Source organism: Marmota flaviventris, chromosome 5, assembly GCF_047511675.1.
Source record: "Marmota flaviventris isolate mMarFla1 chromosome 5, mMarFla1.hap1, whole genome shotgun sequence".
NCBI classification, from domain to species: domain Eukaryota; kingdom Metazoa; phylum Chordata; class Mammalia; order Rodentia; family Sciuridae; genus Marmota; species Marmota flaviventris.
In genome coordinates, this window is record NC_092502.1 from 33283805 (window position 1) to 33411053 (window position 127249).

General features: G+C 44.3%; 2 protein-coding genes across 4 annotated transcripts; both read right to left on the bottom strand.

The window, feature by feature from the left end:
• Positions 1-21524: 21524 nt before the first annotated feature.
• Positions 21525-71778, bottom strand: LOC114103834 (solute carrier family 22 member 4). Of its 2 annotated transcripts, none has more exons than XM_071611823.1 (10): positions 71206-71778; positions 53961-54003; positions 52245-52399; positions 41105-41276; positions 34304-34430; positions 30797-30897; positions 28989-29203; positions 27968-28150; positions 24809-24944; positions 21525-21846 (listed from the first exon to the last, which is right to left on the bottom strand). In XM_071611823.1, the coding sequence occupies exons 1-10, from the start codon at positions 71558-71560 to the stop codon at positions 21771-21773; spliced, it is 1563 nt and encodes a 520-aa protein (XP_071467924.1). In that variant the 5' UTR covers positions 71561-71778; the 3' UTR covers positions 21525-21770. The 2 variants fall into 2 exon arrangements, with proteins under 2 accessions (XP_071467924.1, XP_027805480.2); XM_027949679.2 differs by having other exon boundaries at positions 53961-54064.
• A 16470-nt stretch (positions 71779-88248) lies between these two features.
• On the bottom strand, positions 88249-102564 carry Pdlim4 (PDZ and LIM domain 4). Of its 2 annotated transcripts, XM_027949654.3 has the most exons (7): positions 102442-102564; positions 97743-97894; positions 94006-94087; positions 89480-89661; positions 89111-89274; positions 88673-88790; positions 88249-88557 (listed from the first exon to the last, which is right to left on the bottom strand). In XM_027949654.3, exons 1-7 carry the CDS (start codon positions 102532-102534, stop codon positions 88353-88355), a joined length of 996 nt encoding a protein of 331 aa, XP_027805455.1. In that variant the 5' UTR covers positions 102535-102564; the 3' UTR covers positions 88249-88352. The 2 variants fall into 2 exon arrangements, with proteins under 2 accessions (XP_027805455.1, XP_027805456.1); XM_027949655.2 differs by lacking the exon at positions 88673-88790 and having other exon boundaries at positions 88392-88557.
• Between the last annotated feature and the right edge of the window lie 24685 nt (positions 102565-127249).

Genomic DNA, 127249 nt, shown 5'->3' on the forward strand with positions numbered 1-127249 from the left:
TGATCTGATAGAATGCAGGGTAGTATCTCTACTCTTTTGTATTTGCTAAGAGTTGCTTTGTGGCATAATATATGGTCTATTTTAGAGAAGGATCCATGTGCTGCTGAGAAGAAAGTATATTTGCTCTTTGAAGGATGAAATTTTCTATATATGTCAGTTAAGTCTAAGTTATAGATTGTTGTATTGATTTCTGTAGTTTTTTTGTTCAGTTTTTGTTTGGAAGATCTATCCAGTGGTGAAAGAGGAGTGTTAAAGTCACCCAGAATTATTGTGTTGTGGTCTATTTAACTCTTGAACTTGACAAGAGTTTATTTGATGAACATAGATGCTCCATTGTTTGGGGCATATATATTTGTAATTGTTATGTCTTGTTGATGTATAGGTCTCTTGAGCAGTATGTAGTGCCCTTATTTATCCCTTTTGATTAACTTTGACTTGAAGTCTACTTTATTTGATATGAGAATAGAAACCCCTGCTTGTTTCCGCAGTCCTTTTTCCCAACCTTTCACTCTCAGTCTGTGGATGTCTTTTCCCATGAGATGAGTTTCTTGGAGGCAGCATATTGTTGGATCTTTTTAAAAAATCCAATCTGCTGGTCTATGTCTTTTGATTCGTGAGTTTAGGCCATTAACATTCAGGGTTATTATTGAGACATGATTTGTATTTACAGCCATTCTTGTTTATTTTTTATATTAAACTGACTTGGTTTCTCCTTTGATTGGTTTTTCCTTTAGTGTAATACCTCCCTATGCTGATTTTCATTTTTTTTTCATATCCTCCTCATGGAATATTTTGCTGAGGGTGTTCTGTAGTGCCAGCATTCAAGCTATAAAATCTTTTAACTTTTGTTTTTTTTTTCACCATCAAATCTAAAACTTAATTTTGCTGGATATAAGATTCTTTGTTGACATCCATTTCTTTCAGAGCTTCATATATGTTGTTCCATGATCTTCTAGTTTTCAGGGTCTGGGTTGAAAATCTGCAGACATCCTAATTGGTTTCCCCCAAATGTAATCTGATTCCTTCCTCTCGGGGTTTCTAAGATTCTCTCCTTATTTTGTATGCTAGGCATTTTCATTATAATGTGCCTTGGTGTGGTTCTGTTGTGATTTTGTATATTTGGTGTCCTGTAAGCCTCTTGTATTTGGTTTTCCAATTTTCTTCATGTTTAGAAAATTTTCTGATATCATTTCATTAAATAGATTGCTTATTCTTTTGGTTTGGAACTCTGTGCCTTCCTCTACCCCTACAACTCTTAAATTTGGTCTTTTTTTTTTTTTTATTGTTGGCTGTTTAAATTTGGTCTTTTTATGCTATCCCATATTTCTTGAATGTTCCACTCATGGTTTCTTACTATCTTTGCTGTGTGATCTACATTCTTTTCGAGATTTTATATATATATATATATATATATATATATATATATATATATATTTCATTTTTAATTTTTTTTAAAGAGAGAGAGTGAGAGAGAGTGAGAATTTTTCTTTTTTTAATATTTATTTATTTTTTTTTAGTTTTTGGCAGACACAACATCTTTGTTTGTATGTGGTGCTGAGGATCGAACCCGGGCTGCATGCATGCCAGGTGAGTGTGCTACTGCTGAGCCACATCCCCAGCCCTATATTTCATTTATTAAAATTTTTAATTTGTTATATATGACAGCAATATACATTACGATTCATATTGCACATATAGAGCACATTTTTTCTATTTTTATTTTATTTTTTTTTTTTTTTATTTTTTTTTTTTTTAATTTTTTATTGTTGGCTGTTCAAAACATTACATAGTTCTTGATATATCATATTTCACAATTTGATTCAAGTGGGTTATGAGCTCCCATTTTTACCCCATATACAGATTGCAGAATCACGTCAGTTACACATCCATTGATTTACATATTGCCATACTAGTGTCTGTTGTATTCTGCTGTCTTTCCTATCCTCTACTATCCCCCCTCCCCTCCCCTCCCCTCCCCTCCCCTCTTCTCTCTCTGCCCCCTTTACTGACATTCGTTTGTCCCCCTTGTATTATTTTTCCCCTTCCCCTCACTTCCTCTTGTATGTACTTTTGTATACCTCTGAGGGTCTCCTTCCATTTCCATGCATTTTCCCTTCTCTCTCCCTTTCCCTCCCACCTCTCATCCCTGTTTAATGTTAATCTTCTTCTCATGCTCTTCGACCCTACTCTGTTCTTAGCTACTCTCCTTATATCAAAGAAGACATTTGACATTTGTTTTTTAGGGATTGGCTAGCTTCACTTAGCATAATCTGCTCTAATGCCATCCATTTCCCTGTAAATTCTATGATTTTGTCATTTTTTAATGCAGAGTAATACTCCATTGTGTATAAATGCCACATTTTTTTTATCCATTCATCCATTGAAGGGCATCTAGGTTGGTTCCACAGTCTAGCTATTGTGAATTGTGCTGCTATGAACATCGATGTAGCAGTGTCCCTGTAGCATGCTCTTTTTAGGTCTTTAGGGAATAGACCGAGAAGGGGAATAGCTGGGTCAAATGGTGGCTCCATTCCCAGCTTTCCAAGAAATCTCCATACTGCTTTCCAAATTGGCTGCACCAATTTGCAGTCCCACCAGCAATGTACAAGTGTACCCTTTTCCCCACATCCTCGCCAGCACTTGTTGTTGTTTGACTTCATAATGGCTGCCAATCTAACTGGAGTGAGATGGTATCTTAGGGTGGTTTTGATTTGCATTTCTCTGACTGCTAGAGATGGTGAGCATTTTTTCATGTACTTGTTGATTGACTGTATGTCCTCCTCTGAGAAGTGTCTGTTCAGGTCCTTGGCCCATTTGTTGATTGGGTTGTTTGTTCTCTTATTGTCTAATTTTTTGAGCTCTTTGTATACTCTGGATATTAGGGCTCTATCTGAAGTGTGAGGAGTAAAGATTTGTTCCCAGGATGTAGGCTCTCTATTTACCTCTCTTATTGTATCTTTTGCTGAGAAAAAACTTTTTAGTTTGAGTAAGTCCCATTTGTTGATTCTAGTTATTAACTTTTGTGCTATGGGTGTCCTATTGAGGAATTTGGAGCCCGACCCCACCGACTGTAGATCGTAGCCAACTTTTTCTTCTATCAGACGGCGCGTCTCTGATTTGATATCAAGCTCCTTGATCCATTTTGAATTAACTTTTGTGCATGGCGAGAGAAAGGGATTCAGTTTCATTTTGTTGCATATGGATTTCCAGTTTTCCCAGCACCATTTGTTGAAGATGCTATCCTTCCTCCAATGCATGCTTTTAGACCCTTTATCAAATATAAGATAGTTGTAGTTTTGTGGATTGGTTTCTGTGTCCTCTATTCTGTACCATTGGTCCACCCGCCTGTTTTGGTACCAGTACCATGCTGTTTTTGTTACTATTGCTCTGTAATATAGTTTGAAGTCTGGTATCGCTATACCGCCTGATTCACACTTCCTGCTTAGCATTGTTTTTGCTATTCTGGGTCTTTTATTTTTCCATATGAATTTCATGATTGCTTTCTCTATTTCTACAAGAAATGCCGTTGGGATTTTGATTGGCATTGCATTAAACCTATAGAGAACTTTTGGTAATATCGCCATTTTGATGATGTTAGTTCTGCCTATCCATGAACAGGGTATATTTTTCCATCTTCTAAGATCTTCTTCTATTTCTCTCTTTAGGGTTCTGTAGTTTTCATTGTATAAGTCTTTCACCTCTTTTGTTAGGTTGATTCCCAAGTATTTTATTTTTTTTGAAGATATTGTGAATGGAGTGGTTGTCCTCATTTCCATTTCAGAGGATTTGTCGCTGATATACAGGAATGCCTTTGATTTATGCTTGTTGATTTTATATCCTGCCACTTTGCTGAATTCATTTATTAGCTCTAATAGTTTCTTTGTAGACCCTTTTGGGTCTGCTAGGTATAGAATCATGTCATCTGCAAATAGTGATAATTTAAGTTCTTCTTTTCCTATTTTGATGCCTTTAATTTCTTTCGTCTGTCTAATTGCTCTGGCCAGTGTTTCGAGAACTATGTTGAACAGAAGTGGTGAGAGAGGGCATCCCTGTCTTGTTCCAGATTTTAGAGGGAATGCCTTCAATTTTTCTCCATTCAGAATGATGCTAGCCTGAGGCTTAGCATAGATTGCTTTTACAATATTGAGGTATGTTCCTGTTATCCCTAGTTTTTCTAGAGTTTTGAACATAAAGGGATGCTGTACTTTGTCGAATGCTTTTTCCGCATCTATCGAGATGATCATATGGTTCTTATTTTTAAGTCTATTGATGTGGTGAATAACATTTATTGATTTCCTTATATTGAACCAGCCTTGCATCCCAGGGATGAATCCTACTTGATCATGGTGCACAATTTTTTTGATGTGCCTTTGTATCCGAGTGGCCAGAATTTTATTGAGGATTTTTGCATCTAGGTTCATTAGAGATATTGGTCTGTAGTTTTCTTTCTTTGAAGTGTCTTTGTCTGGTTTAGGTATCAGGGTGATGTTGGCCTCGTAGAATGAATTTGGAAGTTCTCCCTCTTTTTCTATTTCCCGAAGTAGCTTGAAAAGTATTGGTATTAGTTCCTCTTTAAAGGTTTTGTAAAACTCTGCTGTATACCCATCCGGTCCTGGGCTTTTCTTAGTTGGTAGTCTTTTGATGGTTTCTTCTATTTCCTCAATTGATATTGGTCTGTTTAGGTTGTCTATATCCTCCTGACTCAATCTGGGCAGATCATATGACTTAAGAAATTTATCTATGCCTTCACTATCTTCTAATTTATTGGAGTATAAGGATTCAAAATAATTTTTGATTATCTTCTGTATTTCTGAAGTGTCTGTTGTGATATTGCCTCTTTCATCCCGTATGTTAGTGATTTGAGTTCTCTCTCTTCTTCTCTTCGCTAGCATGGCTAAGGGTCTGTCGATTTTGTTTATTTTTTCAAAGAACCAACTTTTAGTTTTGTCAATTTTTTCAATTGTTTCTTTTGTTTCGATTTCATTGATTTCAGCTCTGATTTTAATTATTTCTTGCCTTCTACTTCTTTTGCTGTTGTTTTGCTCTTCTTTTTCTAGGATTTTGAGATGAAGTATGAGATCATTTATTTGTTGGTTTTTTCTTTTTTTAAGGAATGAACTCCAAGCAATGAATTTTCCTCTTAGAACTGCTTTCAATGTGTCCCATAGATTCCGATATGTTGTGTCTGTGTTTTCATTAATCTCTAAGAATTTTTTAATTTCCTCCTTGATGTCTTCTATAACCCATTGATCATTCAGTAACCTATTGTTCATTCTCCAAGTGATATATTCTTTTTCCTTCCTTCTTTTATCGTTGATTTTCAGTTCCATTCCATTATGATCAGATAGGATGCATGGTATTATCTCTACTCCTTTGTATTGTCTAAGAGTTTCCCTGTGACATAATATATGATCTATTTTTGAGAAGGATCCATGTGCTGCTGAGAAAAAAGTGTAACTGTTTGATGTTGGGTGGTATATTCTATATATGTCAATTAAATCTAGGTTATTAATTGTGTTATTGAGTTCTATAGTTTCCTTATTCAACTTTTGTTTGGAAGATCTGTCCAGTGGTGAGAGAGGTGTGTTGAAGTCTCCCATGATTATTGTATGGTGGTCTATTAGACTCTTGAACTTGAGAAGAGTTTGTTTGATGAACATAGCTGCACCATTGTTTGGGGCATATATATTTATGATTGTTATGTCTTGTTGGTGTATGGTTCCCTTGAGCAGTATGTAGTGTCCCTCTTTATCCCTTTTGATTAACTTTGGCTTAAAATCTATTTTATTTGATATGAGTATGGATACTCCTGCTTGTTTCCGAAGTCCATATGAGTGATATGATTTTTCCCAACCTTTCACCTTCAGCCTATGTATGTCTTTTCCTATCAAATGCGTCTCCTGTAGGCAGCATATTGTTGGGTCTTGTTTTGTGATCCATTCTACTAGCCTGTGTCTCTTAATTGGTGAGTTTAAGCCATTAACATTTAGGGTTATTATTGAGATATGGGTTGTTCTTCCAGCCATATTTGTTTATTTATGTTACTAAACATGGTTTGTTTTCCACTTTGATTATTTTCCCCCCTTTAGTGTCCTACCTCCCACTGTTGGTTTTCATTGTTATTTTCCATTTCCTCTTCCTGTAATGTTTTGCCAAGGATGTTTTGAAGAGATGGTTTTCTAGCTGCAAATTCTTTTAACTTTTGTTTATCGTGGAAGGTTTTAATTTCATCTTCCATCCTGAAGCTTAATTTCGCTGGAAACACAATTCTTGGTTGGAACCCATTTTCTTTCAGTGTTTGAAATATGTTATTCCAGGATCTTCTAGCTTTCAGAGTCTGTGTTGAAAGATCAGCTGTTATCCTGATTGGCTTACCCCTAAATGTGATCTGCTTCCTTTCTCTTGTAGCTTTTAAAATTCTCTCCTTGTTCTGTATGTTGGGCATCTTCATTATAATGTGTCTAGGTGTGGGTCTCTTATGATTTTGCACATTCGGCGTCCTGTAGGCTTCTAGGATTTGGGGTTCTGTCTCATTCTTCAAATCTGGGAAGTTTTCTCGAATTATTTCATTGAATAGATTGCTCATTCCTTTGGTTTGAAACTCTGTTCCTTCCTGTATCCCAATGACTCTTAAATTTGGTCTCTTGATGTTATCCCATATTTCTTGGATGTTCTGCTCATGGTTTCTTAACAGTCTTGCTGAGCTGTCTATGTTCTTTTCAAGTTGATATACTTTATCTTCATTGTCTGATGTTCTGTCTTCTAAGTGTTCTACTCTGCTGGTAGTATTCTCAATTGAGTTTTTAAGTTGGCTTATTGCTTCCTGCATTTCTAGGATTTCTGTTTGTTTGTTTTTTATAACCTCTATTTCCCTGTATAGTTGATCTTTTGCTTCTTGGATTTGTTTATGTAATTCATTGTTGAAGTGATCTTTCATTGTCTGATTTTGCTGTCTGATGTCTTCCTTGAGACTCCAGATCATCTGAAGCATGTATATCCTGAATTCTTTATCTGACATTCCATCAGCTGCAGCTATTACCTCTTCTAAAGTTGAGTTGACCTGCAATGCTTGTGGTCCTTTCTTTCCTTGTCTCTTCATACTGTTCGCGTTCCTTTCTTCTTGGTGAAACTGTTGTGCTATTGAATTTTCCCCCTATATATTTATATTGGTCTTGTATAGTTGCAAAGTCTCCCTCGCAGGCACGGGCGGCGGCTCTGCCCCTCCGCCAATTGGGTCAATGTGCCTACCACGCCGGCAGGCCGCTGGGCCTGCTCTGCCAGTCGGTAGCAGGTCCGCCGACCTTGCAGGCGCGGGCGGCGGCTCTGTCCCTCTGCAGGCCGCTAGGCTTGTTCTGTCGGTGGTCGCAGTTCTGCCTACTTTGCAGGCGCAGGCAGCGGCACTGCCCCTCTGCAGGCCTCTGGGGCTGTACTGCCAGTGGGTCGCAGGTCCGCCTACTTTGCAGGCGTGTGGGGGGGGGGCGGCTCTACCCTTCCTCAGGCCACTGGGCCTGTTCTGTCTCTCGGTTGCAGGTCTGACCTGTTCTGATGGTGGTCTCAGTTCCGACTACCTTGCAGGCGCGGGGGGGAGGGGGCGGCTCTGCCTCCCAGCAGGCCGCTGCTCCTCTTCTGCCGGTGGGTCGCAGGCCCGCCTACCTTGCAGGAGTGATTGGAAGCTCTGTCCCGCCGCGGGCCACTGGGCCTTTTCTGTCGGTGGTCACCCTTCCCCTACCTGGCAGGCGAGGGGGGTGGGGGGCGGCTCTGCCCCTCAGCAGGCCGCTGGGCCTGCTCTGTGTTTGGTCCCAGTTCCCTCTACTATGCCGGCGCAGGGGGAGGGGGCGGCTCAGCCTCTCAGCAGGCGGCTGCTCCTCTTCTGCCAGTGGGTCGCAGGCCCGCCTACCTTGCAGGAGTAATTGGAAGCTCTGTCCCGCCCTGGGCCACTGGGCCTTTTCTGTCGGTGGTCACCCTTCCCCTACCTGGCAGGCGAGGGGGGTGGGGGGCGGCTCTGCCCCTCAGCAGGCCGCTGGGCCTGCTCTGTCTTTGGTCCCAGTTCCCTCTACTATGCCGGCGCAGGGGGAGGGGGCGGCTCAACCTCTCAGCAGGCGACTGCTCCTCTTCTGCCGGTGGGTCGCAGGCCCGCCTACCTTGCAGGAGTGATTGGAAGCTCTGTCCCGCCCTGGGCCACTGGGCCTTTTCTGTCGGTGGTCACCCTTCCCCTACCTGGCAGGCGAGGGGGGTGGGGGGCGGCTCTGCCCCTCAGCAGGCCGCTGGGCCTGCTCTGTCTTCGGTCCCAGTTCCCTCTACTATGCTGGCGCAGGGGGAGGGGGCGGCTCAGCCTCTCAGCAGGCGACTGCTCCTCTTCTGCCGGTGGGTCGCAGGCCCGCCTACCTTGCAGGAGTGATTGGAAGCTCTGTCCCGCCCTGGGCCACTGGGCCTTTTCTGTCGGTGGTCACCCTTCCCCTACCTGGCAGGCGAGGGGGGTGGGGGGCGGCTCTGCCCCTCAGCAGGCCGCTGGGCCTGCTCTGTCTTTGTTCCCAGTTCCCTCTACTATGCTGGCGCAGGGGGAGGGGGCGGCTCAGCCTCTCAGCAGGCGGCTGCTCCTCTTCTGCCGGTGGGTCGCAGGCCCGCCTACCTTGCAGGAGTGATTGGAAGCTCTGTCCCGCCCTGGGCCACTGGGCCTTTTCTGTCGGTGGTCACCCTTCCCCTACCTGGCAGGCGAGGGGGGTGGGGGGCGGCTCTGCCCCTCAGCAGGCCGCTGGGCCTGCTCTGTCTTTGTTCCCAGTTCCCTCTACTATGCCGGCGCAGGGGGAGGGGGCGGCTCAGCCTCTCAGCAGGCGACTGCTCCTCTTCTGCCGGTGGGTCGCAGGCCCGCCTACCTTGCAGGAGTGATTGGAAGCTCTGTCCCGCCCTGGGCCACTGGGCCTTTTCTGTCGGTGGTCACCCTTCCCCTACCTGGCAGGCGAGGGGGGTGGGGGGCGGCTCTGCCCCTCAGCAGGCCGCTGGGCCTGCTCTGTCTTTGTTCCCAGTTCCCTCTACTATGCCGGCGCAGGGGGAGGGGGCGGCTCAGCCTCTCAGCAGGCGACTGCTCCTCTTCTGCCGGTGGGTCGCAGGCCCGCCTACCTTGCAGGAGTGATTGGAAGCTCTGTCCCGCGCTGGGCCACTGGGCCTTTTCTGTCGGTGGTCACCCTTCCCCTACCTGGCAGGCGAGGGGGGTGGGGGGCGGCTCTGCCCCTCAGCAGGCTGCTGGGCCTGCTCTGTCTTCGGTCCCAGTTCCCTCTACTATCGCACATTTTTTTTATATCTCTGGTTGTACACAAAGTAGAGTCACAGCATTTATGTCTTCGTACATGTACTTAGGGTTGAGATTATATATTTTTTTCTTCATTGTCAGAGGTCCTGTATTCCAAGTGATCTAGTCTGTTGGGGATGCTTTCTAGTGAGCTTTTAATTTGGTTTATTGTTTCTTTCATTTCAAGGATCTCTGTTTTTTTTTGTTTTTTCAGAACCTCTATCTCCTCATCAAAGTAATCTTTTGCTTCCTCTATTTTCTTCTGTAGCTCTTTATTGAAATGATCTTTTGCTGCCTGTATTTGTTCTCTTATATCATCCTTTAATTCGCAGAATGTTTTAATTATGTACATCCTGAACTCCTTCTCTGTCATTTTATTTGTTGTGCTAGCCATGGATTCTAATAATGTAGTATCTGGATTTGTTTGGGCACCTTTTTTTCTTGCTGTTTGTGTGTCTTTCCTTCTATTACTGAGGATCCGCAGCATTACTGTTTTTTTATGCTTTAGGCTTATAGTGCCCCTGCAGGGTTCCTTTACCTCTCCTGCCCAGCTAGTGTTCTAAGCTGGGAATTGCCGCAACTAAAGATGGTGATGACAATGTCTCAAGATGGAGGCAGCTGCTTTCAGCATTGGAGTGTCAGGTTGGGTGGCGGGCACAGGTGGTGGTGTTGGGCAATGTGTTCAAAGATGTTTTCAAAGACCCAGTGTGGGTTACGTGGGTATTGGTGGGCTGACCTGGGTCTGCCTGTGCTCCTGGGATCAACTTTTTAGCTCATAGTTTTCTGACACTTCCTGGTGGAAGAAACTGCTGAGATATAATCATTGTCATATTATTGGTATATTTAGAGATTGTTAGACCAGGACGCAAGAAAAGACCACTGACTCCATTTAAAATCAAATTAAAGCAAGCTTATTATTTCGACTGGCAGGGCTGCCTCTCCCACCCCAAACTGCAGGAACAAGACAGCAGCAGCAGCTTTCCTGCAGCCCAGCTTTATAGCCCAGAAAGTTACACAAAGGGGGTTACAGATAACAAAACTCTGACAAGCATAACACTAATGGTAGTTTACATTTTTGCTGGCCCCAACATCAGAATTTATGAAGGTCATTAGAGAGCCTCAGAGATGGTTGTTATCTGGCGAGGGAAGGCCAAGATTTGTGAGGCGTCACTAAAGTTTCAGAGAGGGCTGCTATCTCTGACCATGCCTGGTCAGAGAGCCAGGCATGGGTGAGTTCAAGGCACGGGCAGGCATTCCAAGCAGGTTCAGAATTTGCAGTAATTTATAGTAAAGCCAAAATTATCTTTTCATGGCTTTGTGGTGAGATGGCTCCCAATTTTAAGAAAAGATCAGGTTGCTGCCTCTATTGTATCAATCTTTTCCCAATACTTATGTCTTCTTGTTTTGTCCATAGGGCATCCACCTTTCAGATGACTTTACAATATTTCTACTAAACCAGAGAATTACTTTGGCCCCCTGGATAGACCTTACTCATGATCTGAAGCATTTCACTGACAGATAGCAAGGACTGGAGATCCCTGTAGGCCTATGCCCTTAATCAGCAGGAAGTAGGTATTGATTTGACTTCATCACCCCTTAATTCCTGTATGATTCAGGGTCTCCAGTCCTTGAGGGGGAAATGTATTCTTTAAATTACTTTAGGGTCTTCTTTAAATTACTTTCAAAGTAGATGAGCAAATAAAGAGTGGTAGTTAATTTGTAGAAAATAAAGAGAAACAAAGGGACTAATGAGAAAATATGTTAAAAGAAAAGGATTAAATGGGACTAACTCTTGACATCATCCATTGATGTTATGTGAAGCTAGGAAGTATGGCTCTAGGTGTCACCATTTGTCTGGGAAGGAAGATTCCTTTAGCAGCACAGGTGCACTGAAGTAACTTCTGACCAGTTACTGACGCTGGTGCTCAATTAACATGGAATTGACTTGTAGTTGAAGCCCCCTCTAAATAGGATGGCCACCATCACAGTTCTGGAGAGGACCAAAGGAGGTCAAAACATCACCATCTGAGGTGAAGGAGGAGTTGAACACCTGATTGGCAAAGAGTACAGAGGTGGCCCCCAGTTCTCCTGGTAAACACCAAACAGTAATAAATTTAGAGATAGCATGTCTCCTTTGTCATTCTCTGCTCAGAGACAGCCCACTCTTTTGAGAGTGCTCTCTGCTTAAGACTCCCTTTACTTTTACTTTATTTTCACTTATAATGAAGTTCTCTCGCATGACCTTTGGTGTCTGACTTGAAATTTTCTTTTATTGGAATACAAGAATCAAGGTTTGGAGTTTCAGCTCCCTGCTTTCCTGTGACACTCTGACCCCTCAAGCCCTCAGAATTGGACTCAACAATTGGACTCAACTCCCTTTCCTTTACGATCTGAATAGTATGGTCCTTTGTTTCAACTATAGCACTAGTTTCTGGGTTCTCCAGCTTGAATCAGATCAGGGGACTTCCTAACCTCTATCATTATGTGAATCTCATAAGAAGTCTCCTTCTTATTTATCTATGTCTGTATCTGTATATCCTATTGGTTCTGGAAAACCCTGACTAATATGGTCTGCCTTCATGCCTGTACTCTTATTTACTAATTATTCCAAAAAATGAAATGTAGGCCATGGGCCCTAACCAATTGGCTGCATTCAGCCTCTGTAGGTTTCATGCCCTTATGGTTGTATCCATGTGGTGAAGAATGATCCAAGACAGATGTGCTGTTTCTGCTACTTTAGTTAGGTTGAGCTGCAGCCTCTCTGGACAGTGTGGATCTCAGCATATACCCCAAACAAAGTAAATGAAGGCAGATGGACATAGTGTACCAGGCCCAACAGAGTGATCATGCTTTTTACTCCCTTTCCTTTACGATCTGAATAGTGTGGTCCTTTGTTTCAGTCTTGTCATCCTGGTCACCTGTACTGCAAAGCCCCCTATCCAAGCATTTGTGTGCATTCTACCTATCCTGGGGCCCAGGAGGGAATCACACAACTCTGTGAATTGGTGTCTGTACAAATTTACATTTCCAATCCCGTTTGGATCCTCAATCAACTTGTCACTGTCCCAGTCCACTATTTTCTCAGATCTATCAATGATGCCCCCTCTCCTGTATCTTAACTCAGCAGCCCAGATTGAGAGTGAAGTGTAAAATGGGTTGGTTTATCTGGGGCTTAGATTTGCAAGACAAATAAACAAGAATCAGTTTAGTAGCAAGTGTGTGAACTAATTGGAGGCATCAGGAGGTATAACTGGAATGGAAAAGAAATGATGTCAGCACAGAGCTGAAGTGTCAGGAGGAAACCAAAAGTCCCAGAAGGAGGTGGAGCTGTTGTGTCTGGTACTGGGTTCAGGGTGTGTCTCTGGTGGTGAAGGACTACAGTACAAAGGTTAAGTACTGTGAGTCTGAGATGTAGGATATCTCATCCTGCAGAGCTCAAGTCACTAAAACCGGGGGCTGGTTTTCAGAGAGTTCATTGAATGTGGTTAAGTAGCCAGGCAGATTGTAGATAAGCAGAGGGCACTGCACAAACTGGAAGAAGGCAATCTATGGATGTGAAGGTGAAGGCGTTTTGTTTTGGAGATGGCTGTGGGTTACAAGGAAAACACTGAGAACTGACTGGCTGTCAAGTTCATGGGAAGGGGGAAATGAGTAGCCTGTTTTTGAGAGACAGACCCTCAAAGAAAGGGAATGCTCAGGAGGAAGCCAGGTCTCTGGAAAGGAGAGGAGATGGAGAAAGCAACTAGGGATGTGCTTGAAAGAGGAAGAGTTGTTTGTTGGCAATTCAGGGAGCATTTCAGAGGAAGCAGGAGCCAGGAAGGTAAGGGCAGGAGGGTGGGCTGGTGGCTGTGTAGGGTGGTCAGCCCCAAAGCAGTTAGAATCAGAGCCTGTTATAGGAAGGGTGACATTTGAGGAATGTGCAGGAGGAAACTTGTCTCAAGGTTCTCAAAATTAGAGTTTAGACTTTTTCTTTGTGGGTACAGAGGCTCTGGGTAATAGTTTAAATCCTCATAATTTTTTACAATCTGTTTAACTGTCTGTTAAATATAACCTCGGTCATAAAGTAATTCACCTCAGCAGAACCAGTCTGCCTTGGGCTAAACTAGGGTAGAGGTGACTGCTGCTCAAATGAATGAGTAGAGACGTGTAAAAATGTCCAGCTCTGGGTGGGAGAAAATTACTTTGACCTGGGTCTCAGCCTCTGCAAAACTCAGCCCTAGCTGGGGGCTCTGGACTAGCTGCTAGGGCCCCAGGCAGGACTTTATCATCTCTCTAGACTGAGTCCACTGTGGGCAACTATTTTGCATTTTTCATGTTCACCTTTACTTTCCAAGGTCTGGAGGAGCCAAGGGCGTAGGTCCAGGAAGGAGTACATGCTTAGCTTGTGTCAGGCCCCTGGTTCAATCCCTGGCATTGCAAACAAAAACAACAAAAAGGAATTATTTGATCTCAAGGTGTAGCTCAGTGGTACAGCTCTTGCCTAGCACCTGTGAGGCCCTGAGTTGATTTCCAGTCCCCCACCCCCTCTGTCTTTCAATATTTCTCTCTCTTATACACACACATACACACACAAATATCAAGACCTGGCATTTAGTAGACACTCAATAAAAGTTATCTTTATGCTTTAAAAAAGTAACATTATGTTCATTCTAAAATATTTGTGAAACATTTGTAAAGTAAGGAGAACAACAAAAAAGAAAGAAAACTAATATGGAAGTAATCTACAATCTCATTATTCAAACATGCCTTGAAATACTTTTTTTAGTCTTTTTGTTTGTTTTTTTATGCATTGCTGGGGATTTCAGGCATGTCTTTTAAACACAAATCATTCATTCATTATTTAGTTAATATTCATTCTGATTTTAATATGTGGATTATATCACAAACATCTTATCATGTTATTAGAAATGTTTTTTTTATTCAGAGCTAGGGATTGAACCCAGGTCCTCATGCATGCTAGGCAAATGCTGTAATACTGAGCTGCAACTCCAGCCCTAAAAATAATTCTTAAACACCATTTTTAAAGACGGTGTAATATTATTTTATTAAGATGTAGTATCATTTATTTACTATTTCCATATTGGGTTTTTCTACCCCTTTTTATTTTGAGACAGGGTTTCCCTAAATTGATCAGGCTGGCCTCAAACTTGCAATTTTCCTGTATCAGCCTCCTGAGTTGCTAGGATTACAAGTGTGTGCTGCCATGACTGGCCTATACTAAGTTTTCCTAAATTGTAAATAATGCCATAATAAACATGTATATACATGAATACTTACTATATCTCTCATTATTTTCTAGTTGTGGATTTAGTATTTCAAAAATGAACAAACAAAACCACAAACCAAGCATTTTAAGACTCTGAATACACTTTGCCAGTTTTGGGGAAAAACATGAACCAATTTATATATTATACCAGAAGAGTCTGAGAGTGCATGTCATTAAATCTCATCAATACTGAATAACATGGTTTTTTAATGTTGCTAATGTGCTAGTTGGAAAATGACATCACATTGTTGCTTCAATTAGTATTTATTTGGTTCCTTAGGAAGCAGAACACTTTTTTGTATGTTTATTAGGCAATATTTCCTTTTTTTGAAAATTGGTAATTATCTTTTCCCATTCAACTATAAAAATGATGATAATATATTATTCATTTACTCAGCAAGTATTTGTTGAGCATTTGTTGAGAAAAACCCAATATAGTGTGTTGCAGGCACCCCCAGCCTGCCAAGTTGCATTAAAAATACTGAGGATTTCCAGGTGCAGTGGCGCACGCCTGTAATCCCAGTGGCCCTCGAGGCTGAAGCAGGAGGATTGTGAGTTCAAAGCCAGACTGGGAGGAATATTCCCAGGAAGAGGAGACTTGGGAAGCATGTCTACTGTGTTCAAAGGACAGCAAGGCAGGATAACCTGAATGAAGAAAGCAATGGAGAGGATAATAGGAGATGGAGTCAGACAGCGAAACCAGGAAGGTCCAGATACAGTAGGGCCCTGTTAGCTGGGGAACCATAAGTAATTCATCCTCCTCAATGGGAAACTTTTAAAATGAAAGATGGTAGTGATGGCTATTAATAATTAATAATTAGGTCAGAGCTGGGTGCGGTGACATATGCCTGTAATCCCAGCAGCTTGAGAGGTTGAGGCAGGAGGATTATAAATTCAAAGCCGGCCTCCGCAACTTAGTAAGGCCCTAAGGAACTTAGTGAGACACTGACTCAAAATAAAGAATAAAAATGGGCTAGGGATGTGGCTCAGTAGTTAAGTGCTCCTGGGTTCAAACGCTGGTATCAAAAAATATATAATGATAATTATACTAGGCCAAGAGATAAAAACTGTGACTATCCTAGACAGACTAGAATATATCATCCTACCTGTTGACCATTGTAAGGACTTTTAAAAGATTTGATGGACATAGGAAGCTGTTGGAAGGTTTCAAGCAGAAAAAAAAATGAGAAGCTCTGATTAGGATGGCTTTGACTGCTATGCTGAGAAAAGATTAAAGGGAAGAGTGGCAGAATTAGGGAGAAGGGGCATGTTAGGAAGCCAACAGAATACAGGAAAGAACTTGGATTCTAGATATGTTGAAATTATGACCAAAAAAATCTTTATTGACTGACTGGATATATGAGAGAGCAAATAGAAAAGTGGAGTTGCCATTATTGGGATGGAGAAGAGTTTAGGTAGAGCAGATTTGGGGGGATTAGGAGCACAAGTTAGATTGAGACATTTTCAATTTGAGATACCTATTATATGTCCAAGTGAGGATATGGAATGGGCAGTTAGTATGTAGATCCTGGGGTTCTATTATCTTCCCATATTTGGTGATTGTTGATGTAGACATGATATTTAAAACCATAAGCCTGGACCTTTAAAACAGGGAGAAAACTAAACACTATGTGCTGGGCACTGTGATGGTAGCAAAGGTGAGATGAGGAAGATGCAGCAAAGGAGATGGCGAAGGGACAGTTAATGAGGTGCACGGAAACCCAAGCCATTGTGGTGTCCTAGAGAGTGGTTCAAGGAGAAAAGGGGGCATAGTTTGTCAATGTGCCTGGAGAAGTCAGGTAGAAGAAGGCTGAATTGGCCATCGAATGTAGAAGCCTGCAAATCATTGGGAGGAACTTGATAAAATTTTTGCTGAATAGTGGGAGCTACAGCTTATTTGTACTGGATTCCAGAGAAAATTCCAGAAAAAAAGAGTCTTCTCTTGCTCTTACAAATTATAGAGAAGTTTAGAAGTAGCAAGAAAGCAGCAATCTTTTGAGGAGTTTTGCTGTAAAGGGAAAGGGAGAAATTGGGCAGGGGCTAAAGGCTAAGTGGGGTCAAGATGGAGCTTTATAACATTGTAGTCACAACCTGACTGTGTGTTGGATGGGAAGATCCACTGGAAAGGGAAAGACATGGGATTGGGAGAGGACCAGAACAGTTGCTAGAGCAAAATCCTTGGGAATGAGGAAGGAAGTTGGGAGGCTGGGACAAAAAGTACATAAGGGGCTGGGGGCGGGTGGTGGGGAAGGCCTGTGCTAGGAGCAGAGACTGCTGGTCTCAAGTAGCAGAGAAAAGAGGGAGCAAGTGGGACAGATGTCCTTAGGCTGGTGGATGATGGTGGTATGAGTTGCTTCTATTTTCTAATGATATAAAAAGCAAAGGCAGAACTGCCCTCAGTGAGTGTGGGTGAGGAGATGTTGGGGTTCTGAAGAGAAGGAAGATGGTCCAGAATGCAAAACAGACCAGGACAATAGGGCCTCTTGAAGTTACTGATGATTAAAACCAAACAGTCACCAGGTTTGCATAATTTTCTCTGCAGCTGCCTTTAGCTGCACAGGTGCACAGGAGAGGGATAAGATTTAAGCAGCATTATAGCTTGCTCCAAAGATGAGGTGGATCAAGAAAGGATCAAGGACATTGATTGTAATGATTAAGCATGGAATTTAAGCTTGCCAAGAAAGGAAGTGAAGACCTGAGTGAGATGAGAGGGGCGGGGGAAATGTTGAAATTTACACCAAGTATGATCTTAAATACATGCATTATCTCCTATAATCATCTTAAAGATGAAGAACTTGAAGTTTAGGAAGAAAATAACTTGCTCAAGCTCACACAGCTGGTGAGGGACAGATCCAGGGTCAGGTCCAGGAAAAATTCTCTTCACAGTGTGTGTACTGAGCCCTCTTACTATTTGTTTAACTGGAACATTTGTGAGCACTTAAAAAAATTGAAGATAATTTTGCTGATTATCTTTTTGTTCATATTTTCCAATTTGTTACTTTGGAAAGATTTTTTGATGTACAGAATTCTTTAAAGGTTTATAGTAAAATCTACTGATTTTATTTTATTTTTCCACAAAGGACAAAATGAACTATAAAAAGTAGTTTTAAAAATCAACAGGTTAAACTGGGCATGTAATCCCAGTGATTCAGGAGGCTGAGGCAGGAGGATCACAAGCTTAAGGCCAGCCTCAGCAACTTAGTAAGACCTGTCTCAAAAAAAAGGGAGAGGAGCTGAGGATGTGGCTCAGTGGCTAAGCATCCCTGGGTTCAATCCCCAGTACCAAAAAAAAAAAAAAAAAAAAAAAAAATCAGAAGTTTATGTGAATTTAATTAAATACCCATTTGGCTCATTCATTGATGTAGTAGTTCTTTTAATTAGCAGAGATACAATCATTTATGTATGCATTACATTTTAGAATCAGATTTTAAAGAGTTCTCTTGCTATTACAAATTATAGAGTACTCACACAAATAGCAGTGAAAGTTAAATATACATCCTTACTTATTTTATTTAGAAAAAATACTTTAAGAACCTTCAATATTTAGGGATATAAACATCCAATTGTCTATGTAATCAAACATAATATTTTCACTGAGCTGGAGTTACAAGATATGTTCATTAAAATAAATATTTATCCAATGCCTACTATATGCAAGAAAGCACTATGCTAAATAGTACTGGAAAGGCTGAAAAGATAGGCAAGATAGGTGCCAGGTTTCTAGAGCTGTGGCCATCTAGAGGGCCAATTGAGTGAGAGTGACAAGCGCAGAAAGAGCGCAGAGGAGTGGACAGTCGCTGTCCCTGGATGGAAGTTCAAGGACAGCTTCTTGGGAGGCCGAATGATCTGCTCCCGGCAGGACAGGCAGCATTGTGGCCTGTGGGTGATCTAGACAGGTGATCTAAACAGGCTGCAGTGGGGGAGACACAAAGGCCAAATAGCTGAAGCTGTGCACCTACATTCCCAATGACCAAGCCTAAGCTATTCTAAGATATTCTATGGGGTTTAAAATGCACAACTGTTATCTCAGTGGTTCAGGTGTTGGGGCAGGAGAATTGCAAATTTGATGCCAGCCTCAGCAATTTAGGGAAAACCTATCTCAAAATAAAAAGGCTGGGGATTGTAGCTCAGTGGTAGAGCACCCCTGGGTTCAATCCCCAGCACTACAAAATCAAACAAACAAAAAACCCCCGAAAGAACAGAACAATAGCAAAAGCAATTAAAAAGTAGATCAGTGTGTCAGGGCTTCAGATATAACTGTGTGTTATAAACAGGGCAAAAGACAACTTTTGTAACTGATCAGAGGAGTTCAAGATAAGCATATTGAAATTATGACAGTTTATTGAAATGTTATATGAAAGGGTCCTTTGAAAAATATTTAGATAATGAAAATTTGCATTTGAGTATTGCCCTTTCAGAGGCGGTGCCAATAAATATATATCTAAAACTGGAGGTTCCCCTGTCTATGATCAAACTATAGTTCTCATTATGCTCAAAGGTTGCCCCTAGTCACAGGGCTGATCTCCAGAAGCTACTTTCAAGGAAAGAATGTGGCCCCAAGTCTGCAGGAGTAACTTCATGCTGTTATGTCCGAATGCCTGGTGCGTGGCAGGAACTGGAGCTGATGTGTGTTTTCTGAGTAATATCTCACCCTATTAGTGAGTTCTGTCTTTAGGGCTGCTCATTCATGGTGCTGAGGTTCCACTACTGCTGACCATATGCACACCTGGTTCGAGAGGGATTCATTTGGATACGGTGCTTAGCAGGGGATGTATTCATGAAAAGAACAGTTATATTTTGACAATCTTTTTTCTCCTTTGGTGCTCCCCTCTCCTGGCTCTGGGGCATGCTAGCCATCTCTGCCCATCTAACTGGTTTGTGCAGTTTGTTTTTTGTTCTTGTTTCCCATTTTTGAGTACCTAAAACTGGATGGGGAACAGACAGATCTGAGGAGTGGGAACATAAGGTTAAGGGAATAATTCTATGAACTAGGCCCACTGTGCCTGACCCTCACATTCTTTCTTTTTCTTTTTCTTTCTTTCTTTTTTTTTTTTTAAGTAATTTGCCTGTAGCCATGACTGGGCTGAAGTCAACAGGGTATGTCATATTCCTCAGCAAACAACCTATTTATTATCTGCAAGAGAAATGCAGGCCTGAAATGCTGATTAAAAAGAACACAAGTTGCCATGACATCGGGTGGGTGGGTGGGGGGAGACTTTTGTAAGCCTTGCACAGATCAGACCTCAGAACTCAAGAGAGATAAGAATAATTTTCCCTAATCGTAAAATCTGTTAAGAACAGGTTCCCATTAGAACAGGTCAGCATGAGCCAAAGTGACCAATCATGCACAATGGAATCTTGAAAGTCTAATGTCATCCTGCTGTCACTCAAAAGTCAAGAGGTGAACCTGAGTAGGATTCTCTGGAAACTTCCCTGGGACTCCCGATAAAGGTGGAAGGCAGGAGGGACAAGTCATCCTTCTCCTCTCTGAGGGAACCCACTTTCTTCCTTGAGATTGTCCCCATTTTTATTTTCCTATTCCTTCTAATAAAACTCATACCTGCTACTCTGAGTGCCATGTCTAAAATCTTTTGGCATGATTGAAAGAATCAGGGTGGAGAACAGGTCTCCATGGCTGGCTGCCTCAGTTTCAGGGTAGGCCTCTGCCCAGTAACCAAACCACTGGAATTTCCTGAGTGATGGATCTTTTGTTATTCATAATAACAAATAAGCACCTTTGGTAACTTCCAGGTTTATAATAATGAGGTTACTGATGTGGGGTTCCTAGATAAGGTAACTGAGGTTGGAGCCAGTCACCAGAAAGACCAGGTGACAGAGGATTTGAGGTTTGGAATTTTCAGCCTACTCGGTGACGTCTGATGTGGGCGCACTGGAGATCAAGAGCTGCGAAAACTCTTGAATAACAAGATTTGATAAGTGTCTATGTGCTAGGAGGGCCCTTGAATCTCTTCATCTGTATACTGTTTGATAAACTGGCAACGTTAATAAGCATTTCCCTGAATTCTGAGAGCTGGCGAAGCAGATTCATTGAATCCTGGAGGAGGTCCTGGGCACCCTTGTTTGTATCCAGTTGGTCACAAGTAGAGTGGCCTGGACTTGCAATCCACAGCCGCAGAGGGGCAGTTGTTTGGGACTGAACCTTCATCCTGAGGGATCTGACACTGTTATCAGGTAGACATATATGAATTGAATTGAGCTATAGGACATCCATTCATCTTCTGAATGTGTGGGGTAATAGCTATTCCCTAGCCACAAACATCTGGTTACACAAATGCTCTGTGTCGAGTGTGACAATCGAGGGAGAAAATGTTTCTTTTCTTTTCTTTTTTTTAAAACCTGTCATCAATTCCTTTTAAAGGAGCATATAATAACATAATATTATATATGATAATCCTGCAGTATCCATGGAGGAAGGGTTCCAGGACCCTGTTGGTTACTAAAATCTGAGGATGCTCAAGTCCTTCATACCAAATAGCATGGTATTGCATATATCCTCTGGTATAGCTTAAATCATCTCGAGATTACTTTTAATCTAATGAAATGTAAATGTTATGTAAAGAGTTGTTAAACTATATTGTTTAGCAAATATTTATAAGAAAAAAAAGTCTGTACACATTTGGTACATATGCAACCATCATAGGCTTAACTATATAGCACATGTCATCTTCAAGAATTCACAGCTGGCAGACTATAATCATTTGGTTATAGCACTCTATGAGTTCACTTCAAAAACAGCTGTATCTTTGAATATGCTGATTCACATTCAAGCTCTATAAAAAAACTCGTGAAAATAAAAGTAAATTTTTATATGTACACATACATACACACTGTTGTCCTCTAATAGTTGTGTTAATACAATGATTTTTTTTTTTAATTTGGATAATACTTGTATATTTGGAAATGAAGGTTACCCTTTCTGTGGATTTTACCAGTCTTTGCCACATTAAAAAAAAAATCTTACAAATTTATTTTATTGAATTAGTCAGGAAGACCCTCTAGAAATGTTTGTTGTTAAAAACAAAGAGACTCTCTGGAAGAGTGGTTCAGAGTTTTCTAGGACACGCATTCTCCATAGCACGGTCCATTTTAGTGTTGATCGTTGCTGTCAGTCCACTTCATCAGAGAAGGCTTTGGTTTCTTCACAGAGTCTGATGTGTGCATCTGTTTTTCAGAGTATCAGATACAATAGAAGTTTCCTCAGAATGCAGTTATTAGAACCTTGGGATTTTCTTCTCTCTGTATTGAGTTTCTTGATCTCCTCCAACATCTGAACCTGAAAATAAAACAGATGCTAAAGGAAACTAAAAATTCAAGATCCTTCTCAAAAAAGCTGAGCTGACAAGGAAAAACCATTCTTTGATTAATGACGGAGTATTTTAACTCAAATTGAAGAGTCTCATCAGCATAGATCTAGTACTTGATTTTGAACATCTTGGTTATTTTCTTAATTAAACATAGAACTTAAATTCTTTCAAGATTTTCCTGAGGAAAGGATAAAGGGTTAACTTGAAGTTCTTTTACAATTAAAGTTGATATTGAAGTAGTTTTATCATTTTAAAAAACTTACTAAAATGGCTCTTTCACTGTACTTGTTCTTTCAGGGATCAGAATCCTTTTCACTTATGGACTTATCTTTATCATAGTTAGGCACTCAAAACACTTTATCTTCTTTTTAAATTTTTTTTAGTTGTAGTTGGACACAATACCTGTATTTTATTTATTTATTTTTACATGGTGCTGAGGATTGAACCCAGTGCCTCGCACATGCTAGGAGAGTGCTCTACTGCTGAGCCACAACCCCAGCCCCTAAAAACACTTTATCTTATATAACCTCAAAACTACCATGTGAAACATTCTCATACAATGGACAGGAGTACTGAGTTAAGGAAACGTCAATGATCTGCTCAGATTTATGCAGCAGATGTAGCATTTGAGGCAGATTCACCTTAAAATCTTAGCTCCTGCAAACCATTAATCTTAAACATTTGCCAAGCTGTGGTATCATAGAAAGTTGTTTGGTCTTTATCTCTGGTTCCTGACACAGAGCTCCTAAATGCTAAATATCCTGTAATTTCCTGAGGGATGGAGTGATAATTATGACTTTTGTTCCACAGAGGCAACTCTTGGCAAGGCCCTTAGCTAGCTTCAGGATGGGGGCTGGTCACCAGGAAGATCACACCTTGATTCAGGAGTCTGGAACTTTTAGCTTCCACTCTTTCAACCTCTGAGGAGAGGAGAGAACTGGAGATAGGGTTAATAATAATCTATCAAGCTAATGTGATGAAACTTTTGTGGAAACTACTAAACGATAAGGTTGGTTCAGAGAACTTCTGAATTGTTGAACTCCTCCATGTGCCAGGAGAGTAGCACAAAAGCTCCTGCATTCAGGACCCTTCCAGACCTGTCCCTATCACTAGATCTGACTACTTCATTGCAACCTTTATCATAAACTTCTCATAGTAAGTAAGGTGTTTTTCCAAGACCTGAGAGTTATTCTAGCAAACCCAAGGAGGGAAATGATAGGAGCTCCAAACTTTGTAACCAAGTGGGTAATTTGTGATGGCATCTGAAATGAGAGAAATATTGTGAGACCAAATGAGCCTTTAAACCTGTTAAGTTTGACACTGACTTTATGTACTGTCAGAATTGAACTGAAATTGTAGGACATCTACATAGGTGTCAGAATTAGTTGATAGATGAAAGAAAAACCTCATACAATCTTATCAAAATTTATAATGCCAAACTGTTTTATTTTGTAATTCTTAGTGTGGATAAATAAATTTTTATGTGTATATTGGATGCTTCAATTTCATCACTTTTTTTTTTTTTTTTTGTTTTGTTTTTGAGACAGAGTCTTCCTACATTGCTCAGGCTGGGCTCAAATTCATTATCCTCCTGCTTCAGCCTCCTGAGTGGCTGGGACTATAGGGGTGTCACCATTTTCTGTCAATAGCCTGTTTGTGTCCTTTACCAGTTTTCCTACTGAGTTGTTTGTATTTTTCCAGTGATTAGTAACAATTTTTTGTATATTAACCCTATGTCTATATTTTATGTTATAAATTTTTTTTTCTGTTCTGGGGATTGAACCTGAGGCAGTCTACCATTCAGTTACATCCCTGTGCTCTCATTGTTTAAAAAAAAAAACATATATATTATTTTTTTTAAGAGAGAGAGAGAGAATTTTTTAATATTTATTTTTTAGTTTTCGGTGGACACAACATCTTTATTTTTATGTGGTGCTGAGGATTGAACCCAGCACCCCGCTCATGCCAGGCGAGCGTGCTACCGCTTGAGCCATATCCCCAGCCCAATAAATAAATATATATATTTTTTATTTTGAGACAGGGTTTCACCTAGTTCTCAGGGATGGCCTCAAAATTGTGATCCTCCTGCCTCAGCTTCCTGACTAGCTTGGATTACAGGTGTGTGCCACTGTACCTGGTCCTTTAAGGTGCTTTGATTTTTCATATTATGTTAGAAGACAGATCTTTTGTAAGGGTTATAAAAATATTCATGTTTTTTAGAATGGGGTTGTGAGTCAGTGAGAGAGTGCTTCCCTAGCATGTGTGATTCTTTGAGTTAAATCCCCAGCACCACACATGCACAAATTTTTTTAAAAAAATTAAATTATTTATTTATTCTACAAAAATTTTTTTTGAAAATATGTTTTCTTACATTTATGATTTCACATTTTTAGGCCCATTTAAAAAATCTTTTTGGAATTTATCTTGATGTATTTGTTTGTTAGAATTCAACCTTTTTATTTTTTTTAATATGTTTTTTTTTTAAAGAAAGAGAAAGTTTTAATATTTATATTTTAGTTTTCAGCGGACACAACATCTTTGTTTGTATGTGGTGCTGAGGATCAAACCCGTGCCGCACACATGCCAGGCGAGTGCGCTACCGCTTGAGCCACATCCCCAGCCCTCAACCTTTTTATTTTTATTCAGAATATCTAGGTGAATGTTGTAACAACTTTCATTGAGTAGTCTAACTTTTCCCCATTGATTGTGAATTGTTGCTTTGTGTCACACACTAAATTCTCAGATTTTCTTGTGTTTTATTCTGAATTCTATCTACTCCCTTGGTTTCTATTACTGTACCATTACCACAGCTTAACAATATGCTTTATCGTCTGATAGAGCTGGACTTTACTTATTACTCTTCGTTTTTGGAATCTTCCTAGCTATTCTCTGGTGTTCACTCTTCCTGTCATTTGGTTAGTTTCTACTTACCCTTTCACTTTCTGCATCTGCTCTAAGGTCTCTGGTAGAGTTGCTCCAAAACTTTCAGGGAAAAAAAGGGTGACAATTCCAATCAGGACAGTCAGACTTCCCATAACAATGTAGGGCAGAACTTTGTTGTAGGCACCTGTAAAGAACCGAACATAAAAATGTCAGACACAGATTCCCGGGATGCTCTTAAGAATCATTTTGTAAAAGTGGCAAACAGTAGATATGAGAGCAGTTTTAAATACAAACGTCTTCAGAAGAAAAATAGTCAGCAGATGCCATTGACTGAAGGTCTGTAATCATTTACCTACTAGATTTTGCATTATCGTGAGGTTTCTAATTCTTTCCTATCAGCCGGTATCTTCCAAGCCACTGGTTAATCATGCATAGCAGATTTTCTGTTGATAGAAGTCTTTGCTTACTAAGTTCTCCTCTTAAGGTATAAGTAAGTGGAGGGTGGGAGATGGAGGGTGGGAGAACATCAAGAGGAAAGAGGTTGACCACTAGGTTTTAGGGAGAGATTCTGGCCATCATAAGTCTGGAATGACCTTGCTTTTGCTCAAACCAGCAGGCTGCATTGGAAGGTGAGGTCCACAGAGTCATGTTTTTTTTTTTTTTTTTTTTTTTTTTTTTTGTGGTATTGTAGATTGATCCCAGGGCCTTACTCATGCTGGATGAGTTCTCTACTGCTGAGCCACATCCCCATCCATTTTTATTTTATTTCTAGACAAGGTCTCACTAAGTTAAACTTGTGGCTCTCCTGCCTCAGCCTCCAGTGTAGCTGGGATTATAGGTGTGTGCTACCATGCCTGGCTCCATGAGATGCTTTAACAAATAATCTAAGTAATATATTTAATTCAGTTTAAAACAATAAATGAGGGGCTGGGGATATGGCTCAAGTGCTCGCCTAGCATGTATGAGACACTGGGTTAGATTCTCAGCACCACGTAAAAATAACACAAAGATGTTGTGTCCACCTAAAACTAAAAAATAAATTTTAAAAAATAAAACAATAAATGATAAATGTTGGGCACATTCTGTGAAAGCACTGTGCCTGGATTTAGTTTTTTTTTTTTTTACAGCATTTACATGTCTGAGTTTTATATGTAATAGGATCAAACATTCCACCTCTTCTTTAGTGATGTTGCTAGGACAGAAGAGTAATGAATCTTGATTTCACTTCTCTTCTGCATACAGTGTTTATAGAGGAACACCACCCCTATGTATTTATAATATTTTATTTGACTTAAAACAAGAAAAACATTAATCCCAAGGCTTCTCTGAGGCCTCTGTATTGCTACTAGGAGTAACTACTGTGGAGTTGAAAGCTCCTTTTTGAACTTTGTTTCTCATGAACCAATGGCCCACCACTGGACCATCTGAGGAATAGAATGAAATTATAGAGAAGAACAGAGGAGAAATGACACCACTCTGTGTGATAGGTGATCTCAGGTGTGGTTCAGAGCAGCTGTGCAGAGTATATTTAAGTTAGGAAAATGTTTCTCTTTCTCTGATAATTTAGAGTGTGTTTATTATCTGAGAAATTGTGTCTTTGGGGTGTAGGTACGCATGTTTGTATATTTGAACCAGTAGGTAACTAAACGATGACTAGGAAGAATTAGGAGGAATATCCACATTTCTCACCAACAGAGTCCTTAATGAAGGAAGACAAGGCTCGAAATGCCAAATCCTATATCCCAAAGAAGATACTACGAAAGTTCCTCTGTGGTGTTATTCCAAATTGATTTATTCAGTTATATAAAAACTAAAATTTTCTGCGTTGCAAAAAAAAAATCATAAAGTCAAAATGCAAATGATAAACTAGGGGAAATGCTTTCAACATATATACAGAAGGCTAATTTCCTTCCATTGCAAAGAGCTCGCACAAATGGAAGGACAGCAGAATAAAATAGACATTATTATTGCTGTGGGTATATACGTGACTGCATGACCAATGTAATTCTGCAACCTGTATACTCAGAAAGATGAGAAATTATATCCCATATGATTCAAATGTATGATATGTTAAGATAATTGCACTTTCATGTGTAACTAATTAAAACAAATAAAAAAAAGTAAATTAAAAAAAAAGCACTCTCAGAAGAATGGGCAAGAGACATGAGCAGTTAGTTCATTGAAAAATAAATGGAAGGGCCAATAAATATATGAGTAAATGCTCAACAACATTTAAAATTAAATAAATAAAAATGAAAGCAAGTGATGTCAATATTTCATATATCAGATGACCAATGATTTAAAAATTGTATAGTCCCCATTGGTGGTGAAGGTATGGGGAAACAACTACTCTCATCTACTAATAATTAGGTTATTTATTGGCACAATATTTAGAGTTAAATTTGGTAATATGTGTGATATGTTAAAATGGCATTGTTCCAGCAAGATTACTTCTAAGAATCCAAATATATGTAAAAAAGTTCATAAAGGGTGTAGAAGCATAGGGGAATATTCCTTGCAATGTTATTTTGTATAGGGTGAACATCCCTGATCCAACATGCTTGGGACCAGAAATATTTCAGAGATTTTTGGATTTTGGAATAAACTTCACCAGTTGAGCATTCTTATTTGGAAAGTCTGAAATCTGAAATGTTCCCAAATCCAAGCATTGGTGCTCAAAAAGTTTTAGAGTTTGGAACATTTTAGAATTTGGACTATTCACATTAGAAATGCTCAAATGTAATAGCAAAAACCTGGAAATGGTCTTAATGTCCATCCATCGACTAAATGTATGATATGTATATCATACATGTATACATAGTTTATATAAGTTAAGATATATACATAGTATTTACTAAAAAGAAGGTAAAAGAGTACTTATTATATCCATTTGAAAGGATATTTTGAGACAATATCAAATTTAAAAGTTATAACTTATTTTTGTGCTTAAAATATACACATATGTATATGTGAGCACATGTGTGCACTTGCCTGTGTCCTATGCAAAATTAAACATCTGAATGGTTGTTCACAAAGTCACCTGAAATGGTATTGGTTACTTCTAGGGCCATTTGGGGAGCTGGGAGAGGAGAGGTGAACTTGTACTTTTTCCAATATTTTCTATACTGCTTGAATTTTTCAAAATGAAAATCAACTACTTTTATTTTTAAAACTAAAGAAAGAACAAACAGACAAGATGCATCTCACCAAGGTAAACAAAGTAGGGAGCAATGATGCTGCCCACCCTGGAGGCCATGGAGGTGATGCCCACCGCCATGTTCCTGACCAGGGTGGGGTAGAGCTCTGCAGTGAAGACATACAGCATGGAGAAAGCAGAGGTGACCCCAAATTTTCCCAGCATCACCAGACCGATGGACACGAAGTAATAATCTGGAAAAGAGGCCCATTGTAAACAGAGGTGCTTTAGACGCAATGTTAACTAAGTTGCTTTTTGTGTCCTTTGTGCTCTAAAGGGAATATTTTCATTAAGATAAAGTGTTACCAAATAACACTATCTCTTCAAATGTCTGACCAATGGGGCATGGACCAAGATGGAGAGTGACGGGTGGCTTTGTACTTTGCTCTACTGTTATTCTAGATCATAAGGTATCCGGTGACCTTTGTCCACTTGTCTTCTGTTTGTGACAACAGTTTCATGGCGAGTTGTTAGCAAGTAGAATAGTTAAGTTTAATCTTTAGAGAAAAAGGCCAATCATTTCCATCCTGTTTCTTATTATTAAGAAATACATGTCTATGTATGTTACTATGTATCTTATTGACTTAACATTTTTATAATATGAGACAGCTGGACATAGAGGAAAAGATAAACATGTGCCCCTTTGTGTCCTATTTAATTATCTAAAGATTCAGACCATAAAATTGCTAAATTTATAGTGGAACCACCATGTGTTATCAATTATAACACTTAAAAATACACTTCTAGAGAAAAGGTTTGAAGGAACCAAGAAATTAGGAATCAAGAGTGTGACACAAAGTAGGAGATTTGAGAGTTTGGTCTTTCTTTGAGGAGAATTACCCTCCCCCTTTAATTGGTGGTTTCTAACTCTTCTGTTTGAAGGTAGTTGTTTTGAATGCAGAAAACTCCATAGTCCTTGGCTATCACCTGGCTAATTTGATCCATCTCTGATGTTATCAAAGAGCAGTAACTCATAAATGGCCTAGTCAACGGGATGTTCTGGGAAGCTGTTCATCTTGGTTAACTTCTTACCTGCAGGTACCACTTGAATCAACAGGAGGACACCTCCTCCCCAGAACAGTACCCCAGCTATGATATAACGCCTGGGTAGTGTTCTCAGCAGCAGCCAGGCTGTAATGTAAGCCGGAACTTCAATCAGGGCAGAGAGGAAACAGTTCAGATAGGGATCTCCATGTAAATTAGGAACATTGAGGGACAAACCAAAGTAACCCACTGAGGTTAGCATCCTGAAAGAGGAAAGATAATCAATCAAAATGGCAAGTGGATAAACAATCTGAATCACTTTAAAATTTTGTCATGATCAAAAGGTTGTCTAGAGCTGGGCTGAGCATGTAGCTCAATGGTGGAATGCTTGCCTACCATGTGCTAGGTCCTAGATTTGATCCCCAGCACAAAAAAATAAAAAGAGACAGAAGTTGTCCAGATCTTAAAGTGTTATATAAAGCCACTAGCCACATACGGCCATTTACGTTTAAGTAAATTAAAACTGAATTACAAATTCAGTTCCATCAGCCACTCTTTAAGCATTCAATAGCCATGTACGGCTTGTGGCTACCATATTGGGCAACACAAATATAAAACATTTCCATCACTGCAGAAAGTTCTATGGGACAGCACTAGTCTACAGAGATCAGTATTTAACAGGGTAGACTCCCCTGTGTACAAATGTGCAAATTTGTACAAATCATTAACAGTTCTGAAAAGCAGAGGTTATATGAAGAATGTTTTCAGGAACACTGTTGGATCTCTTTGTACATACTAGGTCAAGCTGAGAAGCACAAGGACAAATCCAAAACAAAACAAAAAATTAAACTTGCTTGCCCTAAGCATCTTAGTACTTTCTGTTAGGAATAAGAGCAGCTCAGGTGGAATAGTGACTTGTTGGTTATCGGCACCATTGCACCACTGCTAGAGATACACTGCATCAGGGATGCAGGAGATGTAAGAACACAGCTAGGGAGGCCACGTGCCTGGGACACATCTGCTTAATCCAGAAGCAAAAACTCTGAATTAATGAATCACAAAACAAGATGACTCTAAAAATAGACTTGGTTCAGCCTGAACCTACCAGTTCTGATCATTTTTTTTTCTTTTTTAATGATGCAACTGTGGGTAGGCAGGTTCTTCTTTTTTACTTCCTCATTTTTAGAAGATACTTTGTTAAATCTACTCTACAAAGCCAATTCATTATTCCTGTGCCTTAAAGCCACTCATTAGTTTGCTACAGGTGAGTGTGAAAAGCATGTCAAGACTCCAGTTCAGACAGGGGGGCTCCAGGTCATTCTTACCTCACTGCTCAATTCCTGTTCAGCATCAGGAAGCAGGAACTCAATTAGCCTCTCTGCTTCAGGTACCAGGGATATCATTAGTCTTTTTTTTTTTTTTCTATAATTGTAGATGGACATCATGTCTTTATTTTATTTATTTATTTTTTATGCAGTGCTAAGGATTGAACCCAGTGCCTCACACATGCTAGGCAAGCCGTCTTCTACTGAGTTACAGCCCAGCCCCATCACTAGTCTTAATCCCTTAATGTTAGGAGGGATTAAGAGAATCCTTTCCTTGTGTATCCAAGTACTGCAGACTCAATATTGGTCCCTATAACTGTTTTTGTTTTGTATTTAGTCCCATGAATTAAACTGAGGAATTCACAAATAACTTAGAATATCTATAATTTTTATTTTTCTTCAGGGAAACCCAGGCCTCGCCATGTTTCTCTGGATAAGGGAAGGGCAAGGCCTGGGTTTCCCTGAATTAAGGAAAATCAGGTGAATATTTAGATGCTGTGTAACTGCATTTCCAGGTCACTTATTACTTACCACAAAAGCAAAGACATAATGGATATTATGGCAATGTTCCAGGTCCTGAACAGGTCCAGAATGTAAACTTTTTGCTGCTCCGAGGAGTTTAGCTCCTGTAGCTAAAACAATGCGAATAACTATGAGATTGGGAAGTAGTAAGGAAGTATCTTGGGTATGGGAAAAACTTATGCATGTGACTCTTACCTTTAATATGCTTACAAATTGCAGGGGAATAAGTGATTTTGCATCTATGATGCTTATTCCAACACTTTAAAATGTTTGCAGCCCTTTGTAGACAGAGGCCTTCAAAATATACAATAGCAGCCCACCATCTCCTTATCATAGTCTGACTTGCAGCTATTGGGTGAGGAGGGCCATGTGACCCCAACCACTTGGAGGTCATGTCTGCTTTTTGATAACTTTCTTGTTGTTTCTTAACATCAGAACAGACTCTGATTAACTGAGAGTGTCCTTAGGCAAGTTACAGTTTATGTTCTCTGAGATTCAGATTACTTTTCTACAAAATGGGTATATTAACTGGGAGTTGAGAAGATTAAATAATAACTTATATGAAACTTAGCATAATATTTGAACTATAGTAAAAGCCCAATACATTTTAACTATATTATATTATTACTATTGTTATTATTGCTGCACCATTGAGGAAAAAATGCTAGCCATCAGTGGCTAGTGGTTAGTGGCAATTTCTTACTGCTGTCAATAGTTTTCATTTTAATTTGCTGATGTTAACTTGTCATGAGTTGTGAATTTTCTATAATTAAGCTGGTTAGAATTGAAGCTAAAATACAAGTTATAAGGTTCTGATGTGGGGGATCTCTTGGAGATAAAGTAGGAGATTTTGTGGTCCTATGGTGTGTGTTCAGTAACAGACTGAGGGAGGAGTTTCTATCAGGAAAGTGAGAGCATCAGGCCTGCAATTGTAGCAGGTGCTCCCCAAATGTCAGTGTCCTTTTTTCCAGGTGCTCAGACACGGACAGCTCACAGCCACAATGTCTTTTCCTTCCTGTGCTATTTGGAGAACATGCCCCTAGCAGCATGACCCAGTTATTACAACAAAACAAAGCTGCTGCATGAACTAGTGGGAATTGGAAGTCCTCCTAGAGGTTTTGGGGGTGCCACACATAGTCAGGACCTGTGGGTAGGCCTGTGTTAACACTTGGTACTTCCACAGGCCCTTGCTAAAATGCAGATTCCCAGGGCCAGGGATGCAGCTCAGTGGTGCAGTGCTTCCCTAGCATGTATGAGTCCCTGGGTTTGAGCCCCAGCACTGCAATAAACAAACAAACAAATTAATAGGCAAATAAGCAGATTGCCAGGTCCCACTCTGGGCCTGCTCACTATGATTCTTCCATAGAAATCAGAAGCCTGGGAATCTGTATATTTAAAACCACTTGAGTGACTGTGATAAATAGCCAATCTGGAAACCTCAGGACAAAAATATTTTGTATCCAGTGGTTGTCCCTGGTCTGGATCCTGCCACCCAGAGTCTCTGGATCAGGCATGTGAGCAGGTTGAAGGTGCTTCTTCTGAAACCAGGGAAGCTCAAGATTGTTTCCCAAGATAATACTACTCTCTCTCTCTCTCTTTTCTGTCCAATATAATGCTACTGCCCTTAACATGAAATAAAAAATCACATCTTTTTATAGCATGCACTTTGACACCAAAGAGATGTAGGTTGTAAATCCTAAGAGCTGTTGATTCCAGGTAAATCACTTAATTTCTCTGTGCCACAGTTTCCTCTCCTGAAAAATGGAGCTAACAGCAGTACCTACTAACAATATGGGGAGTATGAGTATCTAACATGAGGTGAATATAGTGCTTGGCATCTAATAGGGTCTTCCTCATTCTGAATGGGCCTCTGCAGGTCCTTCTAAAGAGGATCCTATAGGATGATGAACAGGGGAGATGACTGGGCCTCGGGAAGGCACAAGTTGCCTTTCCCTCAGTGGGCTTGTCTAGTTCAGGCTAGATGTGTGTCATGTCAGGAAGAAATGAGACTCAATCCCGAGCATGTTTGGACACAGGATTTTATTCTTATTTGTTCATAAGTATATATCTATTTGATGATGCTTTCATCTTTCTCTTAACAATTAGTCTGTAAACTTCTTGAAGATAGGAACTAGGCATAAATATCAACAAATACACGGGGAAGCAGGAGTGTTAGACACTTCCCATGTTATTTTTGTATCCAGTTAAGTTGATTAAGACTGGGAAGGACTTAATTTGAAGGGTGAAAGAACTTAGTCTGAGAGCTTGGGTTCAAGGCTACTGTAATTAAGCCTATAGCCATGACCAGGATATCTGCTTTTGGAAAAGGTCCTGTTAGCCAGGGACAGGAGAAGCCCTCTGGTAGAGCACCGGCAAGGCCACTGTCCTCCACAGAGTTCTGCTTCCTGAGGTAGCCAGTAGGGCTGATTTTAGTGCATGACATGCGTAACTCTGCTGAAGCCACCATAGTCTTCTTCAGGAGTCCCGAGAGTCTCTGGCCCTTCTCTTAGCCAGGAATGCCCTGCCCCATCCTTTCTATTCAGCTAAGTGAATCCTGCTGTCCTCCTGCTCTGGACCTGCTTCTTCAGTCCTTGGGCCACCCTGCCTTCTTTCTCTGTACTGTTAGCACAGGGTCCATTCCTTGGCATTTCCTCTCTTATAATTTTCCTTTCATGGAATCCTCTTGCTTTCTTAATGAAATTCTATTATTTTAAAATTCTGTTCTTATTTTTCTTGTTTTCTCTCAGAGCCAGCACAGCATGGTGACAGCATGTTCTTACTATCAAGACGCATGACTGCCTCCATGGAATACCATCTTTCCCTTGTAGCCAACCTGCCTTTCAGGGCAGAGGGTGGTGTGAACCCTGAACCTGTGCTCTCAGATCTAATGGCCTTAGACATGATACATAGCCATACAAAAATGTGCATAGCTTTCTCACAGGCTTTGGTAAGATTCAAGGCACAGTGCGGAACCCAGGGTGGCCTAGCCCTCAAACACATTTTCTCCACTTAATCTGGACATTTAAAAATCATCAGTACATAGCTATGTCAACAAAAAATTGAAGACCAACTTGCAAATCAAGGGGAAATATTTGCTAAGCAATTTACCTGTATTGCTTGCACTTAATACTTTTCGGTTGATGCAGACTGAAGCCAGACCTTTGCTAGGCAAGCACTCTACCACTGAGTTACAGCCCCAGCTACTGCAGTGAATTCTTAAATGGCTCTTTAAGATGGATTTTTAAAAAATTTTATTTAAGCGACAAGTTCTTGCTACATTGACCAGACTAACCCCAAATGCCTAGGCTTGAGATCCTCCTGCTTCAGCCTCCACAGTGGCTGAGACTACAGGTGCACACCACCATATCCAGCTGGATTTCATCTCAGAACATAATCATGATTGTGTTCCTTCTGGCTAGTACAGAATCTGGTTCATAGTTGACACTTAACAAATGAAATTCCATAAGATCAAGAATGCAGAGCTGATCTTAAGAGGAAACATCTGCAAATACTTACCTCTGCAGGATCAAATATCACAGCTGGTGCAACTATATTGTTCATCTTTGCAGCTCTTTGGATGATAGCTTCAGCCTCTTTAAATCTTCTCTGGGATATTAGCCATCGGGGAGATTCAGGAATAAACCTAGAAGTCATTTTTAATAGTTTATAATCTTTCACAACAGCAGGATTTGAGACTATTAACAGTAAGCTTCCCTTGGATCATTTAATTTTATAAAATTCCAGTTTGTATTCTTTAAAAATTTTTATTTTAATTGATTAATTTATTTTGGTACTGGGGAATTGATCCCAGGGCACTCTACTATTGAGCCACATCCCTAGTCCTTTTTGTTTTTTATTTTGAGACAAGGTTGTTGAGGCTGGCCTTGAACTTGTGATCCTCCTATTTTAGCCTTCTGAGTTGCTGGGATTATGGGCATGCATCACTGTGTACTGGCTATATTTTTGTTTCTAACTGATACATAGTACATACATACTATACATATTTCTGGGGTACAGTGTGACATTTCAATTAGTGTAGACAATATGTAATAATCAGGTGGTCTTTTTAAAGACCACTGGGTGCAAGCCTTCATGAGATGTCCACTGGATCTTAGAAATAAATAAAAATACCCTCAAGTTTTAAACTTCTGATTGAATTGCAGGATTGATCACCAGTTGTGCTTGAGACCAGGACCAGATCATAAGGATAACCTTAATTGTGGGTATGTTTAAGCTATGGCAGTTGCAGAAGGCCAAAATTCAATGACAGGTGTAGCTCTAAGGGGCACTGTAAGTGCCTCAAGAGAGGAGAATATCTTTTTTGGTGAATTTATTCCTCGCAGAATCATAGGGACCCAGGTAGTGATGTTGCAAGTTTCTTGGGTAAAGGATGGCTGGGGCATTTGTATTCCTTAAGTTTTTATTTTCTGCATTCAGAGGGAAAGTTGAGGGCACTGGCACCACCTATGGGCTGTCCTTATTGCTTATAGCAGGTTTCTAGGTTAGCCAGAGTACACAAACCAGTTTTTGGGAGATGAGCTCCCATGGTTTCTTTCCTGTTTTATTTTGTTTTTTTTTTTTTTTTCCCCCAATATCTAAAAACATAATTTTAAAAAATTAAATAGTCCATACACATTGATAACAGATGTTCAAACACAGCTACAAATATAAGACTGTTCTTTCCTGTCTTTCATTTCTCAGACTCTTTAGGCATTCCCCTGCCAAATCTTGTTTTCCTAACCTAAGTGTCAGTACTCAGTTATCCTAGAAAATAAATTACAAGTAGCAGGTACAAAGGTCTCCTCTAAGTAATAGGCCCCAAAGCTGCACTGGGAATTATCTCACAGCAAAACTAATACATCTGATGTATTAGATGGCCAATGACCAGTTCCCTTCGCCAGCCTACTTAGCACATGGGTTGGAAAATGTGCCCAGTTTGCATTTTTCAGAATATGTTCTTAGTTTGTCCCTGTAGAAACTTGTGTTGATGTTGTCAGTGACCCCCAGTCATCAGAGCTGTGCAGTCTAGTAAAACTTCCAGAATGTCTTATATCTGTGTTGTCCCCAAAGCCACTAACTACATATTGAGCTAATATAACTAGTGTGACTGAAAGGATGAAAGTGTAACTCTATTTGCTTTTAATATTAATTTTAATATAAATAGCTGCACAGGTTGGTGGCTATATAGAATTAGAGGTCTTACTACAAGGCCATATTTCATGGACATCTCTACTGAGCAGTATCTTTCCCCAACTAGGTTATGCTTAGAAATGTCCTGCCTTCCACCAACAGAGTAGAGGAAGGGCACTGAGATGCAGGAAGGAGGGCAGGACATGGGGAAAGATGGGGGAATGAAATCTACCAAATTATGCTATATTCATATATGAATATACCACAATGAATCCTGCATGTTTATAATTATAATGCACAAATTAAAACAATCATAACAATAATGTAAGGGAGATCATAGAACAGAGCAAGTAGATGAGGGAGGGAGGTAAGTAGAGAAATGAAAGGTTCTGGGGAATGAGATTGATCAAATTATGTTATGTGCATGTTTGAATATGACGTAATAAATTCCACTATTGTGTGTAACTATAACACACCAATGAAAAACAAAGAAATATCTTTCTTTCTTTCTTCTAATTTCTAATATTTAGTCAGCCAGAAATTGCTAAGACTTCTCTACTGTTCATCTATGGCTTCTTTCCCCACCCTGTCCCCACCTACTATACTCCACACACACTTGTGGCCACTTCCTGCCAAACTTTTTTAAGAGAATTTGGGACATTAAAAAAAAAAAGTCCTAAGCAGCCAGGCATGGTGGCACATGCCTGTCATCCCAGTGATGCAGGAAGCTGAGCAGGAGGATTGCAAATTTGAGGCCAGCCTCAACAATTTAGCAAAATCCTGTCTCAAAATAAAATGTAAAAAGGACTGAGGATATGGGGGAAAAGGCACACTCATACATTGTTGGTGGAACTCCAAATTGGTCCAATCAATCTGGAAAGCAGTATGGAGATTCCTTAGAAAACTCGGAATGGAACCACCATTTGACCCAGCTATTCTACTCCTCGGTCTACACCCCAAGGACTTAAAATTAGCATACTATAGTAATGCAGCCACATCAGTGTTCATAGCAGCTCAATTTACAATAGCTAAACTGTGGAAGCAACCTAGATGCCCTTCAATAGATAAATGGATAAAGAAACTGTGGTATATATACACAATGGACTATTACTCAGCATTAAAAGAGAATAAAATTATGGCATTTGCAGGTGAATGGATAGAGTCAGAGAATATCATGCTAAGCAAAGTAAGCCAATCCTAAAAAATCAAAGGCCGAATATTCTCTCTGATAAGTGGATACTGATCCACAATGTGGAGTGGGTAGGCATGGGGAAAATGGAGGAACTTTGATTGGGCAAAGGGGAAGGAGGGTAGGGAGGGGGCATGGGGGCAGGAAAGATGGTGGAATGAGATGGACATCATTATCCTAGGTACATATGTGACTGCATATATGGTGTGACTCTACATCGTGTACAACCATAGAAATGTAAAATTGTGCTGCAATTGTGTACAATGAATCAAAATGCATTCTGCTATCATATATACCTAATTAAATTAAATAAATAAATTTTCAAAAAAAAAATGACTGGAGATATATAGCAGTAAATCACTCCTGCACTCCTGGGTTCAATCCTCAGTACCCAGAAGGAAAAAAAAAGTTCCAAACCACCTTCAGTGGTTCTATGTAGGTTTGACTCCCATTTTCCAGCCCAGTGAACTTGTAACAGGGACTTAGTAGCTGCTTTGGCTGAAAATGTTGACTCTTCACTTGAGCCTGCAAATGTCCAATGGGTAACTAGAATCAGAGTAATGATGTTCATCTCATTCCACCGTCTTTCCTGCCCCCATGCACCCTCCCTTGGCACCTCTGCCTCCATTTTGCATCTGTCTCCTTTGCTCTGTATTATTTTCAGAGCCTGGGATTCTAGAAACAACAAGTCTGATTGAGAAACATCTTGTGATGAGTTGAAACTACCTTCAACCCCAGGAAACAGCAACTTTCTTATTGCAACCAGCTGATAAGTCACCTCCAGATCAAATCTGAGGCAATGATCAACCAGATTGCAGTTTAATCAACACTGCTTGACTTACAGACTTCTGGCCCCCTTTCTTATATAGTCTGGGAGCTCACATCAGTAACCCTGAAGATGGGGTGATGACACTGGTCCTCTTGTCTTCGTGATATAGATACACTGATTAAAGTTCCTTTCTAGCCTTCACAACTGCTTTTCTCTTTAATTGGCATCTTGGAATGTGGCAGAATCTAGTCTTTCGGGACCTCCCAGAGCTGGGGCTCTCACCCTAAAACTACAGTAACATGGGGCCCCTGGAATATCTACTTTTAAGTTGCTTTTTTAGTGCACAAAATCTCTTGTCTAGAGATCATTTCCGAAGCTAATAGAGTGCCAAATGAGGTTGCACACTATAATCTTTCTATAGATTTACTTCAGATTAAGCAGGGGTGGGATGCTGCTGGAGAGTCTGTCACATTCTGATTAGGCAGCAGGGTACCCAGGACCCTGAAGCAGTCCCTCCTCATCCCAGCCCACTAGCTAATGAACATCATTTAAGGAAGTCTAGCCCTCAAGGACTAGATGTTCAGAAGAAAGTTGTTTTGGTTTTAGAGGAAAATGAAAAGACTTTAAGATAATGAAAACTTTCCGGGTGAGCACTCAGCTCATGAGAGCTGGCCCCCTGCTGCCCTCTGTCTGAGGAAGTCTTGTCCCTGGTGCAATGTGCCCATAGCCAGGAGCACTCGTGGACCAGCCCATGGGCAATGAAATAAAGAACTCTCCTCAGGGCAGAGTGAGGCAGCTTTGTGTGGAATGAGTCTTCTCTGCTGAAAACTCAGAGGTCTCAATAAGAGCTGCTACTGCTATGATATGAGGTCCTGAGGAAAGATCTACTCAAGTGTGTATGGGCCATCAGAGCTCTGCTGTTGTTCTCCTCTCTGATAGCATCTTACAACAATGAAATGTATTACAACCGGTTTTAAAAGTACTGATCGCTTAGGCCAAAATGACAACATGAGCCAAAGAACATAGATTATTGAAATAATTTATCTGAAGAGGCAGAAAATAACCTTGTCATGTGTCTTGAGAGCCCTGGTCACCAACAGTTTTCAATAGATTTAGTTAGCACAGGGATTGTGGAAAGAAGGACCAAGGGTATGATGATGATAATGATGACGATGACTCTCATTCCAGAAAATTGCTCAGCTCTTGCCAATCTGGGTGCTTTCCTTAGAGGCAGAGTTGTATAGATAATAGCCTCTCCTCATTTACTGACCCTCAGACTGGGTTTCAAAAGAAACTTACACATAAATAAGAGAAACATTTGGCCTTTTAAAAAAAAAACTCTTCTCAAATTCCAGGGAATTAAGGGGAAAAAATTCTCCCTCCATACACTAATCCCCACCCCACATATACTTCATGCCAAAAATTTGTGCTGTTAAACTGCAGTCTTGGAGGTCATAAGAAGACAGTACTATGGAGAGTCCAACCGGAGCCACCTGGCCAGGCAAGGAAGACCAAGGTGGGCTGTCAACCCCTGTGGTTGCCTAAAAGCTGCAGCAAGATAGACCATCTGGATAAATTCCCAGCAGGATATGACAGGAAAATCATGAGGTCTCATCTAAACTTTGAATTCCAAATAATTATCAAAGAAACTTTTATTACATAATTTTATAAGCAATTGTATAAGCAGATAGAAACCAACCAGCTACTACTGGTTCTTTGGTTAATGAAACAAACCAAGAAGAATAAATGTGTGTGTGTGTGTGTGTGTGTGTGTGTGTGTGTGTGAGAGAGAGAGAGAGAGAGAGAAATGAAAGAAATCCCCTTTCTTCTTATTTAAATATGAAAATCAAAGAAATGAGACATTCCAAAAGACATTCCAAAAAAAGGGAGTATGGCTTGGATCTTATTCCATTATTGTTAATTTGTTCTTTCCCCTCAGATATTCCAGGGAGAGTCATATTAGGTAAGACTGAAGCTAGAATCTCCAAATTTGGGAGATTAACCCATTAACTGTTGGGAAGGTCCTGGGGTGGGGGGGAGTAGCTCAGTAGTATAGTACTTGCCTAAAATGCACAATGTCTTGGGTTCAATCTTCAGTGGTGGGGAAAAAGAGTTAGGGACTGTGGGAGAAGAGAACACTTCTTTAACTTCTCTTTAAACAAAAGTAATCCCTCCAAGTATCCAAGTAGATAAGCAGGAGCACCTTAGATGCCAATCATCATAAGTAATTAAGTATTTCTTGATATCTATGTGGCCTTGGTTCCAGAACCCCTGCAGGTATAAAAATCCTAAGACTTTCATGTCCTTTATATAAAATAGTACACTATTTGCATATAATCTGCACACCTTGTCCTGTATACCTTAAATCCCCTCTAGGTTACTTATAATACCTAATATAATATCTAATATAATTAAATGTATATATATATATATATATATATATATATATATATATATATATATATATAAAATAATGTAAATATATAAATAAATAAAATTTATTTATTTATTTGGGTGCCGGGCATTGAACCCAGGGTCTTGTGCATGCTAAGTATGTGCCCTACCACTGAGCTATCTCCAGCCCATTAAAACCTGATACAATTAAATACAGTGTAAATAGCTGTTGTTATATTGTATAGTTCAGGGAATAAGGACAAGAATAAGGTCTGTACTTATTCAGTATAGATGCCTTTTACCAAAAAAAAAAAAAAAAAAAATCCTCTGTTGATTGAATCTGTCTGTGGGTGCAGAACACACAGATACAGAAGACTCACTGTACTGTAGCTGAATAGAGAAAGAGATTTTCTTTTTTAAAATTTTTAGTTGTCAATGGATACAATACCTTTCTTTTATTTATTTATTTTATGTGGTGCTGAAGTTCAAACCCAGTGCCTCACATGTGCTAGGCAAGCGCTCTCCCACTGAGCTACAACTCCAGCCCAAGAAAGAGACCTTCTAGAGGACAAAGTATCAAAGGCAGAGGGCAGAGTTAAAAACAAAATCCGACAATACCATCTCCACCAACAACCTCAACCAACAACAGACGAGAGCCAGGAGACTCTGGGAGGGGATCAGAATCCCCCCAGAAGACGGCTTTGAAGGGTAGGATAATCAAAACCCAGCAGTCTGGGCCCACCCACGAAGAGACAGAAACTCTCCAGGCTTGGGCTTGAAGGCAGCCACCTCAGGTTGCAGTGGGCCTGGCTGGGAACAAGTGAATCACACTCACCACCACAGTGGGACACACAGCACCCCGGGCACTGTCAGTGCCAGCAGCAGCATCCGCCAGTCTCTGATGAAGTAAGCAAACAGTGGCAGCACCATGTAGCCCACGGCAAAAAACGTGCACACGCCTAACGTGGAGAATATAATACGAACTGACTTGCCAAGAATTTCAGTTCCTGTTCAAAACAAGGGAGGAGTGTTAGCATTTTAACCTCACTTTAAGATTGGCCTTATATGTCATTATCTGGATGTTGGAGTTCACACTACGACCGCTTAGAAAAGGGGAAAGGTATTTGTTCATGGCCCAGAGCAGGAGTGGTCAGGGTGGGGGAAGATGGGAGGAGATCCAGGATGTATCTACTTATGGAAGGAATTCCCCGAAATGTTTAAAGGAGCCATAGATTTGCATTTGCAGAGTGTGTGAGAGGGTCGTACCAGGAATGGAACCCAGGGCCTGGCCCTTGCTAGGCAAGTGCTCCACTGAATTACATCCATAGTCCTTTTTTTCCTTTTATATTTTGGAATAGGATCTCACTAAATTGTCCAAGCTGGATTCAAACTTGAGATCCTTCTGCCCAAGCCTCTTGAGTAGCTGGGATTACAGGTGTGCACTACCATGCTCAGCTAGATTTGTGTTTTTAAAAGCCATTTCATGTCCTAGAACTATCTTACCCACCCCCCGGGAGGTGGTCCCTTCTGAGACTGATGCATATTTACAATAAGAGACTCAGAGAGAAGCAGAGAGAACTTCTTGTCCAAGAGACTCAGGTGGCTCTTCTGAGGGGCTGCCTGTCCCATGTGTCTCATTTGTAAGTAAACAGACATTGGCCCATGGGGAAACAGTGGAGGGCTCTCAGTTTCCAGCCCCAAGAAAGATAAACAGGAGCTGGCTCTGGAGATGCACAGAGCAGGCCCCCAGCACCAGGGCTGACTTCCCCCACAGAGATAGCCCCAGGCAGATACAGTCCTCTCAGACTGAGAACAAAAGAGAAGGAGCTGTTCTGCTACCCCTGCAGGTGGCATCCCTGGAGCTGGGCACACTTCCAGTGAAGTAGACAGCTTTCCCAGAACAGTATAAAGGCCCAAGATCTCGTGGTGTTGGGCACTGTCTGCCACAGGAATTGCTGGAAACCCTGAGCTGCTGCTCTGCACAGCACCACAGGGGACCCTTGGTGCCAGTTACTCCAGAGTTGTTGCCCGGTCTTTGGAATTCTTGGATGGAAATGAGGAGGCCAAGCACAAGCTCCTTGTCATAGAGCTCCAGAGGCCACTCTTGTTCCTTTGTCTCATGGGCAGAGATCTAGCCAATAGCAACAGTTCTGCCTTTTGTTTGGGATTTGCCCACACTACAGAGAAGAAGTAGCCCAGGAAATAAAGCACAGATAATTCAAAGAACATTTAGTTTGGCTCTCAAGAGAGATTTTCTTAACCACATTTATGGGGCCCTAGCACAGGCTAAAGAATGAATTCCAGAGAAGCAGCATTTGCTGCTGATGTCCTAGCAACCACTGCCTACCTGTGCCAACCCATCCCATTCGCTCTCCCTCACTCATCAGAACGGAGCCACCTGCCTTAGTGATTCTCTCTTGAGCAACTTTACTACTTAAAAAGCCAGATGGACATTCTGAATGGAGAAAAACTGAAGGCATTCCCTCTAAAATCTGGAACAAGACAGGGATGCCCTCTCTCTCCACTTCTGTTCAACATAGTTCTCGAAACACTGGCCAGAGCAATTAGACAGACGAAAGAAATTAAAGGCATAAAAATAGGAAAAGAAGAACTTAAATTATCACTATTTGCAGGTGACATGATTATATACCTAGCAGACCCAAAAGGGTCTACAAAGAAACTATTAGAGCTAATAAATGAATTCAGCAAAGTGGCAGGCTATAAAATCAACACGCATAAATCAAAGGCATTCCTGTATATCAGCGACAAATCCTCTGAAATGGAAATGAGGACAACCACTCCATTCACAATATCCTCAAAAAAAAAAAATAAAATACTTGGGAATCAACCTAACAAAAGAGGTGAAAGACTTATACAATGAAAACTACAGAACCCTAAAGAGAGAAATAGAAGAAGATCTTAGAAGATGGAAAAATATACCCTGTTCATGGATAGGCAGAACTAACATCATCAAAATGGCGATATTACCAAAAGTTCTCTATAGGTTTAATGCAATGCCAATCAAAATCCCAATGGCATTTCTTGTAGAAATAGAGAAAGCAATCATGAAATTCATATGGAAAAATAAAAGACCCAGAATAGCAAAAACAATGCTAAGCAGGAAGTGTGAATCAGGCGGTATAGCGATACCAGACTTCAAACTATACTACAGAGCAATAGTAACAAAAACAGCATGGTACTGGTACCAAAACAGGCGGGTGGACCAATGGTACAGAATAGAGGACACAGAAACCAATCCACAAAACTACAACTATCTTATATTTGATAAAGGGGCTAAAAGCATGCAATGGAGGAAGGATAGCATCTTCAACAAATGGTGCTGGGAAAACTGGAAATCCATATGCAACAAAATGAAACTGAATCCCTTTCTCTCGCCATGCACAAAAGTTAATTCAAAATGGATCAAGGAGCTTGATATCAAATCAGAGACACGCCGTCTGATAGAAGAAAAAGTTGGCTATGATCTACATACTGTGGGGTCGGGCTCCAAATTCCTCAATAGGACACCCATAGCACAAAAGTTAATAACTAGAATCAACAAATGGGACTTACTCAAACTAAAAAGTTTTTTCTCAGCAAAAGAAACAATAAGAGAGGTAAATAGGGAGCCTACATCCTGGGAACAAATCTTTACTCCTCACACTTCAGATAGAGCCCTAATATCCAGAGTATACAAAGAACTCAAAAAATTAGACAATAAAAGAACAAATAACCCAATCAACAAATGGGCCAAGGACCTGAACAGACACTTCTCAGAGAAGGACATACAATCAATCAACAAGTACATGAAAAAATGCTCACCATCTCTAGCAGTCAGAGAAATGCAAATCAAAACCACCCTAAGATACCATCTCACTCCAGTAAGATTGGCAGCCATTATGAAGTCAAACAACAACAAGTGCTGGCGAGGATGTGGGGAAAAGGGTACACTTGTACATTGCTGGTGGGACTGCAAATTGGTGCAGCCAATTTGGAAAGCAGTATGGAGATTTCTTGGAAAGCTGGGAATGGAGCCACCATTTGACCCAGCTATTCCCCTTCTCGGTCTATTCCCTAAAGACCTAAAAAGAGCATGCTACAGGGACACTGCTACATCGATGTTCATAGCAGCACAATTCACAATAGCTAGACTGTGGAACCAACCTAGATGCCCTTCAATAGATGAATGGATAAAAAAAATGTGGCATTTATACACAATGGAGTATTACTCTGCATTAAAAAATGACAAAATCATAGAATTTGCAGGGAAATGGATGGCATTAGAGCACATTATGCTAAGTGAAGCTAGCCAATCCCTAAAAAACAAATGCCAAATGTCTTCTTTGATATAAGGAGAGTAACTGGGAACAGAGTAGGGGCGAAGAGCATGAGAAGAAGATTAACATTAAACAGGGATGAGAGGTGGGAGGGAAAGGGAGAGAGAAGGGAAATTGCATGGAAATGGAAGGAGACCCAGGGTTATACAAAATTACATACAAGAGGAAGTGAGGGGAAAGGGAAAAATAATACAAGGGGGAGAAATGAATGACAGTAGAGTGGGTAGAGAGAGAAGAGGGGAGGGGAGGGGAGGGGAGGGGAGGGGGGATAGTAGAGGATAGGAAAGGCAGCAGAATACAACAGACACTAGTATGGCAACATGTAAATCAATGGATGTGTAACCGATGTGTTTCTGTAATCTGTATACGGGGTAAAAATGGGAGCTCATAACCCACTTGAATCAAAGTGTGAAATATGATATGTCAAGAACTATGTAATGTTTTGAACAACCAACAATAAAAAATAAAAAAAAAAAGCCAGATGGATAGAGACTGACGCTGCCGTGTGCCCCTGCTTCCCACAGGGCAGACCATGGGTTTAACCACCCAGGCATTTCTCAGCCCATAAGTTCATGTCCAAGGATGGGGCCCATTATCAATAGTGTGATTTCCAGATCTTTTCTTACTTTGTGAACAACCTTCCTCTACTGTGCTAGCTCCAACTCTTTGGCTGTGATTATGATATGAAAATGAACAGAGGGTGCTCTATTCCTAAGCAGAAATTCAGAAATAAAGCAGCAGAGGATTTGATTGTGGGGTGGTCTGGGGAGAGCATAAAACCAAGTAAGAATCTTACTGAATTGTGAGGCTAGTGGAGCTCCCTTCTACCTTCAAAACTTTGATAAGAAAAGAGATTTTTATACTACTGGGTCCTGGATAATCTCTCTCTCTAAGCTCAAGCTAGAACAGAGTTGTTATAGCTTTGCAGAGTACCCATTGGGGACAGAAGCTTTGTAAAACTATCTCTCTGTTTTCCTATGGAACCATGTGGATACAGACCCAAGTAAGTCCTTATTGGCACTGCCTTGGGTGAACCTTTGGGTAGCCATCCTTCCTTAAATATGATCAACATCATCATCAACTTCACAGTTAGATTTTTTTAAAATAGGTATTTTAAGCCAGGTTCCAGGCTAAGTATTTACATATATTATCTCTTTGACTGTTTACAACAATTAGGTAAGAATTAAGGCTACTCCCATTGTACATGAGATGAGCTAACAATTTAAAAAGAATTAAAGCCAATGCCTCAGTTTATACACCCATAATAAGTAGTACAGCTAGGATTTAAACCGTGTCTATTTGACTTATGGATACTGGTCTAGCTGCCAAGAAAAAAATCACCTGGAGCCAGGTGTGGTGGTGGATGCCTGTAATCTCAGCAGCTCAGGAGGCTGAGGCATGAGGATCATGAGTTCAAAGTCAGCCTCAGCAATTTAGTGAGGCCCTAAGCAACTCAGTGAGACCCTGTCTCTAAATAAAATACAAAAAATGTCTGGAAATGTGGCTCAGTGGTTAAGTGCTCCTGTGTTCAATCCTCAGTATCAAAAAAAGAAAATAAAAAACCACCTGGGGCAAAGCTTTGGTCCTATACAACAATCTTTCAACTGAAATTCTAGTGGAGACACGCAGGGAGATGGGTGAGGCTGTGCCCACCTTTCAAAGGTGAGAATTTCCAATTTCCCTCCCTGAAAATAGTCTCTGAATCAACTGGAGGCCAACCAGCTCCATCTCAATAGCACTGAGAGAGGATCCCTGATTCCTGCAGATCTCTCATGGACTGTAGCTGCCCCAAACTTTCCACCTGGCAGTAAGACATGACAGTGATGTCCTGGCTCTGCTGACTTGAGATCCCTGTCCTTTCTTCTGTCTTATAGGTTTTTGTTCCTAGTGCAAAGCCTGGCTGGTCTTGGTCTGGTTGGGCCTCTGAGTGTCTCCTGGGAATGAAACTCTGAAATCTGAGCCAAAGGACTTGTTCTGGTCAGGATAAGGGCCCAAATAGCCTATGGAGAGTTTGCTCACTAGTTGTCTACTCCACCTGACTGAGCACTTTCCAAGAAGGAATGACTCAGACAGGACCAGGTCCCCCTCCATGTAGATCAGGGTCCTTCTTTGGTAATTGGCCCAGGCACCACTAGGCACATTCCACATAGAAGCAGGAGGACATGAGCCTCCATGAATGACCCAGAGGCCTGCAGCAAATCCCAGCTTGAGAAATGAGTCTGTAGTGCAGCTGTCGGGGTGGAGGAGGGTACTCCATCAGGCATGTGGAGAGAGCAGGGGCCCTTGATGTTAAATCCTTGCTAGAGTGACTTTGATAGGTGCTGCTTCATGGAGTTATGGTTATATGGACTGATGTCATGTATGTAAAGTGCCCACATATGTCTGACATGTGGGATGATAGAAAGTACAATGCCTTCCAAGAGAGGCCTAATGGAGGAACTTCTCTGCTTCCCAGAAAGTGCTCAGAAATCCCATCAAATTAATAGAAGTTCTCCAGCCGGGGGCTTTCCCTTCCTTCTTCTGAAACCTTCACAGATTACTTTAATCAAAAGTAAGATTTCCTGCCAGGCCTGATGGCGCATGCCAGGCTGAGGCAGGAGTATCACAAGTTCAAGGCCAGAAATTTAGAGAGGCTCTAAGAATTTATCAAGACCCTGTCTCAAAATAAAAAATAAAAAGGGCTGGGGATGTGGCTCAGTGGTTAAGCACCCCTGGGTTCAATCATCCCTGGTACAAAAAAAAAAGAAAAGAAAAAAGTAACCTTTCCTACTTCTGCATATACCCAGCAATGTTATCTACACTCACCCCTCTGTGACCCATGTCATCTTCCCAGACAGTAAGCTCCTTGTGAATAGACAGAAGTGAGTTCTTGCTTCTCCTTATGTTACCTCAGTTCTTCCCTTACACAGTGCAATGCAAAGGGTTCCAGCAATTTATGCATTGTTAATATATTTATACCTGAACTCATCCTTTGAAGATTTTGAGGCATCTTGTAATTTAAATACAATAAAACAATGGTAACATTAAAATACAATATAGCCAAGCCCTGTGCTACACCTGTAATCTCAGCAGCTCAGGAGACTGAGACAGGAGGACTGCAAATTCAAGGCCAGCCTTCGCAACTTAATGAAGCCCTGAGCAACTCAGTGAAACCCTGTCTCAAACTAAAAAACAAAAAAGAACTGGGGATATAGCTCAGTGGTTAAATTCCTCTGGGTTCAATACCCAGTACCAAAAATGAAAACAACAATAACAACAAAAATAAAGAAAAATAAAACAACAATAAACGATGCCTTGAATAAAAAACAAACAAGAATACGCAACTGATCACTTTGAAAAAAGTCTGTCAGTTCCTCCAAAGGTTAAACATAAAGCTATCATATGACCCAGCAATTCCAATGCTTGTATATATGCAAGACAACTGGAAACATATGTATACAACCTTGAAAGCAGAGTGACTAACTAGGTGCAGTTTTGAGATGAGAAGAAGGTTCATAGTAGCATTGTTTATAATAACCTCAAAGTAGAAGCAACCTTGATGTTGACTGATTGGTGTATAGATGAACCAAATGTGCTGTATTCATACAATGAACACTGATTCGTGCTTTAACATGGGTTACTCTTGAAAATATTAAGTGAAGGAAGCCAGGCAAAAGGTCACACACCACGTGATTCCATTTATATGAAATGTCCAGAATCGGCAAATCCAGAGACAGAAAATAGACTGGTGGTTGCCAAAAGTTGGGGGAAGAGGGCAATGACTGCTAAAGATTAGAAGGTTGCTTTCTAGGGTGCTAAACATTGTACAATTTTGTGAATATACTGAATTTACACCTCAACCCATCCTTTGTAACATTAAAAATCACTGAATTGTACACTTTCAAAGAATGAATATCATGGCATGCAAATTTGGTAGGGACTGATTGTTTGTATCATCCTGTCATATACTGAAACTCTAACTCCCAGTACGGTTATATATGGACTAAGGAAGAAATTAAGGTGAAATGAAGTCATGGGAGTGGAGCCCTGATCTGATAATACTGCTGTTGTTATAAGAAGGGATACCAGAGAGCTTGTGTTCCTGAGCCTGACTGTTCTCTGAGCTGCACAGAGGACAGGCCACAGGAACACACAGGGGAGGCAGCCATGTGCAACCAAGCAGGTTGAGCCCACACCAGACCCCAGTTCTGCTTGCACCTTGATCTTTGACTCCTATTCTCCAGAACCATGGAAAACTAATTTTTTTTTTCCTTTAAGCCACTTATTCTGTGGCATTTTGTTATGGCATTCTGCCCAAGTAGACTAAGACAAAATTTTATTTCAATTTTAAAACATTTCAGGGGCTGGGCCTAGTTCACTAGTAGAGTCCTTGCCATGCACAAGACCCTGGGTTTGATTTCTAGCACCACAAATAAACAAATAAATATATGGTAGATAAAAGCTGCATAACTGATGTAGTTAAATTTCAAATTTGTACTTCTGGAAGCCAAAGTTAAAAGGCAGATGCCATCAGTTACACACTAACGAGAACAGAAACATCTGGATGTTAAAGGAATCAAAGCTTTCAACAATTCATCATGCCCAAAGAAATGTTGTATGGGGGAACAGATGTTTAGAGTACTGGAAAATACTGAGTTAATGAATCAGTCAAGACAAGAGGCAGCCAGATGCAGTGGCACATGCCTGTAATCTCAGTGAATTGGGAGGCTGAGGCAGGAAGATCCCAAGTTCAAAGCCAGCCTCAGCAACTTAGCCAGACCCTAAGTGACTTAGCAAGACTCTGTCTCAAAATAAAAAAATAAAAAGGGCTGGGGATATGGCTCAGTGTTTCAGCACCCCTGGGTTCAATCCCCAGTAATGCCTCCCCCCCCAAAAAAAGAGAACAGGAAGCAGACAGTTAAATTTGCAAAAAACATGTAAGTAGTTAAGTAGTAAGTAGTAAGGGGAAGAAAGAGGATTCCATTGAAATTTTACCCACAGAAACCTGTGAACAGGCTGAAGATGAGAAATGGGAAAATTATGAGGGAGCTGTGATGGGGTAGGTCAGAGTCCTTGGTCCTGAGTGGTCATTTCCTCCTCCTAAGTTAGCCACATTCTGGAAGCACCATCATTTCAGATGCATCCACTTTGCATGGGGCTTTGGGTAGCATTGTTTTTTTGTTGCCTTTTCTAGAATCCTATGACTCTGGAAGGCTTCATGATTTTATTTTTTCTTTTTCCTCCAGTCTTGGGGATTGAACCCGGAGCCTTGCATATGCTAGGCAAGTGGTCTACCATTGAGCTTGATGATTTAAAAAAGAAAAAACTAGCATAAGAAGAAGACTCATTTCTGCACTGCTTTGAGAGTGAGTGTAATTCAGCTTCCCAAATTAACATGAAGAATCCTAAAACTAAAGATCATCATCACAGAAACTTGCGAAACCTTTCCTAGAGCCAGAGGCCAAAAGTGAAGGGACAGACAGAATTTTCAGTCCAAACCTCACCCTTCAGTTTAGTTTACCCAAATAAAACCTGGTTGTTTCAAATCCAGCTCAAAAGGGGAGGATAAAATAAAAGGGGAGGGGGGCGGTGGATAAAATAAAACCTGGAATTTGGCTATTTCAGTTCTGCAACACCAGAGGGCACTCATGTGCCGTGGGGAAGGTGCAACCACTTTGTCCTGGCACTGGGTCCTCCCACTCCAGGAGTGGTGGGTCCAGCTGCTCTGGGACAGGCTGATTTTCAGTGAAACTCTAAATCTTTCAGGCCTGAGAACTAATTACAAAACTCTCATACCAGGACCCAAAGTCAGCTATTTCCTGCAAAGCCACCAAGAATAGCAGGCATGGACCCAAGCTGATGGGGAGCCTTCTGTACCTGTACCTGGTAGCCTTTTGATGGCTGCTGGGCACACCTAGGCTCTGATTGCCCTCAGCCCTGTGTGTGGGGCTGCAAACCTGGTGGGGAGAAGCAAGGGGAGTGGTGGGCAGTGGGGCAGACCTTTTCTGCAGAGGCCTGGGGAGAGTGACCTCCCTGCTTCGTCCATTCATAGAGGAGAGGCTCTAAGCCCCAGAAGCACCCTGGGTGAGTAGAGAGGCAGGTTCATAGATTCTACCCTGCTCCCAACCCTAAGAGCAGGGTTGCTCTAGCTTCACCACAACTCTCTGCCCTTCCATTCCAGATGGTCCTCCGGGTCCTCCTGTGACACGGATCTGCAGACCTTGGACAGAATCCTCTGTCTGGGGGAGGCCTGTTTGGTTTCTGGGATGGATCTGGCCCAAGCAGAGTCATGTGTAGGGCTACTCAGATGTATGGGTGCTGACAGCAAGGAAGATGGATGTGGAGATTTAAAACATGAGAATAGGCTTTGCTATGTCCAAGAGTCCTGTGTCCTGTGTCCATTGCACATTAGGAAGTTACAATTTTGGTCCTAAGTCCCTCCACTCCCCAGTTTTCAGCATTGCTATCCTGCAACTCCCTGTACTTTCCACACAAATGACCCTGAAAATCTTGCTCCTCTCCTTAGCACTGCAGGGAGAGAGCGGCCCCACCCGCCAGGGCCAACTGAAGAGTGTGCTATCTGCCCAGACCATGTGGCTTGGGTATGTTCTCTCTTCTCCTCTCCCTCTCCCCTCCACAGACACTGAGAACAGGACCTATGGCAAGGAGCCCTTCACAAATAATTAAAGGAGTGGAATTTGAACAATTCCATCTTGGCAACCCGACAGAGGGTATAAAAATCTTCAACTAAGCCGATGCAGCATCTCCAAAGCCAGTGAGTCATCAGACTCTTGAAAGCAATCAGAATCACCTGACCAGGTGCAGACTTTTGAGCCAAGAAGAATCTTTAGACTTCTATTAAAGGGCACTATTCATAATTATGCTGTGACAATAGGGATAAACAGGGACTGTGCTGAGCCAACTAGAATGATCACACTAGAAATTTTAGGAATTGGAGTTTCCATTCTTATGGAAAGAAGGCTCCCTTTCTCTCCCCTTCTCACGTGCTTATATTGGGGGCTCAGAGAGTGCATTGGGGACTCTCACTCCTGAGGATGAACCTGATTAACTTGTTTGGAGCTCACCTCACTTCCTCCCCAGACAATCTGGAGTGGCCTGGGGCCTCCGCGTGGGTTTGTAACTGATGACTCTCCCTCCTATAGCCTATTATTCTTAGCGGTGGCCTCTTGACAGGTCTACTATCAGTGCAGTGAGGCCTGTCCTGTACAGAGCTGATATGCTCTGGATGGGCTTTGAGTATGGGTGAGGCCAGATCTACTGGGTGGGCTGACACTGAAATCCTCCTGGCAAGTGCCTTTACTGCCTGTATGCCTGTGTATGGGCCATTCAACCACCCTGAGTCCTTTCCTAGGCAACCAGGTAGAAGCCTCAAGCCTTCACAGCTCCAATCAAAGACATTCCCAGGCCGTCCCTCCCTCAGGGTCTCCTCTTATGTGCCCTGTGCACCTGTGAATGTGTCTCAGTTATTGTGTGGCTGATTCTTATTGGCTTGAACTCTTGTGGCCACCATTCAGGGTCCAGCACAGAGCTGGCTCCCTGTGAGTGCCTGAACTTTGGAAGCATAGCCCAGTGGCCTCCTCCTTCCTGGTCTTTCAGAGCATTGGAGGGAGGAATTTTTGTCTCTGAAGCCATTCCTACCTAGAATGAAGGCCACAACATAGTTGGAGATCTGGCCCATGCCCACGATGACAAATAACACAGTGAACATCTCCCAGTTGATGGAGAAAATCTGCACGAAGCTGAAGCCCGTCTGCACAGCCATGGTTGCAAAAAGAATGTTCTTCCTGCCAAACCTACAGGATAAAGCATAACATAGGTGAATAAAGCAAAACAGTATAATAAAACATAATGGTAACTCAGGGTGTGTTTTAAGCTCTGAGCTAGACATCATGGCAGACTATTTTCTCAGGGCTCTGTCAGGCCTCAGGCATCCATCTCCCAGGAGGTACCTTTAAGTTTCTAAGCTTCCTATGCAGGTCCCATATCTTGAAAACATAGAACAGTCTATGCAAGGACCACATGGAAAACTGCTCTTTAGAAGGAGCCCCGGTAGAAGCTGCCACCACAGCACAGAATCTGCAGGTAGTTTTCATATCCGCAACATGTGAGTTCTATAAATCCAGAACCAAGAGTTCCTTGAGGGCAGTGGTTTTTAACCTTGGATTACAACGTTTTCTGGTTTAAAAATAATTCAGCTTAGGATGTTTCTACTTTCCAATGGTTTAAGAGTGATATGCATTCAGTAAAAACCCTATGATGAGCTTTGATGGTTTCCTGAGCCAGGAAGATGCGTATGGTACTCTCTTTCAATGCTGAGCAGCTGCAGTGAGACACAGTCGCCAGTCGGTCACGTGATCACAAGAGACAACAACAGTCACTGCACTATGCTGACTTGCTAAGCTGAAAGTTAGTGAGTTAGGTGTACCAAATGCATTTTTGACTGAAGATATTTTCCCTGATGATGGCTTAATCGGAACAACGGCCTCGGAAGCTGAGGAACATCTGTACTGATGCCAGCACCCCACCACTGCTTTATGGAAAGATGTAGCTTTTTGCCATGTCTTTTGGTGACAATGTAGTTGGTTTAGGTGTTAATTTCACATTCCAGTAGTGACCAATGGATGGGATGAAGCACAGGTGGGCGCAGAACAGACACCCCACTTTCCAAAGTTCAGGTGTCAGGCCATTGGCTGGAGGCCCCATTGGTGTTTGAAGCTAGGGAACAGACAGGCACCCCTCTTGGAAGCCTTCCCCAATACTGCTCTTCATTACTGTTGCCTCCTGTTCTGGTCACCAGAGAGCATGTCCGTGGATACTGCAATGTTGTCTCTACCAGCCTGTGAGCTCCAGGGGTCTCAGAACCAGACTGGGTCTTCTCTGTGGCCCCAGGGCCCAGCCAGAGTCCAACCCACAGGCCCAGGGAGTGTAGAGTTAGTGCTGCTGTCTGGCCCGACCCATCCTGGTGGCTGTTTGTGGACTGATCCCGTCATCCACTCCCTGTCCCCCAGAACAACTCTGAAGAGTTGGGGGTGGGGTGGAGGGGCAGTGGTGGTGGCAGCATGGCGTTGGGTCAAGGGATGTGTGGAAGGAAGACTCCACTTTCCAGTGGGGGGAGTGGTCCCTCCCCATTCCTACCCAAAGCCTGGGGAGCGCAGGCTCAGGGAATAGAACACAAGTGGGTCTCCACAGGGGTGTGAGGTCAGGGTGAACAGGAGACATCCTGACTCCCCACCACTGACTCAGTGGCCTGAGGATCCTCCCCTTCACTATGTAGAAATACCTTGAATTCAGTCCAACCTCAAGATAGGCAGTGACAAGGGGCCCTGTCCCCCTTTCCTCCCTCCATGTCCTTACCTGTCTGACAACTGCCCGGACACGAAGGAGCCAAGGAGCACGCCTACGAAGAACAGGGAGGCGGTGAGGGGCGTCTTCCAGTCATCCTCACACACCAGATTCCACTGCCAACAAGACAGCACGAAGCGTGAGCCCAACCCTGTAGCAGGCCCCAACCCCAGCCCAGGTCCGGGAAACATTATCACATGGCAGCCAGAGACACTCTCCTCCCTGGCGCCAGGATGTCACCTCTGTGCAAAGGATACAGGTCTTTTGGGTCTGGGTTTAACTCCTGACTACGATTTGCTAGGGCTCCTCTCGGTTCTCTGAGACTCGGCTTCCTTTCCTGAAAGGGAGGGTGATGGCCACCACTTTGCCTATGTCACATAGCAAGAAGCAGCTGAAGCCATGGCTGTGACTGGTGACCCCTTGGCAGCAAAGCGATATGAAGCAAAGGAGGCCCTGACCCTTTAGAAGGCAGCCCAGCATGGAGAGAAGATATTTGAAAAGCCCAGGGGCAGGGAAGAGGGCATGGTCGCTTTGTCCAGGAGTAGAAATGTCCTCTCCTTGTTAAAAAGTACAAGTGGTCACAGTAGTTCTGGGACTTTATGTTTTGAGTAGACTCCTCTGGAATGCCCTGGTTAAGCTCAGGCCTTGATCCAGGACTCCACTGGGCTGAGGTCTACACCCCCCCCCCGCCCCCACTCTCCAGGGCTTCCTATCTCCCCATCCTGTATTCCTATACCCTCCTTCCCAGTAGCATGGTTCCTCCCATTCCCCAGGCCTATTGGCTGCTATCGCCCTAACAAGTCCCTGCTGGTGGAGCCAGGAAATCATAAAATCAAGGTTTCAGCCAAAGTTTCCATTCTTGGCTTTTTGTTTTTGTTTTTTCCAGGGCTGGGGATGGAACTTAGGGCCTTGTGCATGTTAGGCAACCACTATTACAGACCTACATCCGGGCCCCTGGCTCCCAATTCTTGAATAAAGTCAATTCAGTAAAATCTCAAGGGAAGTCACCAAGATTTCAAAATGTGTTTTGTGACCTTTCATTAATTATAAAAATAATCAGGTGCCCATGAGTATTCGGGGCCTGTGAGTCAGAAGTGGGGAGTGCTGTCTGTGGTGAAATAATCCAGCTTAGAGGAAAGATCCTCCCTCCCTGTTCCCCTTGGTGGTAGTCCTGGTTCCAAGGTGTTTGCAAAGCAATTCTCACAGTTGCCCTGAACTTTGGGGGTTGTTTTAAACAGGAATTCAGGTATTTATGCCCCACCTCATTCTGAGGCAGGCTGAGAAAGGTGTTTCTAAAGACATAAAAAAAAGTATAAGACAAAAAGCGAGAGAATCATCAAGTAAAGGGGAGGGAGGTTTATAGAAACCAGGCAAGGTGAGAGGGACTCCAGACTGTCCTGCCTAAGCCAGCGAGGCAGGCTCCAAAGCTGGCTTTGACTGTCCCAGTGGCTCAGTTCCCTGAAGGGTCACAGTTTCCAGTGATCAACTCCTTCTGGAGCGGCACAGTTATTTCTGAGTACTGAGAATGGAAAGTCTCTCAGACATACTTCCTTCCACAAAGGGATCACTTTGTGATGTGAAGGATAATGTCCTTAAGGACACTCTTGTCCTAGAGACAACAGCAAGATTAAGGAAGCTGCTTCTCATGGCGCTCCAGGCAGATACCCAAGCACAGCTCTGCAGAGGAAAAACAGCATGGACCCGGAACTTGTTCTCTTCACTTCAGGTACTATAAATCCGAGACGGTACTCAGAGTAGAGTCACCTCATCTGGTGGTAGAGTCACCTCACCTGGTGCTTGGTTTGAAAGTCACCACTAAAACTCATGTTGAAATGTAATCACCATTGTAAGGTATTACGAGGGTACAAACTTAACCCAACTATGGTATTTGAGGTGGAACTTTTGGGAGGTAGTTAAGGTTAAATGAGGCCGTAAAGGGTGGGGCCCTAATCCCGTGGGACTGTGGCTTCAGAGAAGTGGAAGAGAGATCCAAGGGAGCAAGCTTGTTTTGTCTTGCCAACTGACGCCCCGTGCTGCCTTGGGACTTGGAAGAGAGTTTCCCACCAGTAAGAAGGACCTCTCTAGGGGCAGCCACCTGACCTTGAACTTCCCAGTGTTCAGAACTTTGAGCTGAATAAACCTTTTTTTTTTTTTTTTTAATAAAATACCCAGTCTGTTACAACAATAGAAAACAGAGTAAGACAGCAGAGGTTCCTGAATGGACTTCAGGGAAGAGAGCAATGAGCCCTCAAATATTATATATCAAGTGCTCTGCCAGTCCGTAGATCAGAGGTGGTGCACAAGATGGTGCCTGAATTAATAGCCACCTGTCTCCAAAAATGACTGGTAATAGCTTCAGAGCTTGGGATCTGCCCATGACACACAGAGTAATGAATGATTGAGGCTCCAAAGTCTCATGATGTGAAATGTGACCCATTTTTAAGAAGAATAAACTGATGCTCTGAGACTAGAATTTGTCTGAAGTCATAGCAAGTAAATGAGCATGCTAGATACCAATTAGGGCCTCAGAGCCCAACCTTATACCCATGTCTTGCTCTGAACATGAACAACAAAGGCAGGACAAAAGGAGCTGATTAAATAAGATAACCTACACTTCTTTGAGAATGTGATACCAGAGAAAATTGCCCCCAGAGTAAAAGGCCTCTATCACAGCCTTCAACCTTGGACAGAACCAAGAAAATTCAAGTTAGGCAGAGGTATGCATGTCTGTTCTCAATCACTGTTCCATCTGCAGTTGAGGAGAAAAGCTCCTCCAAATATAATGTCCTCTATTCTATGGCATTTCAAATATTTTTCTATTAGTTCTTTGACTTAGGGAGGTAGCAATGAGACTTGAGAGGAAGAAAAGAGAAAAGCTGTCAGATGTACAGCCAGCTTTTGCATGAACAAAAGTAGTGCGTAGGACCATCTACACCTAATTTGCAGGCCAGTGCAAACAGAAATTATAGGACCCCTTGTTCAAAAATTATGAATTTCAAGATGGCCAAGAGCAGAGCATTAAAACTGGTTGTGGGGTTCTATGTGACTGCTCAGGTTGCATGTCCATGAAGCTGGTGCTGGTAGTGGGGTCAAGCCTGATCTTTGGGGAATGGAGGAGAGGCAGGAGTTCTGGGCTGGGGCACTGGAAAGGGTGAGGTGAGGGCCAGCACTCCATTGCTTTCCTTTCTGGTGGCCATGCAGCCATGGCTCTAGGTCTCACTTTCCTCCCTGAAGAGAGGTGTAAGAAGCCTTGCCAGCATGATACAGCACAGGAGGGGGCCGGTGCATGCAGTGGTGATCTGCCTCTGGAAACTCTGCAGGAAACAGCTAGACCTCATGAGTGGCTGTAGGGTTGGGTTCCCCCTTATATGTCCAGGTTATCCTTTTGGAAAGCTATGAGGAGCCTGGTAATGGGACAAAGGATTGGCAGATAAAATTCCAGCTGGGGCTTAAAGGGCAGGAGCCCAGTAAATCAGCTGCCAGCCCAAAGAGAAGCCCTTCCCTTCAAAGGGCTGTTCTTGGGGAAGCCAGGCCCTGTCTGTACCCACCTCCTGGGAATTTGAGGGCTATGTCTTGGGGTACAACTAGTCAGGACACAGAGAACTCTCTGTAGTTAGCAGACATTGTAGATTCAATAAGAAACCATCTTCATCTTGATGGGACAGAACTGTTCCTATGGGTCTTTGCACATGTGGATACACACACACAGAGACACATGTCCAGAGGCCTGTGGCTAATGGTGGGTGGTGAGGAGCGGGCCAACATTGCCTGGGGCTATTCTTTTAAGCCAAACACTAACATTCTGAAAACATAGCCTACCTCTGGAGAAAGAGTAAAATGTGGCAACTAGCTGGCCCAGGTTATGTAGGGGTAGGCACTCTATGTATGCTCCCGGTGTTACTATGTCCACCTGATCCTCAGGATCTCAGACCAAGATTCTCACAATAGAATAGAAGGAGCTCCATATAGCTGGACCATGTGTCCTTCAGTCATGCTTCAAGAGACAAAAGTCCAGGTTACAAGGTTATTAGGGATGGAAGGTCACTCTTGGCATAAATGTGCCTCTTTTGCTTCCCAATGGTAACAATACTAGGAATGACAGTCTAGTGTTTTGAATACTTATTGAGCATCTTGTATTATTTAATGGGATTTCAAAGTTTCCATATAGGGTGAATATTCTTTTCATCTTCATTTTACAAATTAGTAAAAAAAAGGCACAGAGTAATAAAATGACTAGTCCAAATACTTTTTGGGGATTGGCCAAAGAAATTGCTTAATCATTTGTTTATTTGACTTCGAGCATCTATCTGTTCCAGCCGATGCTTTATGCTGGCCACAATACATGGTCTCTGCCTTCATTAAGCTCAAGTTCAAACACACTTTAGGGATAGATCAGTGTGTACGGGCATGCATAAGCCTAGTAGTCCTGGCAGGGAAGGCTCTTCTGGGTTACAACACCCTTGTTCTCTAGCTAGAGAAAAAGAAAAAAAAAAAATACCTTCCTCTCCTCATTATCCTTTACTAGAAGAACAGAATTCTAAAACATGAATAATCAGTATAAATATATTTTAGATGACTTACACTGACACAAGGATAGGCACATGGTGAATACTTAACAGATTGTTGATGAAAATATGTTAAACAACTAGGGGCAATGAAAAATGAGTGGAGAAAATGTGTAGTTCTGGGGCTGCTGAGTACCTATGCACTGTCCTTTGAAAATCACCTGCAACCTTGAACTCTCTGAGTAGCCAAAGTCTGGCAGTTTTAGCTTTTACCAAAGCCACAAAGGACCATCAAGATCAGTATATTCACTCTGGCCTGCATAGAACTCAGAGCTCTGGAAAGCAGCCTGGTGTTGAGCAACCAGCACAGGCTTTCTTAGATTCTACCGCTTCTGGCTGTGTGGGCCATGCGTTCACCAATATTAGTCTGCTTCTAATTTTAAAGAAGTGACAACAATAGCGCTTCCTAGTTTCGTTGTATACATTGGACAAAAAACCTAAGTGGAATATCTGACACATTGTGGCCTTGCAAAATGGTAGCTCCTTTTCTACTAACTTCATGCCTTTGTCCAAAGCAAAACCATAACTTAAAAAAGCTTGCCTAGCACGTGTGAGACCCTGGGTTCCACCCTCTGCACCACATAAAAATAAATTTTAAAAAAAGGTATTATATCCAACTACAACTAAAAAGTAAAATATTTTTTAAAAAAGGCATGGCATGAATGAAAAAGCAAAGAGATAAAAATTCTTTCATCCAATTACTAAGAACTAAAAAAGCTCTTACCACAAGGTATAAAATCCTTTTATAAATGGCCTTTAATCCCAGAGATGACTGTGAATGAAAAATTAGCAATGGTCCATTAGAAATGAAAAACGGATTTCTATAGTGTTCTCTTATAGTTATCCTTCATTCCAGAGGGAAAGTAAGAAGTAATAATTAACAATAGAATATACATCCACCCCAGTTCCTTCTTTATAACTTGGTTGTGACTTAAGGCTGGAAAATTCTTGATCATCTGCAAAATAAAGCAAACAAACAAAAACAATAAAAAACCCTGAATATTTCATTCTTTTTGTTTTTAACAGCTTTATTGAGATACAATTTACATATGTCAAAATTCACTCTTTTTAAAGTGTACAGTTGAGTAGTTTTCATATATTCACAGAGTTGTGTAAGCATCAGCACTATCTAATTTTAGAACATTTTCATCATCGCTTAAAAAAAAATCCAAACATATTAGCAGCCACACCCCATACTCTTCTGTCCCAGTCCTTGGCAACCACTAATCTACTTTCTGGCTATATGGATTTGCCTATTCTGGGAAGTTCATATAAATGGAAGCATACAATAAGTAGTCTTTTGTGACTGGATTCTTACTTAGCATAATGTTTTCAAGGTTCATCTGTGCTGTTGTAGAGTGTTTCAGTACTTCATTGCTTTTTGGTTTGAATAATATTCCATAGTATTAATAGTTTACATTTTATTTATCTAAACAGATTTTTGGGTGGTTTCCAATTTTGGCTGTTGGGAATAATGCTGCTATGAACATTCATGAACAAGATTGTGTATGGACATATATTTTAAATTTTCCTGGGCATGTACATAGTGGCAAAATTGTTGGGTTACATCTATGTTTAACTTTTTGAGGAATTCCCAATCTGCTTTCCAAACTGGCTGCACCATTTTATAACCCCAACAGCAATGAATGAGGGTTTCAAATTCTCCACATCTTTACCCACACTGTTATTATGTGTCTTTTTAATTTTGGCTGTCCCAATAGGTATAAAGAAGTATCTCCTGTGGTTTTGACTTGCATTTCCTAATGACTAATAAAGTTGAACGTGTTTTGCATTGAATTTGTATATTAATTTTGGGAGTCCTGCCATGTTGACAATAAGTTTTTGACTCTGTGAATAGAACAAGGGATATCTTTTCATTTATTTCGGCCTTAATTTCAATGATTTTGGGGAGGAGGGTACTGGGGATTGAACCAAGGAGTGCTTAACCACTGAACCACATCCCCAGCCCTATTTTTTATTTTGAGACAAGGTTTTGCTAAATTGCTTAGAGCCTCACCAAGTTGCTGAAGCTGGCGTTGAACTTGTGATCCTCATGCCTAACCTCCAGAGTCATTGGAATTACAGGCAATTACCACCAGGCCCAGCTCAATAATGATGTTTGATAGTTCTCAGAATATAAACTTGAAAACTCTTGGTGAAATCTATTCCTGAAGAAATTTTCTTAGCATTATTTGTAAAGTTGCATTGCACTGCTAGAAACAAATTATTTCAGAATTGTTTTTTAAATTTGGGGATGTCTTTATTTAATTTTTAAAAGACTTGCTGGATACATGATGCTCCATTGACAGTTTTTTTTTTTTTTTCCTTTCAGCAATTAGAATGTCATCTATGGCTCTTTGTCTTCTATTATTTCTTATAAGATGGCAAAAGATAATCTTATTGGAGTTACTTTGTGTGTGACAAGTCATATTTTTTGCTTCTTTCAAAAATTTTCCTTTGTCTTTGGCTTCCAGGTGTTTTACTATGTATCCAGGTTGTGGATTTCTTTTGTGGTTATTCTACGTGGAGTTGGCTGAGCTTCTGAGACGTATAGATTAATGTTTTCATCAAATATGGGGAGTTTTCAGTAACTATTTATTTTTTTCTGCTTCTTTTTTCTCTCTTCTTCTTTTAGGATTCTCATTAGGCATATACTGGTGTATTTAGTGGTGTTCCACATTTTCCTTGAAGTTCTGCTCATTTTTTCCCCATATTATTCTTTTTTTTTCTCTCCTTTCTGCTCTTTGGATTGCATAATTTCCAATCCTCTGCAACTTTGCTGATTCTTTCTTCTTCCTATACAAATCTCTGTTAAGAGCATCTGATGAATTTTTAATTTGTGTTATTACACATTTTTACTTCAGAGTTTCTTTTTGGTTCTTTTAAAATATAAATATAATTTCTATTTTTTATTGGTATTCTGTATTTGATGAGGTATTTTCTTCATACCTTTTTTTACTTTTACATTTCTTTAGCTCTTTGAACATATTTATAATAGTTGCTTTTAAGCCTTTGTTAAATCTGACAAGTGGGCCCTCTCCAGCAATTTCTGTTGCTTACTTTTTTCTTTATTGAGTATAGGTCACACTTTCCTGTTTCTTTGCACGTCTTATAATTTTGTTGTTGTAAAAACTGGGCACCTTAGATAACATGTTGTAGAGACTCTGGATACTGACAACCCCACCCCTATTTCATGATCTTTCTATTAAGCTGTTTGCCTATGAAAGTATCACACCCTACTTTTAGGCTCCATTAAATGTTGGGTAATTGCTTTCTTACTTTTTGACAATGCCCCAAGGCATAAATTGTCCCATAATACAATCCAATTGAATTCAAGCCCTTTTGCAGGCATTTTTTTTTTTACTTTGTTAAAAACCTATACATATTTTGACATTTCTAATAGCAACATATATGATAGATATGGTTCTATTCTATTTATAATAAAACCTAAAAAGATTAATATAGTTAAAATCTATAAAATTTTGTTTCTAGATCTAATATTGGCTTACAGATTTTGAAAGCAAGTGTCTTGAAATTTTAAGTCAATGACATCAATATGCAGATAAAATTTGTAATAAGGAGATATGGCCTAGATGCATTCGGTACGGACACCAGATGTTCTAATACACACAAAAATTCAGATTTAAAATAATATTAAAACATTACTATAGCATGAAATAATATAAAACAGATAAACTTTTGGGAGTTGACAGTCTAAGTCTTTCACTAAAAATTGAAGGAAAAAAGCCTAGGTAATTACTTTTTTTTTTTTTCTTTCACAAGATGGCATAGTTTGTAATGGAAATGAAGTCGGGTCTCCCTGATGATTACCCCTACCCTGGGCTACCTCTAATTAGGATACTGGGTGGAGTAGTTTTTGAGGCAAGCTTTGAGGTTTGTCCTGACTTCAAAAGGGCTGCTCTTAGCTGTCTCTTTTATTGGTTCTTTCTGGTAAACGAGATGCCCTGTGGGTTAGTTTGTTCTACTGGAGCTATGCATTTCCTCTTAGTTGCTTACCACAAAATCTCCCCTATTTTTAGAAGCAATAGTAGGCTTAACCATCGTCTATACCTCTGTTTCAAATAAAGTCAGTTCCCGTGGGGACAGTGTCAGAACTATCTGTTTTGTTTGTTTGTTTGTTTGTTTGACTACTTCTCCCCAAGACCAAATCTCTGAGCCCTTGCTCCAGAGCACTGGTCAGGAAAGTGACCCACTCTCAGAGTGACACCTGTTCTTTATGAGTTGGACACTGGTCTTTTTGGCTAGCTTCTCCTGACATGGAACCTGTGACCTATGAATGAGCCGAGGCAAGGGAAATCAAGACCTCCATATTCTTGACCCGTGGGACCTGGCTAGAGCCTCCAATATATATGGGCTGGGTGGAGAAAGGGATCTCCTGAACTCCTGGTTGCATTCACCAGGATTTTAGCCTCTGCAACCCAGAGCTCAGGGAATGCAGGGTGAGATGGGGTGGGCATTGGTGGCCCCTCTTGGTGAGTCTGTATCCCCTGACTGTGAGCTGAGGGAAGAGAGAACTCTGTTTTCTTGGCCAGGCCCACTATCCCGCTTTCTGTGCTGGAGAGGGAGAAGGAAGAAAGGGAGGAATAAAGAGGTTGAGACTACAGGGCAATGGACTTCCACTCATAAGTGTTTTTCATTTGTTGTATGTCCTTAGGACAATTTCTTAAAAAACTGTGTGCGTGTGCGTGTGTGTGTGCACACTCTATAATGTGTATGTGTGTACATGCATGTGTGCATGTGTGTATGTGTGTATAACAACAAGTTACAGTTGTTTCACTGGGAAGCAAATCTGGAGAGGCCCTGTCACTACCATTTTAGACCATTTTAGAAGTTGGAAAAATTTTTCATGTGCTTATTAATTTGCAAATATTCTTCTTTGGAGAAATAAACCTATTTTCCAAAATACATAAAATATTTTACTCTTTTTTTTTTTAGATAAGATCTCACTATGTTGCCCAGTCTGGTCTCAAACTTGCAATCCTCCTGCTTTTGCCTCCTGAGTGGCTGGGTCTACAGGTGTGCATCAGGCTCCTGGCTGATTTTAATATCAGATTGTCTTTTTTTTTCTCACTATACAGAATTGAACCCAGGGGCGCTTTACCAGTGAGCTACATCCCCAGCCCTTTTAATTTTTTTATTTTGAGACAGGGTCTCATTAGGTTGCTGAGGCTGGTGATCACTTTTCCTCAGCTTCCGGAGTCACTGGGATTACAGGCATATAATAGCTGGTGAAATTGGGCTTTTTATTGTTGAGTTTAAAGGGTACTTTTTGTATTCTGGATACAAGTCCTCTATCAAATATATGATTTTGCAAATGTTTTCTCACATTTTGCGGGCCATCTTTTTGGCTATTTAATTATTCTATTCATTTTTTCCTTTACAGATAACTGAAGCTGCCACATCTTAAAATGTTATCAACATGCTTCTTCCTTTAGATTAGTGGTAAAGCAAAAACCACCTCAGGTAGATAGATGGCTAGTGAAGAGTTCTCTGTGGTCATCAGACTAGATCAAAGCAAAAGACAAGGAGTTTGAATGGAAAGGTAGGGATGGGCACTTAGGGACCTGGGCATAGCCTCTGCATCCTGGCACTGGATCCACCAAAGCTCTTCTACGTTGTACTCTGTGGATAGGGTCTGTGCCAGCCACCTAGCCTTGAGGGTAAGCTCTTGAAGGAGCCAGTGTGAAACTGCCTTCTAGTCTTGCAGATGCTAAGCAGATGCTGCCAACCTTGGGCTAGTCATACTTCTTGCTAGACCACAGGGCTGAATCCATCCTTCCCTAGAGCTTCCATTTCCTCACATTATCTCTGCTCCAAATGGGGATCTTTGCCTTCTTTTGGGCTCCAGAGACATGCTTAAGCCCCACTAAGGCTCCAGATAATGAGGCAGATCTGCATTAGTCTAAAACATAAATTGAATGTAACCTGTCACAAGGGGGGAGGGGAATTACAATCCTTTCAGAAGCCCCAGGAACATCCAGCTCCTCCTGACAAGCCCTATCACAGCCTTCGTTTTGTCAATTTGCCACCTTGGATTCAGAGAGTTCTGCTGCCCACAGACCAAGTCTGTTTATCCAGAAACTTGGCAGGAAGTACAGGTGCAGCAACCGTGGAACAAAGGCACATTCTGAGATCCTGGTGCCTGTTGTCAGAGGAACACAGTTGAGAGGCAACAGGTAAACAATTTGGGGCAAGGCAGCTGATAAACAAACAGAGAAGCACACTCAGGCCCGAGATAGGGGACACCCCGGAGGCTCCTTTGTTTGTTCTCTGGCATTGGCAGAATCTGCTCTCTGAAGCATTGACTGGAAATATAAGTCTCACCGGTACTTGCTTGAGTCGAGGCTCTGCCTCCTCATCCCCTTTGAAATCTACCAGAGGTCAGGTCAGAGCATGGACTCAGCTGAGCAATTTGGTTAATATTAAGGCCATCTTGACAGCCAGGTTATGGGTCTCCCTACCAACCAGCAGTATCCCAGGGCAGCCTGCACACCTGTCAGAAAAGACTGTACACAGTGGCTAGCCACACTGCCAGGCTGTCAGTCTTATTGTTCACTGGTTGCCCCAGTGCCTCCCAGAAGCTCCCTGACAGCAGGGGATGAAGCCTGTTCCATAGACCAGGCCCACTTTGAGGCTGTAGGTAGAAATCAGTGTTTCCTGCCATTAACTGTGCCCTGATCCCATCTTTCAGGAAAAGTAGCACAAGGTTAGTGCCTCTAGGGGTATAGGCTCTTTGCTGGAATTTTGATCACACTTAAGGGCATGGTCACCATGCTTAAGAACATGGCCACCAGCAGCTCCACCACCAGGCTCCTAAAGGATGCAGCCATCGGCAGAAAGGACAGTGCATAGAGTGCGTGGCAGTAGACCTGTCTCAGACTACTGATGGCCTATCAAAAAGGTTTCTGGCTCAGAGGTGACTACCTCAGTATCCCCAGTCATGGACAGGTGGTGGGGGAAGTGTCAAGGGTAGCTAATGATGTTCCTGGGGAAAAGATGACAGGCTTGAGGCAAGAGCCAGCCCATGTTTAGCACCAGGCCTATCTCTGCCCTCCCTGTGGCCCTGTTGATGAACCTAGGCTCCCTGCAAATCAGGACACCGACTGCTGTCCCTGCTCCTTGAGTCTTAGGGCAGGAGGCTCTGAGCTTGCTCACACACAAGGTCGCTAATCTCTGAAGTACATGGTATTAAAGAGCTATAGGGAGGGCATGTCCATAGAGACTAAGGTCTGGCCACTGGAGTAGTGAAAAACCCCATCCTCAGACAGACTGTTGGATACCTGAGGTCCCTACCTTTCCCCACATAATGTCCAGTCTTATCTCAGGTGCCACCTGCCCCTGCTTCTGTCTCTGCCCTGCTGCCTCCCTTAGCTACTAGATGCAACTGGCTCTCCTCCCAAGAGGCTGTGGAGGACAGCCTCTTCCAGCCCTGAGTCCAAAGATGAGGAAGGACCTTGCCCTGCCTTTTTCCATTCTTTTTTCTTAAAGTGAAAAGTAATTTGGTTCAATCTGCAACAACAAGATAATTAAGAATTGATAACTGATAGAGTAAAATAAATATGCAATTAGCCTCTAGTGATATAAATTAGTAAATGCATAAATACATTGGTGTGGAGGGGAAGCTTTTCTTTCCAGAATAATTCCAAATCCACACTAGGAAAATACCATGGTAATGATGGTTTCAGTCAAGGTCTAGTGAAGGATGATAAAAGCAGTGGGTAAAAATTTGAGGTATTTTGGTATTTTTTTTTATAATCTCAAAATATCTCCCCCAAGATATTTATTAACTCTGAAAGGGAAAAAATAATAACTTACAAGGAGAGATCTAGCACAACAAATTTAACCAAGTGATTGAGATTAACATCACCAGTAATTAAGACGTGCTTGCTGTTATGATATTCCAAGACACATCACTTCTATGGTATTCTTACCAAAAAGTGCATAACTCAATGTACTTATGAGAAAAATTCATACACACTCAGAAGGAGGCACATTTATCAAAATAACTCATAAAACATGTCTTGGTCACAAGAGATAAAGAAAATTGAAAAATTGTCACAGATTGGAGACTGAGACATGACAATGAATATAATGTGGGGTTCTGGATTGGATCCCCAAACAGAAAGAGAACATTAAGGGGAAAACTGGTTTCATTAATGCAATTGTTAATCCATGTTAATCTCTTGCTTTTGATAAATGGATTATGAGTCATGGTTAACATCAGCGGAAGTTGGATGAAGGGTGTATGTGAGTTTTCTGTACTTTTACAACTTTTCTCTAAATCAAAATTGATTTCAAAATGAAGTTTCAAAAATTTTATTCTTAATAGCTGCCTTAATAAACTGGACTTCACAAACAGCCTCTGAAGAAAGAAATGACCTGATGCACACATACATATAAGCAGACGGATATACTCATGTGAGTCATGACTCAGACGCCAGATCCCTGCTACCTGACATCTACGGAACACATTTCTATGGTGGAACATGGCATCCTTGGGGATATAGCTGATCTTGTCCCCCCGTGGAGGGCCAGGTTGAGAGGAAGCCTAGGTTGGCTTCTCTGTCCTTGAAACTATGCCCATTGGGAGATCCTGGCCCAGAAAAAGCAGAGACATGATCTGGGGATGGTCCCTCTACCTATGCTAGCCCAGATGCCCAGACCTGCCTGGGGAAATGGGCTTGACCCTGTGAGGAGAGGAGGCCATTTTTTTTCCACTGGCACTGGCCAAGTAGGCATGAGTTTGAACCTATGTATGTCCTGTTATCGGAGCCCTGGATCTTCCCCTCTGGGGAGATGGGCTCAGCCACCAGCAATCTTATCACCTGTTAGGCCAGCCACAATCTGAGACTTAGAAAAGGTCCCAAAATATCCACAGTATCCAGACAGAGGTACAAGAAAGAGGGTGATGAGGTCCTGTCCTTACCACCCACCTATTATGCCATTTGCTGGTGCCACCCTCTGTGTTGGTTATCACATGACATATATGGGGTCATGATCTCACCATGCTCTCCCAATGACCCAGATGAGGTGGGTCATTATTATCCTTATTTTTAAAAATTGTGATAAAATATACACATAACATAAAATTTACTATCTTCATCATTTTAAAATGCACAGTTCAATAGAGTTCACATGAGTAACCAGTTTCCAGAACTCTTCACTGTACAAAACAGAAACTTGATATCCATTAAACAACAACTCCTCATTCCTCCCTTCCTCCAGCTCCTGGTAACCATCATCTGCACTCTGTTTCTATGAGTGACTACTCTTCATAATGGATATTAGTGAAATCATTTAATGTTTGTCTTCTTGTGACTGGTTTATTTCATTAAGCATAATATCCTCAAGGTTCATTAATTGTAGCATGTGTCAGAATTTGCTTTTTTTTAGAGCTGAATAATATTATATATTGTGTGTGTGTAAACACATCCACATAAACATTTATACACATACCCTCATCTGTTGATAGATATTAGGGTTGTTTTCACCTCTGGGCTATTTTGAACAATGCTGCTATGAACACAGGTATACAAATATCTTTTTGAGACAATGATTTCAATTATTTTGGGTATGTACCCAAAAATGGAATTGTGGGATCATAATGGTAATCCTTTAAAAATTTTTTTGTTTGTTTCAGTATCAGAAATTGAACCCAGAGATACTTAACCACTGAACCATATTCCCAGTCCTTTTATTTTTATTTTATTTCATTTTTTTTTTTAAATTTTGAAACAGAGTCTTGCTGAGTTGCTTAGGACATTTCTAGGTTGCTGAGGCTGGTCTCAAACTCATGGTCCTCCTGCCTCAGCCTCTTGAGCTGCTAGGATTACAGGCATGAGTCACCATGACCAGCTCTAATTTTAATTTTGTGAGGAACCACCATATTGTTTTCCATAGAAGCTATGCCATTTAATGTTCTTCCATTGTTTAGATCTAAAATGTTCCCCCAAAGCCCTTGTGCTAAAGGCTTGGCCCCCAGCATGACATTACTGGGAGATGGTGGAAACTTTAATTGGTGGGCCCATGGCGGGGTAGATCTTTGGGGGTGTGCCCTTGAAGGGGATTGTGGGACTCCAGTCTCTTCCTCTTTCTCTTTGGTCTCCTCCAATAGGAAAGCAGCTTTGCTCTATTACACTGCCTCCCAGGACCCAAAAGCAATGGCACCAATCAATCACAGACTGGAACTTCTAAAACTAGGAGCTAAGTAAATTTTGTCTCTTTCTAAGTTGATTGTCTCAGGTATTTATTATTGCAATGGAAAACACATGTTCCCACCAGCAACACACAAGTCTTCCAATTTTTCCACGTGCTCACCAACATATGTTAATTTCTGTTTTTATTTTTGTTAGTGACCACCCAGAACTCCTTGTGCCAGCACCCCTCTGGGGAGAGCCACCCATATCATTCACCTTGGCACTTGCTTTTCTCCCCACTCCTCCTCCCAGCCACCAGTACCCATTTGCCTTTTATTTTACTCTCATCACTCAAAAAGCAAGCAAGGAAAGGAAAGGTTGATGAAAAACAATCTGATCTGGGAGCTGAGTGTGGTGCTGCACACCTATATCCCAGCTACTTAGAGGCAGATGCAGGAGAATTGCAAGTTTGAGGCCAGCCTGGGAAACTGAGTAAGATTCTGTCAAAAAAAAAAAAAAAAGTGTGGAGGGGGGGAAGAGCTGAGAATATAATTCAGTGGTAGATCAGTGGTACAGCTTTGCCTAGCATGCATGAGGCTTTGGGTTCAATCCCAAGCATCTCAAAAAAAAAAAAAAAAAAAGCAAAAGAAAAGCAGAGCAGATGATTGTGGTGCAACAGGTATGTGTATGAGGATGTGTATCCTTAGAGGTGTCTACAAACTTCTGAATAGGACACAACAGTGGTACCTATGGACTTGGAAGCCACTAGCTGCCTACCCTTCACATCCTGAGGTTCACAAAGCCAGTAAGGAAGGGGAGTTCAGTCCAGCTGCCTGGGAAGTCTGCAGCCAGTCGGTCCAGCCTCCATCTCAGCTGCTGAGAATACTTCCAGGAATTGAGGTGGGTTGAACTGGCTCCCAGCCTGAGATGTTCCTGAGCTGGGCTGTAGGTGGGGTAGGCAAGCATTAGGAGCCCTTGCTAGGGGGTAAAAGCCAGAGAAGCCATCTCAGGGCCCAAGGCAGGCATAGAGTTAATGCTGGGGGATTCAGAGGAGGTCCACAGGCTGGGTCACTTCCCACAGCTCCTGCAGATTCTATAGCCACCACTCCTAACTGACCACCATTCTCTTGCAGAGGTGACTTCCATAGCTTCCTCACAGGTCCTCTTGCTTTTCATAAAAGCTAGAGTAAGTTTTTTTTCCCCTAAAAATACAAATCTGGCCTTGCTACATTCTTGCCATCCTCAAAATAAAGTCAACTCTTCAGTATGCCTATGAACTGGATCTATGAGCATTTATAGCCTCCTGTGGTCCTCCGAACTATAACTACCCTCATCTATGGGAATTCCATTCCCCACATCTGCCATTATCTTTGCCTGGACAGGTCCTATTCAGATGTAGCTTAAATGTTATCATTCCTTCTTGGAGCATTTCCTCACTTTGTTATTCCACAGGAAAGGTTAATTTATTTACCCCAGGTCACACAGCAAGAAAGCCATGCTCCCAAACCCCATTGCTAACCAGGGTTGATGTTAGTCTTCTCTAACACAGCCAGTGCACCCAGTAGGCATCTGAGTTTTGAAGGCAGGACCCATGTCCCGGATATCTACACCCTGGGGCCCAGCACAGGGCCAGACTTATTATCTAGTGATTGCCACATTGTACTGAGGGAAAAGGATAACAGAGGCCATAGCAGAGACAACGGTTCCTTTTTTCTTGGGAGGAACATAAAGATGAAGTCTAGAAGCAGGGACTTCTACCAGCTTGATTAACAACCGGAAATTAGTCTGTGGGAACACTCTTCTCAGAAGGAGGGTATGACCTGATCTAGCATCTCCTGGTCCTCAATAGATGCACAGTAGGAAACACAGAGTGAGTGCATGTACATCCCGACTTCTGAAACTTACAGAACCTGCACCCAAACCACTTCTGATACTGAGGGGCTAGTGACAGAGGCTGGAGCCCCTGCCCACTAGCTGGCACTATTCGTAAGAATTCTCTGCGAGTCTATCCATGAGTGCCTTGAGGCTAGGGCTCTACCTCTTCTTGTTCCCTGTGCACAACCAGCATGCTCCCTTTGGAAGAAATTGGGGCCTCAGGATAGGAGCCCTTCTCTGTGTCTATGCCTGGACTCAGCAAAGTCCTCCACAACTCTGCTCTCACCTTTGTTAGGAAAGTAATATAGGCTGTAAATCAAGGCAGCCTGGAGCTGGGCCTCCCCAGAACAGTATTTAGGCTCTGAGGAAATAACTTCATTTGTTGTGAAACTTGGAAAGGAAAAGACAGTTAGTGACAACACTCCATTCTCTACCCTCTCGGTACTGGACAGAAACGCTTTAGGAATGAGCCTACAGTGAGTCTTGCTCCCTTGGATTGCGTACCTGTTGCTAGAAGCTTAAGCTAGTAGCATACCAGGCAGGTTTGAGGCAGAGGGGGCGCTGACTCAGGCATTGCCAGGGAGTCTCACGCGGGGCTGACGCAAATGGAGGATTGCTCCATTCCCAGTACCTAGGCCCCGGCGGGGGACTGCTACCCACCTCGGTCACGATGGTGGACAGGTAGACGTCCTGGCTGAATTCCCAGCCATCCAGGCAGCTCTCCTGCTCCAGCTGCTCCAGGTCCACGTCGCGTCCCGGTTCCAACCCCAGAGATGAAAAGTTGGCGATGGTGGCCAGTCGGTAGCGGCGGCAGCTGTGGGGCACCTCGTGATCCTCCTGCCGCACTAGCGGGATACTGTGGTTGCGCCACGCGCTGCTCAGATTCGCAGTGTCCGGCACACGGCAGTGGTGCTCCGGGGTACCCGCCAGGAACACGACTGACATACCGTTGAAGCCATTGGGGATGATGCTGGCACTGAGCAGGAAAAAGATGAGGCGCTGGAAGGGACCCCATTCGCCCAGGAAGGCGGTCACCTCCTCGTAGTCCCTCATGCTTCCCGCTGCTACGCAGCTTGCAACCTGGTGATGAGGACGTTCTCGGGACTGCCGCGCGTCCTAGGCCTTTCCTGTGGATGTCAGAACGTTCCGGGGCAGAGGACAGCTTGGGGAAACTGGGCTTCAGGCGTTGGAATGATCCCGGAGCCAGAAGAAGACTATGTCTCGGGACCACACCCCCATCCCCAGTTGCTGGAGGAGAGGGATGGGCTGCGGCCGGGCGGGGCTGGGGCGGGGCTCTTCGCTGACTCCGCCCCGCGCTGCGCGCCCTGGCTCGCCCAGAGGCAGCCTAGGGGCTTTGAAGCCAGGATCTGCGGTGTCGCCTGCAAGCTAGTGAGCGAGTGTAGCGCTGAGGCACCAGGTAGTGCTTGGCCAGCTCGGATCTCTGACTTCACGATCCCCAGTCCAACGTGGGAGGGCGGAACGGAAAGGGAGAGGCCAAAGCCTGGGAGCTAGGTCGACCCCAGGTTCTCTGTCGGCGTGGTGCCAGGCCTAGCCCGGGTCAGGAGTCCTTCTGCTGTCCCAGTGCAGAGTCTGGACTCGCGCGGGCGCGGACCAGAGACTTAGCGAAGTCTGTGCTCGCGGGAAACTTTTGCAGGCTGCAGGGGTGACAGGAGGGCGCGCTCTCCTCTGCCACCCGGCTCAAGTGGCTGGCATCAGCTGACGGAGAGCTCACTTTTCACGGGTCTTAGGAGGGCTAGAGTCAGTCGCCAACCGGTGGCGCCCAGAGAAGCGCCAGGAGCCTCACCTTGAAAAGGACTAACAGGCCCAGAGCCTGGGAGGGATGAACAAGGTCATGTTGGGTCAGAAATGCGCTCTGGACCAAAAGGGATGGGGATAAGGGCAGCAGGGTGGCCCTAGCGGTGTCCCTAAGTCCTTCTGCGGGCTTCTGTAGAAGACTTCAAGGCAGATTCTGACCCATTTCCAGAGCATAGTGATGGAGGCGTGGCTGTCACCACACCAGAGTTCCAATATTCATCCCCTTGGCTTGGCCCTGCCCATGCCCTCAGGTCCCCTTTTTGGGGCAGGCTTCCAGAACCTTCTAGGACTGGAAGGCCTTCTGTTTGTAGAATAGCCAGGCCCCATTCCACGAATTTAAGGAGGGAGGGAATGAAGAGGAGCTGGAGCTGGTTCGATTTGACGCCCAGACCTGGCAGAGTAACAAACTAGAAGCCACGGTCTTTTTTTGTTTGTTTATTTTTTTTTTCCCGTGAGGAGTGGGTTCTGCTCAATGCCCAGATCTATGATCTATGCATTTCAGCTGTTGTGTGAGATAGATAGTGAGATGGATAGCCTGAGCTGGAGTCTGAGCCCAGGGTTTCAAGAGGCAGATGAGATTGACAGGTGAAAGAGCTCACCTCTGGAGATTTTTGCAGCAATGGGTTTGCTTCCTTGGCCCCTGACTGAGAAGTTGAGGGACAATTCCGACTCTGTTTTGTAGCCTCAGATCTGACCCCTCCTCTTATACTGACATCCCACCACCTTGGAACCTCAGTTTCCCTATCTGCAATATTTAGACCATATGTCCTAATGTGCAAGATAACTGATTTATGCCTGTTAACTCAGTGAAATTATTAATAGATTCCATTTAATTTAAAAAGTATCCTTTGAGTAGTAAGCTGTTACCTTACTTAGCTAGGATTTCAGTCCTCCACCCCAAATTCAGATAATAAGGCAAAGCCTAAGAACTTATATGAGGTAGTTTATTTTGAGAAGTGATCCCTAGAAAATAAATCTGAGGAATTGGGTAAAGTGAATGTCAAAGGAGATAAAGCCAACAAAAAACTGTGAACTTGAGCTGATAGTTGGCAATGGCCGGGTGTAATAACAATGCTGTGTGGAAGAGCCCTCTTGAAGCCGGAACCTGAAAGACAAATTAGCAATACCAATTGTGACTTGCAATTTTTATATTGTGAACCAGGCATGGTGGTGCACCCCTGTTGTCCCAGCAACTCAGGAGGCTGAGGCAGGAGGATCACAAGTTCCAGGCCAGCCTCAGCAACTTAACAAAGCCCTAAGCAACTTAGTGAGATCCTGTCTCAAAAAATAAAAAGGACTGGGGATGTTGCTCAGTGGTAAAGCACCCCTGGGTTCACTCTTCATTACAAAAAAATTTATACACATAGATAGGTAGATAAATAGATATTGTGTTCATCTAGGATTTCTGCATTCTTTTTTTTGCAATTTTATGTTAAAATATTATTAATTAACTAATTAATTACTTTTGAGAGCAGGTTTTGCTATGTTTCCCTACTTGTCTTGAGCTCCTGGGCTTAAGTGATCCTTCCTTCCAAGTAACTGGGACTACAGGTGCATGGTTGAGTCTGGCTCAAATATTTACCTTTAATTACAGAATATCTTGGTGGCTCTTTTACCTTTTTCACCAGCAGAAGGCAAGTGCCTCTCTCTTTTCATTTGTCTCAGGTTTGTCTGAGCCTCATTGCTATGAGTGACCCAGGTTTCATTCCTCTGGGACCTTCTTTAGATTTTTGTTGTTGTTTGTTTGTTTGCAGTCCTCCTGCCTCAGTTTCCTGAGTAGCTGGGATTATAAGTGTGCAACCATGCCCAGCTCCACTGGGACTCCTAAAGAGCTATCTAGGATGAGGAGTCATTTATTTCCTAATTCTGTTCCATTCATCTACTCCCCTGTACTTCCAAGTTGCACACAAGTGGGACCTGAGATCTGAACAGGTTCCACTCAACTAACCTATTTGCCATTGTTCACAAGTACGTGTAAATCAAACTGTCTTGCCCCCTCTACAACATGAATGAACAAGTGCATCGCTTATAGCTTAGCCTGTTGGAAGGATTTTCCTTCACCAGTTTTCAGGGCTACATCCTAAATGGAGCTGTGTTGCAGTAACAGTAATCAATATAGGATTATGCTAACCTATTTGTGAGTCAGAGCTGAGTGTTTTTCCCTTCTTCAATTAGTTGCAGAGAACCTCCTAACGGGTTTGAGCTGAGACAGGTGTTAGTATAGCTGAGGTAGGTATCATGGCATCTGAGCCACCTGTTTTTGTTATAACACGCACCCTATTGACCTGTTTAGTCCTGATTTTGAATCTGCCGTTTCTGTTTATGGTGGATTGCTGATGAGCCTTCCTGATATAATAACTTGATAGAATCTAGCAATACCCAGATTATACTGGGCATCTCTGGTTACATAAACTTTTGATGCCCCATTGCCAGGTCCTGTTTTTATTGGAAACAAATAGCTGCTTTTCAAAGGTCAAGTAGCTGTCTGTTTCAAAGGTATGGTTTGTTTGTTTTTTGGTACAGGGGATTGAATCCAGGGGCACTCAACCACCGAGCTACATCCCTGACCCGTTTTAGTTTATATTTTGAGACAGAGTCTAAATTGCTAAGGATGGTTCTGAACTTGTGATCCTTCTGCCTCAGCCTCCCGAGTTGCTGGAATTACAGGTGTGTGCCACCATGCCCAGCTATTGGCATGGTTTTGTTCCAGAATTCTAGAGATCTGCACTGAAACTATTTTAGTAAAGCTTGTCAGAGACTCTATCTAGTGTCCTTGAATTTGCTGCATTATATGGACCAAATGGCAGGGAAGCCTGTACCAGAGTGGGACACATTGTAGAGCTTTCTCTTAACTCTGGGCTTCACTCAAAGTTGTGAGCCTTATGAAGAACTCAATAAGTAGTTGGAGCAGGAATTCACCAAGCACTATGTCCAAAGGGTAAGGCACAACAACTTGTCTTTATTTTCTAGGGGATACCCTAGTGTATTCCAGACTCCTGCATTCCTGACTTCACCAGTTTGTTCAAGATACTATGGGTTGGGAGAAGTGAATAGAGACATAGATGAAATAACATTGGCCTTGAGAGTGGATCTGGGGGCTTGGTTTGCTAGTTTGTCTATGTTTTTTCTTTTCTTTTTTGTAACAGAGATTGAACCCAGGGGTGCTTAACCACTGAGTCACATCCCCAGCCCTTTTTGTATTTTATTAGAGACAGGGTCTTGCTAAGTTGCTTAGGGCCTTACAAAGTTGCTGAGGCTGGCTTTGAATTGTGATCCTTCTGCCTCAGCTCCTGAGCTGCTGGGATTACAGGAATGCATCACTGCACTCAGCTGTTTTGTCTACTTTAATATATATCTAATTTTTCTAGAATAAAGAGGTAAGATAAAGCTTTACAAGTATGGGTTGTTCACACTTTCTGTCTCCATCCTCTGACATGTGTCTTACTAGGGCATCTAGAGTATGTGGTTATTCTTACTCACTAGGTCAAATTAGCATTATGTCATTAATATGGTGGACTACCACGGTGTCCACTGTGGACTATTGAGACAATCAAAGTCAACAAATACTGTGTCAGAGAGTGGCATTAACATAGTACAGAAGCAAGAGAATGAATGTGTATTGCCATTATTCTCACATAAAAACAAGCAACTTTTGAACCCTCTCTTAGCCTGTTTTTTTGCTGCTATAGCAGTACAACAGATTAAGTAATTTATAAAGAAAAGAAATTTATTTCTCTCACTTCTGGAGACTGGGAAGTAGACTATCAAGGTATTGTCATCTGGTAAGGGCCTCCTTACTGCATCAAAATAGGGCAGAGTGTGTCACCTGGGAGCACACGAGTGTGCATGGGCATGCTTTCTGCTATAACAAAGCTACTCCTTGTGGTTGGCAGTGAAAGGATTTAAGTCAAGGTTTCAATATAGTCATTTTGTTGGTTTTCCTACAGCTGTTAACTGATTAACTTCCCCTATCTCTTTCCCCCATTCTATGGTTTTGATCTTAAATGTTTTGAAAGGCTATATATTAAAAAAAAAAAAAAAAAAAGTCTTGGTGCCCAGTATGGCCCTATTGGGAGGTGGTGAAACTTTTAAGAAGTGGGCACTGATATGGGGTCTTTGGGTCACTGGAAACGTGCCCCCAAAGGAGATAATGGGATCCCTGTCCCTTTCTCTTTTGCTCCCTGGCTTCTGGTGTCAAAAACTTTGCTCTGCCATGCACTTCCACCGTGAGGTACCGCCTTGCTATAGGCCCCAAACAATGGATCCAATAGATCATGAGCAGGAACCTATGAAAAAAATAATTTTTTTCTCTACAAATTAATTGTCCTTAGGTCTTTTGTTATAGGGATGGAAAACTCCCTTTCACCCTTTGGCTTTTTTAAAAAAATTTTTTTTAGTTGTCAATGGACCTTTATTTTATTTATTGATACCTGGTGCTGAGAATCGAACCCAGTGCCTCACACATGCTACGCAAGCGCTCTGCCACTGAGCCACAACCCCAGCCCTCGCCCTTTGGCTTTTACAATTACATTTATGACATCTCAAAAGTCTTTTTTTTTTTTTTTTTCAAATCTGCCACTTGGTTCTTAGTAGGACAGAGAGTAATGTTAAGTGTTCTGCTGGCTGCTAAGTGTATCTATCCCAGTTATTCACTTAGGGGCCAGAATAATACCTTGTGGCTTTTCAGACTCATTGGACTTCTTTGCTCAATAATTTCATTTATTACCTGGCTTTCATGAACCCCCTTATTTATTTGTTTGTTTGTTTGTTTGTTTATTTACTGTGGCATGAGGATTGAACCCAGGGGCAGTCTCCCACTGAGCTAGGATCCCAGCCTTTTTTTTTATTTTTAGCCTCACTAAGTTGCTGAGGCTAACCTTGAACTTGAGATCCTCCTGCCTCAACTGTCTAAGTCACTAGGATTACAGGGATGTGTCACTTGGCAGAGCCACAATTTAATCGCCCACTAGCATGGATGCCACTTCCTGCTCTACCTCCACAGCCCTTGAAAGGTTTGATTCTTTTTCCTTTCTGCCCCCCTGCCCCCGCCAGATTTACTCTGATAAAAAGCTACAGATCCCTTATGGGAAACAACTGGAGAAATAATTATCATGCATACTTTTGGTGGTATTGAACTGTTCTTCCAGAAAGAGACTTGGCCTTCCCTTAAATCAGTAGGCTTTGAGCCTGAGAACTGACCTAGATCTGGGAAATTTATAAGGAAATACTATCTTCCGCGGTGGCAGCTATCATCTGCTTCTGTTCATGGCTCTTGATTTGGAGGGTCTGATTCTTATATAGTCAAGTGTTGCATGGTCATCTGCTAATGTGTTTAACTCTTGGGAAAACAGGCTGTTGCCACAAACAAACCCTATGAGTCAAAGCACTCTGGTTGCCACTTTGGTTTTGTGGTAATTACATCTACTCTACCTCTTTTGATTACCTTTTCAGTGTGTATGCTGTTTCCTTATAGATCAGGGACTATATTCCCCCATGTAGACTGTGCTGAGAACTAACCCTGGTTATTGATCTGGAGGTAATGAGGGGAGGTGGGGGAGAATCTTTAGGAGAATAAGCATCATCTTTAGGGCCACTTGTCTCAGGAGGCGTCTTGGCAGGGATTCCAGTCAAAGATTGACTCATTTCCTATCCAAAGGTGAGATCAGCTGCTTCTGTTGGCCTTGAAGATTTAGAACAACCCAGAAATTCAAAATTCTCACGTTAACCTCCCCATATGTCCCTATTCTGTGCTCTGGGGTTTCTATATTTCCTATTCAGGCCATATATTCATCATGGGAGAAACATCAAGGCCATGCACAGACTTTTTTTGTGTATTTCTCCTGCCCTTCCAATTACAATTTGCCCTGTGGCTACAGGAGATAAAGTTTCTTTTAAGCTGTCATGGAGGATCTGGCTCTCATAGTGGGCTTCAATTTGATAGTTGGTAATCTTGAGTCTGTCATTTATTTTCAAGATTTCTAAAGCAACTAACCAAAGCCACTCTACTTCCTCAATCCTTATGATCACCATTATTCTCATAGATTCTAAGTACCATAATCATGCCTTCTCTACTTTGCCACTTTGGCAATTTGGGGCCAGAAATTCTTTGTTGTGGGGGACCGTCCTGTGACCTTTAGTCTGTTCAGCAGCATTTCTTTCTCTTTTTTTTTAATATTTATTTTTTAGTTGTAGTTGGATACAATACCTTTATTTCACTAATTTATTTTTATGTGATGCTGAGGACTGAACCCAGGGTCTTACACGTGCAAGGTGAGCATCCTACAGCTGAACCTCAATCCTAGCCCCTCAGCAGCATTTCTGACCTCTATCCATTAGACTCCAGTAGCCTGCTCCCCACTCAGGATAATAATAATAATAATAATAATAATAATAATAATAATAATAATAATATCTCCAATGTACAATTTCTATGTTTTTAAGTGTCAGTTTAAAAATAAATTCAAGTTTATGGGAGCGGGGGTTGGCTCAGTGGCAGAGTACTCGCCTAGCATGCACGAGGCACTGGATTCGATCCTCAGCACCACATAAATGTAAAATAAAGGTATTGTGTCCAGGGGCTGGATTCACAATAGCAAGACTGTGGAACCAACCTAGATGCCCTTCAATAGACGAATGGATAAAAAAAATGTGGCATTTATACACAATGGAGTATTACTCTGCATTAAAAAATGACAAAATCATAGAATTTGCAGGGAAATGGATGGCATTAGAGCAGATTATGCTAAGTGAAGCTAGCCAATCCCTAAAAAACAAATGCCAAATGTCTTCTTTGATATAAGGAGAGTAACTAAGATCAGAGTAGGGTCGAAGAGCAGGAGAAGAAGATTAACATTTAACAGGGATGAGAGGTGGGAGGGAAAGGGAGAGAGAAGGGAAATTGCATGGTAATGGAAGGAGACCCTCAGGGTTATACAGTGGAGGGGGTAGAGAGAGAGGAGGGGAGGGGAGGGGAGGGGAGAGGTGGGGAGGGTGGAGGGTGGAGGATGGGAAAGGCAGCGGAGCAAACAGACACTAGTATGGCAATATGTAAATCAATGGATGTGTAACTGATGTGATTCTGCAATCTGTGTATGGGGTGAAGGTGGGAGTTCATAACCCACTTGAATCAAAGTGTGGAATATGATATGTCAAGAAATTTGTAATGTTTTGAACAACCAACAATAAAAAATTAAAAAAAGAAAAAAAAAATAAAGATATTGTGTCCAGGGGCTGGGATTGTGGTTCAGCGGTAGAGTGCTTGCCTAGCACCGGTGGGACCCAGGTTCGATCCTCAGCCACATAAAAAAAATAAAGGCATTGTGTTGTGTCCATCTACACCTAAAAAAATAAATATTTTTTAAAAAAGATATTGTGTCCACCTAAAAATAAAAAATAAATATTGGAAAAAAAAAGACCATAGAGTTTCAGATCAAGTAGCCATCTTCAAATTGTCTACTCCTTCAAAAATAAATTCAAGTTTAAAAGGGTCTCCAGACATTGCTAAATGCCCCCCTGGGGAGGAGGTAAAATGTTCACTGATTGAAAAATACTGAAACAAACCAATGCTTTACCTTCTGCTTGCATCTCATTCTAATCTGTCATGGATGAGAGTCTTGGGAAGTGCTACTCAGGGATGCCCGGGGTTATTGTCATTTCATTTACCAAAAGCAGTGAAGTCCTTGTCTCAGTTTGAAAGGTGAGTGCTCCAGTTCTAGAATCCCTTCCTTGCAGGCCTGCCTTCCAGGGCCACTCCTGATATCAACTGGATTATCCTGAAATCTCTCCTGAAAGCAGAGCCTGTGCCAAGGGTTGTTGAGCATGTGGTTTATCTGCGAACAGATCTAAGGGAACAGGAGTGAGTGACTGGGGAGAGCAAAGCAGGGAGGAAGGGAAGCGAGTTCGAGGGTGCAGTGTCAGGTTGTTCATAGCTGTAGGAAGCTAGAGGGTGGGTCTTAGAAATGGGTGCTTAAGGCTGGGATGTAGGGAACATTCATCCATAGGTTTCTTTCCCATGGGTTGAAGTTTGCCTCATCAGAGGTTAACTCACCCACACTTCCAGATGGCACATGTGTGAGAGCCTGGTGGGATTCTGTAGGTGTTCCATTCTTGCACATTCTAGAAGCCAGGAGCAGAGAGTGAGAAGCAAGCAATGAACTGAGTCATGCCACCCTGGAGAAGCTGGGTAAAAAATAGGCCTGGAGGATCTGAACCTGCAAGAATGAAAGTCACATATATGACCACAGAGGGTGCAGCTTGTGCTACCCTTTTGGGGTGCTCGCCAGGATCATAAGGAAGTCAGGACCACAGAAACCTTGTCTATAGGTTCACTCCTGATTCTGCTAGTTCTAGCCAAGGAGACCTGGAGCTAACAATGCAGGGCAGATGCATCCATGGGTACAGGAGCAATCCAATTCAGACAACTGCTCCTGTGGGCATTAAACCAGGGGTGGGGGAAAACATGAACTTGGAAAGATTGGCAGACATTATACCATGCTTGACCTTAAACATTCTTAGTTGTCTAATGGGTTTTGATTTAATTCTAATATGAATGAGAGTCAGAGCATCACCAGATAAGATATGTCTTCTATAAAGATCTCTCTGGTAGCCATATTGAGAATCCAAGGGAGGAACTAGAGTGGATATAGAGACATGAGGGAGGAGACTGTGTAGGCATCTAAATTGGTGATGATAGTGGTGGCCAAGAGATAGAAGGATTCTAGAACTTTTAAGGATAGGCAAGGATGGATTTTGGTGGCCCATTGGAGGCAGAGATGAGGGAGGGCAAGAAGCAGGGGAAATGTCTAATTTGGGGGGCACTGAGTGGGTGGGTGAGTGATGGGGATCTATTATCTGAGATGGAGGCATAGGAGGAGGAGTAGGTTATAGAGAAGGTGATGAAGTAGGTTTTAGATATTTTGAGTATGAAAATCTGAGACATCTGGGTGGACATGTCTAGTGAGAGTTCAGTCAGAAGTCTGAGTTGGAGATACACATTTGGAAGTAATCACAACTGCAGAGTTCCTGAATCCTGGGGCATGGACAATGTTATCAGAGAGTAGAGACAGGATTCTTGGTTGCAAACAGGCTCCCAGAACTGTCCTCTATGTCCCTCAACCGCAACTGGGATGCTGCATGTCAGGCAGGGATACGCAGAAATCTGCTGTAGAGGTGGCTCCAGGTGCAGGGAAGTAGGCAAACCAGGGTGCAGCCTTAGCAGAACAATTTGCTGAAGACTGGGTCTCGGGGGGAGAAGCTGCCCCGTGGCTCAACCAGGGTGGTCCCTGATTCCTGTCACCCCAGATCAAATCCAGTGGGGCTGAGGTGAGAGCATAAAAGTAAGGTCAGGACTGTTTGGAAGGGTCTAGCTACTGGGCAACCCAGTCAACCCAAGGATCTCGAGAATGAGCATCTGGAGAGGAATGAAGGAAGAAGGCCAGAGCCTTGGAGGCTGGTGCCCCAGGCTGGCAGGAGAGTGAACAGAAACGCTGAGAATCCTCATTACCTAGGAATACCGGGGCTGAGGCTGACACTTGCTGTGGGAGATGAGGCAGGCAAAGAGAGCCCTGAGGCTGGGAAGAGTCCACTCCAAGCTGTCTCTCGGCAGCTCCAGGAACCATAGAGGACCTCAGGAGCAAGTCCAGCAGGTGTGAGGTAGGCTCATTATTGCTGGAGTTGGTGATCAGGTGTTGAGGGCACCAGCCTGTGCACACTCAGACCAGAACCTCAAGGCTGCCTGAATGTCCCCAAAGGCCTGGGTGATAAAGGCTTGTTCCCTAGCCCTGGCACTATTGAGAGGTAATGACAACTAGTGGGCGGAAATTGGAAATGTGCCCTTGAAGAGGATACTGGGACCCAAACCCCTTCCTGTCTTGCTTTGCTTCCTTGATGCCATGAGGCCATGAGGCTTCCTCTACCATGTGCTCCTGCCACGACACACTGTGCCGCCACAGGCCCAAAGCAACAGGGCCAAGTAACTATGGGCTGAAACCTCTGAAACCATGAGCCAAAATAAACCATTCCTCCTTTTAGGTTGATTATCTCAGGTATTATTAGTAACATAGGCTTTTTGTGTCACCTTGACTCAGTCCAGCTTCTATGTTCCATGCCCCAGGGGCAGTTAGGAGCCCAGTCCTGTGTGAGGAGTCAGTGAGGCTGACCTCCACTGTGGGTTATTTGGTAACTACTAAGCAGAGACAAGCCTGTTCCTCTCTGGAGTGGCCCAGTCAGTGTCATTTGACCACTGTTAGGCCTGCAGCACTCTCCCAGGAAGACAGACTCAGGCAGTTGTCCTGGAACTTCCATCACAGTTATTATCCAATGGATTTCCCTTCCTCTGAGTCTGTGGCTGTACTCCAGCTTCCAGTGAAGATGTACCTATAGGCCAGCAAAATGCCGTGGAGAGCAGTGGAGTGTCCTTCCATCCATTTCTGCAGTTGGCAGTGAAGAAGCTGGAATGCGGCTTGCGGGCATCAGCCTTACAGCCTGGCGCTCCCAATCTGACCGGTAAGACAGACCTACTCACTGGCTGGTTAGTGAGGTTTCTGAGCACACATGGTCCTTCAGGATCATTGAGGTCTCTGGCAGCCTGTCCTGGGATTTCTAGTCTGTTTTAGAGCCACAAATGGACCCATGCCAGACACTAGATGAAGTCTAGTTCTGTCAGGGTCAAGATTTAGCTCCCCAGTTGTGGAAGAGGGACATAGGGGACAGTTTTTGCTTGTAACAGAGAACCCTCTACTACCCTCAAAACTATTGACACGTTCTACCTCCATTCAGAAGTGCTGAGAGAATAGTGTGAGAAATACAGATTAATGTAGCAAAGTGACAAGCTGGGAAGTTACCCAGAATTGTGAAAAGTCAGTCAGGAGTTGGCCTAGGACACAAAGACAAGAAGTTGTCTCCTTGGTGAACTGTTCAGGGCATCACCAGAGTGCAAATAGCTGGATAGGAGGAACTGGAAGTGAAGGGAGAGGCAGGTGCTCTCCAGGTGGGGCAGGGGGGCCCTCTGGACTCATAGACCAGACTTCTGGTCATAATGATGCAGATCACAACACTCCTACCCTCAATTCAGCTGATCACGGGCTGTGAGCTCAGGACCAAGCTAGTGCTCACTGAGAAGCTGGGGCCTTGGCCAGGAAGGGAGGGCTGGTGTGAAGCATCTGGGCTCCTCTTTTCTTTGGCTCTCTGGGAGTAATACAGCTTGTCTGTCACTCAGAGAACCAGAAGGAAGGACTGTTTTTGTTTCAACTTCCTGAGAGGGTCATGGAAGCCTGCAAGAGTGAGTTTGGTGGAGAGCTTGAAGCTGAACTTAGAGATCAGCACCACTGAATTATAGGGGACCTCAGCTAGGGGGTCAACAGAGATCAGCAGGGCTGGACTCCTGGGACTTTGTGAGCAGGGACTGGGAGGAGTTTAGACTTTGTGCGAAGGTCAGTGAGAAGCTATGGAAGCTTTAACAGACAGGAGTGTCATAGCACTACATTTACAGTACCTCTCTTTGCCATTCTGTGGATTGAGGGGCAGGGAGGAGACAGGGAGGCCAGGCACAGCTGTCACACTTCCCTAGCCAGGGGATGACGAGAGCTTGGACTGGTGGCCGAGGGAAGTGGGCTAGTTAGGAATTAGTGAGGGATGAACGCAGTTTCGCCTGCTAGCTGAGCTTCCTGCTTCCACCTTTGCCCTTTACCGTCTATTCTCTTCCTGCAGCCAGAGTGATTCTGGTTAAAACATAAGTCCAGGTCATGCCACTCCTCTGGCTTCCATCTCAGAGTAAAAGCCAAAGTCCTTACCAAGGCTGCCAGGGTCAGCATGGTTGTCCTTCCCACCCCCACGTCTCTCTGACCTTGTCTACCACTCTAGCTACTTCTGGCTGCTCTCGGAGCACAGCAAACACACACTTCCTTCCCCTGACCTGCCCAGGGCTTTTGCCTGGAATGCAGTTCCCCCTCACAGCCACACAGATGCACCCTCAGGAGCACTTAGGTCTCTGCTCAAATGTCACCTGATCTATGAGGTCTTTCCAGATTCCTTATATGAAGCAATCCCTTATTCTCTACTGTAACATCCTCTTTATTTCATGCACAGGCCTGCTTATAGTCTGTACTTATTTTTTTGTTTTCTTAAAAATGTTTTCCTAGTGTGTAACACAATGCCTGGCACATTGTAGGTTTTTAGTAAATATTTAATTGAGAGAGTTGAGGTTGAGGACACAGGAGAAAGGGAGCTGCCCTTGAAGACTAGCTTCCCCTGGAGGGCCGAGGCCATGTGCTTGCAGAAACCTGGAAGGGGAGGTGAGGAGGAAGATGGCAGGAGGCAAGGTGTGGGTGTAGGAGTGGAAGGGGAGGGGCAGAAGACGTGTGGAAGGGCACTACTGACTGCCTGGGGATAGGAGGTCTCAGGCTTTGCTCTTGGGGAGGGGACAGAGGAGTTAATCCTTGAAGAGTGAGTAGGAGTTGGCTTGATGAAGAAGAAGGAAGCAAAGCCTTTTGAACTTGAGAGATGGTCTGAGTGGTAGGAAAGGCAGATGGTTCGGAAATGGTGAACCATCGAAGGAGGCCAGAGAAAGCAGTCAGTGGCCTGAGGTCAGAGAGTCTTTAGATGCCAGGCCGGCACCCTGGGGACCATGGAAGGGTTGAAGCAAAAGAGTGAGAGATCCCTTCAGCTGCCCTAGAATGGGCCCTATCAATGCTTAGGAGGCAGAACCCCAGACACAGGGACAGGTAGGATGGGATAGTTTGGGTGGAGAAGAACAAGATGATGTCCAAGTCTCTGGTTCCAAGGCCCTTAAAGGCCCCTCCCCCAAGGAGGGGGGTAGGTGGGGGCAACAATAAATGGGTCTGAGCTAGGTAGGCTAGGTCCCTGAGTTGGAGGTCCTGGATCTGGCTACCTCTCGACTGGGACCATGGGCCACAGAGATCTGACTCACAAGGACCTATCTCAAGCTTTCCATGGTCCACCACAATTAGGACCATCTTGGGACTCTGCGCAGAGGTGGAGGACAGGGGACTGGTAAGAGACTAGGCCTTGAAGTTGGGAAGGGACAAATAAGTCTGGTAGCTCTGGGCCCCACTCCATCCTTTTACCTCCCACCAGGATGCCCCTGCAGGGCCTGTAGTCCTGCCAGGCTGGAGCTGTTGGCCTTGGAGGAGCGATGGTGGCTCAATTAGTTGTTAGTCCCAGGATTAAGGTGAGCACCAGGGGCTGGTGGGTCTGCCCTGGGGGTTTGCAAGTGGGGAGCTGAGTTTCTGGATGAGTGGTGGGAGATAGTGCCTGGGGCTCCCAGTACTTTCTTAACTGCTTCTACTTCTAGTGGATTCCCTGGATGCCAGTTGGCCTCCAGTTGGGCCTATGACCAGGTGGGGCTGAGACCAAGTCCAAGGGAGAGGCTGGGTGGGGAAAAAAGGGCATATTCTTCCAGGGTCCCGCCCTATGGGGGGGTGGCCGCAGGGAATGACTTAGTGAGTGTACAAGTGTCCAGGTGCAGGTGCACATGGGCCAGAAGCCAGGTGATGACTCAAAGTGCATGATAGAAGGGAAACAGGGCTAGGAAGGAGGAGCCCAGGTCGCTTGCAGAACCAGAGCCAAGAACTCCAGCTCCACTATCTTGGCCTCACTACTTTGGGGGCACCTGCCAAAGAAGGTAAAGGAAGGGGACCACAAAAGGAGCCTTTGAAAGGAATCCTTAGGAAAAATTTAACCAGGAGCACAAGATATATGAAAAGAAAATGGAAATAAAAATTTATGAGCCAGGTGCAGTGGTGTGTGCCTGTAAGCCCAGTGACTCAGGAGGCTGAGGCAGGAGGATCACAACTTCAAAGTCGGCCTTCGCAACTTGGCAAGACTCTAAGCAACTTAGAGAGACCCTGTCTTGAAATAAAAAATTAAAAAAGTCCCCCCTTCTGATTAATTAAACAACAAGCAATGTGGCTTAAGGACCGTGCCTGGTAGGGCTGAGGATGTGGTTCAGTGGTTAAGTACCCCTGAGTTCATTTCCCGCTCCCCCACCACCACCAAAAAAAAAAAAAAAAAATATATATATATATATATATGAAGGCATTTACAACACTTGAATAAGTGCAGAATAAGTACAGGTCATAATCCTTTCCTGGGACTCTATGCCAGTTCTCTTTTTAGATTCAGGGAAACCCCAGTCACGGTTCAAAGACATTTGTTTCCCCAGAGCCTGACATACTGAGTCTAAACTGACAATTGAAAATGTGCAATATAACCTTGACATGTTTGTAAACGAAGAACAAGGAGGAGAGATTAGCTATTAAGTTCTAATAGGGGTATAATTAAAACAGTGTGCTATTGTCAGAGGAAGAGCAATAAGATCAAAGGAATAAAATCCAGCAACAAAGTTTCTGACAAGAATATGAAAAGTTCCTACCAATTAATAAACTTTGGAAAAAAATGAATGAAAGGTTTAGGAGAATACACATCAGGAATTGCTCAAATAGTGAGGCCCACTTGTTCCTTTCCTGTTCTCTCAGCAGGGGGGCACCCAGCAAGCACACAGTAAAAGTCTGTTGAATGACTGAACCCTTGTCACTAGAAGTCAAAGAAATTAAAACAACTATGCTGCCTTTTACTTCTCAGGCTAAAAGAATGAAAATATCCTGTGTTGGCAAGAACTGGGAGAAACAGGTACCGTTTCATGTTGACAGTGAGAGTGTGAATTTTGTGGTTCGTGATAGCACAAAATTGAAAATAGCACAAACCCACATTATTCGGGCTCATTAAATAACCAGGAACTAAATAGTTTCTTGCACAGAGCAAGGAAACCAGAGAGTAGTCTAACAGACCTAGAATTCAGGAAATGTAGTTGGTTGTATGTGAATAGCCACTCAAAAACTCAATTACTGAGGGCTGGGATGTAGCTCAATGACAAAGCATCTGCCTTGCATTCGAAAAGCCCTGGGTTCGACTCCCCAGTTCCAAAAGAGACAAAAAACCTTTTTTTTTTTTTTTTCAGAAGCATGTGTGTAAAAATAAACAAACTGTATTATTAAAAAAAAAAAAAGGGCTGGGGTTATAGCTCAGTGGTAGAGCACTTGTCTCGCATGCATGAGGCACTGGGTTCGATCCTTAGCACCACATAAAAATAAATAAAAATAAAGATACTGTGTCCATCAACAGCTGAAAAACAAAACAAAAACCCCTCAATTACCATTTATATTTTTAAAAAGCCTGAGTTTGTACTGGTGTGTGCAACTGTGGGGCAAAAGGCCCAAGTTGGATCCATTCAATGGTAACCAGGGTGCCTGTGAGGAGGGGTGGAATTTCCCTTCCATTTTGGAGATAGGACAAAGCATGCTGGAGGGGAACACAGTCCTAGGTGAGTGTTCTGTTTTTTTGAACTTGGCTTCTCTCTCTTCTGGGGGAGGAAAAAAATAATCAAGTGCGCCCCCTGGTGGTAGAGAGAGAAAGGGGTCTCAAAGAAGAATAAAGTGGGTTGGAGAACTAGAAATGAAACCCAAAGGGGAGAACTCTCAGAAGTGGAGACTGCCCATGGCAATGAGGTGTTCCCCCCAGTCCTGTGCTCGGCTGGGCCATCTTTCCTGAGGCTGCTAGGGAATGCCTCTGCTTGCTCCTGCTGATGACGACCACACATCATATATCTCCATATATCACAGTGTAGAGCTCTTGCCTTCTGATTCTTGTAGTTCTCAGCTGTATCATCCTTAACCCCACCCAGCTCAGACCCCTTGGTGCAGGTGTCCCAGCAAATTAATAAAGCCGTCCCTTGTGATTCAGGCCAGGCATCCACCTGGGCTGTGGACCACTAAGGAAAGCATGGTGCTTTCTCCCTCACCATGGCACCCAGTGCCTCGGACATGCCTGGCACTGGGATAGTGCAGGAGGCTGGCAGGACAGGGCACTGACTGGTTCAAGGCTGAGCAAAGGGACTTTATTAGAGAGGCCAGGGAAACATATTTACATGAGCCACATGGGGGCATTAAATGAAGCAGGGCAGGGAAGGTGGTCCTGGCTTAGACGAGTTCCACCTTGGCATTGGGATACACAGCCACCACATCGTAGCCCTCGGGTGGCTTGACCCGTGCCTTGGCGTGGTTCTCGCAGTAGAGTCGCTCATCCAGGAAGAAGTAACCTCGCTGCTTGAGGTTCAGGCCACAGTCACAGCACATGAAACACTCTGGGTGGTAGAGCTTATCCCGTGCCTTGACGATGGTGCCCCTGATGGGAGAAACGGAGAGGACAGCACTGGATGACTGACAGGTTCTCCAGCAAGCTCCTGTCTAGGGCCCTGGAAAGGTGGGGTGGCAGTGGGGCCAGTAGAGCAGGTACTCACACAATCCCGTGGCCGCAGCGCGTGCACTCAGGCAGCCCTTGTAGGCCACTCAGGGGAGTGCCCAACTTGCTGGCTGTGGGTTTGAGGTTCCGGGGCCCACCAGGCCCAGGCCGCTCCCCTGAAACCCAGATTGCAGGTGGCATGAGCCCAGTGGGAAAGGTCAGAACTACATTTTTTGCAAGGTGTTGCTTTGGAGGCCATTTGCACTAAGATTGGGGAGTGGATGTGGGGTGGGGGGGCAGTGACAGGGTTGGAGTGGGAATCAGAAGGCAAGGGTGCAGTTAAGGTGTGGGAATGAGCTGTGGAGATCCAGGAGGGGCAGACGGCTGGGAAGGGTGCATAGCTGGGAAATTCAGGGTAAGTCCAGGGCAGGGAGGCTGAGTTCAGGCCACCGCAGGGAGTGGGAAGGCAGGTAGGGTGAGGCGTCAGGAGTCTTACCACCCTCGCCAGCCTCTAGCATGCCCTGCAAGTAGCGGAAGGAGCCTGACTGCTTGGGTTCTGTAGCGGTTGGCTCGGCTGGCTCCCGCAGCATCCGGTAGACCTCTGAGCCCAGGTCGACTCTGCAGTCCCGGTTCCTGTGGAGGCCCCTGGCTGGGTCAGCACTAGGAAAGAGGAGGAGACAAATGAGGGCCAGGTTGCAATTTCAGCCTTGGCTCTGATGGCTTGGGGGACTAGGGAGGTTTTATGAGTCAGAATACAACCATCTGAGACCCAAGGATTAAGTCAGGATAGGCCATGTGAGATTTGAGGGACCAGAGATTAGGATGAGATCTAGGTGTGGCTTCAAAGGCCAAGTCTCCACATTACCTGGGGGGTGGAGACACATGCAGTGAGCTCATCTGGGCTGGCAGGGTGACCTCATTGCTGCTGCCATTGTGAGGGACTGGAAGGTGAGGTGGCTGTCCATACGAGGAACCCAGGCCTGGTCGGCTATCTTCTGGCCCAATCCCGGTGGCTGAGGGCCGCCTGCTGGTCACTGGACTGCCATCCTGTGAGAGTTAGGCCTAAGGTACTGGGAGACCCTGTGGTCTCTGGCCATTCCTCATTCACCACCCCTCACCACCATCCTTTATGTTAGGCCTTGGGGGATGTTGGCATCACTGGGCTATGGTGCCCAGCCAGGAAAGGGGTCTGTGGGAAAGAGTTGAGCCTGAACCAGGTTCATCCACCACAAAAATGAGAAATGCCTGTTGAAAGTCAGACATAAATATCTGAGTGCCTGACTAAACCCAGGCTCATGGGCCCTATGGTGGTTCTGGCCACCAGTGCCTGTGAGGGACTATGTTGGGGCAGGCCTATTCCAAGAAACTTTTAAGACCAATGTGGCTGCAGCAGTGTGTGGCTTCCTGGAAGAGATGTCCTGGTGCAGTGTTATCACCTGCCAGAACTGTGCTGGGTACTAGATGCACCCATGGCTTGAAACATAAAAAGTAACTCCTTTCCTATATCCAGGAGTAGCCCTCGATTGCTGTATGTCTAAGACCCTTTAAAGGGCAGTCTGAGGCTCTCCAGAGTGCTGTCATGAGGTCAGTCTGCCCCATTTACCACTTTCCAGGCCACAAAAAATATCCTTCTTTAGGCACAGCAGATGAAGGTCAGAGGCTGGGCAGAGCTCAAAGCTCCCTACCTCACTCCCCAGTGTCCACTGCAGAAACAGTTGGGGGATGAGTGCTCTGAGCATGTCCCCTGAGCCGTGAAGAAAGGGCAGTATGTCTGTGGCATAGGTCTGAAGAGTCCGGGGCTGTGCTGTCCTTGGCTTGCAGTCATGTAACTATACCCACAGCAGTGTGAACGGGGGCATGTACACTCGTGCTCTTACAAGTACATTAAAGACATACTTGTGTATAAGGACGGTGCATACCCACCAGCCAGTCTACCTACATACACCTAATCACACAATGATATCACATACTTGGAGCCAGCTCTGGTCACCCTGGGGAAGGCCATGGTGGCTCCTGTGGCTGAAACTGGGCTGGCAGCCAAAGCAGCCTGATTTTAGGGTGAGGTTCAAGTCCAGACCATGGGGTAGGTCTCAGCCTCAGCCTGGAAGATAACAGGTAAACCTCTCTGATCTGCTGTGTGGACAGGGAATCTGGGGAGGGTGGGGTGGGCAGGAGCCTGCTCGGACTCAGTCACCCTATAGAATCAGGCACAGTGGAATCTGCAAGTCTCTGCCCTGACTGCCCCTGATTTTGCAAGGGGGTGCTTGGGAAGTGGGTGGATGTGTGCAGGTCTTCCCATTTACCCCTGCAACAGAAAAAAAGGGAGTCTTGCTGCCCAGGTGGGTCCCTGTCAATGTAGCAGAAGCAGCAGCAACAGTGAGACCCCATTGCCATTAGAAAAGCCCTGGAGAAACCTGAGCACTCTCACACATGTGTCTGGGGTAGGCAGGCAAGCAGGACAGGCTTCTAATGGGCACCAGATGGGCTGTGGTGGGTGGGGGTAGGGCTGGGCCTCTGGGAGGAGGCTTCAATGGGAAGGGGGAGTGGGAGTCTGAGGAACCAGAAGCTGGGAGGATGGAGGCCCTCATACTCCACCCAGCAGGGTCTGGGAGTCTGTTGCAGGGTCATCAGAGCTACTGCCCCTCCCACGGCCACCCATGCAGCAGCCTCTCTAGAACTGAACTCAGTGGTATACTTGGCTTTTATTTGAGTCCCAGCTCTATCACTAATGTGGCGAATCACTTCACCTCTCCAAACCTCAGTTTCTTCATTGTGAACCGAGGTCTCTATGTTATAGGGAAATTATCTACAAAGCACTTAGCACGGTTCCTGGCACACAGCAAATTTGGCTGAACGGCTCTCACAGGAACTCCTGAGCCCCCATTCCAGGATCTGCCCTCTCCGTGTGGTGGTGCACCTCATACCATATGCGCCCCAGCTCTGAGCACCAGCTGACCGACCACTGATTCACTTATTGAAGCCTCAGTGGATTTCTTTGGCAGAATGGGAATAACTACCTGCTTGCTCACCAGCTCCCACATGACCAGCATCAGAGTCTGGGATATACAACTTGGATGGAGGTGAATGCTGAGTGCAGAAGAGTGTGTAGCACCTCCTGCAGCCACGTTCCTGCTCTCTGATGGGCTGGAGAGGACAGGCTGGATGTGCGAGCACCGTCTGCTCTGCCTACCTTGCGTCTACTCATTTCTAGGTTCTCAGTTTAAATTCTGTTCCCTCCATGAATCCTTTCCTTGTCCCTACCTTTCTTCGACCTTGGGTTGGCCAAGTGTCTCCTGTGTTCCCACATAGGGTCTGAGAAGAGGAGGGTCTTCTATGGCCCTACAGGAATGTGGGCCTGAAGCTCAATGGCCCTGTCCCATTTCACTGGGGAAAGCATGCCAGGGGTACCTTGGGCGGGTCCTGGGGCTAACGGTGGCTGTAGCTTCTTATTCCTCTGATGGCTCCAGCTAGCCCCATCCCCCACAGGCAAAGGGTGGGAGCAGCTTGGGGACAATGAGCCCTGTGTCTGTGGTGGTGAGGACACATCCCTGCGAAGGCGGGGTAGGAGTGTTTTTGTCACCACCCATGGAGTCCATGACCTTTTAAGTACAAAAGGGGGACAGCAGCTGATGGGCTGCCCTGTTGCTTATGGAAAATCCCTCCCCCTGTAGCCTGAGCTCTGCCAGCCTGGTCTCTGAAAGAGTCAGCAAGGAAAAGCATGGGCACATGGGGAGCTGCTCTATAGCCCCAGCCCCCCAGGCCCACTGTCCTTGAGCCTCTCAGAGGACTGAACACATTTGAGCTCCAAATTCCATTGTTCAGGCCTCCTTCTCTCTCCATCCTGGCACTGCCACATCAGAAGGAAATTGGGCCTTGCACATACTCTAGGGGTCTCAACTATGCTGCTCCCTCCTGCCTGGCCCTTGTCAAGCCTGGCTGATTCTATGCCAAATCTGCCTCCTATGCCAAATCTACTCTGCTTACCACTACCCCTAGGGCTTTGAGTCCATGGGGCCAGGGGGTAAAGCTTCTGAGACACAGATGTGGCTTTGAATTCCTGAAAGAACAGTTAAGGCCCTGGACTGAGGAACCCAGGAGCCTCCCTGTAGCCTTGCTCTATCACCTCATCCCTTGCCTCTGCCCTCCCACCTGCCCCCTCTTAGACCTTTCTGTTCTCTGAACCTGTGCTGCACGATCTCACTCCTGGGCCTTTGTATGTGCTTCCTGAGCACACTTCCTCTCTCCATACCCTTTTGCCCATTTTATTTTTCCCAGGCCTCCAGGTCTGGGCTTGGATACCTCTCCTCCAGGAAGCCCTCTTTGACCCCTGGCTGAGTCACGTGTCCACTCTGGGCTCCTTTGGCACCTAGCTTTCCCTATCCTGGGACTTATAAGTGTCTCTCTGCCAGAATGGGCACTCTGTGGTTGGGATAAACATCTGGCCTGAGGGATACTGGCTGAGGTAAGGGATGAGGCAAATGTAGAGCAACGTGGGGATTGTTGGTGAGGGAGGGGCGGGAGTGGAAATCCTTCCTCTGGTTGGGTGAAGCCTCCTCTTCATGCATAGATCTCTCTCTCTCTTTTTTTTTTTTTTTTTTCCCCATATGGAGAAAGAGGACAAAAGCAGGCCTAGGAGTCTGTGGCCCCACATGCTGGGTCTCATGGTTCTGGTTACATCTCAGATCAGCCTAGTCTCCCCCTTTCCTTCCAGAGATGCCCAGTTGGCTCTAGATACCTCCATCTTGCTCAGTTGGCTCCCTTCATGCCCATGGAAAGACAAAGTCCTAGAGCAGCCTGGATCCCTCACTGTCCCTGAGGAAGTGCCATAAGCCGTGATTCCTGTCCTACACAAAAAGGTGACTGAGCAGACAGACATGCAGCATGTGTGCTAGTTATAATCACAGGATGGCCAAGAGGGAACTTCAGCTTGGACAGGGTACCCAAGGGTAGGATGAGCTAAAGGAGTGTCCTATGGCCTGTGATCACTCCACAGCTTGAGGCTAGACCACCTCCCCACACACACACCTGCAGCCCTCTACCAAGCCTGTTGACTTCTACCTAATATGGAACCACTGGGTACCAGAGTGAATTCCAGCTGGGTGGATGGAAAGAAACCCTGAGCCAAGGCCTAGCCCAGCCCCTGCCCATCATAGGAAACTTTGTCCATGCTCCGGATTGGCTGGAATAAACACAGAGCCCCCAGGAGGTGCTCATGATCGGAGGAATATGGGATGGGGTATGAGCATGGCCCAGAGGAACTTTCTTTCGTTTTTGTCCTGGGCATCTCAGGGCCATGATGAGGACAGCCAATGCAGGGGAACCTGTAGACTACTTCTAGCTCCTCTGCCCTGGGCTCTCTCTGAGCCAGGCCAGGTCAGGCAGCGTACATACCTGGGCCTCAGGGTCGATGTGGATCCTGTGTGCCTGAGCCTTGCTGTCATCAGGGGAACTGGGCCAACTTCTGCTCTCAGGCCTGTAGCAGGAATCAGTATGGTCAATATCTGCCTAACAAGCCTAGGAACAGGACCAAGAGGGGCTGTGCTCTGGGCCATCACCATCCAGAACTAGGCCTGTGGCCTGCAGGGAGAAAAATGCTACCCCAGCACCTTCCCCTGCACCACAGTGGTATCTGTTCTGTCAAGGAGCCAAAAACCTAGATCTGCCACTCTCCTGGAGCAGGGCTGTGTGCTCTCTTCCCTACCAGCTGCCTGGCCTCTCTGGTCTGGTCCTGGAGAGACTGAAGCAGAGGCTCTGCAGCTTCCCCCCATCTTCTAACCTCTCTGTGGCCTACAGAAACTCCACTCAAGAGGCTCAGCTGTGGCAGGGAAGCCAGGCCTCACACGTGGACTAGCTAGGAGCCCATCCACTCATCCCTTGGCTCTCTATCCATAAGCCTCTGGCTGGGGCTGGGGTCAGCTCTTGGGAAAGCAAAGGAGAGGCTCAGAGGGGTGCGCCTTCCCTCCTGCTGCTGCCGCCGGCAGAGTCATCACTGATGTCTGCCCAGCCCAGATGGGAAACAGGCCATTAGGAAATTCCTGCTTCGCCATAGAAACCAAAAGCCAAACACCACTCAGGAGGGAGAAAAACATCGTAAACCTGCCATAAGCAGGGCAGGCAGGCCTTGAGGCTGTGGGCCGGGGGCCCAGCCCTGCCGCTCAGTAGCTCTGTGAGGAGCAGGCCAGGAGGATGCAGAGGCCTGGGCGGGCAGGAGGGTGTGAAGTGAGGCTCCAGAGACTAAAGGGAAATAATGTCCTCCAACCAAGAGGTCTCCTAGGGCTACTCGAGGACTCCAACTGGCCGAGGAGCTCAATTCTGCCTCTCCCTTTGTCAGCTGAGGGATTTACCAGTCTGTCTGTAGCTGCAGGCCACACGGACTCTGTACTTTCTCACCTCTGCCTCTTCCCTGGCTCTTTGCAGGCTACCTCTCTAACCCATAGCCTTCTGGAGGCCCTTGGCATCAAGACTGTGCCATCCCAGGGCAACAATCCCTTCCCCACAATCTCTGTCTCTAGTCCCCTTAGCTAGGCTCCCAAGTGACTGCACCAACTCACAGCTCTAACTGTGATTTCTACTTGCTCAGAACTCTGCATGGACATCTTGTGTAGCTATGGTTATTTGGCTTTGTATTTCCCTCAAGTGCTGCCCAGAAGGGCAGTACAAGCCCTATGGTCTAAAGGTCAGAGGGCACAATTGCCCAGAGCCATGAGGGTGGCCCAAGGCATGAGATAAGAATGAAGGGCTTAATCTAATCATGATTAGCCCCATCCCAGGCCTCCATTTCACATGGGGTAGGTGGCTCCCTGTGCCCATCTGTAAATCAAAAACAAGACTGACAGACTGACAGGACAGAAGTTGATGCTAGAAAGATTCTGGAAGTATAGAACCTAGCCAAGAAGTGTGGGTTAGCTCAGATTGTTGGATGCCTGGCTTTGGCACCAGACAAAATAAGCCTAGCAGAGAAGCCGGGCCTTTCCTATGAGTTTTACTCTGTGGGAAGTGAGAGGTGTGAGATTACAGCCCTGTAGACATGGAAGACAGTAGGGAAGCTGGTCTGGGTAGAAACCCAGGAGTAGGAATTCAGAGTTGCTCATTCCAGCCAGCTCATCAGGCTGATCCTCTGCAAAGCCCATGTTGCAGGTGGAAGGGGTCTCTGGGAACCAAACATAAGACCCAGGCATAGGTCCTGGCATAGGAGACAGGATAGTGAACAGAGTCAGAGGCCTTGCAGGTGGGAAGGTATCCAGGAGAAGGAATGTTGGGCCAGAGGGTCAACAGGGCCCCATGTCTTGATCCCCCAGAATCTGTATGTGTGAAGGATGGAGACAGGAGCTGGAGGGCTAGACTTGGGTTTTCACTCTGACTGAGCAGGCCTGGTACCTCATCACTCAGATCACAAGAAATCCCCATTTTAGAGGTGAGGAAGTTCAGGGCTCAGAGAATAAAGTTCTGCTATAGGACAACATGGTTCTCAAGTACAGAGTGGCACTGGAACTCATCTCTGTGACCGGGAGAATATTCTCCCTGTTCCATGGCCAAATGGCATTCTGAGACTGCAATGCTCACAGCTCAACAGGTCAGTGGAACCCTGGGCTCCTTCCATGACTGGTTTGGAACAAATGAGCATGAAAGGAAGGAAGGGGAACCTCCACCCGGCCACTCTCCCCTGACATCATTCTCTCTGGGAATCTCCTGACTCAGGCTGCTTGTGAGCCTCCCCAACTCCACTACCACCAGGGCTGCCCTTGTTCACTACAGAAGCAGAGCCGGAGGTGAGTCAGGGCCCAGGAACCCAGCCAAGTGGGGAGGCCTCAGAGGCTGCTTGTGGGCAAAGCAGTGCTGACATTTCCCCCAACCAGCCGCCCCTCAGTCTGGCAGAGGGTAATGAACGTGATCCTATTTTATGGGAAAGGAAACCCAGGCTCGTGAAGGTTATCTGGGTACCTAAGGTCCCAGAGTCTGACTTAGGATCAGGTCTGCTGAACTTCCAGGCTGGGATGTCCTTGCCATGTGCCAGGTAGAATGTACAAGGTCTTAGACTTGCAGCTGAGTTCACTCAGGGCCAAGGGCATAGTCAGGGGGTCCTAACCCCAACCTGGACCTGGTTACAGGCCAGGTACAAATAGAGGTTACCTCATAAACCTTCTCACCATGTTTAAAGGCTCTGAGCCAATGGATCGCCTCCCGCCCGGCCAGCTGTAAGGCATGGTTAGCCGTGTTGTGGTTTGGGGAAGTTTCTCCCACACACTTCCATAGGGGGTCGTGGAAAGTCCCTGTTAGCAGTGAACGTGGCAGAACTGAGCAATTATGTCTGTCTTCCCTGGATCCAGACAGGGGTGGGGAGATTGCATTTAGCAAGGATTAGGATGATTGCCTGGTGGAGCTGACTAAAGACCCAGGACTTGAGCAAGGCAAAGGGACTGGACCTTTCATCCTGCCATAGGTGGAGCTTGATGACCTCCTAGGTTCCCCTTCATGATGGGCTTCACAGCATTACACATAATTCATGGCAGTAAGCTTGTTCCAAATTTAACCAGAGCAGAGGTGTGGGCCATGGTGCATATAGTATAGGGAGGGCAGCTTGGCTGACAGTCAAGTAGAAGAATCTTCAGGAATGAGACAGACCTGAGGTCAAATTTGCTTTTCCACTACCTTTCTGGGTGACTTTAAGCAACCTCTAACTTTTCTGACTCAGTTGTCTTATCTGTAAAATGGGGCTTACATTAAAGTTATCTTTTTTATAAGTAGATTTGCAGGTCAATGAGTTATTGCACACAAAATTGCTTTTAATAGTTATCAAACTGGTCACTCAGGGTAGGAGAAATGACAGGTGTAAATGTTCCAGAGATGACTCAAGCTCTTATATCTGCTGCCTACATCTGCCATAAGTGCCACAACACACTTCTAGCCTTGAGTTGAAAGGAGCTTCTTCGGTCCTAAAGCTCCCCACAGCTCTAAACAGTGCCCTCCAGGCCCCTGTGAAAGTACTGCCTTCTAGGATTAGAGGCTGGGTGCCTTGGAGTGGAGGCAGAGAAGCCACATTGAGGCCCAGCTCCAGCCTGACACTGGCCGCCCATAACTGCCCCTACCCACTCCTCCCAACCTTCTAGCCCACCCTGCCCTTTGTGTACCTGCTCACAGAGAGTGTGAGGTGATCGTGACAGCCTTTGATGCGGTTCTGTGCCTCCAGGTGTGTCATGAGCTCTGTGCTTTCGCCATTGATGGCCTGGATCAGGTCCCCTGGGCACAGATCCGCCAGTGCAGCCTTGCTACCAGCATGGACCTGTGGGCAGACAAGCCAGATGGTTGGCGCAGTCATTGTGTGGCCTTTTACTCTGGACCTCAGAACCTGGCCAGTGTGGCCTCACTGCCATGACCCGGGGGTGGGAAAACCAAGAGGTTGTGTGGCCTTCTTGCAGCCTCTGGTTTTAAAAACCTCGACTCCAGCACCTGGAGGCCAGGTAGGAGTGAAGGTTTATAAGAAGGATTTCATCTGACCTGGGAAAAGTGGGATGCCACTTTTCCAACTTGCATATGTACCTAAAGATAAGCAAAAGACACACAGGGACACATATGCTCACAGATACATACAGAGCATGGACATGTCACAAATGCTCCACACAGACAGGGCCCCACTCAGCCAGACTGTATAGCAGCTCTTTGACCCAACTTGCTTGATCTTCCCTGTCCCCCTACTATGCATTCACTTCCTCTCCACCATCCTCCCAGCCCATCTGAATGCATGCAGGGCACTCACAGGCACAAGCCAGGGCCCATCTCCAGGCTTCCACAAATGCTGTTCCCTCTGCCTGCAACACTCTTTTCTTTGACTCCCAAACCCTACATACTAGCTTCCTCCTCCTCCTTTAGGTCTCAAAATAGAGGGCACTTTTCTGGGAGTAACCTGCGTGTCCCCATTACCACTTCCCCCCTCACATTGTTCATGTTAGTATGGGGAAGTGAAGTTCAGACCAGGGCCCTTCAGTTCCATTGGCCAGCCTGCACTCTGCAGTCACAATCCCACATCCAGTTTCCCGTGTAGGACGTCTCAGTGTCACTACTGACCCCACACAGGGTCAAACAGTGTTCTCATTTGGAGACTCCTACAATGATGGTCATCTGATGAAAACCACGTGGGGAACAGGTAGGGACAGACTCACAGAAAGACCTGAGTGAGCAACCGAGAGGAATTCAGGGAACAGGCAGTCTTCACACTGTCTTGTCCCAACACACCCCTTGGAAAAAGACTGGCAGCCCCTCATTTTCAAGCCTTTCCAGCCAGTGCCTCGCTGGGCACAAGACCTCCATGACCTTGTCGTATTTGTCAGGGTGGGAGCTTCTGGAAGCCAGCCAGGCTCAGCTCAGCTAGTTCTCAGTAGCAAGTGGACAAAGCTGAGTGCTGGCAGCTCCTTGGCTCGCAGCCTAGTGTGGGCACTGCCCAAGCTGACCTGCCCTGAAATGGGCTGCTTCAAAGAACATTCCTCTTCTGAAGCAGAACCCTCAGCCCACCATTAATGTTCACTTGAAGAGCCCGGGCACCTGCATGATCCTGTCCTCCCATGGCAGGTGCCCAGGACACCATCCTGTTCTCTTCTCAGGGTCCTGCTCTTTGCCAGGGCCTGGGCTCAGCACTTTACCCATAACTAAATGACCTCTCATTCACTAGTGCAATGAGGCTGTTCTCATTCCTATTTACAGATGAAAAAAGAGGAATTTGGAGCACGGACACCTTGCTCCAACCCCCTCTGGAGAGGAGTCTTCTTCCTCAGGGGGTGGTTAGCTACAAGATGACTCAGCCAGCACAAGGGGTGCATTCAGGCCCCTGTAGGCGGAGGAAGTTCTTGAAAGCAGGGGTGGCTGGGATGCAGCCAGCTCTGTTGAGCTAGGGGAGTTCTGGTCAGAGAGGGCATGAGGCTAGGAAACCGTGTCTCTCCCAGCCGTCTTTACACACATTGTCTCATTAGTTTTCAAGGCAAGCCCTTTTCCCAGATGAGGAAACTGAGGTCCAGAGAAGTATAGAGAAACACTTAATTGATAAATGGCCAAGTCAGCATTCTAACCCAGGTCAACTGATTCCAAATCCAAAACTATTCTGAACCACTGTGTTTTACTACAAAAAGGGAGGGAGGGGTAAGAGTGTCCAAGGAGAGAAATGGTGTTCCAGGTAGGAGGAACAGCATGTATAATGGCTCCACAAGGAGAGAAAGAAGGAGGCTTGTGTGGCTGGAGCATCATTAGTGAGGAGAGAGTGAAAGAGATGAAATCAGAGAAGAGGCAGGGACCAGAATTTGCAGGGCTTTGTAGGCCCAGATGAGAAGCTGACAACTCGAAGTGGTTGGGAACTATGGAGTGTTCTAAGCAGGGAAGGACAGAATTGAATCCAGCTTGATCCCTCTAGCTGCTACACACAGGATAACAGAAAGAAGGGAAAACAGGAATAGTGAGGTCAGATGGGAGGTTGAGACATGAATTACCCCCTCACCTATGACGGCTACATTTTGTCCCTGCCCCACCCAGCCTAGATACTGGCTGGGAGCTATAGAGGGCCATATGGTCCCATATAGCCACAGCAAGCTCCAGACAGGCCTAGATTCCTGTCCCTACTAGGCTTCTCTGGGTACATTACCTGACTCTCTTCATGCCACAGTGTCCCCATCTACAGTGTGAGTCCAGAGGCAGTCCTTACTTCTAAGGGCTGTTGTGAGGACAATGTGAGACAATCAGGGCATGTGAAACTTCCACTGCAGGCTGGGCATATGGTGGGGCTCATTCCAGGGACTGGTTGCTGGGGAGGTGCTGGTACCAACACCCATTGGGTGGGGCCTGGCACACTGCAGATGCTCTGGAAAGGCCAGCAATCATTATGGTTTGTCTGTGGGGAAGGAGCCCTAGATAATGTTCTTGGGGATCCCCAAGGCTTCCTAGGCCAAGACTGCAAGCCTCCAGACCTGCCAGGAAGTCAGCTTCCTCCCTATAACCCTACATGAAGTTGTCCATTCCTACGTTGTTCTGGGTGAGGAAAGTCTAGAAGCTCAGGAAGGGCTGGATCTTGAGCCCCCTTGGTGAGGACACGCCCACACATCATCAGTCCCTGTAGAATTGCCCCCAGGTACCTACTAGGCAAGCTGTGGCCTGTGCCTCCCCAGTCCTGTAAATCTTCCCAGATCCCACCCAAACCCAGGCTCAGTCATCCTGGCTCCTTGGGCCTCAGCTGCTGCTGTGTGACACTTGGGGGACATGGAGGGCGGGGGCTCTTTCTGGCAAACCCCTCTTCCAGACTGCCTGCCTGCCTGCCAGGGGCCTGCATCCTGATCAGCGCCAAACAAGGCCTCTGCTGCTGCTGCTGTGACGTGTGGAGGCCTTTCCTCGGCGGGCAGGCAGCCGCGTGGGCAACAGATGTCTCAGCTCCCTGCCGCCTGCGGCCGTCAGCAGCCGCCACTGAGCTTGTCAGCAGCCTCACGCCCAGGGTGCCTGGCCTGCTGGCCGGCCTAGCACCCCACCAGCCCTCCCCTGTGGACACACAGCATGATCTACACAGGCAGACATAGACACAATAGCATGAATGCACGTGCACACACACACACACACACACACACACACACGAAGGGATCTCTCAGGGAAATGGGAGATGAAAGGCTCCTGGAAGTGTTGAAGGCCCACTTCACTCAGCCTCAGGGACCTGGCAGTGAGGACAGACGTGGGAAGCCTCCTAGGACAGCTGGTCCTGCCTGTCACCCTGGCCCCCAGAAACAGGATTCCACGATTCCATGCCCCACCAGTGTCCATCCCCTTCCAAGAACTGGAAAGAAGTCTGTGAAACTGGGCCCAGCCCCCAGGGCAAGAGGAGGCAGAAGGGTGGGTGAAGGTGGATCTTAGTTCCCTTCTCACAAGTCCCCAAAGACCAGCAGCCTCTGTGGGGGCAAGGAATGCCCTCAGATGATCCCAGGTCCATCCTGTTCCCTCCAGAGTAGGAGCCACCAATGACTCAGTCCTCTCTTCCGCCCCCACCCCTAACCAGGGAACCTGGGCTAGGACCCTTTGTCTCCTGGGCACCCCCTGCAACAGAACTCAAGACTGTTCCTCTGTCCTCAGATCAGCCATCTCCCCACAGTTGTGCCTCCATCTTTTCCTCCTCTGTCCCAAATCCAGGTCTAGACATGGCTCTGGGAACCTTGAGGAGAGGGGCTGAGACTGGCTTGACCAATGGCTTTGTGTTGTCTTTTAAGGAGAAGTTCTTACATCCTCATAGTCAAATCTGCCCTTTTCCTGGAAGCCAAAAAATTCCTCCTGGTCACTTCCCTCTAGGGTGACTGAGGTCACAAAAGAGACACTGCCTAAAGATCAGAGTGGGGAAGTGGATGAACTTTTCTTACTGAAGACCTCAGACCTCCGTGGGGTCACCCAGTTTTTCAGGCAGAGGCCCTTGACAGGGGAAGGGGGGGACCCACAGTCGCTTCACTCAAATCTCCAGGCAGGTTTAGGTCTAACTGGGGAGTTTCTGGGCCTCTGTGGATCTGTCCACGTTCCTGGCTCTTGTCTGCGGGAAGGCCCCGATCCTCCGTGACTACTCCTCAAGGACAGCAGCGTAGAGGAGGCTGGTGTGTGAACTTTGGGGGAATCTCCCCTCCACCGGGTGAGCAGGCCCAGCGGGAAGGGGGGTGGGGCGGCGCTGCCCTGCCTGGAAGCTGCCTCTACCTCGTGCGGGTCACCCGGGTCAACCCTCAGCTTTCAAGTCTCGGACACGTCGGGGATCGGGGTCCCGGATGGGGGACCGCGAGACTGGGGCTCCGATCCGGGGCCGCCCCGCCGCCCCGCGGCCGTGGGACTCACCCGCGAGATGGTGAGGGGCGCGCTGAAGTCCCGGCCGCCCACCAGGCGGAAGCCCCAGGGAGAAGGGCCGCGCAGGGTCACCGAGTGGGGCATCGCGGGCCGGAGCCGCAGCCGGAGCCGGAGCCGGACACCGAGGAGCCGCCGCCTGGCCGCCGCCACCGCCTGCCTGGCCGCCGCGCCCCGCCCCCGGCCCGCCCGCCCGTACCCCCCTCCGCCCGGCCCCCGCCCCCGCTCCCCGCGCGCCCGGATTGGCCCCGCGGCCGCCGACCCTCCCACTTCGGGGGGCTCGGAGGACGCGCCCCTCAGTCTCAGCAGCCTCAGCCCCGAGCCCCCACCCGCTTCTCAGAGACCCCCGGAGTGGGACGGCCCCGACGTCCCGGATCCCGTCTGGGCCTGGGATCTGCGCACCGCAGACCCGAGCCCGGCTGCGGAAGCTCGGGCACAGACCCTTTGAAGTCGCTTCTACTGGGCGGAGCGGCGCCCCAGCTAGGAGAGGAATGGGGGGCGGGGGGCGGCCCAGATGGGGGATGGGGCAGAGCCTTGATCAAACCTCCTCAAAGGTCCTGGCAGGCAAACCTATCTCTCTGTGTGAGGAGCCCTCTGAACACCGAGCACTGATCTAGGAACCCTGGACCTGAGCAGACCTGGCTGGGGACACAGAGCCGGCAGCGCGTCTCTATAGAGGTGGAAATATAAAGGCACCCAATCTAGTTTGGGGATCCCAGGAAGGCTGCGTGGAGAAGGTGACCTCTGACTTGAGTCAGAGAAGAGAGGTGCTCTGTCTTTCCAGGTGTCCCTGCTTCCTTCAGAACATTAGGATTGTCTCTTGCTGCCAGTTCCTTCCAGGCGGTCTGCACAGCTCCCTCTCTTCCTCCTTTGCAAGGAGCCTTGTTTCTTCAGGCTTCCAGGGAAAGGAGAATAGCTGGAGTGGTGACTATGGGAATATATGCAGCCTTTCACTTGGAGACCTCTCTCCCCAAGTGCTTCTCCCCATTCCCATCATGTTCTCCAGGGATGTCCTTGAACAGCCTCTGCAGGTGCCATGGTTTGGCCAGAGCCCTGCCTACCTCTCTTTGGGCACCTCAGTCTGGCTACACCAGACATTAGCTTCTCCAGACCATGAGGAAGCCCCTAATTTAGCTAATATTCTTGACAACCCTCTATACCCTCTTAGCTAAGCTTTGGGAAGAACTATTCTTCAGATGCTCACAGGTTGGGGTAAGATGGGTCCACCAGATCTCAAACACCCCATCCCTTCCAAGAAGGAGGACTGCTTGAGATGTACAAATCTAGGGCAGTCCAAGGAAGGGGAGCCCTCCAGGGTGGAATGTGGATGCCTCTCTGGGAGGCATGGTTCTGCTACCTGTACTGCTGGAAAGAAACAGCATGAATGGTGTGTGTGGCAGTGGTGCATATTTGGGGGTGTGTGGTATATATGTGGGAGAAAGGATCCACAAAGCACCAGCCACTGGGCTTTCAACACTGTGTGGTGAAGAAGGGTTTTTGCTCAATGCCATGCTGACTTGGGTCCCCTATAGACAGAGGCAGAAGGGTCAGGACTTACACTCCACTAAATGGGGTGGAATGGAGGAACTATCACTTCTCATTGGTTATCCCTAGGGTTGAGTGTAGAACATGGTCCATGATAGAGGGGATCCTCAAGTCTGTGGGAGTTTCCACCTAATACACCTCATTCTGGAATCCCTTCTCAGATATTGCTTGCTTCTCCCAATTTAGACATCCCTAGGGCCTGCCACCTTCCTGCCCCCATCCTGAACTTTCCTCATCATCTATTTACTTCTGTCTAGGGGAGGGGGGAGTGTGACACCCTTTCCAGAAAGGGTACTCCTAAACATGACTATCCTGACTCTTAAGTCTCTGAGCAACGTAATCTATCTCCAAAGAGATGGAGGGGGTTGGGGAGAAGCAGTGGTCTAGAATCTGGTACGTAAACTTTCCTATCTCATTGTATAGTGTCTGAGCACCTTGGAGTGATACAGGATGTCCAGGTATGTGCCCGTCATCCTTGAGTTTTTTTGTTTTGGGTACTGGGGATTGAACCCAGGGGCAATTTATCACTGAACTACATCCCTAGCCCTTTTTATTTTTTATTTTGAGACAGGACTTCACTAAGTTGCTTAGGGAATCACTAAATTGCTAAGGCTGGCCTCAAACTTGTAATCTTCCTGCCTCAGTCTCTTGAGTTGCTGGGTTTACAGGCATATGCCATTGTGTCTGGCTGCATGGGTGCTTGACATCCTTGACTTAGGAGAACATCAGAGGCCCACTTCTGACCAGTGCCCTCCCAGAGGAGAGAGGTGCCGGCCAAGCTGTGTTCCTGGATGCTGGGGATAGTCCTTCTTAGGAACCACACTGGGCCCACTTCTGAGGTGCTCAGAGTTGGGGACAGCAAGTCAAATAAGCTTCAGGCCCTATGGCTCCTCATATTTTTCTCCAGAACTGTCTCAGGGAAGCCCCTAGGATTTCCTTTCACCCTTGAATGATCTTTGTCTTGGGGGATTGCGGTGTTGCTGAGTCCACATTGTGTTGGGGGTACCAAGTCAAAGGCAGCCAGAGGGACTGCAAGCCCTGGTGAAAGTGGGAATGGGTGGTGGCCCATCATGCCTCACTTCTGTCATGACCTTCATGTGTTTGCTGCACACTCCACCTGGCATCTCTGCTCATTTCATGCCTCTTCATTCCTTCAATAAATGTGTATTGAATGTTCTCCATATGCCTAGGCATGTACCTGCACAGGGAACGAGTAAAGGCATCTATGAGGTCAGGGGCTCTGTCTATCTTATTTATTTATGTTTCCCCAGCACCCAGCAGAGAACTTGGCATTTAACATTGCTATTAAAAACATTATAACTGTTATGGGAATTATTATCTTAGCCCAACCCTTGGTCATGATCCAGAGAGAGGCAGGGAGGGAATGAGGGCGCTTAGATGGGTGAAGACTTCTGCTCCAGCTCTTTGAGACCTCACTTAGTGGTCTTGTCCTTTAGGGAGCCTCAAAAGGCTCAGGGCATGATGCCTAAGCCCTTTGTTTGTGGCCAGGTCTATCCAAGGTCAGAAAAAACTACAATGCTCTTTCCTTGATAGGCAGGCAGGGCTGGCAAGCTCCAATAGAAGCAGACACCCTTGGGAGATGCCCTTGGGTTTGAGTTTAGGGAGAGGGGGAGGAGGGAAAGGGGTGGGACAGGAAAATCCTCAGGCTGAGGGATAGACCAACTTGGGCTGTCCAGGATTGGATGCAGCCTTGGGTGCGGTTGGAGTGAAGCTGAGAGGGCAACCCACACTTAAGGGACCTTCCTGTGAAGGCCAAAGAGTTCAGATGCTGACCTGTTCCACCCCAGCCCAGTGGCCACAGGTCTGTGGGTGGAATCACTTCATTCAGATTTTTTTTTTTAGTTGTAGATGGACACAGGACCTTTATTTAATTAATTTATTTTTATGTGGTGCTGAGGATCCAATCTGGTGCCTCACATGTGCTAGGCAAGCACTCTAACACTGAGCTACAACCCCAGCCCCTGAGTCTGTCCCATTAAGATTCAAGTCTTGGAGCCAATACATCTGTCCTTCAAGTCTTAGTCCCCTTCCCCCAGCCACAAGCCTGGATTCCAAGGAGATTTGCATCTTTGATGGGGAGTGCCCCCTTCTTGGAGTGCCCAGTCCATAGTACTGACCACTCCAGGGGTCTGAGAGTAGCCAGAGGAGAGATCTTAACCAGCCCACACTTCAGTGTGGCCTGCCTCACTCAGCTCCTGATCTCACGATCTCTGTCCATCCCAGGATATGCTATCCTAGAGGCCTGCTGGTAAAGGTCAGGGGTTGGTGAGTCAAGGGCAGAGAGAACAGCAGTATGAGAGGGCCCACCTGGATGCGGGGAGATGTTTGAGCCTCCTTCTGGATTACAACAGATGATAGGGAGCCAAGGCAGACCCTGTGCAGGTTTGGAGATTCTGTAAGGGGTCGAGGCAACCAGAAGCAGGAGTACCAGGCAACATCCCAAAATGGTCCAGATGGCACAGTCTGTAGTGGTGGGGGAAAGCTGATGCCTCTTGGGAGGATAGGACTGTGTCAAGGAGGCAGCAAGCTCACCTTTAAGTTGTCTGGTTCAACAAAACACACAGGGGAGGGCATGTCTGAGACAAAGGAATTTCCTCACTCCAGTTTTGTGGACAAACACTTAGTTAAATGCCTGTCGTGTGTCTGGACATGGTCAACTAGACTTGGTGGGGGGTAGAGGTGACATCTTTCTGAGGGCTGAGATGCTAGAGGCTCTGAAGTGAGCCAGTCTCCCAGGATCCAAACAGGAACAAAGCTGATTCTGCCAACTGGGGCCTAGTTACTGGCTCTGAGCCAGATTCCAGGGCAGATACAAAAGCCAACGCAATTCTCTTCAGGAAACTGAGCCTGGAGGCGGGGTGAGTGACCGCCCCAAGTTCACACGATTTTAAGAGGTAGATCTGGGGCTTAGATCCTGTGTGCGTACCTTTGTGCCATGCTAATTGTGCACCAGGGACTAAATGTGCCTCAGCCATACCTCAGTGCCCAGCAGCACCCCTGTCAGACCTGCTCTGTCTCTGCTTTCACAGAGAAAACCAGTCTGCTCTGGGATCCAACAAAGGGACTGTCAGGTGGCAGGGCGGGGACAGGTTTACCCAGCTGAGCCCAGGGAGGCCCTGGCCCTGAGGCCTGGGAGTAGAATGGTGTTGGAAGGAGTGGCCTCATGTAGCAGGGAGGCAGTAGACAGGTGGGAGAGCCAGAGGTGGCTTAGCTCAGCCCAGACAAGGAGGTGACAGAACAGGCTGCTGGCAGTGGCAGTAAGGCCCATGTAATGGAGTGTTGTGCAACTGAGGCCTCAGGAAAGTAGCTTGCAAAAGGACCACAGCCTCTCCCCTGCCTCAAGGAGACCCCTGTCCTTTCATCCTCCCACTTCTCATTCAGGCCAAAGGGTGCAGGCAGTCTGCCCAAGATCACCCAGCTTCCCTCAGCATCTAATGTTTCAAATCTACCTATAAACCCTGGATAGAGGCCCAACCCAGCAGTTTATAGTTTTGCCACTTCCCCTTGCAGTGGGAGGCTTCCCTCAGCCCAGCCATGCTTGCCTCTGTGAGGAGAAGGTACAACCTTTTATAAATCAGTTCCTCCAGGCAGAGCAGCAGAAGGATTGGAGAGTGCTGGGATATGTGCTCATTCTGTGCCCTGGATGTTCTTGGCCTTGACCTGATCATCACCATTTCCAGATGAAAGCAAGGGTTCAGGATTCCTCTCAGGAGAGAGAGAGCAAGAGAGAGATCAGCCTCTCCCCTGCCTCAAGAAGAGAGTCACTGCTATGAAGCATCAAGAGGGCTAGGATGACGGAGAGGACTCCTGCCACTGCTGTAGCCCTGCCCCAGTGCACACATCTACAGACACACTCAACAGTGGCCTGTCCAGGACAGTCTGGGCTCAGGCATGGGTACCCTTCCTCCTCCTCTTCCTGATCACTAGAACTTACCACTAGGGCAACTCTGATGGCTAGAGAGGTCCAGCTATCAGTAAAATAAAATGGAAGAATGCAAAAAGAGGGTTTCAAGAGTTATGGAACCTGTTATTTATTCCTTGTTCCTTTGTTCATTTATTCAACAGATGGTAGTGAGATCCTTGTGTGTTCTGGCACTGTTTTAGACCGGAATGCGGAACCACAGACTCTTTTTCTTTTTTCTTTTTTTGGTGGCACTGGGGATTGAGCCCAGGGGTGCTCTACCGCTGAGCTACATGCCTGGCCCCTTTTTAAAAATTTTTATTTGAGACAGGTTCTCATTAAATTGCCCAAGCTGACCTTGAACTTTCAATCCTCTTGTCTCATCCTCCAGAGTTATTGGGATTGCAGGCATGTGCCACTCACTGATCCAGGCACAATTAAATCTTTGTGATGCACATCCAAAATGTATTGCCTCATTTGGAAATAACTTTGAAGAGTTAAATATCCAGACTCCTGGCTTTTTATTCTCAGGAGGGACCCTCACGTTCCCCTCTGTCTATGATTTTCTCATTGGTATAGATCAGGCCTCTGTTCCCTGCTCCTGAGGAGTTATGGGAACTGTGAAATAGGTTGGCAGAAGTAGTGAAGTCTTCCACAGGAATCTAACTAGCATTGGCCTGTCTCCAGCCCACTTTCCCAGCCGCATCCTTTTTAACTTTTATAGGTGGCCTCCTTCCCTATAGCACCAGTTCCTTTCCTCAATGATTGGTCTTGGTGAAGTGCTCTGCCCAGAGGTGCCCTTTGCTGCCCAGTGGTGACTGAGTCACAGGCTGGTGAGGACTGTTCAGGCTGATCTCACCTCCATGCCTGGCCACTGCTCACCCCAACTGTGGCCACCTGGTGTGAGTCTGGATGCTCATGTCGCTGGGAGAATGGGGCAGAGTCATGCTTCTAGAGTCTAGCAGCTGCCAGCTGGCCCAGAGGTCTGGGAACCCAGGTGCAAGGGGCCATGGGGATTAGAGCAGGAAAAGGCAGATCCAGGCCTGTGAGGGTGAAGCTGGGCTGAGACTGCTGGTGGCCGACTGGGAGAATGGACTGGAACAGGCCCATGAGTCAGCCTCATGTCCTGGGTGGCTATTTTCTTGGCTCCCAAAAATCTTCGCAATCCTTTCCCACTTCCTCTCCCAAAGCTGGGTCCATAGCTGTGCAGATCTGAGCTCAGCAGTGGGTGTGGGTAGCAGAGGTCTCAGAGTGGGTAGGGTTGAAATTCTCACACTCTGCATCTCTCGTGTCCCCCACCCCAATGGCAAAAGCATTAAGCTCCCACCAAGAAAATGCCTGGTCAGATTGTTTGCTCCCTGTGAGCTCACCATATTAATGGGAAGATAGACCTGCCTAAGAAATAATGGGACTGTGCCTTTACCACACGAAAAGCCAGATTATTCTAAGAGAATATAAAAAGAGAACTTTTAAGTGCTGAGAGTTAAACTAGAAGCTGTTTCATCTCAGGAAGAGGAAGAGAAAATAGCAGGTCTGGGTTTGAGATGCAATGAATGTTGGAAAGGTCCCTGCCCACACTCTGGGACCAACAGGCCCTGAGAAGTAGCTGTATCTAGGATTAAGACAAGTTAACTACAAAGAGCTGTGACATCCAGCTTTGAAGCATGAAGTATTATTGGCTCAGAGAAGGAGCACAAGCATCCTGAGAACCATGATGTTCCAGAGCCAGAGAGAGATGGAGCTCGTCCATAATGCCCTGTGAAGATCTATTATATAAATACCAATAACAGCCTCTTTAAGAAAATGGCAGACCCATCTATTGGTAAATATAGCAAACTGGCTTCCATAGTATGTCAAAGTACTGTTAGCAACTTAAGGATTTTTTTTTTCTAGAGTTATAAACTTGTCTTAACATTTTAACATTATAAAATCTTTGGGTGTGTGTATGGTGCTGGATCAAACCCAGGGCCTTGTGTGTGCTAGGCAAGTGCTCTACTACTGATCTGCATCCCCAGCCCTTCAACATTGTAAAACCTAATGACTAAATATTAGACAAAAAGAAATGAATCTTGTTATATCAAAAGGCATTTGATACAATTAATTAGCCATTAACACTAAAACATAAAGAAAAGGAAATATTATTAACATTTAAAAGAATGTACTTCAAAAACTAAAAGCCAGATTTGGACCTAACAGTCTAAAAATTTCCATTAATGTAAAAATTTGACGTCTCTTTAACTACAATTGTTCAATGTTGGCTCTGGAGGTCCTAACTAGGACAATAAGATGAAAAGAAGAAATAAGAAATTAGTGAAGGAAATAAACAATAAGTAATAGAAAGTGGCAAAATGATCATTACTTGTGAATGTTAATGATTTTCCCTCCCTAACATCCAAGAGAATCAATTGAAAAACTATTATGACTAATAGGGCGATCCAGTCAGAGAAGAACAAGATAAATTTTTATATGTATGTAGAGTTTAGTAGCTTTTAAAAATGTTAAGTCATAAGTAATTAAAGATGAAATTAAAACAATATAAGAGGTCTGGGGATGTAGCTCAGTAGTAGGGCACTCAGCATGCATGAGGCCCTGGTTTCCATTCCCAGTTGCACAAAAAACAAAACACAATTTACCTTTCACAATTAACAGTAAAATTTAAAAAAAAAAAATACAGAAGTGAATTTAGTGCACATCAAAGGCTTTAAAAGTAGGATAGATTTAAAAGAAGACAAAATAAATGGTGGCATAGGACATGCTCCTAGAAAACTTAATATTCTAAATTTATTAATAGATAAATTCAATGTAATTCCAATCAATTTATTTGGAAGGGAGAAACTGACAAGATGATTCTAAAGATCAACTGAAAAACTAAATATGGAAGAAAAACCAAATATTGTAATAAAAGACTTAAAGATGAGATTTGCCCTATAGTCATCAAAGCATATATTCAATCAATCTAGAATAATTAAGCATGTGCTAGCATAAGAAAAATAAATATATCAATGAATAAAAGGGAATCCATATCATGGGATTCAGAAACAACTTAATTCAGGGATAAAGGGTAAAGTTCATTCAGTAAATCATGTGGGAGAAATTTGTTAGCTATTTTTTTTAAAAAGGTTATAATCCCTGTATGTTATATAATTTTCCACTTTATAAAATACCTTCCAAGTGGATTCATGATCTATTTCAACTTTTGCAATACAAATGTTTTCATAAACTAGTCATATATTTAAACTCAAGAAAAGAGCTGATAAAAATATGGATAAATATTTTTATAATCTTGGGGTGAGGAACATTTATTTCATTAAGATAATACTTCATTCTTCATAGAATTAGAAAAAACAATCATGAAATTCATTTGGAAAAATAAGAGACTCAGAAGATAAATACTTCAAATGTTTTCCTTTTCCGCATTGATGAAAACCATCAAAGAATTGTGTTGCAAACTGTTGATAGTTTTTTCTGGGGATGATGTTTCAGGACTTGTCCTTTTCCTAGGTTATGTATTTTTGTAGCATTTTAATTTCATATAAACAAATTTGTATTATATTTGTAACTAGAAAAATTAAGATAAGGAAGAAGAAAATAAAGACAGTAGAAAGATAAATGCCACCGCTTAATAATTTAAGAACTACAAAATAATATACTTCCATTTATCACTCCCTTCTTGGTGCTAAAACTTATGCATTTACCGCTATGTATGTTACAAACTCCTTCAAAAATGATTATTTTTGCTTTAGACAGTCAAATGCCTTTTAAATAATTTAAGAAACAAAACCTATTTGATATGTTTGTTATATTTAGTGTTAGTCTTTGTTCCTTTGTTTACAAATGAATTCCTATCAGATATCATTTTATGTTAGCCTTAAGAACTTCCTTTAACATTTCTAGAACCAAGATCTACTGGTGATGAATTCTCTCAATATTTTTTAAATCAAAAAGTATCTTTAGAGCTGGGGTTGTAGTTCAGTGGTTGAGTCTTGCCTCACATGTGTGAGGCACTGGGTTTGATCCTCAGCACCACATTTTAAAAAATAAACAAAGATATCATAAAACAAAGATATCGTGTCCATCTATAATTGAAAAAACATTTTTAAAAAATATCTTTATTTTCATTTCCTATTTAAAGATAATTTCCTTGGATATAGAATACAACATTGACTTTTTTTTTTCCTCACAGCATACTTAGTATTTATTAACAGTTCATTATTTTCTGGCTTGCAATACTCCTGGTGAGAAAGAAGTGGTAATTCTTATCATTGTTCCCCTTATGTAATATGTCTTTGTTTTTTCATTGCTTTTAAGATGTTCTCTCTAATTTTAAGATACTTGACTAGGATGTACCTGAATGTGGTTTCCTTTGTATTTATCCTGCTTAGAGTTTTATATTGCAAGCTTCTTGGGATAGAGAATTAATTTTTTCTGGGGGGGAGGGGTGCCAGAGCTTGAACCCAGGGGCGCTTAATCACTGAGCCACATCCCCAGCCCTTTTTTATACTTTATTAGAGAGAGGGTCTCACTGAGTTGGTTAGGGCCTAGCTGAATTGCTGAGGCTGTTTGAACTCGCTATCCTCCTGCCTCAGCCTCCCGAATTGCTGGAATTACAGATGTGCACCACTGCGCCTAGTGTGAGTTAATTTTTTAAAAAATCAAATATAGAATTTCAGTCACTATATAAAAACACATCATTGTTATTATGTCTCAATTTCTCTCTCTGAGACTTCAATTTTATGTATATTAGATTGCTGGGAATTGTTTCAAGGTCGCTTCATTGGGGCTGTTTGTTTTTTTAGTATTCTTCCTGTGATTCCATTTAGATGGTTCCTATTGACTTAACTGATTATTTTCCTGTAGTGTTCAGTCTGCTTGTAAGTCTTCTAGTAAAAATTTCACTATGTATGTGTTTTCCATCCTATAATTTCCATTTAGCTGTGACTTATAGTTTTCATTTCACTGCTGAGATAGCTCATTTATTCATTTATGATGTCTACTTTGTGATTTAAAATTCTCGGACATATTTATAATAGCTATTTTAAAGCCTCATCTGCTGATTCTAATATCTGTGTTACCTCTGTGATTATTTTTTCCTAGTTATGGATCATATTTTACATCTTCTTCATATATCTGGTAATTTTTGACTGTATGTTGGGAATTGTGAAAACTTCATTGTTATGAGTGTGGATTTTGTGGTCTCCTTTAAAGAATGTTTATTTCATTGGGCAGCAAATTTACTTAGGGCTCAATTTGATGCTGTTGAGGTTTGATTTGAGGCTATATTAGGGCAGGTCTAAAAGTAGGGCATATTGTAGGACTAAAGTAGCTCTGTTCTTAAGGTGTGGGGTTTCTAAAGTTTTGATCAAATAATCAGGTTGTTCAGAAAGGTCTTTCCACTCTGGCTGATGAGAACAGGGTCAGCATAGTGTGACTGTGGAATCTCCATGTGTTTCACAGACTCAGAGAAGTTTCTATTTGCCACTCTCATGGAATCTTGCCCTTCACTTGTGCAACTTAAACAGGACTTCAAGAAGACCACTGTTGCCTCATGAATTTCAGTTACCTAAGCATCCCCTACTTCTGATCTCTGTTTCCTCCACTCAGTGAGACTATTGCTTTCAGCATGGGCTCCATTTCCCTCTGCCATAGTTTGGAAAGTGTCCCAGGCAAAGAGCATGGGTGGATGTGGAGTTCACCTTGGGTGTTTCCCTTCTCTCAAGGATGAAATTTATCTGATGTTTAATGCCTACAGTCAGTTGGTATAAATATTTTATCCAGCTTAATAGTTGCTTATGTAGGGAGTAAGTTTATTACCACTCAGTCTTGGTTGGAACCTAAGAAAAGTTAAAAACTAAAAGAAGAAAGGATTTTGGAGCCCAGTGGCACATATAATCCTAGTTGCCCCTGGAGGCTGAGGCAAGAGAATCACAAGTTTGAGACCAGCCTGAGCGACTTAGTGAGACCCTGTCTCAAAGTAAAATAAAAAGATGCTGGGGATGTAGCTCAGTGATAGAGCACTTGCTTAGCATGAGCAAAGATCTGGGTTCAATCCACAGGACTTCAAAAACTTCTTTTACAAAGAAGAAGGGAAAAGAAACAAAAATAGCAAACCCTAATTTAGTATGAAGATCTTATGTTACAAGTATCTAAAAGTCTGAGCTTCAGCTGAAAGCAGCCGTGTTACTTGGGCCCACCCCTCTCCAGCTCTTTCTAATCTGGCATCAGAATTGGACTCAAGAAAACTTCAAGTTCTTCCAACTAATCTACTTGCCAAAGGCAATTATGAAGACAAAATATATGAAACAGCTATTTGAAGGCATTGGAGAACAACCAATATAGGTAAGAACTGAGGGTTATGATCCTTGAGAAAAAGAAATAATACAGAATAATTCTACATTTACCCTGTTTTTTTTTCTCTTCTTCTTCTTCTTCCCCTACATGCTTTTTGCTCATTGTTGTGTGAGAAATAAGGGCCAAGCAGAAAACACCACTCTTACCAGACTGAGGACACAGAGGTTGGAGTTCAGGAATGCCAAAGAGGCTAGAATTTAAGGGGGAAATTATAGTAAGGAGGAGACAACAGAGAAAGAACCCAATAATTACACGCCCATTACTCTGAATTTATTGGCCTACTTTTATTTGTTTATTTATTTATTTATTTTTATTGGTTCTTTTTAGTGATACATGACAGTGGAATCCATTTGATAAAATTATACATGCATAGATTATTTTAATTAGGTATTGGCCTAACTTTTTCTTTTCTTTCTTTTTTTTTTTTTTTTGCACTAGGTATTAAGCCCAGGAGTACTTAACCACTGAACCACATTCCCAGTCCTTTTTATTTTTTTATTTTATTTTTTGAGACAGGGTTTTAAATAGCAAAACTGAGCAGATTTTCATAGTCACAAAGTGCTAGGGAGACAAATTGGAATTCAAGTTCTATGAAGGTGGAGGCCTTGGTAAACACCCAAGTTTTCAGCTGAGTCCTGAGAAGGGCCACACCCCAGGAGAGAGGGCCATGTCCCAGGAGTAAGTTATTCTTTAAGACAAAAATGAACCATACCAGTCTATACACAGCCCAAACCAGGCCAATTTGACAGGAGTTAGGTGCTCCCTTGGTGCCTTCCAGAAGACAACCCAGACTTCTCTTTCTGGATGAAGATACTGTAAGGAAACACATAGATGAGGATGATGGGAACATGAGGTTGAGACAAATTCTATAAAATGGACCCACTGTACTGACTTTCCAGTGTGCTTTTATTGCCAAAAAGCAATCTGCCTGAAGCCCCAGCTGGCCTAAGTGGACAGGATTTGTCACATTCCTCAGCAAACTGAGATGGGGCAAAGGTCTGGCAGTCATAGAAAATGAATGACCAGGTTGAGAAGATGAGGGCTGGTTATCAAAGAAAAGACAATGGGTTGCTAACAGTTAACCTCCAGCATTGCACTTCTCGGCACAATGGGCCGCTAACAATTACCCCATGTGCTCCTGCATCCCATGTTGGGTGCTAGGACACCCAGCTCTGGGATTCCTCTTTGGAGAAGTCTTTTGCTTTCTCTCTCTCTCTCTCTCTCTCTCTCTCTCTCTCTCTCTCTCTTTAATAAAACTTGTTTTCTACACTTGCTAGGCATTTCTTGGGTGTTTAGCCTTCAACCCTGGGGGAATAAGAGCATGTTCCTGATCTCCAAGACTGGTATCATCAATACCATCAACTAGAGTCTTTCCAACTTTTCATCCAAAATTTGTTTCATCCTATAAAGGAATATGTATCATGCTAAAAAAAAAAGGACAAAAATGACTGAAAATCAAGAGAAAAGGCAAACAATGGAATTGGATATGTTTTAGAAATGAGGGATTTCAAATAATTATGGTTTAAACATCAAAAAATAGAGGAAAAAGACAAAATAAGTGAAAACCTAGGCTACTTACATAAAGAATTACAAGTGGACATACTGAACTAAATATAATAACTGAAATAAAGAGTTCATAATACAGATTTAACAGCAGAACAGACACAGCAGATGATAGAATAAATGAACTAGAAAATATTCAAATTGAAGCACCCAGATAGAAATAAAAGAAAAAGGGAAAAGAATAATAGACTGTGGGACATGTTAAACAGACTGATGTGTATGTTGTAACTGGTATTGTGTAAGGAGCTGAGACCAGAATAAGGACAATATTAAAAGAGGTAATGGCTGAGAAGTTCCTAAAACCAATAAAAGACATCAATGTTCAAATTCAAAAATCTAAAAAGGAAAACAATATTCCCAAGTGGAGTAACTACAAAGAGAACCACATGTAGGCACATTGTAGTCAAATTGCTGAAGAACAAAGGAAAAAAAATCTTAAAAGTAATCTCAGTGGAGTAGAACAGACTTATCATGCCTGTTAATGCTCTTTCCAACAAAAATGATGGAACACAATGGACATTCCACTGACAGTGAAATGATATTTTTAAATTATGGAAAGAAGGGGCTGGGGATGTGGCTCAAGCGGTAGCGCGCTCGCCTGGCATGCGTTCGATCCTTAGCACCACATACAAAGAAAGATATTGTGTCCGCCAAGAACTAAAAAAAATAAATAAATATTAAAAATTCTCTCTAAATAAATAAATAAATAAAATTATGGAAAGAAGCCGGAGGTGGTGGTGCACACCGATAATCCCAACAGCTTGGGAGGCTGAGGCAGGAGAATCACAAGTTCGAGACCAGCCTCAGCAACTTAGCAAGACCCTGTTTCAAAAAAAAAAAGACTGAATGCAGCTCAGTGGTTAAGTGCCCCAGTATGTGTGTGTGTGTGTGTGTGTGTATATATATATATATATATATATATATATATATATATATATTTATTTATTTATTTATATCTATATTATATATAAACAGCCAATATTCATTTACATATTTATACACAAACACACACACACACACACACACGCACACACATAAATTACGGGAAGTAAAAACTTGCTAATGTAGATGTCTTTACCTGGTACAAACATCTCAAAAAGGTGGCAAGCAAAAGATACTTCTGACAAAAGAAGCCTCAATTTGTCACTGGCAAAACTTCACTATAAGAACTTAAAGGAAGTGTGTCAGGCCTAAGGAAAATAATCCCCTATGGAAACATGGAACCCTAGAAAGAAAGGAATGGCATTAGAAAGGGTAAATATGTGGGCAAAATAAGTGACTAAATGAATATTGGCTGTTTAAATGTTTTTATTAGTATTGCCAAATAATAAACACAGGGTAGAATTTATAACATGTTAAACAGACACCATCTATGTTGTAAATACCACAACCTATTATTGGGTCTCCGTGTGATTTAGCCATTCCTTCTGCCTAGCCTTTTCTCATTCTGTGTCTTGTGTCCAACATTCCACCCTTCCCCTAGCTGCCTACTTATGGGGCCACATTCCATCTTCCTGTGTGATTTCAGCAAGTTAGATGGCTCCTTTGAAGGCTCCTGCAGTTACTAGGATTCACAGTTTTTGCCTCATCTGTGTCTTCTCTTTTCCCACAGAAAAACAAACAAAACAAATAAACAAAACCAAAAAATGTGAGCTCCATGCAGGCAAGGTTTTTGTGTGGCTCATCCCTGTCCATGTCCTTGGGTAGCTAGGACTGAACACAGAGGGGCATCAGTGGATGTTTATGAACAGCCTGGAAGTGTGTAGAGTATAAAAGGTTTCTGAGGCCCTGGGATGCATGGTCTAGTATGGATGCCCCCCCGAGTGGATGGGCCTGCTGCTGCTCCTCAGCATGGCCAGGGCTGCTGGTCTCCTCCTTCAAAGATAATTCTAAAGCTGGGTGGGCTACTGAGCTCCTGTTTCCTGCCAGTCTTTACTTGATAATCCTTATTGGTTGAACCCAACTAGAAGTTATAGGGCAGAAAAACCTGTTAATATTGTCTATATAGATGAGTAGCCAAGGCACAGGGCAGGAGGAAATGGGGGCAGCTGGAGGGGCAAGCAGAAGCTATCCATCATAGAGGATGTCTGTCAAGTGTTAGGTTACCTTTTGGTGTAGGAATAGTGCTCCATAAATCAATTGCCCAATCACAAAAAGAGAGCTCAGAACATTGTAGGAACCCAGATGAGAATGGCCTGTCTTGCTTCTCCGACCCTTTTCATCAAGGGGCTCATCTTGGCAGGAGCCAGGATACCCTGGGTATGTCCAGAGTCCTGCCAATGGTCTTTGCATCTCCTTTCCTACTTCTCTGCAGTACTATATCTTGGTTTTGACTCTCAGGTCCTCAGCCTGAGACACCCCCAAGGCTCTGAGTCAATTTAGCTGGATGTCAATGACCCTGATATCTAGTGGGTTAAAAAATAAAGGGTTTCAGGCCTTCCCTACATCCTCCCTGCCTTCCTCACCACTACAGGCCCCAGCACTAGAATTGTTCTCTAGGGTTTGGAAAACATCGCTTTCCAACCCGTTGCTGGTGCATGTATAGCTACAAGCATGGGTCCTAAAACTGGGCAGGTCAAAGGGTGGAACACAAAATCAGGCCCAGAAAAGATTTTGAGCAAAGGTGGGACTGCTCCTTTAACTGAGTGTGCCATGGTGGGCTCTGTGCACCCTCTGGTGGTCATCCTCATTTTTACATTCTTAGCATTATGGGCAAGAAAGAAGCAGCAGGAAAGGCTCCCCAGAAGATCTACACACTTTGCTCTGAGACACAAATAGTTGTTGGCACCTCTTGATGGAGTGCAGAGAAAATATCATGTCTGGATGAGGGCAGAGGGTCAGCCTGGCCTATAGCTGTTGGGGTGAGGGCACTGCTTACATCCAAGATAGTTGCCACCAATAATAGTGTCTCACAGCCCAGCCACTTTGAGAAGGCCATCTTTCTACCTGGATCATTTACTCTTAGCCAGAAACACATACTACCAAATAAAAAACCCTTGGGGTTTTGATTCCCACAGATAATGGAGGTGCAGTTTCCTGATTCCATGACTTAGAAACTCTGGCTCAGGGTGAGAAATAAGGTCAGATACTTAGTTAAAGTCAACATCAGGCAGGGAGCAGTATCACATGTCTATAATCCCAGAGACTTTGGAGGCTGAGGCAGGAGGATCACAAGTTCAAAGCCAGCCTCAGCCACTTAGTGAGGCCCTAAGCAACTTAACAAGACCCTGTCTCAAAATAAAATTTTTTTTAAAGGGCTTGGGATGTGACTCAGCGATTAAAGCACCCCGGTTCAATTCCTTGTGCCAAAAAATAAAATAAAGTCAAGATCAAGTTCTGAGTCAGAATCAAGGTTAAATTCAGAGCCAGAGGACAAAGAACAGAACCTTCTCTTCATTATGGGAGAGGACAAATCTAATAATGGGTGTGTGTGTGTGTGTGTGTGTATGTCTCTCTGTGTATGTGTATATGTACACACCCATCTGTGTCTATGTGTCAAGTGAGTGACAGCCCTCTCACCAAGTTATTCTGTTTTCAAACACTTGCAGTAAAGGGGCTATCAAGCTTCTCACTTGTTTATGCAAATGTTTGAGACATGAAAAAAATGTAGACTTCAATAAAAGAAAATTTAAGTACTAAATTCTAGCCAATGTAACATTATGTTACAGACAGGAGTCCATGGAAGCTCAACCATGCTCTCACTTGGTTAAGAATGTGGGTGACTGGAATATGTTTGATGTGGTATGAAGTGGTCAGAAGAATGAATGTCCTGGCCTCTTTGTGATGGGTCAGAAATCAGGAACAGCGTTCCACAGGGCACAGGGTAGGGCCCACCAGCAGGCTCAGATGATGGTGTCTACTCAAGGAACAGGGGGAGTGTCAGAGCTGATGTAAGCAGGGCAGTAGAGGCAGAAGAACGGCCACCAAAGGTGTTGTGATGCTTGAGGCAGGTGTGTGCAGGTCAGTAACACCGGTGATACAGCCTCCCATGATTATGTGGTGGTAGGTTGGGGTTCAAGCTAGCCCCTGCTCGCCCACGTGGTGATTTTGTACAAATTACCAAAGATACCCCTTTTCCAATCCACTTTATTTCCCTCTACTGGAAAGTTGTTATAACAAATATGCAGATCTGTCACGTCTGTGTTGGGAACAGAGAGCCTCAGTTTAGTGCAGTATACAATTTGCACAACCTGATTAACTAGAGTTATTAATGGATGGAGTCACTGACATCCATCTCATTCCAAAAAGGGCACAAGGTGCCTTATAGACTTTGGTCACTATGGCAAAATAAAGTGCTTTCATTTAAAAATAGGAGGGGGAAATGAAGCTCAGGGAGAGGAAGGGTGGCGCCGGGAGAGTTAGTGCTGAGACCGTCATTATATGGGTGTTACCTTGCAATAGAAAGAGTCTTGCAATTGAGGAAACCAGACATTGTGATTAGGATTCCATGTCAGCCTGAATCCCAGAAGGGTGCATGTGTTCTCTGGGGGTAGCCAATTTTTCACTCCCTGTCTTTTTCTTTTTTTTTTTCAGCAGTGTTTTTTAGACTCTTGGACCCAAGTGATCCTCCTGCCTCAGCTTCCTGAGAGCTTAGGGCTGCAGCTGTGTGTCATCAGCCCAGCTCACTCCCATTCTTATAAGGTCTGGAGGCTCTCACTAATTTCCTAGCATGGCTGGTTCCAGGTGACAGTGCTGAGGGGGCTTGAATGAGAAATAGGGCCTCATCTGCAAAAGGGAGCTCAGGATGGAGAGAGGGAGAGCATACAACAAGCGTTTGTTGAACCAACAAGGAGTGAAGGAACATAACCCTTCCTATTTTAGGTCCTCATTGATTCTTAAATCTATATACGCCCTTCCATGTACATTTCATTCCCCAGTTCAGGCCATCATCAGCTGTCACTTCGACTGCACCAGCCCCCTCCCTAGGCACTTCTAAGCTCTACTCCTCCTCTCTTGGGCATTTGTATGGTCCGGAGCGGTTTTGCCCAGGATAGAGGTGTAGTTGAGGAGGGAAGCTCAAATATGAGCTCAGTGTTTATACCTTGGGTGGCCTGCTCCAGGCCTACAGGGTAATTACAACTGCTGAAGGTCCTGGGATGCCTGTAATTGACAGCTCAGTTTGCAAGCTCTGCTGTCTTGGGTGGCAGTGGTCCATGGGAAAGGCAGCTGGGAGGGGACTTAGAGCCATTTTGGGGAACTGCTTTGGTGTGTTCATGCCCACTAAATGATTCAGGGATTTGCTGGGGTAGTGGTGCTAGGAGGGTGAAGGGGTCGAGAGGTGTCTCTAGGGACTTACTTGGCTCTGCAGGCTTCTGGGAATCTGCCAGATAGCATGTAGATTCTATTTTGAAGCCATAGGGCCACCACTAGGTGGCCCCACTCAAGCTACATCTGGCTTTGAGTCAAAGTGGTGACTGCTGGGACACACCCAGGCTTTTCTCAGTCTCCAAGGGGAGGGAACTGGGATAGGTTAAGGGTTGGTTCCGGTACCCAATGAACAGTCTATGCCGAAAGAGTGGAAGGGTACAGATGAATGTGAACATGTACTGTGTCCTCTGGGTGGCATGGCTTGATCCTGGGTTCCCTGCTCTGGGAAATACCATGGAAAGCCAGGTGCGAGTAATCCCTGAGCAGGCCTCCAGCTGCTGCACGGTTGCCAGGGCCTGCAGGAGTCATCAGCAGTGGGGAGGAATCAGTGCCAAGCAGTGGAGCTGGCCCCCTTCCCTTCCCCAGGATACAGATAACAGGCAAGTGGGGAAAGGCTAGGGCAGAGCAGGCTAAGGAGGCCCCTATTTAGAAAGAAGCATTGTATCTTCACTTCATCCAGTTACCTGTTCACCCAGCACAGATTCTTTTGCCATTCCTTTGGTTAACACCGACTCCTTCCTTAGGGATGAGGTGACAGGTGAGTCGACAGCATAGAGTAACCTCATTTGGCAATTCTCTGGACATACTTGGTCAAGGCCATAGGCCAATCCTGATCTTGAGCCTGAGAAGGGTCTCTAAGAATGAGTGTAAGCATGCAGTGACTTCTACCAATGGCCTTCATCAGCTGGAGAGGGTCGGGTGTTTCTCTCCCTAGACAAGGTTGCTGTGTGGGCTTCCATTCACCTTCCAGTTTTTGGAACTCGACACTCTTTGATATTCATGATCCCTGAAATCCCCAGTCTGGGCCTCAACTGGTGATCAGCAGCTGTTTGTTGTGTGCATGCATGAATGAACACAGTGGAGATGTAACCAGAAGGGAGATGTGACTGTTCATACAGCGAATTTGGGGAGGACTATGAATCTCTCTGGGACATGTTGTGATGTATGGCGGTTCATTAAATGACATCCACTACTATAGTCAGTGAGGTCTCCTGGAAGCCACAATAGTGAGAGGTTGGTGTTGGGGTCAACACTAGTCAGTACCTAGGAAAGCTTGTTGCTCCTGGCAATGAGATAAGAAGGACTCTAAAGAATATGATAACAAAGGAAACAGCGAGGGGAAATTGGCCACTTCCCTTGTTACCTATCTTTAGATGATGATCAAAGCAGAGCAATCTTGGTTGTAAAGTAAAAGAATGTTCTTATAAAATATCTGAAGAAAACCATCTGTGCGGTGGGCATGCAACCCATCCTATGTGTTCCCTCTGCTTGTATGCAAGGCGGCCCTCCATTGTATCCTAGCCCATTGCTGCCAAGGAGGATGTGAGTAATGAAATGTCCCAAACCTTTCTGTTTGAGTACTCCACGTTCTTTCTTTGAGATCAGTAAATAGTATGCTTGGGGTATTTTCAGCCCTGGAGTTGAACAGGTGTCCATGCACTCATATATATATTTTAAAGTCCTCTTACATGGGAATCTGCCAGATAGCATGTAGACTCTATTTGAATTTATCAGAATTTTTATCTGGGAGGCTTTTAAAAAATATATATTATAAGTTATAGATGGACACAATATCTTTATTTTTACATGGTGCTGAGGATCAAACCCAGTGTCTCACACGTGCAAGGCAAGCATTCTACCACTGAGCCACAACCCCAGCCCTCATTCCTATTTTTTGTTCACTTCTTCTCATCTATGCCCTTGATGCCAGCTCTGTGCTAGATCTGGAGACCCAGTAAGCAACAGGGACAAAGGCAAAATGGTAAAGGAAGGACACATTGAATGATGCCAGGTAATATGCATGAGACTCATCCCATGAAGAGCCATCTGCCTCATGGCAGAACCTGAATCAGGCTGAGTCCCTGGAAGGTATATGAAAGAGACAAAGAAACAGCCTTTTAGGAAGGGGTGTTCCAAACAAGAGGAATGGCACATTTAAAGGCTGGGAAATGGCATAAATAGCCAGAGTGGCTGGAGCATCAAATTTGAGGCTGCACATGTTAAGAAAGGCCATCAGGGATGTCTAAAGCAATCGGTAACCTTGATGAGATGTGTGTCTATCCTTGGGGCAGTGGAATACCTATGAGAAGTTCTATATATGGAAATGAGCTATATCCAAGTTCTTTTTATTTATTATTTTGAGATAGAATCTCACTAAGTTTCTGAGGCTGGCCTCAAACTTGTGATCCTCCTGCCTCAACCCCTTGAGTTGCTGCAATTACAGGCGTGTGCCACTGTGCCTGGTGCCTATTGGGATTTTGAAGAAAGAAGCATCAGATACCCAGGTGATTAGTTCAAATCATTTATTAAGGGAACTTATACACAGAAGGGGCTGCAGGCGTATATTCATGGTGGACAGTGAGCCAAGGGATTTTGTACCTAGGTGTGTCTGTAGCAAAGGGTTCAGGGTATGGAGTTTCAATGAGGGGTCGAAGAATTTGGCTCAGGACTAGGGCCAGTTTCTTTCAGTATTTTTGGGAAACTATTTAAATATCTTTATCCCAGTGCCTGGGAATGTTCAAGGCCCAGGCCTAAGTTCAAGCCTGCAGTGAAAAACATAAGGTGGCCAGTCACAGAGCAGTAAAGGCACTTTCCTAACACTTGGAATCTGCGAATGTGATCTTATTTGAAAAAAAGGTCTTTTCAGATAAAATCAAGTTATAGGTCATAAGGTGAGATCATCTTGAATTACCTGCATAGATTCTATGTCCAATGACAAGCATCTTTATAAGAAACTGAAAAGAAGATGCAGATGCTGAGGAGAAACCATGTGATTGGTGTTTGCAGTAGTAAGCCAAGGAACACTCAAAGCTACCAGAAGCTGAAAGAGGCAAGGAAGGATTCTCCATGCTAACCTTCAGAGGGATTATGGTCCTTGATCTCAGACTTCAGACCTCCAGAACTATGGAATTAATTTCTGTAGTTTGTAGTAATTTGATACAACTTTCCTAGGGAATGAATACATCAGAGGCCTGTAATGGAGTCCATGGGCCTTCTGCTGAGGGCTAGGTGGAGGAAATGGGGCCACAAAGGCCAAGATCAGAGATAGCATCTTCTGCAGGTAAGTAGAGGGACACAAATACATGATGAATAAACAGCCACCTCCTATAAGGCAGGGAGTACTGGAGACTAAGGAGAAAAGACCCTCAGCAATTCCTGCTACTTCTCAGGGGCTCAGATTCCTCAGAGGATATTGACCAATGAATGATTCTGAGATCCTGTGGAAACCTTACTTATATCTTTGGTTACTAAAACCTACTGTGTAGTATATAGGAGATTTCCTTCCTGTTATGGTTTAGATATTAAGTGTCCCCCAAAAGCTCACATGTAAGACAATGCAAGAAAGTGAAATGATTAGGCTATGAGAGTTTTTAATCAAATAAATCCATTAGTCCCTCAGTAGGGATTAACTGGATGGTAACTGTAGGCAAGTAGGGTATGGCTAGAGGAGGTGGATCATTAGGGAGTGTGCTTTTGGGTTATATATTTTGTGAGCTGAACTTAATCTCCTCTCTGCTTCCTGGTGTGATGTCCTGAGCTGCTTTCTTCTGCCACACTCTTCTGCCACGATGTCCTGCCATACCTTGGGCACAGAGCAATGGAGTCTATTGACTAAGACCTCTGAAACTGTAAGCCCCCAAATAATCACTTCCACCTCTAAAATTGCCTTTTTCAGGTCTTTTGGACACAGCAGCAAAAAAGTTGACTAAGGCACATCCCTTCATATAGTCAGTAAATAAATTGAGTCCATTTCTGTGGTTGGTGCTTAGAATATGGTGACAGAAAAATACACAAGTAATTTATGTATTCCTGGAGCTCCTAGGTCAGTGAAGGAAGACCTTGATTAGCAATCATTCAATTTTCAACTGCAGCAAATATTACAAAGCACAGGGACATGAGGGGCGGTTATGGAAGGTTTGGGCCTGGACAGGGAAATGAAGAAAATCCCTCTGCCTGAAGGAATCTGAAGAAATTTGAAGGATTTAATCAGGGAGTGAGTGTAGGTTCAAGACAGAAAAAACAGCATGTGTGAAGACCCAGGGAAGTGGGAAGGGGGGAATGGCCAGTTAGAGAAACAGGAGGATGATCAGTGTGGTTAGAGAAATGAGCAAGGGCCAATCTGTGTGAGGCCTTATAGACCATTTCCAGGGTTTTCCTTTAGAGCAGCACAATTTCTTTATCTACAAGCAAAGCAATGAGCACAGATCTGCATTTTGAGATCATAGAGATAAATAGTGTGGAGGAGAGATGGGAGGGAACAGAAACGGAGGGGCAGCCATCCAGGAAAGTGTTGCAATCACTCAAGTGAAAGAGGATGAAAGGAAATGTTGGACTGGAGAGATTTAGGTGGTAGAATCGAACAGACTTAGGGTATGGATAAATGGGGTCTGGGGGCAAGGGAGAGGGAGGTGGACAAATGTGATTCCTAGACTTTTGATGGGCAGGATCTTCTTTAGCACAGTAGGGAATGTGGGATGTGTGGAGTGGGGGAAAGGGAAGGGGAAAAAGAACTCAGTGTTGAACGTGTTGCCACTGAGGTGTGTGTGGACATTCAAGTGGGGATGTAGACTGGTCAGTTTTGTAAGTCTAAAGCTCAGAAGTAAGGAAAGGTAAACAGAGTAATTTGTGAGTCATCTATGAGTAGGAAAAAAAAAACATGGAAAAAGGAGAGGAAAGTAGAGAGCCTAGGCCTGAGCTGTCAGGAATCCCCAACCTTTACTTGGATGATGAGAGGGAGAGAGGAATGCTGGAAGAAGCCAGGACAGATGTGATAAGAGAGTATGGAGGGAAAACAAGGGACTGAAGTGTTCCAAGGAGGCAGTAGGGGTGTCAAATGCTGATCCAGGACTTGGCAGATAAGGATTGAAGTAAGGCTGTTGAATTTAGAGATTTGGAGGTTAGAATGCATTGAGATCTAGTTTGGTGTTAGGGGGCCAGAAGATTGAGTGTGAGACCTGAGGTGGTGGGATGGAAGTGAGGACAAGGAGATAGCTCTTTCCTCCTGGGGCTGAAGAGATAGACACCCACTAGTTTAAAGGGTTGGAGGAGGGCTTCGTTTCTATAGGAGAGGCTTGAATATATTTATAGGTCAATGGGAAAGAGCCAGTAGATAGGAGGAAGTTGGACATTCAGGAGACAGAAGAGGGCAAGCTCCTGGGAAGGGATGGGAAGATGCAGAAGGCACAGGGAAGTTTCTGTAACATAACGGATGTAGCAGATGTAGAAAGGTTTCTGTTTGGTTTTAGCTGAGCTTTGGCTGGTGGCTGACACAGGCAGGAACAGTGGCTCTCTTTATTTTGTGTGTTTTATTTCTGTGTAGCTGTCTTTCCCAGGTCTGCACTGTCTGCCTGGTCAGTGTGCCATAGGGAATATTCACACTGGGCCTGGGTGGAGGCTGGGCATCTCCGGTTCTGGGCTCTCCTCCCTGATGAGATTCTCAGACCGTGTTTCTCCTCATTCATGAGAAGGCAGGTTCATGGAGCAGGCGTGGGAACCTGCTTGGCCGCCAGGAGTCCCCCAGAGCAGGCTGAAGTTTGCTACATCCCGGCATCATTCACTCCCAGGCTGGACTGGCACAGTGCAGTGTCTAATCTTTTGGCTTGATAAGGCAGAGCTTGGGCAAACCATGGGTGCTCCAGGCTGTGACACGGCATCTGCCGCCCCCCCCCCATCCCCTCCTCACCCCTGTCTTTGGAGGGCTCCTTTCCTATCAATCCACCACTCCCACCCATATGGCCAGGAGTGCCTGAGTCAGGGGTCCAAGTCCCTCTAGGAGCTAGTCCCAGATTCCTAGCCTTCCTCAAAGTCTTCTTCACTGGTTGTCCTCTTTCGTGACATCCAATTCTCACACGACTGTTGCCTCCACCTGGTGTTGGGATGGTGGGATAGAAAAGACAAACGGGGTCCTGTACTCCGCAGGGTAACTGAGCAAAGGGGTTTGAGCCGAAGCAGGGGAGTCCGCCGAGCTCCCAGGGATGCTCCCCGGACATCCCCGACGCAAGGATGGGGTCGTCGCCCCTTCTGGAGGCTCCCAAGTGCTGCAGAGGGGCACAGGCC

What these genes read in the sequence shown, in the direction of transcription:
- LOC114103834 (XM_027949679.2), bottom strand. Translation starts at nt 71,598, where the DNA reads ATGAGGGACTACGAGGAGGTGACCGCCTTCCTGGGCGAATGGGGTCCC. An exon ending in GATTCAAGTGGTACCTGCAG is followed by an intron (nt 28,151 to 28,988) that starts GTAAGAAGTTAA and finishes CCTCTTTTCCAG; the next exon opens with ATTATTACTTCGTGTCCATC. An exon ending in CAGATGCAGAAAGTGAAAGG is followed by an intron (nt 21,847 to 24,808) that starts GTAAGTAGAAAC and finishes TTTTATTTTCAG; the next exon opens with GTTCAGATGTTGGAGGAGAT.
- Pdlim4 (XM_027949654.3), bottom strand. Translation starts at nt 102,534, where the DNA reads ATGCCCCACTCGGTGACCCTGCGCGGCCCTTCTCCCTGGGGCTTCCGC. An exon ending in ACATCGACCCTGAGGCCCAG is followed by an intron (nt 89,662 to 94,005) that starts GTATGTACGCTG and finishes TAACTCTCACAG; the next exon opens with GATGGCAGTCCAGTGACCAG. An exon ending in CGCTGCGGCCACGGGATTGT is followed by an intron (nt 88,558 to 88,672) that starts GTGAGTACCTGC and finishes TTCTCCCATCAG; the next exon opens with GGGCACCATCGTCAAGGCAC.